The 144,179-nt window shown below is 37.3% G+C and overlaps 1 protein-coding gene across 1 annotated transcript; it reads right to left on the bottom strand.

Annotated features, from left to right (window-relative positions):
* Positions 1-39,381: 39,381 nt before the first annotated feature.
* On the bottom strand, positions 39,382-107,938 carry SDHAF3 (succinate dehydrogenase complex assembly factor 3). Its single transcript, XM_038556882.1, has 2 exons — positions 107,681-107,938; positions 39,382-40,643 (listed from the first exon to the last, which is right to left on the bottom strand). Exons 1-2 carry the CDS (start codon positions 107,852-107,854, stop codon positions 40,440-40,442), a joined length of 378 nt encoding a protein of 125 aa, XP_038412810.1. The 5' UTR covers positions 107,855-107,938; the 3' UTR covers positions 39,382-40,439.
* Positions 107,939-144,179: the final 36,241 nt, after the last annotated feature.

Here is a 144,179-nt window from a genome sequence, read left to right as displayed (position 1 = left end):
TGTAACAAAAATTGCAGAGATATGGGATGCCTGAGTGGCTCAGCGGTTGAGCATCTGCCTTTGGCTCTGGGTGTGATCCCGGGATCCGCGATCGAGTCCAGCATCAGGCTCTCTGCATGGAGCCTACTTCTCCCTCTGCCTATGTCTCTGCTTCCCTCTCTCTGTGTCTCTCATGAATAAATAAATAAAATCTTTTTTAAAAATTGCAGATATAGGAACTTTGCAATATATTCATGCTATTTGTTTTAACATGTCAATTAATATTCACTTTTTTTTAATGCTATATGCATGTGAGTAATGCAAACATAAAGACTGATCCAAAAAATGTGCATGTCTAATCAGAGTTCATTGAAGTGGGCAATAGTCCATCAGTCTTGTCTGTACTTGGCAGAGCCCAGGACAAATGTTTCCATCACATGGTAAAACCAGCACCTTGTGGGAGCCCATGTAACATTGGTGTCAGGGCTGGTCCTGAAATATGACGCTATGACATATGATCTTGGTGACTATAAGCATATTTACACTTCTTCTCTATAATATATCCCCAGTAACTTCATATGTAAAATATCCTAATGCCTATAAAAATAGTGCAATGATTAGAAATAATGCTTGTAAATGTCCTAGAATATGTATGATACTTAAATGGTAGCTACTACAATCAGAGTAGCTTCATGTCAATACTGATGTGAAGTATATTTATGTTTTTATTTAGATTGATGTGTTGTAAAGAATTTAACCGGGATCCCTGGGTGGCGCAGCAGTTTGGTGCCTGCCTTTGGCCCAGGGCACGATCCTGGAGACCCGGGATCGAATCCCACGTCGGGGTCCCGGTGCATGGAGCCTGCTTCTCCCTCTGCCTGTGTCTCTGCCTCTCTCTCTCTCTCTCTCTCTCTGTGACTATCATAAATAAATAAAAATAAAAAAAAATAAAAAAAGAATTTAACCTAGACCAAAGAGGCCTGGAAAATGTCCTATTGAATAAAAGTGTCTTTATTTGCCTGGGGGCTTTGGTGCACAAAGGTAGACTAACAATGTGATTTAGAGTAGGGACTTTTGGTCACACAGTATTAGTTCAGCCCTCCAATGAGTCAGATTAGCCATGTGGACAGCCAGCCAGGTCTATGTGTTCAGTAAAACTTCTGGATTCACTGCTCAGGTGAGCTTCCTTGATTAGCAATTCATACATTGTTGCCAGGGAAGTTAATGCGATCCAAGAGTTCAGGAGAGGACAAATAGAAGCTCCGTATTTTGAAATTTCCTGGACTCTGCTCTATGTGTCTCTTCCCTTGGTTGACTTTAACCTGTTTCTTTTTGCTATAATAAACTATAGCTGAGAGTATAACAGACTTCAGTGAGTTTTATGAGTCCTTCTAGTGAATCATCAAAATTCAGAGTGGTCTTGGGGACCCCCGAACATGCAACTGGTATAAGAAATGAGGGTGATTTGTATAATGTTTCCTAACCTTGCAGCTTGCTTTGCAAATTCTCTATAAATCTAAAATTACTCCAAATAAAAAGTTTATTTGAAAACAAAACAAATAAAAACCCCCAAACAAATAAACAACAAAAAAACAATCCTAGAACCTGCTCTGGCTAGATAAAGCAGAAAGGATAATGTCCTATATCACTTTAATATAGGGAGTCAGGTGAAGGATTCCTAAGACTAAGGAACAAAGCCTCAAATCACCCTATGATATTTTACTAACTTGATTTTATGGCAGCCAGTGGTAGCTCATCACCAGGCCTGTTTCTGCCTCAGAAACTCAACTTTGCAAACACTAGAAAACCACCACTCTATTCCTGTAGCCTATACCAACAAAATAATAAATAAATAAAATCATTCATTCAAAATTCAAAAATTTAAAAAATGGAAGCCCCATTTACAGCCTCCCAATCAGATATGTTAGCTGCAAAGGAAGCTTGGAAATTAAGTTCTGACATCGCACTTGGGGAGGGATGACTTCTTTTGTGAGAAAAGAGAAGATGTATAACCAAGTAAATGACACAACAAAAATGCCAAAGAGAAAAAAAGAGACTGCAACTCTAACTTATTCCTTCATAGTTAGAAAGGTACTAAAAAAAAAAAAATAGTTATTAATCCCATGGAGAGGTAGCATCAGCAAATGTAAAAGTAATAAACACTATTATTAGTTTAGCATCTATTATGTGCCAGGCTCTGTATACACACCAATTCTAAACTTTCTAAGAGCCCTGTATGGCAAGTATTATTACCCTCATGTTATAAATGACATAACTGGAGTCAGAGTAGTTAAACACGACCAAGGTTACACAGCAGCAGAGCTGACTGACTCCTTACCGTCCTCATGCAGTTGCTTCCAGAATGCCGCCAAAGCACCTAAAGCTGAGGAAACATTTCTACATGAATAATGTAGTAAAATATATTTAAAATTTAACTGCGTTCAGTTTTCCTTGAAGAATGGTTTTCATTCTGAAATCCTAGTCAATGCTAGGCTTCCAAGCATTGTAATAGAAATGTCTGAGCCCAGAGAAATGCTAGTGGACAGGAGGTCAAAAAAGGTGTCCACTCAGAGATGGTCACAGAGTGGGGAATATGACAGGTGACTTTGGATATGGAAGGTCCAAAGGTTCTGTCTGGCTTCAGAAACATTGTCAAGGTTCATCTTTCTGAAGATAGGATGACTGGATAAGGCAATGAGTCTACAGCTTCGCTTCTCATCTGGTGGAGCCTGCCAGAGAGCCTGATAATGATACACCATAAAAAGTACCGCACCTGTTTTTTAAACTTCCTACAAGTTTATCATTAGGATATTGCACCTTGGGAACTGCCACTGAGTTTTCTGCCAGAGACTTGAAGGATCTACTTCTATGTTCTAGATGAACTATTACTTGGGGGAGGTATGATTCCCAATAGAAAATTCATATATGGAAGAAAAGGAAGGTGGCAGGGAATTTTCTTTGTCTGACTTGCCACATTAAAATTTCTCTTTCTAATCATCCTTGAAGATTTCAATGATGTGGACTTGTTTTTGCATAATGTGTGAAGCTTAAATGGTTCAGTACCCATGAACAATGCTTTCTTTAGTATCCAAATGAAAGCATACCAGAGTGATATATTAACATGCAAATTGGACCATGTGACTCCTCTGTTTAAATCCCTTCAATGGCTTTCCTTTAAAATAAAATTCAAACTCTTTACCATAATGGAAAAGAAAAAATGTGCTTGCCTTTGTTACTTCTTTTGACCTTAGTCTTATAAGCCTGAATGAATTTATCTACCCAACTCTGCAGCCATGTAGCTCCTTGCAGGAGGTATAGTTCAATTTACTTAAATGATAATCATTAAGTATCTATCATGTGTTAAGTTTTTGGTAGATGATGGGGATTTAAATTTATATAAAACATGGACAGTCATGCAGTCTGGTGGAGGACGCCTATGTAAATTAATAGAGAACAATGAGATATATGCAAGAAATGCATGCATGGTGGAGTGGTAAGGCCAGGAGGAAAGGAGTGTTGGGAGGTAGACAGCCAGGGAGGACTGCACAGAAGATCAGATTAATCAGGCTCTGAAGAATGGAGTCAGGAAAGCAGAAAACAACAACAAACAACTACTACTACTACAACAAAAAAAAGTGTAGGGAGAGGAACAATATGTTAAAGGGCCCAGGAGCATGAAATAACACAGGATGTTGTCATGTTGGGCCATAATACATATGAGGCAGATTATTAGGGACTTGAATGTCATGCTAGCTGTTTGGTTGCCAGTCTTCAAGCCAATGATTTCCCATCATTTTTGAGTCTCCAGTAGAAATCTGAATAGAAAGTAACATGGTAACACACCAGGTCAGAATATACGAAAATGTTCAATGCTGTGTGTATGTGTGCATATATATATATGTGTGTGTGTATACCACTACTACTAAGTGTGGTACCATAACTATTCAAAACTATAATTGTAAATTAACTTACATTTTAAAATGATGAATCTTCAGCCTATTTGTAGCCAATTGGTTGGCCCTTGTCCCCTCAGGTGATTTGGGAAGTCACCATCAGACATTTCCTTCAAACCCCAACATCTTTTTGTTCTCTGAGGGATTTTTCTGGTGGGAAAAATATATTCTTCAGGTTGTATAAGGGGTAAACCAAAAGTTCCTAGGGGAGCCGGAATGCTTCTCAAACAATGAAAGAAGAGTATTAGAAAATATTCCTGCTTCTTCAGCCCCCAGAGAGACAATTCTCGGGGTTTGTTTGGGTTTTTTTATATCTTCTTTCAGAAGCCCCTGGCAGACAGAATCCAGGTGCCCACAGCAATAACACCACAGTACCACACCCATTCATGGCTCTTTCCTTCTGCATTTCACCTTACCCCTCACCATGCTTCCTCCAATCACCCCCCAAATAAACCTTGTCTTAAGGTCTAGGATATTAATTTATTCTGTATATTTCAGCAAAGTTAGGAGGAAAAAATTATAAGCCAGAAAACTAATTTTGAAAATTATGTTCTAGAAAACTATTTTTTCCCTTTTTCATGCATTGTAAAATTATGGACGACTGTAAGAGTAAAGAATCCTAATTTGTAGAGATTTGGACGGAAAACTATAGTAGAACAACCAGAGCATCACTCTGGTCATCCATCAGCCCCTGTGTGGTCTTTGGACAGAATTTTCTTCTGTTCTCATTCTGGAGATTTCTTCCACACTGCTGAGACAGGGGTACTGCAGCTCCAGGAAGCACAAGACTGTTCTTTTGTCCTGGTTTGTTGTTAGTGTCAGAGCAAACTCTACCCCAATCTATGTAAAATGATATGACCCTCTCAGCTCCCATTCTCTCTCATCATCACATCCTATCAATTGGAGGAAAAAGAGATTTTATACATTGATTGAAGCTTTGCACTATGATCTGTGAAGGATTAGTGGTTACAGGTGTCTGATCACATTCTAGCTATAAGCAATGGGGGTGTCTTTGAATGGTTTTAAGCAAGGGAATGGCACCTGAATGTTATTTTACAACGATCACTCTGGAAGCCAGAGTGGAACAAGGAAGGAAGGAGGGTAAGAATCAGGATAAAAAGCAAGGAGGCCACATGTAATAAACCAGGTTAGAAATTATTAAGGCCTGAATTCAGGAAATGAAGCTGGAGACCAGGAGATAGACTAAAGGAAAATCATAGTACAGGATTCTCAGAGCAGTGGCGGCAGATACAGAGGCCTCCAGGTACTGTAGACATTTGGTTACATCAAAGTTTTGTTTTGAATTTGACCGCTGAGTTCTACAAGAGAGAAAATAATGATTGTAATATACAATATACATGAGTCTACAACTCCTTCAAATGGTCTCTGGAGCTGGGCGATGAATGAGTTTTACAGAATCTGGGAACTGCTGAAAATACTGATGTAATTGTGTGCACTTTTATAGAGAGACAGTTCATAGTTTTACAAATATTTAATTGGCTTTGAGACCCAAAAGAGAAAGCTTCAGCCTAAGAAAGGCAAAGAGGAAGACTTCATGCCATCCCGTCTGAGAGAAGCTCAGGAGTGAACTAGGAGTAAATGTTAAAAAAGAGCTTGTTGAGAATAAAGACTGAGCCCTGAACAGGCAAATTACTGTGAGGATTCTGGTCAGGGCAGAAAACTAGGCCTGGATATGAAGGAGAGGAAAGTATTTAGTGGTAACCGATGGGGAGGGGTCAAATGGAGATGCAGCATAAAGATTCCTCAAGTCTGTGTTGATGACTTCTGTCAGAGCTGATGGGGAAAATCAGCACAGGCCCCAGACTTTACAGAATGACTAATTATTTCCAAATGGGGAAGTAAACAGAAGAAATGTGTCAGTGAGGTATCAAAAATGACCAAAGAATGTCCTTTTGTCAGGGCTACACCAGTCCACACGGTGCTTTATGAATTTTACAAAGCCTCCCTGTTTCATCCAAGGGGGTGCCATCTTGAGGTAGAGCCCACCGCTCAGTGGATTCTAAACTCCATGCATGTCCTCAGCCAGCTTCCCTTGTAAGGGCCCCACCTGAACCACTGCTCACAACAGCCCTGCCTCTGGTCTACACCGACATTCAGGACAGCATGTCAGCAGCCCTCCTGCCACATCCTTGCAAGCTTCCCCAGCCCTCCCATCACCACACACCAGCCCCCTCGGGGCCCCCGTCCCTCTCAAAGCCACCTAAATATCCCCCACTCCTTCCCATCTTCTGGGGAAAAAAGTTTATTCACTCATCTTCCCCTCTGTCTGCTGTGCTTCTTAGAAGGCCTTCAGACAGCTTCTGAGCCTTCCCCTTTCTTACGACCATCCCTGGTGCTCTATACCCCTGATGAATCTTTAGGACTTTCGGACCACTTTGGGGGCTTTGCTTCCCATTTCTCAGTCTACCATCACCTCTCTCTCTTGCCCTCACTAGGTTCACTTTCTTGCTCCCTCGGGCCTTCTGGTGGATCTTTGTTACTTTCTTTGTAGAATCAGAGGCTTAAACTCAGACAAGTCTGAGGTAAAGTAATGTCGCCACTCCACAGTTGTCTGACTCTGCCTCACAGCATTTGGCTGGAAATACAGAATGGCTGCTTTGTTTAATTCCTCCCAAATGATTCTGGGACCTGGAGAGAGCAGTTGATGTGTGTCATGTCAAGGTCTCTTTGCGATCTATGGGAACCCACCATCTTCTTCCTCAACTGTCCCCACTTAGCATGGTGTTGTTTGCCACCATTACCGGGAACCCCATGGCAGGGTCTGCACGGTTTCCTACCTTTGTTCCTACCCAGGCCAAGGCTGCCAATGACAAAACATCAAAGGTACTGATGATCACGTAGGGGATGCCATCTGCCATCAGTGCCAACTCCCATGCTGCTAACATCTTGGGCTTTCAATATCTCACCATCCTTTTCATTGTATTCACAAGCTGTCCTCAAGAATTAATTTAGCTGCTTTTCTCTTGTTATTTACTAAAGTTATTAGAATGCAAGCTGCCAACATTTTGGCAAATTGTCAAATTTTAGTTAATGGGAAATAACAGTGACTATTTATTATTCTAATGTCTGGGTCAGACCTGTGTAAAGAGTAAATGGTAGTTCATTCCACTGACAATTATAAAGATGTCAGTTAATTAATTTTCATTCATTTAATAAATGTTAGAGTTCTAGGTGAGAGGGACTTTGATATCACTTGAGAGAATAATGAATTTCCAGCCATAGGGTTTTTTTTTTTTTACTTTGTTTCTCTAATATTCAATTTCTAGCTGCTATTTATTCAAGTTATCCATGATTTTAATTCTAAATCAGAACTCACCTATAAAAAGATGGCATGGAAGGACAGACCACACCTTCCGTGGGATTTCCCATAAAATCCTTACTATTTGTTGGGATTGAGTTGTGTTACCCACAAAAGATATGTTGAAGTCCTAACCCCTGGTCCCTCAGAATGTGCCTAGGAATGGGATTGTTGCAGATGTAATTAGTTCAGATGAGATCATGGGATAGGTGGGTGCTTAATCCTGTTTGACCAGTGCCCTGATAACAAGAGAGAAGTGTGAACAGACACAGAAGATGGCCATGTGGACGCTAATGCAGATGTGGAATCTTACTGTCACAAAACAGGGAATGCTTGGGGCTACCAGAAGCTGAAAGAGGCAAGAATGGATTCTTCCTTAGAGGTTGTGGAACAACCATGGCCCTACTGACACCTTGATTTCAGACTTCTAGCCTCCAGACCTGAGAAAAAATAGATTTCTGTCATTTGAAGCCACTCAGTTTGGAGCACTTCATTACAGCAGCCCCAGCACCCTGATTCGCTCTCTGAGAAAGAGCTCTCCTGCTAACTCATGCAGTCAGCAGCCACTACTTAGGTGTTCCCTGGTATCTCTCTATGCTGAGGCCCAGGAATGTGGAGATAATGGCACGATCCCTACTTTCCAGGAACCCCTAATTCCAGGGGAGCAGGGTCAGGGGAGGCAGACCTACTAACCACCAGCACTAACCAAGGAGACAGATGGAATAAAAGAGAGATAAATACCAACCAGAAGAGCAAACACCACTGCCTTTTAAAGTAAAATTGTAGGGGCATCTGGGTGGATCAGTTGGTTACATGTCTGCCTTCAGCTCAGGTCACGATCCTGAGGTCCTGGGATGGAGCCCCGTACTGGGCTCCCTGCTCAGCGGGGAGTCTGCTTCTCCCTCTGCTCCTCTCCCCTGCTTATGCTCTCTCTCCTTCTCACTCTTGCTCACTCTCAAATAAATAAAAAATTTTTAAAAAATAAATGATTAATTAAATAAAATGTAGGTGCTATTGTGCAGGTACAGTGAAACCAATAGATCAGGAGGTGAGTGCCACTGAATACATAATTTCTTACATTTCTCAGGAAGAGGGGGCATACCATGCCATAGGGGCCATATGGAGAAGCAGGTGTGTTGGCCAAGAGGCTGAGGGAGCAGGAGAAAAACATGGGCAGAGATCTTTGTTGTGGTTTCTGTAGAAAGAAACAAGCAAGTCTGGGCAAGCAGGCTTAGGATTGGCTAGTCTGAATAATGTCAGTGGGATCTAGGGTGTGGGGGCTGCCCCTGGTCCTCTGGTGCCTGGTTCTGGGGTGATGAGGCCAGGTGGCTAAGGTCCAGAGAGGAACCAGTGTGGGGAGGCCCTGGATTGTTTCATTTGAATATGAAAGGCATGGTCCTGGGTGTACTCAGTTTACTGAGTGTAGGAACTGACTAGCCCTGAAAGGGACAGACTCTCCAGTCAATTAGGCCTCAAGATGTCAAAGAATCAGAAACACAGAAAAAAAGAAAAAAAAAGGCATGATTAATACAAAAACCTTTCTTATAACTGAGTCTAGTTTAATAAGATGCAATTCTTCCTAAACTTGTTCACCTTAAATTATTTTAGCCTTAAATATCTTCTAGAAATAATAGGATCCCAAAGGGATACCAGTGCCAGGTAACAGGTTCTGGTGCTGAGACACACTGGGACTTTGGCTGCTAATAGGACTAGAAGGGGACCCTTGTGTTTCCTTCTGTATAACAGGAAAGTCAGAATGAGTAGCTAGCGAGTCATTTGGACTAAATGAGAACTAAATGAGTTCATTTATGTCATGTCAGTCTAGCAGATTGATTCATTTGGTTTTCGTGCAGAGCTCCAAGAGAACAATGCCAATTATTTCCACAAATGGAAAGGAACAATCCAGCTATCTAAGAAGTGAGTTTAGCATGCTTATTCCTTTAAGAGATAAGACATTTATTCTTTCTTTATTCCTCTCCCTTCTTCCTTCCTTCCTTAGGAAAGAAAAAAAAAACTATATTGGAAGTTAAGAAGACAAAACAGGAACATCCGAAGTTCACTTTCTTCCTAGGTGTTTGCTACCATTGACGTTGTCAGGGATAGCAGTCCTTAACTTTTACCAACGACTTTTTATTTGCCAAGCACCATGCTAAGAGCTTTGTAAGCAGGACCTCATTTCTTCCTCTTCCTAATTCTTTGAGATAGGTATTCTCACTCTCCTCTGTTGGAATTTTTTTTTAAGTGAGATTTGAAGATATTAGGTGACTTACCCACAGGGGCCCATTAGAAGAAAAGATATGACAGCTGAAAACCAAGTCTCAGACATGATAACCCAAGTTTCCGAGGCTGTGTTGGTGCTTCTTAAACTTACCATGCTTGGAAACCACTCAAAGATCTTCTTGAAATGCAGGTTCTGATTCAGCAGGCTTCCGCAGGGACCTGCAATTCTGATTTTCCAAGAAGCTCCAGGTGATTTCCAGCAGAAAACTCTTTTTTTTTTAAATTAATATATTCCACATTCTAGAAGTTTTTCAGTTAACAGAATAATTTCGCAAAAAGGTAGAGTCCAAATACGCCCTCTCCTCACACACATAGTTTTCTCCCCTATTATTAATATTTTGTATTAGTGCAATATGTTTGTTACAACTGAGGAGCCAATATTGATTATTGTTAAGTAAAAATCGATAGTCTTCATTAATTAGGGTTACTCTATGGATTTTGATACCACAGCCTTCAGGTCCCCATAGTCTTCACTAGATCCTTCTGTCTCTCCAGTATCTGCCATTTATGATCATGTGAGTTCTGTTGTTTTTCGTATTTAAAAACAACAACAACATTTTTGGCACTCCCGTCTCTATCAAAAGTGAGAAAATGAGGGGCACTTGGGTGGTTCAGTGGGTTAAGCATCTGCCTTCAGTTCAAGTCATGATCCTGGGGCCCTGGGATTGAGCCTTGCATTGGGCTCGCCACTCAGTGGGAAATCTGCTTCTCCCTCTCCTCCCAGCTCATGCTCTTTCTCACTATCTCTGTCACTATCTCTGTCTCTCTCTCAAATAAATAAATAAAATCTTAAAAAAAAGGGGGGGGGAGTGAGAAAATGAAACACCAGCAAAAGCTTCATGTTTCCAGAAAAGTGGATGAGAACTATCACTTAATTTGATGCATATATGACTGCCCAGTCCCAGGTATTGTTTTAATTTGAGATGCTTCATATAGAACTCCTTTCTCCTGAAGCTTTGTCCTTTATGCCTCCAGCCAGGTAGGACAGCTACCATAATGGAGGACAGGACATTTCTGGATCACAGGAAACCTAATGTTTTCTAAAAGCCCCCGATTCTGGCTCCTCCTCCGACCCCCTATTAGCGCTGCTCCCTCCCTTGCCAAAAATAGTACCATAGTTGTCTGGTTCTTCTTGCGAAGTCCCATTCTGCTTCCACACTCTCCTGGGGGCTGTCTTGACTTTCTCTAGCATAAAATACAACATATCTGATAAAATCTAAATTGTAGGTATTTATTGGATTCACTTAGTATTTCCTTTGGGGCTAACTAAAAATACTATACACGAATTGTTTTTTAAAGATTTTTTTTCATTCATTTATTTGAGAGAGAGAAAGAGAGAGGGAGAGAGTGAGCATGAGTGGGGTGAGGGGCATCAGAGAAGCAGGCTCCCCGCTGAGCAGGGAGCCAGATGTGGGGCTCCATCCTGGGGCACTTCAGGATCATGACCTGAGCCAAAGGCAGATGCTTAATCGACTGAGCCACCCAGGCACCCCAAAATTAATTTTTATTTAAAAACTGAAATCTAAGTGTCCTGTGTTTGTGTGTTGCTGTGTTATTTTTCTGTTGCCTTTTTTTTTTTTTTTTACTAAATCTTGCAACCCTACCTCAAAGATATCTTTCCACCTGCTCAAATATCACCCCACAGACCAAGTGTTTCATCTTTTGCTAGGACCTGCCCAGTGTTCCTTCCCAAATGGATCCACTTTCTTGAAGTTACTGTCCCTATTTTCCCTGTAATTCCATAGTGGACAAATAAAATGTTCTGTCCATTTTTTCCTGATAGAATAGTAATAATAGACCTCTCTACTAATTTTTACTCCATCTTTCTCCTGTCACCAAGATAAACATCAGGACAATCCTTAAATAGGAATAACTTGGTGAAGGAATGTTATTCCTGTGAATCCTTCCTCAGCACCATCATCTTCCAGGGCACAACGTCATCTTTTTAGTTCTGTGGTTAGAAGTCTTTCCCCAGCTTTATTTCTCTTGCTACTTTTATTTGCTGCACCTTGCCCCACTCTTTTTATTTGATTCGATCCTAAGCATCCTTTTTCAGTCCCTTCTTTAATTCATTAGAAACAAGACACTATGTGATGACAAACTTGCCATCTTTTCTGTCACATTTTTTAAAGCCCAAATCATAAAACATGAGATATTTGCTCAGCCCCAGGCTTGATGAAGCCATCATATCCCACCTCTGGGCACCTTCTGAGTGTAACAGGAACAGACCTGTGGACCTCTGGAAGGTTTGTTTTTTTTGTTTTTATGTCATGGAGGTTGACATGTGAACGGACTATTTTTGTAATTGTTTTCCTCAGAGGTTGCTAAGATTTCACATGGCTCTTCTGGCTTCCCACCCACCCCTCCATCCCCTGCCAATAATGGCTCTCAGACCTCTTCAGATAAAAGCATGTGCTGGTCTCTTCTATCATCACATTATAAAACCAAGAAGAAAAAGCCAAAAGAGCTGGCAGTCATATTGAGAAGTAAATAATTCAAGACCAATAACCTGTATTGGTTTCAAAACCGAGAGGGTTGAGAATTAGGGTGGCACGTGAAAAACTGTGAAAGCAAGAATTGGAACAGAAATTCTCCAAATACAAGTTTTATCAATTGTGTGTCTGACTCCTCAATAGAACGGTCTCAGCGGGGCACCTGGGTGGCTCAGTGGTTGAGCATCTGCCTTTGGCTCAAGTCAGGATCCTGGGGTCCTGGGGTTGAGTCCCTCAATGGGCTCCCTGTGGGGAGCCTGCTTCTCCCTCTGCCTATGTCTCTGCCTCTCTCTTTGTGTCTCTCATGAATAAATAAATAACCTTTAAAAACAAAAAAAGAATTGGGTCTCAGCTGCACCAGAAATCCATCTCTTTACCATTACCATTTTGTACAGTCAATGTGTACTCTCAGTCTAACTATCAACAGTATTTGCTACACCTGACTATTTTCTGGAATCAATCCCACCCTCAAAGACAGGGTATAAACTGCCCCTGAGAAATATTCTAAAGAACTTGCCAAAGTGTGTTGATGTTTTTAAACTCTTCTTAGTTATCCCTGTAATCTGAACTAAATGACTCAACACAATAAGACCTCTATTCATTAAGGTTGTAAAAATAAGCTTAACCAACTCGGGGGTTTTTTGGTATAACCACTGCAGTGAAGTATCACTTGTCAGAGGATTTTTCCTTTCTAAATTAATTTAATCATATAACCTCTCTCAACTCTGTTTCTGTAATCATTATGCCCTTTCAATGTCTTTCTGAAGTTTGTGTCATTCTAAAGAGGTAATGAAATGGATAGAGCTTTACCGTTCCTCTGGCAAGGATTTAAACAAATCTGTGAGGAAAGCCAAGCCAGGTAGAAAGATCCCCAGGTAGTAGTTCCTTTAGGGATTTTGACTTAGCAGATAATAAACTGGCACCTCTCTTTGCTAGGACTTTAGGTCCCATTAAGGTGGTTTCATTTTCACCTTGGTTTCATTTGTAAGTTGATGAATGCCACCTGACACTATACTCTATGTGTGTTAAATACGTACACAACAGCATGTAGTGCTATTTTCTTTATAAAAACTATTCTTTTTCCAGAAATCAAATTCGTCCAAAATAATTAAAAACAAAGATTTTAATCTTATAAAATTGAGTATTATGAATGTGGATTAAAGCCACCTGACTTTTATATGAGTCCCATTTGCATAAGAGCAGGAAAAATACTTTAAAAATCTGAAAATAGCATGATGATGCATAAGAGGTAAGGTTCTGACGTGGGATGGATTTATATTTAAAGGCATTAACGCACAGCCTATTTATGTGTCCTCCGTGGTGCTAAAGCTCAATGACTTTGGAATAGATTTGCCTCAAATTATGGAATTGTGTGATGTTACAGCAAGACTAATTACTAAAGCAATACATTCCAAAAGTCTCTTGTGGGCAGATAAGGAAGATGAAAATCCAAGTGAGTATGTGATTTTTTTAAAAGATTTATTTGTCCATTCGAGAGAGAGAGCAAGCAGGGGGAGGGACAGGGGGAGAGGAAAACCTGCAGACTCCCTGCTCAGTAGGGAACCCAACACGGGGCTCATTCCAGAACCCTGAGATAGTGACCTGAGCCAAAAGCCAGTCAGATGCTTACCCAGCTGAGCCACCCAGACACCGCCTTCAGTATGTGATTTGTCCAAAGTCACAACTTAGGGCAGATGGCTTAGAGGCCCATCATCAGACCCCCAGGCCTTTAGCCAATTAGTCAGTAGGGCACTATTGTGCTCTGGTCCACACATCTGTCCCAACTTTCTTCTTGTTCAGCTCCCTGGGCCACAGATGATAGGAAAGCTATTTTGCCACAATCCCTTTCAGCCAGGATTCTACATGTGACCTGGTGAAAGGAAAGAATTAATACCTGGACTACAAATCTTTCTCCAGCCTCAGAGATACTTAAGCACATTTAGATCTGTAGCCAAATTCTTGAAATGTCCATTGTGGTCAGTCAGGAGCACCAAAAAATAGTCCTAACTATGTTGTACTTAATAGTCCAAGATTATTTGCTATGTAACTTGTAATTTATCAATGGACAGTAGCTGCAAGAAAGATTGAGAACCCAGCACATGCTATTTGTGTGCTAGATGATTAGCAAAGCATCTAAGTTCAGGAATTCTGAACTCTGTGGCTTCCCTATATAGATGTGATCCATATTCACTTCAGCATCTTTTAATTTCCTTTGGTCAGAACATAAGCAATGCATGTGACTGGGGACATTGGGAGCTGCATCCAAGGTCTTTGTGATACTCTTGTCCTGGATCCCCTCTCTTCTGGATCCTTCCTTAAAGATAAGTCAACATTGCACCAGGTAAGCCTGTTGTTGTACATTACAAGTCTGAATGAAAATCCAGAGTAGAAACCCACCCTGGTCATCTTGCTCTGAGATTTTACCAAGCAGATCTACCTACGTGCTTGCTAGAGGCAGACATGAACGCCAGGTGATGTGGACACATGCAAAGCCTTCAAAGCTTCCAGGAGGCACGACGGCAAAAGTATCGGACTTTTCTGGGGCAATGTCAGTGTCTTTCTACTGTCCAGACTTTAGCATCAGAGGGTGCAAGGAGCAAGCTATGGCGGGAGGGATTTTTCCAAAATAATTAATGTATGGTGGGATGCATTTTCAAACCCTGCTCCTAAATGTGTAAGTTTTCTGGGCCAACCAAACCTTCAAATATGCATCTTTTCACCATGTAGAATAGATTGTTTTTCTGCTGTCAAGAATCCTGATCAATAGTTAGTAGTTTCTTTTCTTTTGCACTGAAGGAATTGTTCTGAGCATTTTTCTTTAGTTTGGCTTCTGTGTAAAATCCTGATCTGAGTTAAACTCATCCCGTCTAGGGACTCTCAAGGGGAAGATTTGTTTCTGTAGGCTTTTGCCTAAAATTCAGAAGCTGCCTATGATGTGTTTAGAATACCTGACCACCTACCCAAGTCCTTCAGTCAGTTAGATACCATCACTCAGAGAGGAAGGGAAACTGGACCTGTGGTTAACTCTACTTGGGTCCCTATTCCCATGAAAGTTGGGAATAATTTGGCCTGTCTGGCCTTATGAATATTAAATAGCCAAGGGAAAGGAAGCTTTAGAATAAGAAACTTCACCAAGCGCTTGCTTTGCTCACACAACAGGGGAGGCAGGAGAGCCAGTGCGATAGGATGGTTCTCATCCACCTTGCCAAGATGAAGATATCTCCCTCTGACCCTCATCAACCACCATCCATCACAGCAGCAATGCCTGGGCTTCACAATACTCAATGGAGCAACTGACCAAAATATGTTTATTTTTAATACCCACCTAATGGGTATTGGGGCATCGTAAAAGCTACAAAGAGAGAAAGAATGAGAAAGACAATTCTTGCTCACAGGAAGCTATCATACAAGAAGAGAAATCAAGCTTGTTATGATGCATTTCAGCAGTATTAGAAAAATCCAGGGAGGAAGTTAGAGATCAGAGTAGGAGATGGACAGAGCCAGAGAGGGAGAAATAGTTGGTTCAGGAAGATAGGGGAGATCTCTCCCCTTCCTGAAGCTGGAAGTCTCTACAAGTGAAGAGGCTTCATTTGAGAGGACGGAGGAAGGGAGATAACTTTCTAAGCGGGTAGGCAATAGGGCAAATCAAGGACAGAGGAAATAGGAATGGAGAGTGAACTGCCAGTGGGTGGACTTACATGCTTAACGAGAGATGGCTACATGAACGAAGCAAAAAGATGTTCCTTGAGAACACAAAGGAAAGGGGTTTGACCAGCATCCTAAATCTTTAGTTCCACTGTCACCTTGGTGTCCTCAAATGGAGAAAGACAATAAAAGCAGCAAGTTCAAGGCTGCTTTTCACTATGCAGTGGCCTCCTGTAGGTCTCAGAACTTAGGTCTCTCCGTGTGTGGCTATGGATATACAAGCAAAAGCTATAAGCTGTGAAATGAGCATAAATATTGGTTATATCTAATTCTACCTCCTGTGGCTATGAGAATGTCTCCATCCGTATGTTCATTCAATAAGCACTAAGTACCCAATAATAATTAATTCCTAATTACAACTAAGTACTTACACGTATCTGACTGAATTCATTCACGGATGCAGTGGAGACAGATAATTGCCTCCTTTTTTTTCCCTCACTACTAGAACCCCTCTGGTACTGGGGGTGACAGTGGACCCAGCCACAGGGCTGCATTTTCCTGCCTCCTTCACAGATGTGGATGTGGACACAGTTATGGCCAGGAGTGACTGGGAAAACTGTGAGTGAGTGGACCTGCTTACTTAAAGGGAGAGGACTAACATGGAAGAAGGAGGAAAAAGTCTGAATATAAGGAAAAAGGCTGGAGCAGAATCCTGAGATGCTGAAAGTATAAGGATCAGCCTAAAGGAAAAAAAAATCAATCCTATGAGTCAATGAGAAGATAATATCATTCAAGATAAACTTCTTGAATTCTAAGAATGACTCACTTTTAATATAATCTATTGCATTATTTGGCTAACAGAATAGTTGTCCTTCTCTGTGGTATGGGTCAGAGACAGAGGGGCTGAGAGTGTACATTCCCCCTTAGGAAGGAAATGTGCACTCCTTTGAGATAGTTAATGTTATGACTCTCAGTTATCATATGATAAAATAGAGACCTAGGTATTTAAATAATTAGCCAAAGAGGAACAAAGCAGGTCAGAGGCGAAGGGAGAACTCACACATGGATATGCTTCTCTGCTTCCTTAAATGTCTGATAACATGTGAGGGACAGGCAACACAAGATGGAGCAAAGAACAGTCCTTGCCTGAGGGGAATTCCTAGTCTATCTGAGAGCCTGATATATAAAAAACACAGATAAGTAATGCTAAGGGAGCAGAGAGGAAGAAGAAATCAAATAGGGAGAAGTTTGTGGCAAAGTCTCTCATGGTCCTGGAGTCTGTTTCAGGGAAATCACCCCCCACCTTCTTTCTTTTTTTTTTTTTTTTTTTTGAGTTTTTTTTTTTTTAATTTTTATTTATTTATGATAGTCACACACACACACACACACACAGAGAGAGAGAGAGAGAGGCAGAGACATAGGCAGAGGAAGAAGCAGTCTCCATGGACCGGGAGCCCGACGTGGGATTCGATCCCCGGTCTCCAGGATCGCGCCCTGGGCCAAAGGCAGGCGCTAAACCACTGCGCCACCCAGGGATCCCTTGACCCATTCCTTAAGGCTTAGCTGGCAACTGTTGCTTTCCAACAAGACTTAAGTTTCTTAGCTTATTTTCAACACTTTAATAACTATTCATTGACTATCTCCTATGTGCAAAACACTGTGCTCCATCATTCTCAAAAGAGTCAACAAATGGATGAGGAATGGTCCTTGCCTTCAAGAAAATTACAATCTGGAAAGAAAAAAATACTAAAACTTATAATAAAGAAGTGAAAATAATATCCTAGCAAATTCTGTAAGAGTGAATCAAAGGTAAAAGACACTAGGAATACCAATCTGCTTTGATCTATGATTTTTGATGTCCTCTGAAGGTTGTATCGGTCATACTTACTACAAAATATTGAGTCTTTATTATATACCTAGCCCCATGCTAGGCTCTAGTAATTCAACAAAGAACAAGACTCAGCTTTTGCCTTAGTGGGGGTTGGTGCCCATAGACCGGGCATTCTCAGGAAGGAGGATCTGTTCTTAAATGCATAAGGCACAGATATATATGCAGTGCATAAATAGATATGCACTATGTATGTGGTGTTAAAATCTTATGAGGGAAGGTGGTATAATGATTAGACTAATGCCTAGAAAGCTTCTTTGGGGGAGTTATATTAAAAATGGGCTGGGAAACACTGTTATAGACAATTTAACAAGGAATTACAACACAATGTGATAAAGGCTGTGATAAGCCAAATAGACACAAAATAGAGACACATAACCTGGGCTTGAGAAGATAGGAAGACCACCCTACAGTCCTCAGTTTTGGTCTCTCAGCTAAGGCCAAAATGGCAAGTAAGGGCCAGAAAAAGTGTAGGAAAGCATTTCAGATACAGAGCATTACATGTAAAGTCATAGGGTTGAGGAAAAAACCATGCCACACTAATAAAACTGCATGATGTTCACAAACTTCACCAGAAAGTTCAAGTTGGAAAGGGGAAAAGCTAAGATGAGGTTTCTACTCTTACCCATACCAAGTAACCCATAAGATCTCCACTTTTGAATGAGATCCAAAGCAATAGAAAGCTCTGTAGCAAGTCAACACTACAATGCAAGCTGCTCCACAGCTTAAGTCTGTGGACTTATGACTTATGACTTATGACTCCACAGATCCAATGAGATACAAAATGTCTGTGACAAATAGGAATGAGGTATGAGCCTCTGGGAAGCAACAGCAGGAGAATTACAGCAGAGAACTAGGGAGTTGTGAAGCAAACTCATACCCTCTTCTGCAAAAAGCTATCCTTTTGAGATGCAGTTTTTGGCTTGCTATGATAAAGATTAAATGCCTAACCATGAGATATCAAGTGGCCAATGTGATCTGAGCTGCCAATGAAAGCTGGGTGCTGAGTGTATGCAACAGCAATCAGCAAGTCCCAGGAGTAGATGGTTCAGACCTCTTTAACACCTACATTGGTTGCATTACCTCTTTTCCCCAGTCCATATTTATGGCCCCACGGGAATTCCTATGACAGTTGATGGAGGAGAGAAAAACTCAGTCCTGGTTTACAGGCGTTTCTGCACAATATTCTAGTGTCAACCAGAGGTAAATGGTGGCAGCATCACAATCCTTCTCAGGGCTGGCAATGAAGGATAACAGCAAAGGAATTTTTCCCAGTGGGTAGTTTGATTGTTCACTTCGCACCAAAAGACATATGTCTTTATGGGCAGTTGTTAACAGTTGATCTGGATGATCAAGGACTTGGAAAGAACAATATTGGAAGACACATCCTAGTAAGGCCTGGGGAAGAAGTATGAGGATGAACCTTTCAGAATGGGCAGATTGTGAAAATATTTTTATGCCATGTTATTGGTTATCAAAAAGCATCTATCGCAGAGGATATTCTCAGTAATCAGGTGAGCAAAATGACATGTAGATGTCAACCTCTCCCCAGTTATCCTGGTGCTTACTCAGTGGCCCATGGACAAAGTAGCCATGGTGGCAGTAATGGAGGCTATAAATGGGCTCAGGACACACTGATTTCCCCTCCCCCAGGCTGGCCTAGCTACCACTATTGTTGAGTGCCTAATCTGCCCACATCAGGAATTGAGCCCTCTGGTGTGCTAGTATTCCACAGGGAGGACCAGAGAGATACCTAGTGACAGATGAATTACATTAGTTATATGGAGGAGGCAGGAATTTATCCTCATTCAAATAGAAATGATTCTGGATATGAATTGACCATCTCTATTTATAATGCCCTGCCAGCACCATAGTTTGTCAACCTCTGAAATGTTTCATTTATCATCATCATATTATGCAAATATCACTTCTAATCAGGGAACTCATTCCAGAGCAAAAGAGCTATATAATGAGCTCATGCCAATGGAGTTGACTAGTCTTCCAATACCTATCACTTAGAAGCAGTTAACCCCAGTAGAATGGGGAAACAACCTATTGAAGACAGTTATGGTGCCAATCGGGAAATAATATCTTGAAAGGACAGGATTCTATTTTATAGGATCCAGTTCATATTTTGAATCAGTGACCAATAAGTAAAACAATGTCTCCCACAGTTAGAATACATGGATCCAGGAATCAACATATAGAATTGCATGTACTTCACCTCATTATTAATAATCCACATGGAGAATTTCTGCTTTCTGTCCCTACAACTTTGAGGTTTGCCAGTTTAGAAGGGGGAAATATTGCCATCAAGAGTCTCAATGACAGTTTTATTGAATTAGAAATGGTGACTACCACCTGACCATTTAGAGTTCCTCAAGCTTCTGATTCATTTGATAGATGAAGGTGGACTTAATCTACTGGTTGAAATGATTATCCCTGATTACTAGAAGGAAATTCATTTGAAACAGGGAAGACTACATGTGGAATTCAGGGATTTCTCTGCCCAAAAAAGGTCAGACCCATCAGGAATGAAGATTTAGAACACCTCACCAATGAATTAAAATACCTTGACCTGGTGAAGTTATGGCTGTCAGCAAAGGAAACATGGGATGGGTAGAGGAAGAATGAAGTTATAAGCAGTGGTCCTGTGACTAGTTATAGAAACAATGACTAATGACTATGTATTTTTATTTCTTTACTGATTATATGAATGTATATATGTTTTTGTATTTATAAATTCAAATTTATCTTTCTCTTACAAACTATCCTTTATTATTTTATACAAGTTTTGTTGGCAGTTAAGTTTACGATTTAGTCTTTAGCCAATTAAATATTCAAATGGAACTGTGATTGAATTTAAGGAATAAGTGTTATAGCCCAGAGATAAATAGTATGATTACTAATGAAGGTGGATGCATTTATTGTTGAGACTTTGGGTTCCTCATTTGAAGAAAAGGATGAGAATGTCTTCATTTGTACAAAGAATCGTTACCTTGCTAGAGGAAAACACAGTTGTTTTTGTTGTTTGTTTGGAAGACAAACAGGCACAGAAGGGATGTGTATGTGTGCTGACTAGCCAAAGGGACAGATTTTGCCAGTTATTATTCTCCCTTAGCTTCAACCTCTATACTCTGTTTGTGATGTTGGGGCTGGGACTGTACAAATTACATTTCTGCTTTGCCAAAAGGCTTTGTTAGGCTCTACTAGTAGGGGATGCCCAGAAAAGTAGACCGGAGGGAGAAGAGGCTCTTCCTTCCTGTTACTTATGTTTACTTCTTCCTTGCTCTCTGTTATGTCAGTGTCATCCTGGACTCACCTTTTCCCTCAAAAGTAGCAGCCCATTCTCCAACAGTTGCAAACTAGCCCCCTCAAACTCCATGTCAGAGACACCAGCACCAGCTCTGCAGAGCTGGGAGCCTGAGCTACTCAGGGCAAACCTCTCAGCTTCTAAAGCTGAATTCCTTCCACTTTTTCCCTTATTCCTCCAGCCCTCGAGCAGATTGTAGCCATTTCATGCAGTCTCTGCTTCTGCACTATCTTAGTGTTCTCTTTCTGCTTTGCCAGTTCCTCAATCACTAGTTAATAATTCTTTATATTCAGGGATCCCTGGGTGGTGCAGTGGTTTGGCGCCTGCCTTTGGCCCAGGGCGCAATCCTGGAGACCCGGGATCGAATCCCACGTCGGGCTCCCAGTGCATGGAGCCTGCTTCTCCCTCTGCCTTGTGTCTCTGCCTCTCTCTCTCTCTCTCTCTGTATGACTATCATAAATAAATTTTAAAAATAATAATTCTTTATATTCAGTTCTCTCAATGACAATGACCAGCATGATTTCTGTGCCCTGACTAGTCCCCAACTAATACAAAGAAATCAACACAGGCTGGATCATAAAGCATCTTACAATAACCGCTAAGAAGTTTGGATTTATTCTCAATAAAATGGCACTGAAGGGCTTTTCTTTTCTTTTTTTTTTTCCTTTTTTTTTTTTTTGCTGTTTTCTTTCCTTTTTTTTCTTTTCTTTTCTTTCTTTTTTTTTTTTTTTTTGCAAGTCAATTGCAGTTTATTTTTTTTTTTATTGGAGTTCAATTTGCCAACATATAGCATAACACCCAGTGCTCATCCCATTAAGTGCCCCCCTCAGTGCTCATCACCCCCACCCCCCGCCCACCTCCCTTTCTACCACCCCTTGTTCCTTTCCCAGAGTTAGGAGTCTCTCATGTTCTGTCTCCCTTTTCTTTCTTTTTTTTTTTTTTTTATTTGCTTTTTTCAATGAAGGAGCCCATCTCTTTCTCCATGGGGGAATATCAACATCTGTAGTGCAATACAGTTCAGTTTGAAGAGTATGTGTTTCCTGCAGGAGTCAAATTGCAAAAGGATCCTCAAATCACATTTAATTGATATTATTATTAATTATTATCCTGATTATAATGATTCCTAAAACAACTACCCTGAGTTGTTTCCTTGTAATGGCCTCCTAGACAAGCCAAGAATCCGATTCGTTCCGTAGGTTTTCCAGGGATGTGAACGGCTATCCTGCCATCATGTACTGATGTCTCTGGGCCTTGCAACATACTGCCTTCCATCTGTCCTCCAAGGCGGGGACCCAACTGTCTACCCTGAAACTCAGACCATGGATAAGACCTTGTGCTTCTCTTCATCTGACAGAGTGTTTCTTGTCCCATCACCAAGAAACCACGACTGACTTGGTGATGACAGGCAGTTTTTCCACAAGGAAAGCCATTTCTGACGTTTGGCATCATTTTCTGAAGCAAAATATTAGTCCGTAGTGGATGAAATGTGGACGGAAATTGCACCAACTCTGTCTGAATAGCCTTCCTTTTCTTTGGATCACTCCAGAGGTAGCCATGGTATGTAGCTGCACCTGGGCTGCACCTGCCACAGCCCTCTGACTAAGGGATATGGTTCTTTCTCAAGATCTTTTAATCAAAAGGTTTTGGGAACAAGAAGAGGGGCAGGAGGGAAGTATCAGTGGGGAAATATCCCTTTCATCCTGAAAGAACTGATGAAGCAAGGATTTTGGGATCAGTGTAGTCTCAACTGAAGGGTTTTTCAATCAGGAAAGTAGCAATGAGATTTGGACTTGAGAAAAATTACCCCAACTGCATTTGGAGATACATTGGAGGGGTGAGTACTAGAGGCAGTTAGGAAGGGATTGCAAAAATCCAGGTGAGATGATACCTTGAACTGAAGAAGGGAAAGTGTTGATTGAAAAAAAAAAATGAGGTAAGGACTATTGAATAGTTAAGACCAACAGGACTTTTTGCTGGTTTGGCTAAAGGTAGGGAAGGAGGGAAAGATATTTATTTCAGTTGGAAGTGACAAAGAGGAAGCCATCAAGGTTGACAATCTCTGGAAATGGAGCTGGATGAGTAATTCAGTTCATAGAAAAGAAGCCCAAACATTGAGGGGTAATCAGGTTTAAGGCAATCAAATGAATCTGGTGGTCTTTAGGACATCAAGGACATCGAGGAGTGGTTACATTCAGAGATCTAGAGATCAAGAGAAGGCGATTTGATCTGGAGTCAGAGATCTGGGGATTATCAAAATACATGGTACAGAGAGCCAAAGGGATTGATGGAGTACCCATGGAGAGAATAGAGTGAAAAGAGACCTAAGGCTAAAATCCTAAGAACAAAATGTGAGGATGTTTCAAGTGGTTCTCAGTCAACAGGTATATCTCTCCATTCCTGAATTTGAAAGATACTAACAGCTCTGTTGAGATTTAGGACCCATTCGTGTAACTTCAGGACCTTGGAAAATTTGCCACACAATCTCCTCTTTTTGAGAGAGCTGTTATATAGTGTTTACTGCCACGCCATCAGTATCTACCTACATAGGGACTCTAGTGAGGGCTGCCCTATTTATTGGCATGGCTACTAGGTAGCCAGCATGGGGCACTCATCTTTGAGGAATTGATGCAGAGGTGCCTGAAAGCATGCTGAGAAACTGGTGAGCAAAATAAGACTCTGAGAGGATAAGACCCCTGAAAAAGCAAGTGTCTAACATGTCACATGATGAGGACATAACCAAGAAGTGCTGACCCAACAGGGGACCCATCTATCACTTTTACCAATTCAGTTACATTTTCCTTTGAGAGAAAATACAATATAGCAGTCAAAGGCACAGGTGCTAGCAAACTAAAACAGTTGATCTCAGCTCTTGCACTTACCAGCTATCTCACGTCTAGCTGGTTATTTCATTCCTTTAAATTTTGGATGATTTACTAAAAAATAGAGAAAATAAGAGCAACTCAAATCATAAGAGAATTGATGTTTAAATGAGGGAATCCATATAAAGCATTTTGTGTTAGCTGTATGTGCTAGATACCAGTCTATTGCTTCTTCTTTCTAAAATCACCCTGCATTACCAGCTCTGTGCTAATGGAGATTTAAATACTACTACTTTGCAATATTAAGCTTTATTGATGGAGGGTCATCGCAGGAAGATGGATTTTTTTCCCCTGATTCTAGTGTGCTGCCATTTTTGCTTCTGGAACCTGCTGCATAGACCTTAGCAGCACAGGTCTTGGTCTGCCCCAGCTGCACACTCAGGATCTATAGTGTCTTGTCAAGCTTGTAGCCTGGCCTAGACTAGCGAACACTTCACATGGCCCTCCTGATGTAGACCCTGGGCAACCCAGGCCTCCTGGCACCTGACTCACTCTGTGCCTGCTGCCAGCCTCAGCCAGCCGGCACTGCCTAAGTTGTTGTGCCAGGTCTTCCCGATATGTATGCTGCACATGCCAGGCTACACACTGCCCTGCAGAGGGACAGGATCCAGCTACCCCAACTTTCTCTGCAAGAGCACCTGCCAGCCTCACCACACTTGCCAGAGGGTAGCTTCCTGCTTGCCCAGCAAACATAGACTACCTTTAGCCTTGGAAAAACAACAACCATATCTACTGTCCCATGGGCTGCAACCACACCTTTTCCAGTGAGCTCTGAATCCCAGCGTTGGATTTATTCTAACTTGACCCTTCCTTGAAATTCTCTATCAGCCCTAGTGTGTCCTGTAGAGTTCTCCCTAGATCTTTTCAGTTACTTCTCTATTATATTTAGTACTTTTATATATTAAACCTTCTGTATTCAAATTAATGGTGATTTCTGTTTCCAGAACAGATCTTGACTGATGCACTATTCTTGATATCATTACTTTATTCAACAAATATTTATTGAGTTCTTGCAGTAAGGTTGGCATTGGCACTGTTCTACATACTGATGAAACAGCAATAAACAAGACAAAATTCCCGCACTTACAGAAATTGCATTCTCGGAGGACAGATTGGGGCACCAGTTAAATAATGTGAGATGTCTCTTTGTTTCTACAAGGCATGTACCTCTTACACGTTTCATAAAGCTTTGAAATCAAATTCACATTTCCTTAACATTAGAAAAGTTGGTGTAAAATATCAACTAATTCAAATCTAGTTCATTCAAATTTTTTATCATAATATTTTCTTTTAGTTATTTTAAAATCACATTGCTTTCGGCCGAACTTGTCTTACAAGTTCACTCTGATATACATTTTAAATTTACCATTTAACTCTTCTTATGTCCTGGTGCTTGGTTCTCTTTTGAGTCATCTAATGTGAGTGGCGGCATTAACTAGGTATGCTGTTACTCTGCAGATGGTTATTATTTTAAAGTTGCTTAGCAACAATTGTTTAACATTCAGCTCCTATCAGCTTTTGCACTGAGATGTTTTGAAACCCTGAAAAGAGTGTACTATTTCAGGTATTTAGCATTGAACTCCATTATTTCTCTGCTAAAATAGCACACTCTTACAGTTTGTATAGAAATTACACATTTATTAAAGTCCATAATGATTGCTGATTGAGCCCAGCATTTCTACATATTTCTATCAGACTTAGAAATATGCAGAGCACAAAACTAATTGGAATATATAAATTCGTGTTTCAAATTCACTAATCTTCAGAGTAAAGATGCATTTCTTGATCAAGTAATTCTAAAAATGAAAAGGTGAAAAATGTGGTTAGACTAGATACACTTATTAGCCTCTTCAAATTCAATAGCTTTATATGAATCTAATTGACATTACAAAGGTCCTATAGTCTTTTCTCTATCAGTTCTCTTACTAAAGAATAAATTAGAGACAGAAGAAAAAACGCAAACAACCCTGAAGTGCTGTTCACTGCAAAACCAAGTTTACTTGAAACACATCAACATAAAATCGTGCCAAGGGCTAGAAAGTAGAGCTTTATTAAAAAAACAAAAACAAAAACAAAAAACAAAACAAAAAGAAAAACAAGAGCACCAAGTGCAAACACAAAACTAACCCTTATCTTTATTTTCCTTTTCAAGCCAGTGAGTTCCTATAGTACATATTGAACACATTCATAAAATGCTATGAATAAATCAAAACGGTAGAGTTGGATTATGCTAAAAGAAAGAGGGGAGCTAATTATATTAAAAGAAAGAAACCCCATGGTTGATCCTTAATAAAATAAAATTATTATTCTCCTACTTTACTGAATATTCAGGGTAAGCACGTGTTGTATTTTTTTTAAAATCCAACAACATACTCAATAGCGAAATACTCTATTTTTAAACAATATGCCATATGTTAGGAGTGGAGAGGTTAAGAATAATGGTAAACATTCAAACAGTCAAAATATGAAACACTGCCACCCGGAGTCCCTAAAGAGCCCCATGTATCATTCCCAGTCCTAACTTTGTTCATTCCCCTAGAGGTAAACATCCTCCTAATTTTTATGACTCTTATTTTCTTGTTTTTCTTTATACTTTAACCATTAATATCTACATCCCTTACACTATTGTTTCACTTTGCCTGGTTTTAAATTTTTTACCAGTGGATTCATACTATATGTTTAGATTTTCCTTATTTCTTTCCATCAGTATTATAGTTATAAGAAGCTGTAGTTCATTCAGCCTCATTGCTCTCTGACTATATCATAACTTTTAATCTATTCTGTTTGAAGGACATTAGGATTGTTTCTGGTTTGGGGCTGCTAAAATCATTATATGAGCATTCTCGTATAGTATCCCAATCTTCTACAAATGCACAATATAACCTAGTGTACTTATGTTGGAGTGACTTCGTAGGTTGTAAAGTAATATTAATAATAGCAATGATAGCAATAACAATGATAGAAAACACTTTATAGGATTTATTATGTTCTGGATACTGTTCTGAGCATTTCACATAGATTAACTTCTTTAATCTTCACAAAAAAAAAAAAAAAAAATCCCACGAGAGCAAAACTTAGTTCCTGGAGCAGGAGTTGGGAGTAAGAGAAAAAAAAATCTTACTCTTTTTATGTATGAAGTCACATACTCAAGGTTATAGAAGTAAAAAGATGGGATTCAAATCCATGTAGTTGGCAACACAGTCTGTACTCAACCACTACATCATAATGCAATAGTATTTATACAGTATAACATCTTCAAATTTGTTAGAGAATGTCAAACTGTTTTCCAAAGAAATTATGCTAATTAACACTCTCATTAGCAGGATAAGAGTTTCCATTACTTCCTATCTTTCTCAACACCTGTTATTGTCAGCTTCCTTATTTTAGTCTATTTGAAAGTTGTATAATGCCATCTCATTGTGATTTATACTTGAATTTCTCTATTACAAATGCAACAAGGATATTGTTTTGTTTACCCACCATCTGAATTTATTTATTTGTGAATTTCTTGTTCAAGATTTTCCTCTATTTTCTGTTGGGTTTTACATCTTTCTTATTTATATATAGGAGTTCTTTAGATGTTCTGTATATTATTTGAGCATTATATGTGATGCAATGATCTCTTCATACTCTGAGGCATGTATTTTTACTGTTTACTGCTTTTGATGGAAAAATTAACTTGTTAATGTATTTAGATATATTCACTTTTTTCCTTTACAGGTAAAGGAAAAGGTAAAAATGGTAAAAAAGGTAAAAATGTGTAAAATGTGTAAAATTCTTTCCTTTAATATAATTAGCTCCCCTCTTTCTTTTAGCATAATCCAACTCTACCGTTTTGATTTATTCATAGCATTTTATGAATGTGTTCAATATGTACTATAGGAACTCACCGGCTTGAAAAGGAAAATAAAGATAAGGGTTAGTTTTGTGTTTGCACTTGGTGCTCTTGTTTTTCTTTTTTACCTCTTACAGGTAAAGAGCTGGATGTGTCTTTTAAAAAGATCCTCTCCCAGGGCACCTGCGTGGCTCAGTCAATTAGGTACCCGACTCCTGATTTCAACCCAAGTCATGATCTTGGCTTAGGTCATCTTGGCTTAGGGGGTCGTGGGATTGAGTCTGCTTAAGATTCTCTATCTCCCTCTCCCTGTGCCACTCACTTACACCCTTGCTTGTTTGCATGTGCTCTCTCTCACTACAAAAAAATTTAAAATCCTCTCCTGGGGCATCTGGATGGCTCAGTGAGTTAAGCATCTGACTTTTGACCTCAGCTCAGGTCTTTAGCTCAGAGTTGAGTTCAGTCCTGTACTGGGCTCCACACCCAGTGGAAAAAAAATCCACTCCTATCCCAATATTTTGAAGATATTCTTCACATTGTGTTCTTCGTGTTGTAATTTTGCCTGCTACCTTTTATCTTTAGGAAACCTACAACCAGGCAGCCCCCGTGGTGCAGGGTTTAGCGCCACCTACAGCCTGGGGTGTGATCCTAGAGACCCAGGATTGAGTCCCACGTCTGGCTCCCTGCATGGAGCCTGCTTCTCCCTCTGCCTTTGTCTCTGCCTCTCTCTCTCTGTGTGTCTCTATGAATGAATAAATAAAATCTTAAAAAAAAAAAAAAAAAAGAAACCTGCAACCAATTCTAGGTACCCAAGATTTTTTTCCCACAAAAATATTTAAATGTCCCAGAATCATTTGTTGAAAAGCAGTCCTTTCTGTCCTATAGGATGGTACCACCACTGCCACAAGCTAAGCCTCCATATAATAAAATGCTGCACTATCTTCATAACTATAGCTATAATGTATTTTAATATCTGGCAGGGTAAATTCTATTACATTCTTCTTCTGAGTACATTGGCTATTCTTGGTCCTTTCTGCTCCACATAAATCTTAAAGTGTGCTTTTCAATTAAAAAACCATTTGGGATTTTGATGAAGAGGACATTGAAACTGTAAACATTTGGGAATAATTATATTTACAATTCTAAATCTTCCAATCTTTGAGTATGGAGTACCACTTTTTGTAAATGGTTCTTTACTTCATAAACTTGATGCAAGTTTACAAAATTTCTTGTACATTGACAAAGAAATCTACAATGAGAAATTAAATCCAAAAAAAAGAAGCAGCATGCCAAATGTGCAGACGTTGATCTGCTAGCCATCAGGATATGATTGAATTCAATGATGTATTCAAGATTGAGCCTTAGGTACAAGGAACTTTAATGCTTTCAAGAATTCTGCTTTTCACTTGTTATCTGAACACCTGGCAATCAGAACTGTATAAAATGTAACCAAGTGAGCAAAAGAACACCAAATTTTCAGTCTTCTTTAGTGTCTTTAAGATTTCAAAATTTTCTCCAGAGTTTTGAAGATCTTTTATGAAATTGCTTTGTGTTTAATATTTGTTATTATTTTCATAATATTTTTATGAATTTTCACATTGTCGCATATAGAAATGCAATTGATTTTCGTATCGCAATTTTTGCATCTAACAAAGTTATTAAATTCCCTTATCCTAATAATGTGTAGATTCTTTTGGATGTTCAACATATATATAATATTGTCTCAGACTAACAGTTTTGATTTGAAAAGCAGTGATGAGACATTCTTGTCTTTTTCCCAATCTCAAAGAGAAAGCTTTCAAGGGTTCATCATTACGTTTGCTGCAGATGTTTGATAGAAACCCCTTAATTAGATTGATGAAGTGCCCTTTATATCTAGTTTGTTAAGAGCATTTTTATCATGAATAGATGTCGAATGCTTAGCAATTGCTTTTAATACATCTAATGAGATGATCACAATTAAATCTCCTTTAATTTGATTATGTGGTGGATCACAGTAATTGATTTTCTATTTTAAAAATAACTTTGGATTTCTAATATGAACCTAACCAAGTCATGATGAGTTATCCTTTGCTGTATTTGTTTTACTAACAGTTTAGAATTATGCTCTATATCATGAGTGAAATTGGCCTGTAATTTTCCTTTCTCATACCATCATTTGGTATCAGATATTTGCTGGTCTCATAAAACAAGTTAGAAAGTTTCCCTTTCTTTTTATATTCTGGAAAAGCTTGTTTAAGTTCTTGCATATTTGTTTGTACTCCCCAAAGAAGTTGTTTAGGCTTTGAATTTTCTTTCTATGAATACAATTAATTTAAAAGCTATAGAACCAATTTTTTGTCTATTTTGCTAAGCTGTATATTTCTAAAAATTAGCCCATTTCTTCTATGTTACAAATTTATTGGCTTTGAGTTTTTCATAATATCTATTAATGTCACAAAAGAAATGGGTATGTCCTCTTTTTCACTCCAGATATCACTCTTCAAAGTTAACTTTGCCAGAGATTTGTCACTGAAAAAAAGTCTTTTTTCAAAAAATAAACTTTTAATTTTTTTATTACTTTCTGCTCTAATCTTTATTTCCTTTGAGGTTATTTTGTGCTGTTTTTCTAATTTGTTAAAATAAATGCTTCTCATTAATATTCAGTCTTTCGTTCTGCTAGACACATTCAAAGCTATCAATTCCCTCCAGCTATTGTTTTAGCTATAGCCCATAAATTTTATCAAGTGAAATAAACTATTTTCAGTTCCACTCATATTTTAGGATACATTAGAATTTCTTGGTTCATTCATTGGTTTTTTAGAATTGTGCTAACCCCCTAAAATATGGGGCTGCTTAATCACCTACTTCGAGGTAAATATCAATTTAGATATTGCCTTCTTGGGCAGCCCAGGTGGCTTAGCGCCGCCTTCAGCCCATGGTGTGATCCTGGAGACCCAGGATCGAGTCCCGCATCAGGTTTTCTGCATGGAGCCTGCTTCTCCCTCTGCCTGTGTCTCTGCCTCTCTTTCTCTGTGTCTCTCATGAATAAATAAATAAAATCTTTTAAAAAAAATTATCTTCTCAGTGAATTGAACCTTTCATCATACGAAGTTAACGGTGCTTCTGGCTTTACAATTGTTTCCAGATATTAATATATCTATATCAGATTACTTTGGGTTGGTATAGATTTTACCAAAATTTTCCTCTCAAAATTTCTATATTTTATCCTTTAGGTGTGATCTCTTACAACAGAATATAAGTGGTTTTATTTGTCAATTAGTTTATTCTGCCTCCAACTGGATAGCTTAGTCCACATACATGTGATGTGTTACTGACATATTTTGGTTATTTTACTATCTCAATTTTTTTCTACTTATCCTTCTTCTATGTTTCTTTTCATTTTTATTTTCTATACTTTAAAAAAATTTTTTTCTATCTGTTTTCCTCGATTACTAGCTTGGAAGTTACATACTCATTTCTATTAAACAATCATTTATAGTAGTTGGTTTTACATTAGAAAATCAATTCTATACAACATGTAACCATTAAAATGGCCATTATATAGAAATAAGTTATATATTAGATATCACATTTATACATTACAATACCTTTATTCTCTTCTCATAAAATCCACACTTTTTTTAATTGTAATATAGTTAATGTATACTATTACATTAGTTTCAGGTGAACAACATAGTGATTCAACAATTATAAACATTACATAGTGCTCACAAGCAGTAAGTGCAAATTACCCTCTGTCATCATACAAAATTATTACAATATTATTGACAATATTCTCTATGGTGTATTTTTCATCACTATGACTTACTTATTTTATAATCAAAGTTTATAGCTCTTAATCCTCTTCACTTATTTTGCAATCCCCTATCTCCCACCCCTTTGGTAACCACCAGTTCTCAGTGTTTATGAGACTATTTCTACTTTTGCTTGTTTGTTTTAGATTCCACATATAAATGGAATCATATGGTATTTGTCTTCCTCTTATTTCACTTAGAATAATGTTGCAAATGACATCATTCTTTTCTATGGCTGAGTAATATTTCATTTTATATACACACACACAGTGTCTTCTTTATTCATTCACCTATCAATGGACTCTTAGGGCCCATATCTTGGCTATTGTAAATAATGCTGCAGTAAACATAGGGGTGCATATATCTTTTCAAATTAGTGCTTCTGTTTCCTTTATGTAAATATTTGGTAGTGGAATTACTAGATCATATGGTATTTCTATTTTTAATTTTTGGAGGAACCTCCATACTCACATCCACAGTTACATCAATTTACATCGAGGGTTGTAGAAAACAGGGTTCTCTTTTCTCCATATCTCTACCAACACTTGTCTCCATTTAGCCATTCTGACTGGTATGAGTGATACCTCATTGTGGTTTTTTTTTGTTTTGTTTTGTTTTTTAAATTTATTTATTCATGAAAGACAGAGAGAGAGAGAGAGAGAGAGGCAGAGACACAGGCAGAGGGAGAAGCAGGCTCCATGCAGGGAGCCCGACGTAGGACTCGATCCCGGGTCTCCGGGGTCACACCCTGGACTGAAGGCGGCGCTAAACCGCTGAGCCACCCGGGCTGCCCCTCATTGTGGTTTTATTTGCACTTCCCTGATGATGAGTGATGCTGAGCATCTTTTCATGTGCCTGTTGGCCATTTCTAGGTCTTCTTTGGAAAAATGTCTCTGCAGGTCCATTTTTTAATAAAATTAGTTTTTTAGTGTTGAATTGTCTAAGTTCTTTATAAATTTTGGATATTGACCCCTTATTGGATATGTCATTTGCAAATATCTTCTTCCATCCACTGAGTTGTCTTTTTGTTTTGTTAATGGTTTCTTCCACTACGCAAAAGCATTTTATTTTGGTGTAGTCCTTTATTAGCTGACTTTTGCTTTTGTTTCCCTTGCCTAGGGATACTTATCCATAAAAACATTGCCAAGGGCAATGTCCATTTTACTATCTAAGGTTTCTTTTAGGAGTTTTGATTTCAAGTAATACATGGAGATCTTTAATCCATTTTGAGTTTAATTTTGTGTGTGGTGTAAGAAAGTGGTTCAGTTTCATTCTTCTGCATGTAACTGTCCAATTTTTTTCAACACCATTTATTGAAGAGACGGTCTTTTTCCATTGTGTATTCTTGCCTCTTTTGTTATAGATTAATTGACCCGTAGGTATGGGTTTATTTCTGAGCTATTTTGTTGTCTGTTTTGTTTTGTTTTGTTTTGTTTTCCAGTACTATACTGTTTTGATTAACATAGTTTGAGATTTGGGATTGTGATGACTCCAGCTTTGTTCTTCTTTCTCATAGAGTTGCTTTGGCTATTCAGAATCTTTTGTGGTTCCATGAAAATCTTAGGATTATTTTTTCTAGTTCTGTGAAAAATTCTATTGATATTTTGATAGAGATTATATTGAATTGGTAGATTACTTTGGGTAGTATGTATCTTTCCATTTAATTGTTTCATTTATTTGTCTTGTTTACAATCTCATTCATCAATGTCTTAGTTTTCAGAGCACAGGGCTTTCACTTGTGTGGTTAAATTTATCTCTTAGTATTTTTCCTTTTCTTTTTTTTTTTTTAAAGATTTTATTTATTCATGAGAGACACATAGAGAGAGAGAGGCAGAGACACAGGCAGAGGGAGAAGCAGGCTTCATGCAGGGAGCCCGACGTGGGACTCGATCCCGGATCTCCAGGATCACATCCCAGGCTGCAGGCAGCACTAAACCACTGCACCACCAGGGCTGCCCAGTATTTTATTTTCCTGATGTGATTGTAAATGGGATTTTTTTTAATTTCTTAATTTCTCTTTCTGCTAGCTCATTTTTATTGTACACAAATGCAATAGATTTCTATTAATTTTGTATCCTGCAATGTCACTGAATACATTTATTAGTTCTAATAGTTTTTTGATGGCATCTTTACGGTTTTCTGTACAGAAAACCCTAGGTCATCTGCAAATAGAGATGGTTTTGCTTCTTTCTTACCAATTTGGGTGACTTTTCTTTTTCTTATCTGATTGTTTTAGGTAGGATGTCCAGTACTATGTCAGATAAAAGTGGTGAGAATGGATGTCCTTCTCTTAATCCTGTTCTTAGAAGAAAAAAACTTAAAGCTTTTTACCAATGAGTATGGAAGATCTTTTTCCATCCTTTCACTTTCAAACTGTATGTGTCTCAGTTTTGAAGTGAGTCTCTTGTAGGCAGCATATAGATAGGTTGTATATTTTAACCATTCAATCATCTTATGTCATTTGGTGAATTTAGACCATTTACATTTGAATTATTGACAGGTATTTACTTACCACTATTTTGTTAACCGTTGTCTGGTTGTTTTGTAGATTTTCTCTCTTCCTTTCTTCTTTTGCTCTCTTCTTTTGTGGTTTGATTACTTTATTTAGTGTTATGCTTGGCTTCATTTTTCTTTATTTTTGGTGTATCTATTACAGCAAGTGGATACCAAGAAGATCTTGTATATAATAGTTTATATTCAGTTGATGGTTGCAATCAAACATATTCTGAAAGCATTACATTTTACATTACTACATTACTACCCCCCTCTATTTTTTATGCATGTCCTATATTATATATTAAAACTTATTTTGTGTATTTGACTAATTTTTATAGATAAAATTGATTTTCTACTTTTGTCTTTTAACTTTATTAGCATTATGAATGATTGATCTAACTTTACTGTATGTTTACTTATATCAGTAAAATGTTTTCCTTTCTTAATTTTCTTGCCTGTAGTTATAGCCTTTTATTTTCCACTTAAAAAGTCTCTTTAACATTTCTTATAAGGCTTGTTTAGTGGTGATGAACTTCTTAAACTTTTGCTTGTCTGGGAAACTCTCTCCCCTTCAATTCTGAAGAACAATCTTGTTGGGTAGAGTATTCTTGGTTACAGGTGTTTTTTTTTTTTTTTTTTTCCTTCAGCACTTTGAATATATAAGCCACTTTCATCTGGTCTACAAAGTTTCTGCTGAAAAAGAGGCTGATAGCCTTATGGAGTTGCCCTGATATTTAACTGTTTGCTTTGTTGTTGTTGTTGTTTTTTAATTTATTCATGAGAGACAGAAAGGGAGAGGCAGAGACATAGGCAGAGGGAGAAGCAGGCCTCCTGTAGGGAGCCTGATGTGGAACTCAATCCCCGGACCCCAGGATCACGACCTGAGACAAAGGCAAATGCTCAACCACTGAGCCACCCAGGGATCCCAATAGATTTGTTTTTAAATATGAGTTAGATATGCCAAATAGAATTTCAAACACAGATCTGAAGTTGAGAAATGAGATTTAGGTTGGTGTTATAGATTTGAGAATACAGTTAATATCAAGAGAAAAGCAAAAATGAATTATTGTGACCTCATCAAGATAAAAAGCTTTTGCACAGCAAAGGAAACAGTTAACAAAACTAAAAGGCAACCTACAGAATGGAAGAAGATACTTACAAATGTCTTATCAGATAAAGGGTTAGTATCCAGACTTTATAAAGAACTTATCAAACTCAACACCTCAAAAACAAAAAAATCCAGTCAAGAAATGGACAGAAAACACAAACAGATATGTCTCCAAAGAAGACATACAAATGCCCAACACACATATGAGAAGATGCTCAACATCACTATCAGGGAAATACAAATCAAAACCACAAGGAGATACCAACTCACCTGTCAGAATGGCTAAAATTTAACAACTCAAGGAACCACAGATGTTGGCAAAGATGCTGAGAAAGGGGAACCCTCTTATACTGTTGGTGGGAATACAAACTGGTGCAACCACTCTGGAAAACAGTATGGAGGTTCCTCAAAAAGTTAAAAATAGAGCTACCCTATGACCCAGCAATTGCACTAGTAGGTGTTTATCCAAAGGATACAAACATAGTGATTCAAAGGGGCACATGTACCCTAAGGTTAATAGCAGCAAAGCCCACAACGGCCAAAATGAATGACAGATGAATGGATAAAGAAGATGTGGCACACACACACACACACACACACACCCACCCCAGAATATTAGTCACCATGAAGAATGAAACCTTGCCATTTATAACAACATGGATGGAACTAGAGAATATTATGCTAAGCAAAATAAGTCACTCAGAGAAAGACAAGTATCTTATGATTTTACGCTTATGTAGAATAAGAAACAAAACAGGAACATAGGGGAAGGGAAAGAAAAATAAAGATGATAATAGAGGAAGGCAAACTGTAAGAGATGCTGAACTCTAGGAAACAAACTGAGGGTTGCTGGAGGGAAAGAACAATTGGGTAATGAGCATAAAGGAGGGCACTCGATGTAATAAGCACTGGGTGCTATATGCAACTGATGAATCACTAAATTCTACTCCTGAAACTAAAATACAGTATATGGTAACTAAATTGAATTTAAATATATTTTTTTAAAAGAGTACAGCTAATTGTAGCAATGTATTTGTAAAGTAAGAGTCCTAAAGATGAGTATTACCAAAAAAAAAAAAAAAAAGAAAGAAAAATCAAAACCATAAAGGACAGTTAGGCAGTATACAAACCAAGAAAGAGTGGTTTATTTTTTTTTAAGTTTCTTAATTTCAATATAGTTAACATATATTATATTAGTTATTATATTAGTTTCAGGTGTAAAATATAGTAATATAGTAATTCTGTACACTACTCAGTGCTCATCAAAAGTGTACTCTTTATCCCCAGCATCTATTTTACCCATCCCCATCTCCTTTCTGGTAACCATCAGTTAGTTCTCTATAATGAAGTCTGTTTTTTGTTTTGTTTTACTCTTGTTTTCTTTCTTAAATTCCACATGAGTGAAATCATCTGGTATTTGTCTTTCTTTGACTAACATTTCACATAGCATTGCACTCTCTAGTTCCATCTATGTTATTGCAAGTAGCAAGATATCATTTTTTTGTGGCTGAATAGTTTTCCTGTGTGTGTGTGTGTGTGTGTGTGTGTGTGTGTAAACCAACCACATCTTCTTTTTCCATCCATAGATGGACACTTGGACTGCTTCCATAGTTTGTTGTAAACAGTGCTGCAATAAACATAGGAGTGCATGTAACCCGTTGACCTCGTATTTTTGGATTTTTTGGGTAAATACCCAGCAGTGGGGTAACTAGACCAGAGGGTCTATTTTGAACATTTTGAGGAAACTCCATACTGTTTTCCACAGTAGCTGCAACAGTTTGCATTCCCACCAACAGTACACAAGGGTTCCTTTCTCTTCACATTCTTGCTAACACTTGTTGGCTCTTATGCTTTTAATTTTAACCATTCTGACAGGTGTGGGGTAATACCTCATTTTGGTTTTGATTTAGATTTCCCTGATGATGAGTAATGTTGAACATCTTTTCCTGTGTCTGTTGGCTATCCGGATGCTCTCTTTGAAGGAATGTCTGTTCATGTCTTCTGCTCATTTTTAATTGGATTATTCATTTTATGTGTTTTTATCAGTTCTTTATATATTTTAGATACTAGCCCTTTGTCGGATATGTCATTTGCAACCATCTTGTCCCATTCAGTAGGTTGCTTTTTAGTTACTTCCTTCATTGTGCAGATTTTTATTTTGCTGTAGCCCCAATGTCCCATGGGACTACATGAGAGTCCCATGTAGTCCCATATGAGAGCATGTGAGTGAGTTGGAGACAGAGGGGCAGAGAGAGAGAAAAAGAGAATCTTAAGCAGGCTCCACACTCAGTGCAGAGCCAAATGCAGGACTCAATCTCACAACCCTGAGATCATGACCTGAGCCAAAATCAAGAGTCAGATGCTTAACTCAGCCACACATTTGCCCTGCCCCAAAGGTTTATTTTTGCTTTTGTTTCCCTTACCTCAGGAGACATATCTAGGAAAATGCTGCTATGGCCAATGTCAGAGAAATTATTGCCAGTGCTCTCTTCAAAGATTTTTATGGTTTCAGAGCTTACATTTAGGTCTTTCATCCATTTTGAGTTTATTTTTGTGTAAGAAAAAAAGCTGGTCCAAGTTTCATTCTTTGGCATATAGCTATCCAGTTTTCCTGACACCATTTGTTGAAGAGACAGTCTTTTCCCCACTGCATATTCTTTCCTCCTTTGTCATAAATTAATTGACCATGTAATCATGGGTTTATTTCTGAGTTTTCCATTCTATTCATCTGTGTCTTGTGCCAGTAACATACTGTTTTAATTACTATAGTTTTGTAATATAACTTGAAGTCCAGGATTGGTACCTCCAATTTTTTTCAAGATTGCTTAGGCTATTTGGGGTATTCTGTGGTATCACATCAATTTTAGGATTTTTTTTTTTCAATTTTAGGATTTTTTGTTCTAGTTCTATGAAAAATGCTGTTGGTATCTTGATGGAGATTGCATTAAATGTATAGGTTGCTTTGGGTAGTATGGACATTTTAACAATATTTGTTCTTACAATCCATGAGCATGGAATGTCTTTGTGTCATCTTCAATTTCCTTTCATCAGTGTTTTATAGTCTTCAGAGTACCAGTCTTTCATCTCTTTGGTTAGGTTTATTCCTATGTATTTTACTATTTTTAGTGCAATTTTAAGTGGGATTGTTTTCTTTCTCTTTCTGCTGCTTTGTGTATAGAATGAAATGGATTTCTGTACAGTGATTTTATATCCTGCAACTTTACAAAATTCACTTAATCAGTTCTCTAGCAGTTTTTTGGTGGAATCTTAAGGGTTTTCTATATACAGTAAACAGGAGTGGTTTAAAAACAGTAAGGAATAGTTAATACCATCAAGCCTCACAGGATAACATATCAGTTTTGCAGTGCATAATATCCTATTGGTTTTGACAAGTGAGTTACATTAGTGAGAGCAGTGGATGAGGTTAAAAGAAAGGGAGACAGTGACATTGAGGGTATTGCTAAATGGATGGAGGAAGTGAAAGATCAGAGAAACTAGGACAGACTAAGGTAGAAGTGAAGGCAGTACAAGAATAACATTGAAAAAATTGAGTGGCCAAAATCCTAGAGTTCATAGTTAAAGACCATTCCCTAACACTGCCAAGTGCAGCAGTTCCCAAACTTTCTCAGTTTACATACTCTTAGTGTCTCAGTATTTACAAAGCATACCTACAGCAAAAACTAACAACAACAAAAACCCCAAAAATTCAAGTTTCATTTACTACATAGTTCTAATAACTCAGTTTTTATGCCCTAACAACTTAGTATTTGTTTGGACACAACACAGCTTTTCAAACTTTGTAATCATATTGAACATTTTTGTGTGATACTTTTATCACAGCAATTGCTAAAAGCACAGTTTCTCAAAGAAATGTCATCCAAAAGGATGCTGCAATGTAACAGTAAAACTTTGAAAAACCTCAAGCTAGTAATTTGTTTGGTGTCCAATAAGTATGGCTGTGATTTCCGGAAAATTTTTTATGAGTGGTTTAAGTGAATTTTGAACCATTAGAAAACCATCAGGTACTACATATGTCAACCATATGGATGTATTAAGGTCGCCAAAGTGATGGCAAGACTTGAGATGGAGAAGTATGAGCCAGTTGCCAAAGAAAAAGAATAGGGAAGTATAACCAGAAAGAAAATAGTACAAATGAAAGAATTAAGTAAAGGTGGCATGGTGATGGGTTGAAAGGGACAACAGGAGGAGATTCTGTGTTACAGTAAAAAGGATCCACAACTCCCACTTCACAAAACACAAAGAAGTATTGTCCTTTTGGGTGTTAGATGTCTATAAGCCAGGAAAGATGAAAAAGACTGTATTGTGCAGAGTTTAAGGATGTGATATATTTGTTCATGATGAAATGGTTCCTAGATACAAGCTAGATTTTAAACTCCTAGAGGGCAAAAGCTTTATTTTATTCATTTCTTATATTCCTGGGGCCTACAATGTAGACCCTAGATTATCACGGATTTACTGACTCCCTTTCAATGAGAAAAGACAAACATCAACCTCCAAACTGACTCAATGAGGGATACTAAAAAGGACTGAGGAGTCTGGCAGCCATACACAAAGAAAAAGCCCAATATGGCAAAAGAGAGTAAATATAAATCAATTATTAATCTGAAAAATGATCACTTCAGAATCTCAAAATAGACATACATAACTATTTTTTTTTGATTAAACATTTTAGGATATGCATGGGATTACCACTTGACTATTTCAGTGCATAATGAATTAAAAAAATTTATGAGTATTTTTATCTCCCCAATTATGAGGCAATACATGAGATTCTCAAGGTAACTACAAATTGTATAATTTAAGGGTTCATCTGTTATTAATAAACACTGTAGAAACATTACACTAAAAAAAAAAAAATTACACTACCATTTGTACGATAGATTATACCATGTGTGGTACTGAATCTTAAAGCTTCTTTTTAATCTTCCATTATATCTAAACAATGAGGGAGAAAGGATATTTACAAGAATAATCATACATGCATTATTAAAGTAGAAATGATGAAAATTTCAGGGTGACAATACATAAATAATAACTCTGTTGGAATTCCACATCTGTTATTATTACAATATACTCATCTACTGATGCTAAAACCATGAGGCTAATGCTTGAACAAAAATAGCATTAAATTTATACATAAACTTCTGGCAAAATTCTACAATTTTGTCCATTTTACAGTCATTCTTTCTTGTTTAGTCCAAAAATCAAATCCTATCTAGCAAATACTGTTACTTCAATAATCCAAAGTTTTGTCTACTAGTCATATATTGATCTATACATTGTCGATAACATCCCCAAGTAAAAGAATATTTCATTAATACAGGCATTCTCAAAGCCTAAAATCTTAAGAAATAAATTAAAAAAAAAAAAAACATGAGAGTTAAAATAAGGAGTTCTGAACTTAAAATGCTTTGCTAAGTTTTACTTGTATAGATTAAAATTCTGGTTTCCTAGATTCAGTAATACTAAATTGTCTGTTGGGTTTAGTAGCTTCTTGCATCAGCTCCTGCAACTGTCCAATTTGTTCATCACGAAAGTCATTAAGTTTTTCTTCCGGTAGGGCAGCTCCAAAACATACTTTTTCTGTTGAATTTTGTCTGTTTTCATTAGTTTGTTGCCATAGCACTGAGGCATACACCTAATAAAAAGACCAAAAAAAAAAAAAAAAAGTTATATATATAAAAGTAAGATATATATTTACTCATTTAATGTTAGAGAACTTAAAAAAAGTCTAATTCCAAGTCACTATTTTTCTCCCATCACTGAAGATACAAACAAAATGGCTGCTGATTTACTATTGGTGAAAATTTCAAATATATGTTATTTTTAGCACTGTTAAGAGTTTCAATAGATTTTAGCAAAGTTTTTAACCTGGAGATCTGGGGGGTTGGGAATGGCCCATGGATAGACTTGAAGAACATGCATAAACCACCCAAAAGTGATATGCTAAATTGTACGCACAGAACTACTGCAAATAGTTCTGGGGCTCTAGCTTTCCTCGGGTTTTCTTTTTTTTCTTTCTTTTTCTTTTTAAAAAATTTTTATCTATTTATTCATGAGAGATACAGAGAGAGAGAAAGGCAGAGACACAGGCAGAGGGAGAAGCAGGCTCCATGCAGGGAGCCAAGCCAGGACTCGATCCTGGGTCCTCAAGATCATGCCCTGGGCTGAAGGCAGTGCTAAACCACTGAGCCACCTGGGCTGCCCTTTCCTCAGGTTTTCAAAAGAGAGTGGTGGTTCTTATAGACTTAACAGTAGGTTTCAAAATGTATTGTTAATTCTCTTACTTTCAATTAAAACACTAATTCTCTCACACTAGAGAGAAAGTTATCAAATCCTTAACCTTTTAATATTTAATAATAATCTTTGTCAGGAAAAAATTCTCTATTTTTCATGCTGTAGTTTTTCTCTCATTCAATCAGCATCTTTAGTCTAATACTCCAACTACTGTTGTCTGGCACAAGTGATACATTTTTGAAGCAGACTTTCACTCTACAATCAATCCTTTAATCAGACAGTAAGTAACAATATATTTTAGTTCATGAAGTTAAAAGAATGTATGCACCCTCTAGGTAAGTAAATATTTAACTCTATATAATGCCACTAACTCTATCTAGTTTAATTAAATTGTTTATAACTGGACTGCCATTATTACCAAAGAAACTTTAATTCAAGACATTCCAAATCTTTACCTGTATTGAAAATATTTTATGTTTTACAGAAGTCAGTTTCATATAATAACTGAAAAAGAGTTGCACAAATGCAAGCTTTATCAATCCCACCTCTAAGTATATGCCCCAGAACAGGGTTTCTCAACCTTCACACTATTAACAAATTGGATAATACTTTTGTAGTGGGGTGGATGGGAATCTGTTCTTGCACCATAGGATGTTTTAGCAGTATATCTAGTCTCTACCCAGGAGATGCCAGTAGCACACCCTCCTCGGTCTTGATAATCAAAAATGCCTCCAACCTTGCTAACTGTTCCCTGGCTGACCCAGGTTGAGAACTATCATTCTAAAGAAACTTTCAAACATGTGACTGAGTAGCATAAGAAGTGTGGTACTACTTGTTAAAGCAAAAATTGGAAACAAGGGCAGACCCGGTGGCTTAGTAGTTTAGTGCTGCCTTCAGCGCAGGGTGTGATCCTGGAGACCCGGGATCGAATCCCACATCAGGCTCCCTGCATGGAGTCAGCTTCTCCTTCTGCCTCTCTCTAATAAAAAATCTTAAAAAAAAAAAATTGGAAACAATCTCACTGTACTTCTCAGTAGAAGAAAGAACAAATACACTAAGGTTTATTCAGATACTGCATCTTTTCAAAGAGCCAGGTCTTGGTTTCATTGATCTTTTCCATTGTTTTGTTTTGTTTTTTAGTCTCCATTTCATTTATTTCTGCTCTGATCTTTATTATTTCCTTCCTTCTACTAGATTCAGGCTTTGTTTATTCTTTAGCTCGTTTAGTTCTTTTAGCTAGCTAGCTCTTATAGGTGTAAGGTTAGGTTGTTTGAGATTCTTGTTTCTTGAGGTAGGCCTGTATCACTATAAAATTGTTTTCACTGCATTCCAAAGATTTTACTGTTGTGTTTTCATTAATCTCCATGTATTTTTTAAATTTCCTCTTGATTTCTTTATTAACTCACTGGTTGTTTGGCAGCATGTTGTTTAGCCTACTACATGTGTTTGTTTTTTCCATTTTTTTTCTTGTGACTGATTTCTAGTTTCATACCCTTGTGGTCAGAAAACATGCATGATACGATTTCAATCTTCTTAAATTTTTTGAGACTTAATTTGTGGCCTAACGTGACCTATCCTGGAGAATGTTCCATGTGCACTTGAAAAGAATGTATATTGTTGTTTTGTATGGAATGTTGTATATGTAAGTCCATCTGGTCTTGAATACAAAGCCACTGCTTATTAATCTTCTGCCTTAACGACTACCCAGTGATATAAGTGGGATATTAAAGTCCCCTACTATTATTATATTACCCTAAATTTCTCTTAGTATCTGTTTATATTTGCTTTCTGTATTTTGGTCTCCAATGTTGGGTATTAGATATTTACAATTCTTATGTCCTCCTGTTGAATGATCCTTCTATTATTATGTAGTGCCCTTCTTTGTCTCATTACCATCTTTGTTTTATTTTTTTAAGATTTTATTTATCTGAAAGAGAGCACAAGCAGGGGGAGTGGCAGAGGGAGAGGGAGAAGCAGGCTCCCCACTGAGCAGGGAGCCTGACATGGAGTTCCATCCCAGGACCTTGGTATCATAGGCTACCCGAAGGCAGATGCTTAACCAACTGAGCCACCCAGGTGCCCCACAGTCTTTGCTTTAAAGTCTATTTTGTCTGATTTGAGTATTGCTACCCAGTTTTTCCTCCCTCCCTTTTACATGGAATATCTTTTTCCATTCTTTCACAGTCTACATGTTTGAGCTCTGATGTGAATCTCTTGTAGACAGTATACAGATGGGTCTTGTTTTTTTTAATCCATTCAGTCATCTAATGTCTTCTGATGGGAGCATTTAGACCATTTACATTTGAAGTAATGGTTGATAGGTATGTAACTGTCATTTTGTTAAACTGTTTTCCAGTTGCTTTAGTTGTTCTCTGTCCATTTCTTCTTCTCTCTTTTCCCTTGTGATTGGTGAATTCCTGTGGTGTTATGCTTGGCTTCCTTCCTCTTTATTTTTTTGTGTATCTATTATAAGTTTTTAGTTTGTGGTTACCATGAGGTACATATATAACATTATATATAACAAGGATAAAGCAACTATATTAAAATGGCAGCCACTTAGGTTTGAACATTCTAAAAGAACTTTTTAACTCCTACTTTCACAGTTCATGTAAATGTTGTCATATATTACTTTTTATTCATATTTTCCCTACTTTCAATTAGGGCCTCCCCCTCCCACCTTAAGTCCCTTTAACATTTCTTATAAGGTTGGTTTAACTTTTCTTTGTCTGGGAAACTCTTTCTCTCTCCTTGCCAGGTAGGAAACAAAACAAAACAAAATCATAAAACCAAAAATATTCTTTCAGCTCTTTACAGGCCAGAAGAGAGGGGCATGATACATTCAAAGTTTCTGCCGAAAAATCAGCAGAGGCTTTATGGAGTTTCCCTCTGTTACTGCTTTAAAATTTTCTCCTTATCTTTAACTATTGATATTTCAATTATCATGTGTCAAGTGATGTGGACTTCCTTGAGTTCATCTTGTTTGGAATGTTCTGTAGTTCCTCAACAAAGATGCCTATTTTCTTCCCCTCTCTTCTCCTTCTGGGACTTCTATAATATAAATGGGTACTTGAGAGTCTAAAAGATATTTTGAATCATTTAAAAAGCTTTCTCGCTGTTCAGCTTGGGTGCTTTCCATTACCTTGTCTTCTAGATCACTGATCAGTTCCTCTGCATCCACTAACCTGTTGATTCCCTCTGATGTATTTTTCAATTCAGTTACTGTATCCTTCAACTCTGATTGGTTCTTTTTTTGTATTTTCAGTCTCTTTGTTGAAGTTCTTACTGAGTTCTCTTCAGTGAGCATCTTTATGATTATTACTTTAAATTATATCAGACATATTACTTATCTCCATTTCATTTGGAGTATATTCCTCTGTCTCATTTTGCTTGACATTTGGTGTTTGTTTCTATGAATCAGAACTTTCCTAAACTTGAAGGAATAGCTTTGTGTATGGTCATCCCTGGTGGAAGCTTTGGCTTCTTGGTGGTGACTTTGGCTGGCTGGAACAAGGTGGGGGTGGGAGGGTCTCAAAGCTCTCTGTTCAGAGGATATCCTGGCAAGATAGCTAAAATGAGAGAAAAGTGGGGTGCTCTAATGGGGCAGGGGCCCTGGAGTCCCAGGGACTTCCACGTAGGGGGTGTCCTGGTGGGGTGGTTGGAGCCAAGGTGAGTCCCAGGATGCTTAGTACAGTAGATGTGAGCTAGGAGGTCCCCAGAGCATACTGAGTAAGCCATCTGGAGCCAAAGCAGTGTGGCCTAGACTGTTCCAGGATGCTTAGCACTGGTATACCTTTGTACCTTGGCATGATGGCTGGAACAGCAGTAAGTGCTGACCATGGGTATTCTGATTTATGTTTCTCTGAGGCTGCCTTGGTGGGATGGCTGAGGCTGGTGTGGACTCGGGTCCTGGGGCTCACTGGGGTGATAGGTTAGCTAGGGCACCCAAACCATTCTCCTGTCCATGCTACCTAGGAGGAGGGGGAAACATAAACCAAGGCTCTTGCTAGCCCCTCCTACCCAGAGAGAATTTCAGCAGCTCCCTTCTTGTTTGGTCAAGTTTCTCTTCTTGTTCAGATCCTTTATATTGTAATAATAGTTGTTGTTTTTTTTTTTTTTTTTTTACCCCTTACTTAGCTTTTCTTTTCTTTTTTTTTTTTTAAATTATGATAGGTGACAAGGATTGAGGAGTGTACTATTTCACCCATTCCCCCACCTACCACCCCTCTGGTAACCATCAGTTAATTCTCCATAATTACTTGTTTGGTCTTAAATTCCACATGACTAAAATCATACAGTATTTGCCTTCCTCTGGCTTATTTTGCAGAGCATTATTTTCTCTAGCTCTATCCATATTGTTGCAAATGGCAAGATTTTTATTTTATGGCTGGGCAATAGTCCATTGTATATCCATACCACACTTTCTTTATCCATTCATCTATTGAGGACACTTGGGCTGCTTCCATAGTTTGGCTACTGTAAATAATGCTGCAATAAACATGGGGGTGCATGTATCCCTTTGAATTAGTGTTTTATATTTTGGAGGTAAATACCTAGTAGTAGGGTAACTGGATTACAGGATCTATTTTTAACTTTTTTTAAGGAAACTCTATACTATTTTCCACAGTAGCTGCAACAGTTTGCGTTCCCACCAAGAGCGCACAAGGGTATCTTTTTCTCCACATCCTTGCCAACACTTGTTTCTTGTGGTTTTGATTTTAGCCATTCTCATAGTGTGAGATGATACCTCATTTTAGTTTTGGTTTGCATTTCCCTGATGATGAATGACGTTGAGCATCTTTTCATGTGTCTATTGGCCATCTGGAAGCCCTCTTTGTAAGGATATCTATTCATGTCTTCTGCCCATTTTTTAATTGTAGTATTCATTTTGGGATATTGAGTTTTATCAGTTCTTTATATATTTTGGATACTAGCCTTTTATCATATGTCATTTGCAAGTATCTTCTTTCATTCAGTAGGTTATCTTTTCATTTTGTTGGTTCTATCCTTCACTGTACAGAAGTTTTTTATTTTGCTGTAGTCCCAATACTTTATTTTTGCTTCTATTTTCTCAGGAGACCCATCTAGAAAAATGTTGCTATGGCCAATGTTAGAGAAATTACTGTCTGTGTTCTCTTCAAGGAGTTTTATGGTTTCAGGTCTTACATTTACATCTTTAATCCATTTGGAGTTTATTTTTGTGTATGGCAAAAAAAAAAAAAAAAAAGGTGGTCCAAGTTTCAGCCTTCTGCATGTAGCTGTCTGGTTTTCCCACCACCATTTGTTGAAGAGACAGTCTCTTCCCCACTACATATTCTTTCCTCCTTTGTTACAGAATAATTGACCATATAATCATGCATTTATTTCTGGGTTTTCTGTTCTGTTCCATTGATCTATATGCCTATTTTTTAAATTTTATGTATTTGTTTGAGAGAGAGAAAGCACAAGCAGGGAGAGGGACAGAGGGAGAAGCAAACTCCCTGCTGAGCAGGGAGCTCCAAAGTGGGGCTCAATCCCAGGACCCAGGGATCATGACCTGAACCAGAGGCAGATGCCCAATGACTGAGCCACTCAGGTACCCTATATGTCTATTTTTATGCCAATATCATACTGTTTTAATTACTCCATTTTGTAATATAACTTGAAGTCCGGAATTGTGATAACCTCCAGTTCTGTTTTCCTTGTAGTTGCTCTTCTTTGTTCTGTGCCCCAGGGCATCTGGCGCTGGTGTGTGCTAGATGGTCTGAGCTCACTGAGGCACCAGGCCTGTGAAGATGCTCAGCCCCTGTTCCCATCTGTACTTTCAAAATGGAGGGGAAGCATAGGCCTGGTGCTCACCAACAGTTCTCTTGCCATTTGGCAGGATTCTAGGACTGGTTCCTTTACATTCTAGTTGCCCTTTTCAGCCATGGCTTTTTTTCTATAGTCTAGAGCAAACATATCTGCTTATCATCCCTCAGTACTATCCCTCCCCACCATAGTTTGCAGTGCTTGGGGTGGAGGTTCTCTTTGTTACCATGTAAAGAATAGTAAGAGAGATGGAAACATGGTATATCTATCCTTTGTTGTACAGAAGCTGTTCAGTCACCCCTCAGGTTTTTGTTTTTGTTTTTCAGGAGGAATTGCTCTATTAATAGTTAAATCAATAGGTATACCAATGAATAAATAGGTATACCTATTTATCGATATAAATAGGTATATCAATGTTGGAGGTAAGGTCTACTCATAGTAAACCATCTTGGACTAGAATTTCAGACACTACTTTATAACCCATTAACAGGTAAATAAACTGTCTATTTATCAGCATGGATGAATGTCTAAAACAGAATCCAAAAATTGTATTTTAAAAAGTTCTGAAAAGAAGAACAAATTTGGAGCATTCACAGCATCTGACTGCAGAACCGACAAAGCTACATTAAATAATTAAAACAATGTGATACAGGCTTTAAGATAAACATATAGACCAACAGAATAAAATTTAGAGTCCAGAAATAAACCCTACATATATGGCCAATTGATTTTCAACAAGAGTATCAAGTCCACTCAATGGGGTAAAGAATAGTCTCTTCAAGAGACACTCCTGAGAAAACTGGATCCCTCCCTCCCAGTATATACAAAACTTAATACAAAATCCATGAAACTTCAGATCTAAATATAGGAGATAAAACCATAAAACTCCTAAAAGAAAATAAGTCTTCATGACCTTGAATTTGGCAATGAATTCTGAAAAATGACCCCAAAACACAAACAATAAAAGAAATAAGGAGATCCCTGGGTGGCTCAGTGATTTAGCACCACCTTTAGCCTGGGGCATGATCCTAGGGACCCGGGATCGAGTCCCATGTCAGGCTCCCTGCATGGAGCCTGCATCTCCCTCTGCCTGTGTCTCTGCCTGTCGTTCTCTGTGTCTCTCATGAATAAATAAAGTCTTAAAAGAAAAACAAAACTGTGCCTTTAACAGAATCAAAAGCTTCTTTGCACATTATTAAAGTGAAAAAACAAACTACGGAATGGGAAAAAATAATCACAATCAATGTATTGGATGAAAACACCCAGCCTATAAAAAAACAAAACACAAAACTCCTATAACTCAACCACAAAAAGACAACAGCCCAATTTTAAAAGTAGACATTTCTTCAATGATGATATAGAAATGGTCAACGAGCATATTATTTTTTAAAATATTTTATTTATTTATTCATGAGAGATACAGAGAGGCAGAGACATAGGCAGAGGGAGAAGCAGGCTCCATGCAGGAAGCCTGATGTAGGACTCGATCCAGGGACTGACTCCAGGATCAGACCCTGGGCTGAATGAAGGCAGCCTGCTTAACCGCTGAGCTACCCTGGGGTCCCAGGTCAATGAGCATATTAAAAGACACTTAACATCATTAGGGAAATGCAAATCAAAGCCCTATTGTGTTGGCAAGAATCTGAGGAAAATAGCATTGCTGATGGGATATGAAATGGTACAGCCACTATGGAAAACAATTTGGCAATTCCTCACAAGGCTAAAGAATTATTGTATGACCCAGCAATTCCACTCATTGGTATATAACCAAAATAAATAAAAGCAGGAACTCAGAGACTTGTACTCCTCTGTTCATAACGGCCTTACTCACAAAGGCTAGTATGTGGAAACAACCCATGTGTCCATTAGATGAATGGATAAACAAAATGTGGTATAGATACAAGGAAATAATATTTATCCTTAAAAAGGAATGAAGTTCTGGTATATTCTACAACATGGATGAACTTTGAAAACATTATGCTAAGTGAAATAAGCCAATATTCTTCACAAAGAATATTGTAGGATTCCAGTTACATGAAACATGTAGAATAAACAAATTTAGAGGGACAGAAAATAGAACAGAGGTTACCACGGGCTGGGAAAATGGGATTTATTTCATAGCAGGCACAGGGTGTCTGTTTGGGTAAAAAAAAAGGGTTTGGGAATAGAAAGTGGTAACTGATGCACATTGTAAATGCAATTAATGCTCATGAATTATATGCTTTAAAATGGTTGAAATGGAAAATTTTATGTTATATACTTTTTTTAAATCACATTAAGAAAAAGGTTATGCAAGAAATTTTATATCAATTAATGGTGGAGTAGCTTTTATCAGACCAACTTTCCTGCAGATAATCTTGTAACTCCAGAGAACTATAATCAAACAACAACCCCAAGGCACTTGAGAACAACCAGAGTTACACAGAAAACAGAAAGGAGTTGACTCTTCAGAAATTGACAGAGAATACTGGGTTAGATTCCCATATTTATGGCTTTTAATCTAAGATTCCTGTTGGTGCTGAGAGGTAAGGGAAGAAGCTGTGGACACTGTGGGCTAACTACAGCAATTGGAAAGTGACAAGGGGATATCACAGGAAAAAAAAAAAGAACTATAGAAAGGGAACTCTGAATTCTGTAAATAAACTCTGCCAAAATATCTGGCTAACCCCATAACTATGAATGCTTCAGAACAGACTCAAAACAGCCCCCCAAAAAGGGTAAAAAAAAAAAAAAAAGATATTTCAGTAGCTTCTCATCAAAGAAGACAGAATTTGGAATCAGAGTTCTGCCAAATTAACTGCTTGATAAAATCAAGACACTTTGGAAGAAAATAGTGGAATAATGTCTCTACAATGTATCATTCAGTGTCCAGGAAAAAAAAAAAACCCAAGATTACTAGAAGCTTGGAAATTCAAAAGAAAAGATAATGTATGAATGGAAAAGTTAATGTCTGAAAAGATTCTATTTTTAAGTAATCGCTATACCCAATAAGAGGCTCTAACTCACAACACTGACATCAAGAGTTGCATGCTCTACTGACTAAGCTAGCCAGGTGTCCCTGGTGGAAAGGGATTTTAAAGCAGCTATTATAAATATGTGTAAGTATATAAAAGAAAATTTGACCATAATGAATGCATACATGAGAAATTTCAGAACAGAATAAATTGTTAGAACCAAATGAAAATTCTAGAACTTCATGATGCATTATCTGAACTGTAAAAAAAAAAAAAAAAAAAAACCCACTGGGCTTAAAAGCATACTAGAGTTGAAAGAAGAAAGATCCAGTGACCTTGAAATATATCAGAAGTCATTCAATCTATAAGAAAAAAACTATTAAACTTAAGATCAATGTTATATGAGACAAGGTCAAAACATTTATTTAGATGGAACTGGAGAAAAAGAATGAGGCAGGAAATATATTTGAAAAGTAAATATCTGAAAAACATACAGATTCAAATTGCTTAGCAAGTTCCCAGCAAAAACTTACAAAATGAAGCCACTCTTGGCCACATTAGAGTTTTAAAAAGGACCAATAAAGCAAAAATCTTACATTTATAAACAGTATACCCATTTTTTATAGATTTCAAAAATATATTATTCATAAACATATATAAATGCAAAATATATTAAAACAAATATGGAAACAATAGCCATCAATGTCAAGATACTGATTATCTCTGAGGACGAGGAAAGGGGAAAAGATTGGGATAAAGTTTTATCTTCACTCTTAATATCTTTTTTAAAGAACTAAATCAGTAAATTCCAGGAGTAAATGGCCTCACTGGTAAATTCAAACTCTTGCAAAAAAATTTAGAGTATATTTCCTATTTTACTCATTTTACAAAGCCAGCATTACCCTGATACCAAAACCAGACACAGCCACTGCACACAAAGAAAATTAGAGGTCAATATCCCTGATGAACATAGCTGTAAAAATTCTCAACAACACATTACCGAGCCCAATTCAACAATACATTAAAATGATCATACACCATCAAGAAGTGTGATTTATCCCTGGGATATAGGATGATTCAGTGTCCATAAATCAGTGTGATACACCACATTAACAAAACGAAGGATAAAAATCATATCTCAGTAGATACAGAAAAAGCATTTGACAAAATTCAATATCCATTCGTGATGATGGTAAGAGCAGATGTAGTGGGCTTGATGGTGCCATATATATATATATATATATATATATATTATATCAAGTCCTAACTCCTAGAACCTGTGTTATCCTATATGGTGAAGGATTTACAAATGTATTTAAAAGCTAAATACTTGGGCAGCCCTGATGGCCCAGCAGTTTGGTGCCGCCTTCGGCCCAGGGTGTGATCCTGGAGACCCAGGATCGAGTCCCACATTGGGCTCCCTGCATGGAGCTTGCTTCTCCTTCTGCCTGTGTCTCTGCCTCTCTCTCTCTCTCTCTCTCTCTCTCTCTCTGTCTGTCTTGAATAAATAAATAAAATCTTTAAATAAATAAATAAATAAATACAAGCTAAATACTTGAGATGAGGAAATTATCCTGTTGGACTCTAATACCATCAGAAATGTTCATCTAGGAGAGAAGTAAGAGAGAAATTAAACACACTAGAAAAATGATGATGTGAAAATAATGATGTGAAAACAGAGTTTGGAGTGATGTGGCCACAAGTCAAGGAATCCTTACATCTACCAGAAACTGGAAGAAACAAGGCTCAGGTTCTCCCCTAGAGCCTCCAATGCCTTAATTAGGACATCTGGCATCTAGAACTTTGAGAGACGAAACTTCTGTTGTGTTAAGCCTTCATGTTGTGCTAATTTATTACAGCAACCCCAGAAAACTAATATAGCAGTAAACTACTGAAAATTTTAGAAAAGTCTAGTAGAAAAAAACCACCCTTCATGTTATAACAAAAGATGTTACCTGTTAGCAAAAGATGAATTCACTGTGGCTGCTAATTCCATTTCTCACTAGGGCTTTTTAAAAGGCAGAGGACCTACAGTACCAGTTAATCAGGGATTAAAAGACTAAAATACCTTGAGACTAGTTCTGCTTTCACTGCACTTTCTATATATTCAACTTGAATCCAGTTGATACCACTAAAATACTGGTAAGAAAGTAGATAGAATCTATTAGAATATGACTTTAATGTATATAAAAAATAAAAATAAACTTAGTTTAATAAAATTATCTCTGAAGTATTAGAAGACCAACTTCTATTGCACAGGGTTTTTTTTGTTTTTTTTTTTTTTTTTTAAGAATAAAAGTGAACTGTATGAGATTTTTTTTTTACCAGCTTTGGAAATTAATAAACATTACAGGGATATCCTAACAAGAGAACAACCAGATATGATGCACCCCCTGATACTTATCACCTATACCAAAAACCAACCTACACCTAACAAGCCCATACATCTAACCCAATTTACAGAATAATGTGTTAAACCTCACTATGGGAATGCAATCAGCAAAACCCAGACTATAGGAATGCAATTGGCAGAAATCCAAACAATCCCAATCTAAGCTAATAAAGGAAAAATCACAGTAAGAAATCAGTAAGACACCACCTTAACCAAATGATTGAGGTTAACACAGTAATAAGTGATATTGATAGCATTGTACCTCCTGCTAACACTGCACTGAAAAGGGTACGTCAGCTCTGTAGTATTTCTCCCAGTAATGTACAACCTCAATGTAATCCTAAGAAAACATCGAATTGCAATTCAGGGACTCTTCATCAAATAACTACCAGGAATTTTCAAACGTTTTAATGATGAAAGGAAAGACTAAAGAACTGTCACAGATCAGAGGAAACAGTGGCAACGTGACATCCAAATGCAGTGTGATATACTGAATTAGACTCTGGAGCAGAAAAAGAATATTAGTATAAAAACTGGTGAGACTGACTATACTAAGTAGTTAATAATATTGTACTGATGTTAATTTCTTAGTTCTGATCATTGTACTGTAATTATGCCAAATATTAACATGTAGGGGAGCTATACTATTTTTGCCACTCTAAGTTTAAAGTTAAAGTAAAAAGCTAAGAAAGGGCAGCCTGGGTGGCTCAGCGGTTTAGTGCCGCCTTCAGCCCAGGGCATGATCCTGGAGACCCGGGATCGAGTGCCATGTCAGGCTCCCTGCATGGAGCCTGCTTCTCCCTCTGCCTGTGTCTCTGCCTCTCCCTTTCTCTCTCTCTCTGTGTCTCTCATGAATAAATAAATATCTTTTTAAAAAAATCTAAAAAAATGTTTAATTTCATAAAAAGGGAGATTTAACAGACATACCAATTATGATGTACTAATTTATCTAGATTCTTTATTTTTTTTAAAAGAAGAAGAAGTTTTAATGCCAAACTTAATTTTTGTAAATCGAAGAAAAAAGCAAGCGTTTTCAGGTTCAATATTATCTGTTCTTTGCCATGTCAAATTCTAAAATAACTTTAGTTTTCTTCTTTGAATTCTGATGACTTTACAAGAAAAAAGTTTGCTTTGAAGCTATCCTTTCTCATCCTGAGATATTTTTTTCTTAAAGATTTTATTTTTCTAGGTTGAAGCACTTATGTGTTGGTGAAAGGCTGTAGTGCTTTCCTGGCCTGTCATGGAAGCCCATGCAGAAAAAGGAACCAGAAGCTCAAAGTAGTTTGGAGTGCTGAGCCCCCTACATGGAGAGCAGCTGGAGAGAGTCCCACAGTCCTTTGATGAATTTGATGGGAATGAGAAATAAACTTTTGTTAAACTATGAAAAATATTTTCTTTTGAGAAGTCTGTATACCCAACATTGGGTTCGAAGCCACAACCCTGAAATCAAGAGTTGCATGCTCCACCCACTTAGAAACCAGGCACACACACATGCCCCCGCTCCCCCAGATCTTTATTTCTAATGAGGTCAAAATTATTTCCTGGCTACAAAGTTCTATCCCTTTTAGTTACTGTTGTTAATTAATTTTGTTTGATCCTCACTCTTTCCTGCTGCCAATTAACCATTTCTTTCAGTTTCTCCTTCCTCTCTAGTAAGTATTCATTAGAGAACACACTAAGGTTCTTTTTCTTTAAGACTTTATTTATTAGAGAAAGAGAGAGAGAGAGAGAGCGCACATGTACAAGCGGGGGTGGGGTGGGGGGAGAGAAGAGAGAAAGAAGACTCCCTGCTGAGCAGAGAGCCTGACTTGGGGCTTAATCTCAGGACACACACACACACACACACACACACACACACACACGGAGATAGTGACCTGAGCCCAAGGCAGAGACTTAACTGACTGAGCCATTCAGGCACCCCCACAGGTTCTTTAATGAAAAAACAAACAACAACAACAACCACCTACATTTACCAGCAGTTTTTCTTCTTTCTGTTTCTGGAACTATTTATTGAATACCTTACCATTACCATAATTCTTAAGCCGTAAGTAAAATATATCAAAATAATTTTTATTTATTTATACATGAGAGACAGAGAGAAAGAGAGAGAGAGAGAAAGAGGCAGAGACACAGGCAGAGGGAGAAGCAGGCTCCATACAGGGAGCCTGACGTGGGACTCCATCCCTGGTCTTCAGGATCAAGCCCTGGCCTGAAGGCGGCGCTAAACCGCTGAGCCACCGGGCTGCCCACAAAACAATTTTTAAATAGGTTTCACAACAATTTCCTTACCAAAAGAATAGGACCTCACTTGATACTTTTTTTAAAAAAAGATTTTATTGATTTATTTATGAGAGAGAGAGAGAGAGAGAGAGGCAGAGACACAGGCAGAGGGAGAAGCAGGCTCCATGCAGGAAGCCTGACGTGGGACTCAATCCTGGATCTCCTAGGCCCTGGGCAGAAGGCCGTGCTAAACCACTGAGCCACCTAGGCTGCCCCTGCTTGATACTTTAGCATATGCTGTGAATCCTGATTAAATTCACTTAGTGTACCATTAAATTCACATTATAAATACAAGTGGTAATCACTGAGTTTGCACCATCTGCCCCACAGGCTAGCATCAAAGGTAATAAGACTCCTCATACACCTGGCATACAAAAATTGAGACTGATTGGTTCTTATGAACAAATCTGGGCCACAATTCTTTTAAATGCAAATATCGAACACTGTTGGTAAGAGAATAAGATTTGAATATGGGACAATGATAGAGTTACAAAAAGCCAGGAATCAAGTCAATAAATCTATGGACTTCATACAGTTCAGACTATAATTGTGAGTGATAGGATTTTCAGGGCAGAAAAGATACTAGACCCATTCATATCTTTAAAAAGTCTCATGTATATACAAATAGATATAAGGATTGGTCAAATTTGGGGCACCTGGGTGGCTCAGCGGTTGAGCATCTGCCTTTGGCTCAGGTCATGATCCTGGAGTCCTGGGACTGAGTCCCGCATCAGGCTCCCTGCAGAGAGTCAGCTTCTCCCTTTGCGTATGTCTCTGCCTCTGTGTGTGTGTGCGTGTGTGTCTCTTTTATTTATTTATGAATAAATATGTGCTCGCTTCAGCAACACATATACTATTTATGAATAAATAAATAAAATCTTTAAAAAAAAGGATTGATCAAATTTAAATAGGTACACCTATACTATGCAACAGCTAAAATGAGCTCCCCAAGACAAGTGAAAAAAGCAATTTGCAGAATATTATGTTAAAAAAGTCATTGGCATATGTTTTTAGATTATGTACACATTTATATAGACAATAGAATACTTATATATTTATACATGCAAATGAAGACACTGAAAGGATGCCTACAAAAGTTTAGGGGGTGGTCTTTCATATTCTGTTCCAAACATTTCACTTCTGTAATATTTTGATCTTTTATAATAAATATTAAATAATGTTTAAGTAATTAAATGAAAGGAAAACAAAGCAAAGAGAACCTTTACTGGACAAATTCTGGAATGAAAGAACTTAGGGCTCTGATTTTCATGATTTGTCCTAACAGCAGAGGCCAAGTCAATTTGCCATAAAGATTAAAAGAAAACTCAAATTCTCATTTTGTTTAATCACATATCTACTATTTGCCCTTTGTTCTTTAAAACAAAATTACAACTGAATAGCCCAAAATACAGAAACATTTTTAATTCTAGAAGAAATCATGATACAATAATAAAAATTACCAAATTCTAAATTAAAAAATTGTTTCACAAAAGGATATTCATATATAGAAAAACTTTGTCATAGGCCCCTTTTAAAAGTGAAAACAAATGAAGATCTTTTTTTTTTTTTTTTTTTTATGACAACAAGTCTATTTTCATACAAGGTGACCCGGCAGGTGACCATCAGAGAACACACTGCTGTTTACAGATACAGAGAACCGAACAAGAGCGTGTTAGCACGCGGCCTTACTGTACACATGGGACACTGGTGAACACTGGTTTCAGACACTGCAATTAGGAAACAGAATGGGCCAACGCCACCTGTCGAGAGGTTCACGGATCACTCAGCAGTGCCGTGGGCGGTCTTTACCTGAAAGCAGAATCACGATCACTCTGGCAGTCTCTGAGCAACTCTAAAACGCAAGTCTAGTGAGAGGTACGACAAGCAAGCAAGCGAGAGATACCCTGTCCCATCAGAGGGAGGCTGATTCAGGGCCTACATTGGCACGTTTCTCAGCGGCAATGTAGCCGTTTTAATAGCCTGGGTTTCCCTTACCACATTTGTTGGCCATCAGCAAAAGTAAGAATTTCCGACACATGAGCTGAATAAGCCTAGGATTAAAAAGCAGAACACTGTCCACGTTAACAGAGCTGCTGCTACTTTGTGACTTCTGCCCAGTTCTCACCTGTTGTCCTGCAAAATCCCCTCATCTGATGAATTTTAGCAAAGCTTCTAGCAACTGTTAACAGACCTTTCCTAACCCAGCTCTAGATGCTAAGTATCAGAAACAAGTGCCCGTGAAGTGGATGTGTCCATGGGAAAATGGCATTAGGAAAGCCTAATCTTTCTAACTACATATCATTTCACGTATTATTAGTCCTATTATTAATTCCCCTTAGAAGATAGGCATATATAGTGCTGCCATGCCCAAAACTTCCTGGAAAGCTAAAATAAGAGTAATTTTTCAGGGTTTTGCTAAATTCAATTGTTTGTACTCCTTCAATGTAAACTCCCAAAGAGAAAGACAACTACTAGATCCAGAGGGAAAAAGTTACCTTTCTCCCAAAAATTACTTAATTACTATAAGATTTTATTCAGTAACATTGAACCAACAAAGTTTGGAACATTTAGTCAAGCTTTCTCTGGAGAACTGATTAAAAATGCCATGTCTCCTGGAGGAGCAAAAACAACAAAAACACCCCCCTCCACAATAAACCTGAAAGTTACCTGAATTTTAATAATTAAATTCAAAGACACCTTAGGGATTTCAATCACAGCTTCCTAAGTCATTAACACAATATTTTATATTAAAGAAAAAAATGAATCTATTTTGTCAATAATAAATTTGATTTTTTGGCTGACAGATTTTATGGTTTTCATGTCAGCAATGACATCCATTTTTATGGCACAAAAACATCAAATACCACCTACGCTATTTCTTAGCACCCAAATAGCAAATATAATACATCACACTGATTCACAGAATACAAACAATAAGAATAGAAAGTAGCACTAGAACCACCTATTGATGTATTTCTCAGGTGGCCATGAACCTGGGCCTCTCTGGAATCAAGTTCCCCAGGTTCCTCTGCCCAGTGAAAGCAAGCAGACTCTGGACTCATCTGTGACTCCAGGGATTAACAAAAAAAAAAAGTGTTAGTTGCTACTCATGGGAGAACAAAAAAAGAGACTAACCACATGGAACATAGAAGATTCCTGGTTAGGGATATAGTATGGAAATGTAGAGAAGATCTGGTTCACAAATGCTCTTTACAGTTGTTTATGATGAATTCTGTATGTCCTTGATATTAGACCCATACAAATCAAGTATTTCATAATGGCAGAAATGAAAAGTCAATACGAATAACTATATTTCTGTTTAGGAAATTCATCCAAAAGTTTCTAGAAGCTTAATACTAGCATTGTATTTAAAGTAAATATTATTACATAAGATATCTTACTTAAAGGCAACTATCACAAAAAACATATTCATAAATTTTTTTTATTTAACTGGTCAATTTTTTAAAACTATGAAGATAAATGCATTATATGTACATTTATTCTTTATAATATAATTTGTTTCAGTAAGTTTTAGAATACATTATGTTCTGCATAAAGAATTAAATGTATAATACTATGATCCATTAACAGAATATTTTAAAAACTATTAATCAAGCTCTCAAACTAGATACCTTTATTAATCAGAACTAACAAATATGTATAGTGTAGGATTGTTGTGAGAATTAAATGAAAAACTGTTAATATTTCTATAAGATCTTTGCATTCAGTCTGTAAAATACTATAGAATTCTCTTCATGGTTGTCTTTATGAATACTCTTGCCTGGAATGCTCTTCTCATGGCTGGCCTCTTACCTCATGTCACAACTTAAATGTCTCTTACTTAGAAAAGCCTTCCTGATCATATAACTTTGTTACTCTTTTTCTCAGTACCCTAAATATTCTGCTCAGTACTTATCCTTATCTGGTATTTTTACTTGCCCCACTAGAATAAAAAGTCTGTGGACATAGGGACACATCTGTCTTTTTCACTACTGAATTCCCTTCATCTAACATGGTGCCTAGGTCAAAGAAAGTGCTCAATAATTACCATCTTAATGATGACTAAATAAATGTCCAAACAACTACCAGAAACCACTCTTTCGAGGTATTACAGGCACAAGGTTAATGCATCATCTTCAAATATGCCTAATTTATCTAGTTTTTTTTTAAAGATTTATAATTTAAGATATTGAGAGGAATACAGATATTTCCATAAAGTGAAAATATCAGACCTTATTTCTTACTTATGATTTTTCCAAAGGTTATCTTTGCTCAAAGGTTGTCAAACATTTTGGTCTCAGAACTTTATATTCTTAAATACAAAGAAAGAGGTTTTCATGTGGATTATATCTACCAATGTTCACATTAAAAATTAAAAATTTTTAAATTCATTAAAATCTATGTATTACCAATAAACTCAAAGTAACAACACATTTTTATGGAAAATAACTTTTCAAAAACAAAAACATCCTAGAAGAATGGTACTGGTTTACTAATCTAATAATTGGTTTACTACAAAGACAGCTGGATTCCTTTTCTATTGTGATATGTAAATTTGGTTGAAGTAGATAAAGAAAATCTAACCTCACACTGATTAATAAGTGTAAAAGGGAAGCATTTTTAGTACTTTTTCTGATAACTGTGGATATCTGATAACTGTGGATATTATTCTTTGATACTGCACCAAAACTAAGTAAGTGGTAGTTTCTGGAAAGTTGCCATGTACCGTATCAATGAGCTTTTCCTACTCTACTACATTAACCCTTTGAATGAAATGTTTATCCCTCCATGGTTCTGTAATATCATGCATTGGTCATGTTTAAAATAGTGGTTCACTAAGTTATGCTCATCTCCTAAATGCTGATGTTTCACTACACAGTATTTTAAAATTACATTTATTAATATCATTACTGATAAAATGAGAAAAGACTTTTTCTTGGGAACTGTCAAGCTTACATTGATACAAGTTTTCCAAAATCCTAATTTTTGCTCAAAAGCTCAAATTTTATCTTTGGCAATCAATATCAGTAATTTTCCATGACCTGATGAGCTCACTTCACTCATTTTTGAGAAGATGTCTGCAAATATCACATCTGAGCAATGATTTATCTGTCAGTTGCTCTTTTCAGCAAAAACTGTACACAACTTAAAAAGTATTAACTAAAATACCTTTATAAGTGCTTTTACTCAAGACAATCATCATACTTTGGTATGTTATGAAGCCAAAGTGTTTCATGAGTACTTCCTATTTCTTCACACCAAATATTAAAAAGATGCACTCAAAGGTAAATATTTAATAAAATTAGTAACATTTACTATTTCATTACGGACATTCTTATATAAAATTGGCTCAAAAAAAAAAAAAAAAAAACCTCAGGGAGTTGAGGACAGATCTAGAAGAGGATCCTGAGTTCCCTTCACCCCACAGACACAACTACGTATATACAACTAGCTCTGTAAATGACTTGAAGATTAGCAGAAAAGATCTTCCACAGTTACAGAGAGGAGGCCACATTGAAAAGACAGGAGGGGTGGAGACTCCAGCAAGACCAAACACAATTGGGAGGGACAACCCAAGCACAAAGAAGCCAGAAGATCAGACATCACATGAGGCAATGGACACTTACATTGGAAAATGAGTCCCCATAACAAACATCTGGCTTTGAAAACAAATGGGGCTTACCTTTGGGAGCTTTTCAAATAAGCAGGACTCAAACTCCAGGTACTTTAGAACTCACTGGGCTTAACACCAGGGAGAGCCAAGGTTGACAGGAAACTGAGTCCCTGCCTTTAAAGAGCCAGCATAATAAATTGGGCCAGAGACACCACACAGAGTGTGGAAAAGTTTGAAAAGTGCCTGGGATATACATGAAGGAGATTTATTTACTATCTCAGAACATGTGCTGCTAGGGAAGGATCTTCAAATTTCTCCAGGAACAAAATGCTGGCAGATGCCATTTCTCTTTCCTTTCCTCAACCAAGATAGTCAGATATTCTTGGAAGCCACCACTAATGTATCTATCGTGCTAGTACCACATGCTCGGCCACTGCATTCCCCTGAGGACCCACCCATCTAAACCTGCCTGCTTTGGCTGACTTCCCTCCAAAGCAGCTCCAGCTCCACCACACCCTGCAAGCAGCCTCAACAGAGACCACCACTCCAAAGTGACTACTATCCTGAGGAGAGGGGAAAATAAACCCACACATCAGCACACTTGTAGTTCTTGTATTGCTGAGCCTCTTAGCTGGTTGCACAGAGAGCAAGCCCTGCCATTCAATGCATCTGCAACTGTGGCAGGGAGGTTAACTGCAGACACCTACTCTGGCTGCTAGCCCCACCACCTAAAGCTTGTGGTGGCCTCAGAGGAGCCTCTTAATACTGCGGGGATCAAACCCTGCAAGGTGCACCCACAGCAGACAAATCAGGACATTGCAGCTAGCTAGGCTGAAAGCAAACACAGCTTAGCCACAACACTAGGGTGCATGCAGTCCATAGAGAAGACACCCTTGGAGCACTTGGTGACCCAACAAGATTGAGCACAGGGCACCACAGTGACCTGTTGTACACAAGGCCACTACTTTCAAGACCAGGAGATGGAACCAACTTCTCTAATACATAGAAAACAAGAGTTAGGCAAAATGAAGAGATAGAGGAATATGTCCTAAATGAAGGAACAGGACAAAATGACAAAATGAACCAAATGAAATGGAAATAAGCAAAATACCTGACTGATAATTCAAAATAATGATCATAGATACCCACTGGACTTGAAAAAAGAGAAGAACTCAGTGAAATCTTAAAGAGACAGATAACATTTAAAAAAAAAATCCAGAGAGCTGAAGAATTCAAGAGTGACATTAAATAGTAAAAAAAAAAAAAAAAAAAAAAAAAACTGCTTCACATTACATAGTGAAAAAAAAAATCAAGAGTAGAAAAAAATACACTAGAGGGAGTCCATAAATTAGAAGATACAAAAGAATGGATTAGCAATCTGGAAGATATGATAATGGAAAGCAACTCCATAAATTAGAAGATGCAAAAGAATGGATTAGCAATCTGGAAGATATGATAATGGAAAGCAACTAAGTTGAAGAGCAAAGAGGAAAAAATAGTAATGAAAAATGAGAATAGGTTAAGAGAACTCAATGACACTAACAAATGTAATAGCATTTGTATTACAGGGATCCCTAAAAAGAAAAGTGAAAGAGAAGGGAACAGAAAACATGTTTGAAGAAATAGCTAAAAACTTCCTAATCTGGGAAAGGAATGGACATCCAGATCCAGGAAGTACAGAAAGTCCCTAAAACAAGATTAACCCCAAGAGCTCCACACCAAAACACATTAATAATTACAATGGCAAAAAGTAAAGGTAAAGAGAGAATTCTAAAAGCAGGAAAAAAAAAAAAAAAAAAAGAAGCAGCAGCAGCTACATACAAGATATAAGAGAAACTCCTTACAACTACCAGTTGATTTTTCAGCAGAAACTTTGCATACCAGAAGAGAGTGGCATGATATATTCAAAATCCTGAGAGGAAAAACCCTGCAACAAAGAATAATCTACCTAGCAAGATTATCATTAAAAATAGAATGAGAGTTTCCCAGACAGACAAAAGTTAAAGGAGTTCATCGCCACTAAACCAGCTTTATAAGAAATGTTAAAGGTGCTTAAAGTGTAAAATCCATTAAAAAAAGAAAATTATAAAAGCAAATATATAGTAAAAGTAGTAGACTAATCACTTATAAAGCCAGTATGGAGGTTAAAAATCCAAAAATAGGGGATCCCTGGGTGGCTCACTGTGTTAGCACCTGCCTTTGGCCCAGGGCGTGATCCTGGAGTCCCAGGATCGAGTCCCACATCAGGCTCCCTGCATGAAGCCTGCTTCTCCCTCTGCCTGTGTCTTTGCCTCTCTCTCTCTCTCTGTGTCTCTCATGAATAAATAAAATCTTTTTAAAAAAATCCAAAAATAGTAAAGTGAATTACTTCTATAAAATAAGATATCCTAAATAAAAAGATGTAAAATATGCAATTATATACATAAAATATGGAAGTAAAAATGTAGCACTTTTAGAATGTGTTCCAACTTAAGTGACAATCAACTTAATATAGACAAATGCACACATGTATATGACTCTAATGTAACCATGAATAAAAAACCTGTAATAGATACACACAAAGCCAAACACAAGATAGCAAAAGAGAATGAACTATAAAAACAACCAGAAAATAATTAACAAAATGGTAATAAATACATACCTATCAAAAATTAAATGTAAATGGACTAAATGCTCCAACCATAAAATATATGTAACTGAATAAATTAAAAAAAAAAAAAAAACACAAGAACCATCTATATGCTGCCTACAAGAAACTTGCTTCAGACCTAACAACACATACAGGCTAAAAGTGAAAGAAAAAAAAAGGAAAAACATATACTATGCAAATGGAAATGAAAGAAAAAAAAAAGCTGGGGTAACAAAAATTATATCAAACAAAATAGAACTTAAAACAAAGACTGGGCAGCCCGAGTGACTCAGCTTTAGTACCACCTTAAGTCCAGGGCCTGATCCTGGAGACCTGGGATCGAATCCCATGTCAGGCTCCCTGCATAGAGCCTGCTTCTCCCTCTCTCCCTCTCCCTCTCTCTCTCTCTGTGTGTGTGTGTGTATGTGTCTCTCATGAATAAATAAATAAAATCTTAAAAAAAATAAAAATAAAACAAAGACTATAGCAAGACAAAAAAGTACACCACATAATAGAGGGATCTATCCAACAAAAGGATTAACAAATATAAATATTTAAGCACCCAACATTAGAGCATTTAGATAGATACAGCAAACATTAATAGACATAAAGGGACAAATTTGACAGCAATGTAGTAATAGTATGGAATTTTAACATCCACTTACATCAATGGATAGATCATCCAGACAGAAAAATCAACAAGGAAACAGTGGCTTTGAACAACACAATAAACCAGATAAATACAGAATATTCTATCCAAAAACAGCAGAATACACATTATTTTCAAGCGCACATGGACCATTCTTCAGAACAGATCACATGTTAGGCCACAAAATAAGTCTCAATAAATTACTCAAGAGACACAAAAGGATGTAAAATATGAGGTAATATAAATAAACCATGGAGGAGACAGTGGCGTTAAGAAGACTGAAATGTCACACATCTTTTCCAACCACAATGATACGAAACTAGAAATTTAAAAAATCTGGAAAGAACACAAATGCATGGAGACTAAAGAACATGCTACTAACAATGAATGGGTTAACCAAGAAATCAGAGGACATAAAAAACATATGGAGATGAAAATGAAAACACGTGACCCAAAATCTTTGGGACACAGCAAAAGTAATTCTAAGAAAGAAGTTTATAGCAATACCAAAACTACCTTAACAAAATGAAAAATCTCAAATGAACTAACTCTATAGAAAAAGAAAAAACAAAGTCCAAATTAGAAGAAAGGAAATTATAATTATAGTTACTTACTATATTATTTATAAATATATTCCTATATTTAAAATATATGGAATATATAAAATAGTTTATTATAATACATATAATTTTATATATGTAATTTTTAAAAGATTAATGAAACCAAGAGCTGGTTCTTTGAAAAGATAAAACTCATAAACTGTTAGCCAGACTCATCAAGAAAAAGAGGACTCAAAATCAGAAATGAAGGAAGAGAAATAATAATTGGCATCATAGAAATACAAATTACAAGAGAATACTATGAAAGAGTATATGTCAACAAATTTGGACCATCTAGAAGACATGGATAAATTCCTAGAAATATATAATCTTCAAACTGAATAAGGAAAAAAAAAAAAAAAAACGAGAAAATTTGAACAAACCAACTACTAACAACAAAATTAAATAGGCAATCAACAAACTGAACAAAAGTCTAGGACCAGATGGCTTCACTGATGAATTCTACCAAACAATTAAAGAAGAGTTAATATCTATTCTTCTCAAATTCTTCTAAAAAAAGAAAAAGGATAACTTCCACAAGACCAGCATTACCCTAATACTAAATCCAGACAAAAACACTACGAAAATAAAAACTTCAGGTCAGTATCCCTGGTGTGCGTAGATGCAAAAATTCTCAAGTAATTATTAGCAAACCAAATTCAAAGATACATTTAAAAAATCATTCACACATGATCAAGCGGGGATAGCAAGAGTGACTCAATATTCACAATCAATGTGATATACCGAATTCAAAGAGAAAGAATAAAAATCATATTATCATCTCAATAGATGCAGAAAAAGCATCTGATAAACAACAATACCCACCCATTCATGAAAAAAAAACTCTCTACAAACTGGATTTAAAGGGAACATACCTCAACATAATAAAGATCATATATGAGAAACCCACAGTTAACATGTACTCAAAAAACAGAAAGCTTTTCCTCTAAGATTAGAAATAAGACAAGGTTGTGTACTTTCACCACTTTTATTCAACATAGTATTGGATGTCCTGGCTATAGCAATTGGACAAGAAAAAGAAATAAGTCATCCAAATTGGTTGGGAAGAAGCAAAACTGTCACTATTTGCAAATGACATGATACTATATATAGAAAACCTTAACTAGTTCACCAAAAATGTTATTAGAATAAATGAATTCAGTAAAGTTGCAAGATACAAAATTAACATACAGAAATTGGTTGCATTTGTCTACAGGAATAATGAAGCAGCAGAAAGAGAAATTAAGAAAACAACTACATTTACAATTGCACTAAAAAGAATAAAATAACTAGAAATAAATTTAACTGAGGAGTTGAAAGACCTATATTCTGAAAACTGCAAAACATTGATAAAAGAAACTGAAATGACAGAAACAAATGGAAAGGTATACCATGTTCATAGATTGGAAGACTACTGTTAAAATGCCCAAACTACCCAATCTATAGATTCAATGTAATCTGTATCAAAATACCAATATTTCCGAAATGCCAATGTTCTTCACAGAACTAGAACAAATAATACTGATTCTAATTGTATGGAAACACTGATGACCCTAAATAGCCACAACAACCTTGAAAAAGAAAAACAAAAGTGGAAGTAACACAATGCAAGACTTCATGATACACTACAAACTACAGTCATCAAAACAGTATGGTACTGATACAAAAACAGACACATAGATCAACAAAACAGGATAAAGAGTCCAGAAATACGGGGCAGCCCAGTTGGCTCAGTGGTTTAGCGCCGCCTTCGGCCCAGGGCATGATCCTGGGGATCTGGGATCAAGTCCTGCGTCGGGCTCCCTGCATGAAGCCTGCTTCTCCCTCTCTGTGTCTCTGCCTCTGTGTGTGTGTGTGTGTGTGTGTGTGTGTGTGTGTGTCTCATGAATAAATAAATAAAAATCTTTAAAAAAAAAAAAAGAGTTCAGAAATAAACCCAAAGCTATATGGTCAATTAGTCGATGACAAAAGAGGTAAGAATATACAATGGAAAAAAGACAATCTTTTCAATAAATGGCGCTAGGCAAATCTGACAGCTTTATGAAAAAGAATGGAAAAAAAAAAAAGAAAAAGAATGAAACTAAACCACTTTCTTACACCATTCACAACTCAAAATGAATCGAAGACCTAATGTGACACCTGAAACCACAAAACTCCTAAAAGAAAATATAGGCAGTAATCTAAATACCTACAGAAAGCCAACAGGCAAAAGACAAAATGCTCAAAATCACTAATCATAAGAGAAATGCAAATCAAAACCACAGTGAAATATCACCTCACATCAGTCAGAATGGATAGTATTAAAAAAAAAAAAGGAAGTGTTAGTGAAGATGTAGAGAAAAAGAAATCTTTGTGCACTGTTGGTGGGAATGTAAATTGGTGCAGCCACTGTGGAACACAGCATGGAGGTTCCTCAAAAAATTAAAAATAGAAATACCACATGATCCAGTAACTCTACTACTGGATATTTAGCCAAAGAAAATAAAAACACTAATTGAAAAACATATGCACCTCTTTGCTTACTGCAGCATTACAATAGTCACGATATGGAAGCAACCTAAGTGCTCACTGGTAAATGAAAAGATAACGATTTGGTGTGTGCATATATATACACACACACACAAACATATATATGGACGTATGTGTGTATATGTGTATGTATACACACAAGTATATATATGCATATACACATATGCACATGCACACATATGTATACAATGGAATATTACTGGGCTACAAAAAAGAATGACATCTTGCCATCTGCAACAACATGGATGGGCAGAGGGGATATTAAATAAGTCCAAGAAAGATAAATATTGTATGTTTTAACTTATATTTGGAACTAAAAAACAAAATGAACAAGAAAAGAAAACAGACTCTTACATACAAAGAACAAACCTGTGATTGCCAGAGGGGAGATGGGTGGGGGATGGGTGAAAATGATAAAGAAGATTAAGAGGTACAAACTTCCAATTATAAAATAAGTCATGGAAAAATATATATTTGTAAAATAAGTCATGGAGATCAAAAGTATAACATAGGAAATATAGTCAATAGCACTGTAATAATGCTGCATGGTAACTATACTTATTGTGGTAAGCACTAAGTAATATACAGAACTGTCAAATCTGCTGTTGCATATTAGAAACCAATATGACACTGTATATTAATTATACTTCAATAAAAGAGAAAACTGCAAGTGCAAAGCAGTGATGAATACAATTCTACCTGTGCCGTGGCCTCAATTTGTGCTCAAGTGCCAGCAGTTTTACCCATCATTGTTCTGAACCATCAGTTCCACTTTTAAAGCACAGCCTTTCACAAAGTTACCTTTCATTGACTTTTTATCTCACTATAAGTCTTCCTTAGAAAAGAGAATTTTCTACTTACATATATTTGGAAAATGCTGCATGCTATATTCCATCTTAGAAATTAACTTTATTTGTTAGTATATTAAGGGTTTGAAACATACCAAAAAAAAAAGGAAGACCATAAAACTATTCAACAATGTTCCAAAAACGTATCTACATGACCTCTTTAATGAGATCAAACAGATCTCAAAGCACATACCTGAGAAAATGTTGGTGTAACTATAAAACCTCATCTTTAATATGAAGATTCCAAATTGCCTCACAGAAGAGCCACTCTTTTTTCTGACTTTGCATTTTTCTTTCATTAAATCTTTACTTTAGTTGTCAAATATCTGACTGCTATTAGGATTTAACAAAAATCTATAAAAACAAGACTAAGTCTTTATAATTTCTCTTTGGGACAATACACGTAAAAATGTGAAGAAACATTGTCAACTCATAAGACATGAAACAAATAAGGCAAAACTATAGTCAAGAAGGCAAAATGATTTGCATATAATATAGTTAACAATCAAGAAAACTTCAAAAGATTGACTAAAAACATTAATCAATAAGGATGCTCAATAAAATGAGTTAGTACCTAAATTAACAGCGTCACACAATATGTAAATATCAAAGATAATTTAGAGAAATAAACCCATGTCAATTCTCCCCAAATTTACTTATAGACTCAATGCAATCCCAAATCAAAATTCCAGCAAAGTTTTTGTAGAAATCAACATGCTGATTCTAAAACATATATGGAAAGTCAAAAGAAATAAAATAGTCAAAACAGCTTTGAGAAACAAAAACAAAGTTGGAAGACTCATACTACCTGATTTCAAGACTTGCTATAAAGCTAAAAACTCCAGATAAATATGGCATTAGCAAAAAAGACACAGAACAGAATAGAAAATTCAGAAATAGCCCCCATGGCCAAATGATTATTTATAATGATGCAAAGGCAACTAAGTGGAAAAGCGATCATCTATTCAATAAAATGTGGACAATGTCTAATTATAAAATCAACTTAACATTTAAATGCAAAAAAGTGAAAATCCATACTTCATACCATGTACCAAAATCCATACCTCATACCATATACCAAACTTCTAGAAAAAAATCATAGGGAAATACTTTTTGACCCTAGAGAAAGCAAAACTTTATTATACACAAACCCAAAAACAATCCATATAAGAAAAAATTATTAATTGGATTTAATCAAAATTTTTAAGTGTTTGCTTCCCTAAAGACATTGTTAGAAAAATAAAAAGGTAAGCCACAAACTGGAAAAATATATTTGCAAAGCATGTACCTGACAAACAACTTGAATAGGATAAAGAATTCTGGTAACTCAATAATAAAGAAACCAACAATAAAAGGAAGGGCAAAAGATTTGAATATAGAATAGGGATTGCAATAAAAACACAGAAAAATGCTCAATGCATTAATTACTAAGGAAATCCAAGTTAACAGTGAGGTATACTACACATCCTAGAAAGGCTAACCATACATACTAGGACTAACCATATAAAGTGTTGACAAAGGGATCCCCAGGTGGCTCAACGGTTTAGTGCCTGCCTTCCGCCGAGGGCGTGATCCTGGAGACCCGGGACAGAGTCCCATGTCAGGCTCCCTGCATGAAGCCTGCTTCTCCCTCTGCCTGTGTCTCTGCTTCTCTCTGTGTGTGTGTGTGTGTGTGTGTCTCTCATGAATAAATAAATAAAATCTTAAAAATAAATAATAAAATAAAATAAAATAAATAAAATAAAAGTGTTGACAAGGATACAGAACAACCAGAACTCTCAAACACCATTGGCGGAAATGAAAAATGGTACAACCACATTGGAAAACAGCTGGGTGGCGCAGCGGTTTGGCGCCTGCCTTTGGCCCAGGGCGCGATCCTGGAGACCCGGGATCGAATCCCACATCAGGCTCCCGGTGCATGGAGCCTGCTTCTCCCTCTGCCTGTGTCTCTGCCTCTCTCTCTCTCTGTGACTATCATAAATAAATAAATAAAAAAAACTTAAAAAAAAAAAAAAAGAAAACAGCTGGGTAGTTTCTTAAAACGTTTAAGAAATGACCCTCCTATTTTAATCGTAGATATTTACCCAAGAGTAATAAAAGTATATGTCCACACAAAGACTTGTACCCATTATGTTCATAAAAGCTTCCAATAACCAAAATTGGAAGCTCAAATTGCTCAACAAGAGATAGACAAATTATGGTAGAGCCATACAACATAATACTACTCAGCTATTACTCAACTACATTGATGGATCTCAAAAATAATTATGCTGAGTGAAAGATGCCAGGCAAAAACAAGTACTTACTGTATAACCTCATTTATATAAAATTCTAGAAAATATAAACTGATTTATGTGACAAACACAATCCATGTTGATCTGGGCCTGCGGAGGAAAGAGAAAAGCAATAAAGAGAATAGAACAGAAGGCACAAGGAAACTTTTCAGAGTGATGGATAATTTGTCACATTGATAGTAGTGATGGAATCATAGGTCAAAATTCATCCACTTTAATATGTGCAATTCACTTTACATCAATATCACCACAGTAAAGCTGGGGGAGGGGGAAAGGAGGGAAGAGGGGAAGAGGAAGGAAGAACACAGGAGGAAGAAGGAGAACAAAACTAGCCAAGTCCCTCTGTACTTATTCTCTCCTCACAACCCAGTGCCACTGGAGGAGGGAAAGTCCCAAGAAATCAGCAAGGAGATAAAATTAACTATATCTAAAGATGGTAAGGATACAGTGAGATATGAATGCATATACATAACTGATTAATAATTCACATGGAACAGAAACAGCTTATGTGGATGATACATAATGATATTATGACAAGACTCGAAAAACATCTTAAAAATCCTCTTTTATTTACCCAATAGTTTATCATTAAAATGTTTAAGCATCAAAAACTACTTTCAGTTTAAGAATTAACAAGAAAATAGAAAAAAAGTAGACATATAGAGATTAACTTCATACTTTATTTTTACAAAAAAAACCTGATATATTTATTTTTTTAAAGATTTTATTTATTTTTTCACGAGAGACACAGAGAGAGAGGCAGAGACACAGGTAGAGGGAGAAGCAAGCTCCATGCAGGAAGCCTGATGTGGGACTTGATCCCAGGACTCTGGGATCATGCCCTGAGCCAAATGCCGATGCTCAAACACTGAGCCACCGAGGTGTCCCTAAACTGATATATTTTAATAATTACTTTTCTTTTTCATTCTACAGACTTATATTTGGTAAATAAAAGGTTGTATAAATTCTATACTTTTTCTAAAAGTCTTTTACTGTTTTTACTACTTTTCATATATAGTGCAGGGTAATCCTGCATTTTGAAAAAAGGAAAGATGAAATAAATGATTATATAAATTAACTTTAGAACATGATGCATTCAAATTATATTTTAATATAATCTTTTTAGAAAGTGACTGCTTTCTAATTACTAACATATTCTGGCTTGCATCCAAAAAATCCAAAAACAACTTACATTAATTCTCAATTATTTTCCAAAACAATCTACCAAAAGATCAAGTGAGTTACTCTTGATCAAGCTAAATAAGGTATTTTTTAAATCACATATGAAATTGACAGTAATTTTACATTTCAATTTAGGGTCATGTGCCATGATCTAAAGCCGATTATTATTACCTTAAATATTACTTTATTTCTGAAAGACAAACTTAACAGGAAATAAAAATATGCTAGGTCTTAAAAAGTTATTTTCTGCATTTAAACATTATTGTAATGAATCAAATAAGAGAGTGTAGCATTATCACTGTTACAATATTACATGAGTTACCCAGAAACCACTTATTTATAACAAATGGAAAAAAAACAAAAAAACACAACTCAATCACTAAAAGAGACAATATGATTAATCATATAAAAATGAACTTATAGGATATTTACTAATAGGTTCAAAAACAGAGATAACAGGAAGAGAGAACAAAAATTACTTTATAACACAACACAATAATAAAAGTAAAAGGTGGGATGAAAACACAAGCCAAAGTGTAAATCCATCCTCAACACCCCTCATTAACTGCATTGGCATGAAAAAGGGCATTAAATTTTTTAAAATGTTATCAAGCATTTTCAAGCGAAAGAGAGCCTGGATCAGTCACAGGAGTATTTTGATTCCCTAAGCATAACCTTATAGTGGAGAAAGTTATACCACTATAAAAGCCCATAGTCATAAAAGCCCTTATACGTCACATGCAATTTTGACACATGCAATTTTTTCAAACTGCAAGGATGGTGACCATTATTTCTACTATTCTACAAGATCCTTCATCATCTGGTATCTTATGTCAGCCTCATTACAAACTACCTATAGTTCCCAAATATACCCCATTCTAGTTCATGCATCAACAACAGGCATATATTCCCTCTATTTGGAATGTCCTTACCTGTTTCATGGCATAAGACTTCAAGACTCAGCTTGTGTGTCATTTTCTTCTCCATTACATCTATAGCCCTACCCCATCTGCCTGTGGTGCTCCCCTGGCACTTTGTATACATTTCTTAAAGCATACATCTTACAGCAGGTTATTTATGTTATTATGTTCTTTATGTTAGATTTTGAAGCCAAAACCTTCAGGCAAAGGAGCATGCCTAGGCACTCATGCCTTCAGAGTCCAGCATTACCAAGCTTCAATATATATTTATTAAAGAAAACAGGGAGAGAAAAGTTATAAAATGTGCTGGCCTACTAAGACCCCTGTTCTCAATTCACCTGACAAATTTTGTCTCACAAAGGAAAGAGCCAAGTTAGCAGTATGTATATTACTCCCAGCATTTCACAAAACAAACAAAAGTCAACAAATTTGAAAGGATGAGCCTGCAAACCTAAGTGTCAGAATTCAGACCCTAATTTAAGGTCCGAATTAATAAATTTAAGGTCCTTCATTAATAAAATGAAGATATTCAGTGAGGATTAATAAAAATGTGATTATCTGGGGGTGGTTTTCATGTCTCCTTTATACTGTTTCATAGAACCTCCCCTAAGATCTTATTTTTTTAATCAAAAAATATTTTAAAAGCAGCAGTCTCTTTAATACTACATTCACAAGTCAAATGTTAATCTTTAAATAAATAAAATACTTAAAAACCAACTAAAGAAATACTAAACAGGAAGCAAAATGAAGAAAAACAAGCAACAAAACAAAAACAGGAAAATTTCTTTCAGATATCCTAATTTGAAGTAAAGAAATTTATTTTACCAGTATATAAATATAAGTATAACCTGGTCTCTTAAAACTAAACTTAAAAGCAGTTCTAAGGATAACCATGCCTTCCACTTTTTCTCTTTTTATATAAAACCTGCATCACTCAAAAGAATAGTCTCAGTGGTAAATAATCAATCACAACAAATTCCTTTAGTTTTTCATTTTTATTTAAAGGATAAAATGTAGCTATTTTATATATGTGTTTAAACTTTCTCAAATGATGAATAAAATTTAAAGATTGCAGGATCCCTGGGTGGCACAGCAGTTTGGCGCCTGCCTTTGGCCCAGGGCGCGATCCTGGAGACCTGGGATCGAATCCCACATCGGGCTGCCGGTGCATGGTTCTCCCTCTGCCTGTGTCTCTGCCTCTCTCTCTCTCTCTCTCTGTGACTATCATAAATAAATATTAAAAAAAAATTTAAAGACTGCTTAACAAAAAGCATTGTTTTGAGAGGATGATTCCCTTTAAGACCCATCTCTTTTCTTTTTCACAGCCAGCTAGTTTAATCTGTTTAAGAGTTACTCCATCATTTGATCAAAGATGTTTGATCAAGCTACTGTTTTCCATTAAAGTTCCTCATAACTATAATAACATTTTAACTATGTTCCCTAATATATTTATTTTGCCATCTTTCTTATAGTTTAAGTTCACTATTCAATTGTTTATATGATAATAGTATGTGGCTTCAAAGTTCAGCAAATTATGAGAAATTACGTTAGTATGTCTTAACCTCCCTCAACCCCCAAATTGGTAGACTGGCTTTACTCCAAAACTTCACTCCTAGTTATTCCAACAATTTATCAAGTGGATTAGCAGCATAACTGTCATAGCTATATAAAAGAATCATGAATCAGTACACCTTAAGTTTAGTTTGGGGATAATGATTACCTTGCCACTACACATTCAGAAACAATGACATTAAATACAGTCATTCTGCTATGAGAGAAACCACAATGGTGTCCTATTTCTCACTGGATCAAATTTAAATTCTATCAACCAACCCCAGAATTATTTTCCTATTTAAACAGGTATTCCCTACTCCCACAGTAGGAATACGTGTGTGTGTGTGTGTGTGTGTGTGTCCAACTCTACATTGGCATGGCCCATAATTTTATTACTTATATAGCTATCACAGTCACTGGAAGCTACTATCTAGCAGGCAAGACATTTTATTCAGACAATGAAAGATCAATGAATTAAGTAAGAAAATAAATACCAAATCACTTTCTCATTGGACCCATCTCCAGGTCTGCTTTTCCCTTCTTCTAAACTCCTACTCCAGCTATTCCTTCCATCTGAAATGCCCTCCTTTTTCTCATTTGTCAATCTAAAACCTTGCAGGGAAGACAGGTAGACCAACATTGAAACTATAGCTATAAAAGCTCTTTGTATTTTAAGATTCACTTTAAAAAAAAATAGATAACAAATTGAGTAAGGTCAATATCAGTGATATTTTACAGAATATAATTTGTTCAATTCTACTTATTTGCACATTAGAAATGTTTATGCTTTCCTTTTTCTGTACTTCAACTAGATGCCTACAAATTTATTTTGCTTTGTATATGTGATATGCATACACTAAAAAGGCATTTTGTGCACGTGTGTGTGTGTGTGTGTGTGTGTGTAAGAGAGTAGGTGAACATCAGATCACTGGACTTAATTAAGATGATTGCCTTTAGGAAGCAAAAAAGAAATGCAAGAATGGGGAGGGATGGGATAGAACAGTAATGTTTATTATAAATGTTTTGGTGCTACTTGATGTTTGAAGATATGTAAACTTACAGCTTTAAAAAAATAATGTTCAGGGCTAGACCGGGTGGCTCAGAGGTTTAGCGCCACCTTCAGCCCAGGGTGTGATCCTGGAGACCCAGGATTGAGTCCCATGTCAGGCTCCCTGCATGGAGCCTGCTCCTCCCTCTGCCTGTGTCTGTGTCTCTGCCTCTCTCTCTCTCTGTGTGTGTGTGTGTGTGTGTGTGTGTGTGTCTCATGAATAAATAAAATCTTTAAAATAATAATAAAAAAATAAAAAAATAATGTTCAATGATTATGACTTTCTGACAGTTGACTGTATACCCTAACTGCTTCTCAGATTTCTAATCTGCATTCATTTCCTAAAGTGAAGTCTTTCTTCTGTTTTTCTGTCAGTTTATCAGTCTTAAATCTCTAAAACAAAGAGTCATCATTAGCATCACCTGGGAGCTTGTTGAATATGCAAATTTCTGACCTCATCTCAGACCTACAGAATCAGAAACTTCAGGTGGGATCCAATAATCTTTAAGAAGCCCTCCAGGTATTATGCTGAGTGAAATAAGTCAATCGGAAGAAGGGCGAACATTATATGGTCTCTTTCATTTGGGGAATATAAAAAATAGTGAAAGGGAATAAAAGGGAAAGGAGAAAAAAATGAGTGAGAAATATCACAAAGGGAGACAATATGAGAGATTCCTAACTCTGGGAAACATAAACTAGGGGTGGTGGAAGGGGAGTTGGGCAGGGGATGGGGGTGACTGGGTGATGGGCACTGAGGGGGGCACTTGATGGGATGAGCACTGAGTGTTATTCTATATGTTGGCAAATTGAACACCAATAAAAAATAAATTTATAAAAAAAAAAAGAAGCCCTCCAGACGATTCTTATGTACCCCGAAGTTTGAGAACCATTACTATAATGGTTTAACATTCTCTTTTCCTGACTCCTTCCTTCACAAAGGCTGCAGCCTAACAATTTCCGTACATAGATATAAGTGCACAGCCCATGTAAAAGATTGGTTCTATTTAACATATGTACCTGGGGGAAGGGGTGAATTACCACAAACACTGCTCTTTATTCTGCCCTCTAATATCCAGGAACTAATAGTTGTTAAATAATAAAGTTGAGAGGTGCCTGGTCAGTCGGTTAAGCATCTGCCTTCAGCTCAGGTTATGATCCTTGGGGTCCTGGGATTGAGCCCCGTGTTGGGGCTCTCTGCTCAGAGGGGAGCCTGCTCCCCCTGCCACTCCGTCTGCTTGTGCTGTCAAATAAGTAAATAAAATCTTTAAAAATAATAAATTTGAAATGTTTTAAGGGTTGCACAAAAAGAAATAGTATGAAGACCTTTTCACGAAATAAGTTATCTTTCTTAACAATAAATTAAAATAAAAACTACTATAACATTTAAAAAAGAAGTACTTAAAGATATCACACTTTTTACCACTCTGACTAGTCCTCTCTTGATTCTTAATAAAACCATAGAATGTGTTCTATAGGGGCAGCCCTGGTGGTGCAGCAGTTTAGCGCCGCCTGCAGCCCAGGGTGTGATCCTGGAGACCGGGGATCGAGTCCCACATCGGGCTCCCTGCATGGAGCCTGCTTCTCCCTCTGCCTGTGTCTCTGCCTCTCTCTCTGTGTGTGTCTCTCATGAATAAATAAATAAAATCTTTAAAAAAAAGAATGTGTTCTATAGCACATATCCATAAATGCTAATAAAGCAAAACAAAGCTTCTAAGGATTATTAATTCTTCACAGCAATAAACATTTGGAAAAATCAATTGTTACTGTCATTCTAATGATGAAAAGCTAATATGGACCCTGGAGCAAAATGGAAATCAACTGAATGTTTGTTGGGGAAGAAGAAAATAATAGAGTTAAACGGAGCTTAGTTTAATACCAAAGTAAATTTCAATAGCAGCAACTATAATGTGTTGCTAGTTTTAGTTTCTAAAAATTAATCAGCAATAAAATTAAAGTGACTATGTAGGTCAGAGTCTTAGTAAGATTTTTTTTGTAATTTTGTTCTACTTTGATATATCTTAAATTGCAAACACTTCTAAACAAACATTAATATATTAATATTTCAAGTGGTATGGGCTTGGAAGAGGGTTATTTTCTCAATAAAACCTTTATTCATTATATTAAAATGTAAAAATTTTTTAAAGATTTCTTTTAAAAGAGAGAAATGCGCAAGCAGGAGGAGGAGCAGAGTGAGAGAGACTACTCAAGCTGACTTCCCACTGAGCACAGAGACTGACACAGGCCCCAATCCCAAGACTGAAATCATGATCTGAGCTGAAATCAAGAGTCAGAGGGTTAGCCCAGTGAGCCACTCCCACACCCCAAAATGGAAACTTAATGTATTCAGTATGATCTCAGGGTGAAAATAACAGACGTATAAATGATTAACTTAAGAAAAATATTATGCAAAAAAATTATATATATATAAATATATATATATATATATATATATATATTATATCTGTCAAAGTACTGTTTCTGGGAAATTTTATCGACCCAAACATGTTATCTTAGATCTACTAGAAACAGGTTCATATTATGTTACATCTAGCAAATAATTTCACTTTAAAAATTCTAGACATTAATCAAAATAAAGAAAAATTGAACAAATTTCTATCATGGCCAATCCCTAAAATGACTCAAGGTGAAAACTGAAGACATAATTTCTGATAACTTAGGCACCTGGCTATATTAGTATATCCAACTCTAAGCTCTGGCTTGTCATAAATATCGTACCACACTGTAGAAAGCCCTACTGCAAACTGTGGATTATATCTCAATGTTATACCATACTGTAGCAGAATCAGCTTAAGAAAAATAATTCTCTTTTACAAAACAAATTTACCATTTCATATGCAGTCTTACCCATTCTTTTTAAATAAAATACCTTCTCAAACAGAAATAGGACTATTTTTAAAAGGCTCTTAAATACAACTTAACCACAAAATCTCAATAAAATGTAAAAATTATTAACTTCCATAACAAATAGTTCTGAACTACCGTAATAATGGGGAGATACAATAATGAAGATAATACAAATAACATATGGTTAAATTTTATGTATACGCCACTCAGCTGAACTGGGCCTTAGGCTATTTTTCTAAAAACAGTCTGACCTGCTAGTCTGTGTTTCAAACAAGCTGAGACCAGAACCACTGCAGCTACTAAGAATCTTAATCACTGAAGGTTCCAAGAAGAATGAGACAGTGACTGAGTATGTTGGACCTGTCTCGCATGCCTCCTACAGTGTCCAGAGGAAATGAGCCAGCATTCTCTACTTCTCACCTTTCTCATTTCCCATTTTGGGAAGGTCATATTCAAACAGTAAGAAAATGCAAAGAAGTAGAGATGCTGCACTCCACAAGATTTATGCTCCTTAACAAGTTAACAAGTTTCCCATTTCACTGAGTTATTAGGCCCTGGCCTTATAATGAGACCAACTTCCAAAGGATGTACATAATCTCCAGTGCATAGAGATCATGTAAGTTTTTATACTAATCTTCATACACTGTAGAACAAGAATATTTTAAAGAATACATTTTCACAAAATTGAATATTCAACCCTAAACAGAATTTCCTTAAAATCTCTACACTTCATTAGTATATATAAAAATTGTTATCATCTAAACCAATATATTAGGGAAAATGCTTTTTTGGTGTTTCCAATTTCAATAACAGAGTCTATAGTATACTGTCCTCCTTTTACAATTTAAAAAAATGTATATTATTACTTTGGTAAAATACACTTGGGGAGCAATTAAAACTTTCATTTCATGATAGATCTTCCCTTTCCAGTCTAATTATGGATTGATTTTCAAAAGACAACTTACAAGTCACTAGAGAGAAATTATTTTGAAATTCCCAAAGGGCTATGATTCAATCTGTATTATATTTATGAACTACACTTTTGAAATTTAATGGCATTTTTTTTTCATTTCTAAATAATTAAAGCCTCTGGTATTTTACCTTAGAAATTGGCAAAGTATACTGGAATTTTTGATAAATTTCATCTCATTGACTTTTCTTAAATGCCTGTAGGCTTGTAACAAACCGGTAAATCTGACAGAAATAAAGACTAGAAGGAGAAGAAATGAAGAACAGTTCAGTTTGATTACTTGGACAGGATAATAGAAAGTATTTGTTAAATTGGTTGTTGAAGTTGATTCAGCAGAGATTAAAAAGCTCTAGTATTAATGGTAAGTAGAAATGAGCTACCTGAGTATTGGGAGGAAGAAGGAATTGGTAAAGTGAAAAAAAGGTAACAAAAATAAAGATGATACGGGGTATTTCAATCTTTCTTATTTAGTACAAATCAGTGATTCTGATTAAAAACTAATCAAAGAAACACTGTTATTATAATCATTCCTTCTTCTATCCCAACCAATAGCAGCTAATTTATAGAGTCCCACAAACTACATGCTATTTTTTTTTAAGAAATGACAAAGACCCTACATTCACTAATTACAGTAGCCAAGATATGGAATCAACTTAAGTATCCAATGATAGATACATGGGTTAAGATGGGGGTGGATGTGTGTAATGAGATATTACTCAGCCATTAAGAAAGAATGAAATTCTGCCATTTGTGACAACATGGATGGATCTAGAGGGTACTGTAGTAGGTAAAGTAAGTCAGAGAAAGATGGGCCATATGATTTCACTTATATGTGGAAACCTAAAAAAACAAAACAAGAGAAACAGATTCACAAATACAGAAAACAAACTCTTGGTTACCAGAGGTGGGAGGGGTTGGTGAGAACTAAATTGGTGAAGAGGATTAAAAGGTACAAACTACTAGTCATAAAATAAATAAGTCATGGGGATATAATGTAAAGTGTAGGAAATACAGTCAATAATATTGCAATAACTTTGTATGGTAACAGATAGTGACGACTTATTGTAAGGACCATTTCATAAAGTATAAAAATATCAAATATCAAATATCAAAAATATCAAAAATATCAAAAATATCAAATCACTATGAGGCACAACTGAAACTAACAGGATAATGCATTCAATCACATTTCAATAAATACATAAATTTCAAAAATAAATTTAAAAAGAGATGACAAAGAAACTGGCACAATGTATAATTTTATACCAAATTCTAAAAATAATGTTTTCATTCCAACAAAAAGTTCTACTACCAGTTTCACAGGTTTTCTTTTACACAATGACTGTATACTGTTCTCCAAACCGAAATCCTCAGGAGCCCTTTGCTATTCTTTTTACAAACTTACTTCTAAATTCCAGAGTCTCAACATTACCAAGTCCAAAGCTAATCTCAAACTTTAACGCCTCTCCCTTTCACTACAATCCTGTATTGACAGCTGCCTACAGTTTTTCTCCATTTGGATACTTTCACTGTGGGTATCATGTCCTTGTCTTTCCCAATGTGCTCAGAACAGAAATATTCTCAAACTTTAAAAAAAAACATAAAAACAGATGTCACCAAAAATGGCAGTGTAGGAAATTCCAATAGTTCAATAGCTCTCTCCACAAAAGCAACAAATATACTGGCAAAAATGTCAAAACCAACTTTTTCAGAACTCTGGAAACTAATGGAAAACTTGCAGTAACCGAGTAAACATTTAGCTAAGAAAAAAAGGTCAAATCTTGGTTAGAGAGCTCTGTGATATTTTAACTCCCTCTAGTCCTGTCCCACCCCCTCCAGCTGGACAGCGGTTGAGGACAACCGGTAACTTTCCCAGTATAGGTATTCAGTATCAGAGAGAACAGAACAGACCTTATTCTCAAACGATTGGGATTTTTTTGTTGGTGACTCCTTAGAGGAGCAGCTAGCTCAAAGGGCTCGCTTTTACCTGTCCTCTCAGAACTCTCCCAGTGCTGAGGGACCACCAGGGATATCTGTCAAAAACAGGTAAGGCAAATGTACTAGTTACTGATGCTTGGGGTAAGAGGTAACATTTGAGGCAAACAACAGATTAACCAAAAAATTTGGAATAAAAGTCTAATGAATAAGACTTCTCTGCTAAGTAAAGGTTTTGAAAAGCACCCACATATTTCTGGGAATTTAAAAGGTCACATACAATGGCCACATGTCTAAAATACTTGAGAGTTTAGATTTTGTGTCAATGTTTAGAGGAAAGCCCTCCAAGAGGGATGCCTGAACAGGAACATCCATACACACTTTTCAAGAGCAAGACATAAATTTTTTTTTTCAAGACATAAATTTTTATCATAAACCACTGAGACCCTGGGATTGTTGCAGAAGTTGGCATTAATTATATGAATAATACAGACCTAGAATCTAAGGAACCTAGAAGATATACATGCTATTTTGCTCTAAAATGAACAATTTGTTTAAAGAAAAACGAGTGACTTTTTTATACTATGTTCTGTTCACTTAGGCTCTCAGCAAATATATTTTCTTTATAGCTTTAAATCACTAACAAGTATTAAAAAGAAAAATATAAATACAGACTGTTTTCATATGCACATACAGGTATATTTTTCTGTAAGTTATTTAGGGCAGTGTGTTAGCCCCCACACCATATCTTAAATTTCATAATACATATTGTTAGGTAAATAGAAGTATATATACTCAAATTTAACTTTGCTGCACTACATCTTTTTTATGAGTTTCACCGGAGTCAGAGAGTTTTAGCATTAACATCTGGGAGCAATAACTGAAAATAACAACTATGAACTAGTTTCAAGCTAAAAACAAAAAGCAACACAGTCCATACAAATCTATTCATATGTATTCAAGTCCATGCAATTACTCTTCTTAATAATAATGCTTCAGAAGAGAAATATATGACAAAAATAGCTGTGAATAATAAAAAGAGAATCACCTGAAACAATGGGAACGCAAATTAAATTAAAAACATGCAATTGTTAACAGTTCATCTGGAATGACCAAATCCCTAAACCTGCATTCATCTTGAATTCATATTTTTAAACAAAAAAATTAACAATACTTTTAAAAAATGCTCTAAAAAGTATATAGCAAAAAAAAAATTTTGGAAGTGATATTTCAAAAAATGTCAAAAATGTTAAAATATTAACTTCCTTGTGCATGTTGCCATATTCCTTACTTAAAAGTAACATTATTTTTTTTTCCTTATAGTAGCATCAAAATGCCAGTTACAGGATGCCTGGGTAGCTCACTGGTTGAGTGGCTGCGTTTGGCTCCTTATGATCCTGGGGTCCTAGGACTGAGTCCCACATCAATCCCCAAAGGAGGATGCTTCTCCCTCTACCTGTGTCGTCTCTGCCTCTCTCTCTCCATGTCTCTCATGAATAAATAAATAAAATCTTAAAAAAAAAAAAAAAAAAAAAAAAGCCAGTACAGAGTTTTCTAATTTATGAGTCCTGTTTGAAGATTTAGTATTTGGTAATTTTCTGATTATAATGTAGCCCATAAATGCTAAAATCAGAGTACCAAAAATGTCATATTAATAAGTATAGAATATATAATATTGTATGCAGTAAAACAGATTACAAACTAAATGCATGAGGTAAATGTTTTGCTTAAAAATTAGATTACAGATGCCCACCCAAATCGCCCCCACCAAAAATACGCATCATTAACTTTACATTTGTAATAGTTAGGCAGCATAGATTGTCCAAATATTACTTTATACAAAATCTATTAACTGGAATCTCGTAATAATAAGAATCTGTCAAAAATGCCTAAAGATACATACCTTACTTGGTAATGGACAATTCTGAAAAAGCTGCATGCACCTTATTTTATAAGTTGAATTATTAAATGAATTACAGAATGAAAGGGTTTATTCCTAAAATCTCTGTTAATGTTTAAAAAAAAAAGCCTTTGGAAATAAAATCATCAGTCCTAATTAATCACATCTTGGGTTCATATTCCATAAAGGTTTCCATTAAATGATTCTGGTCTATATTATTTTCTAGTTACTTTTTCCAGCATTATAGCACATGAATCTTCCCATTTTAAATAAATATTTATAAATATAGAAACTAGGAAAGTGGTTATAAGATTAAAAGAAACGTAGATTTAAAAAAAGGAAAAAGAATGACAGCATTCAAATTCTATATTCCTAGAGAAAATAAATGTCAGCCTCCTAGAAATAATCTCCTCATTAACCCACCCTGAAAAGGAAACCAAGGAATCTAGTAATGGCTGTGATTTCTATAACAGTTCCCCAGCTCTAACTGACTGGAATATAGAAACCAAAACATTCGGTCTTGTTATCAGGAAATAGAAGAAAACTGTCATAACATGGATATCATGCACAAAGTAATACTGACTTGAAGAAGTCTGGAGAACATAGAAAAGAATCAATTTAGGGAGAAAGTAAAATGATCTTTGAAATTCTTTTAATTCACTAGCCCATTAGTCTCCAGAGTGAGATGTGAGCACCTGAGGGATACAGGGATTACAGCAAAGCAATCTACCAGAGTAAAGGAAGAAAACAACCAGAATTTCTATGTAAGTTTCTTATTTAGGAAATAAGGGGAATTTTGTTTTACTGGTATTTCGGTTATAGGTTATCACTGACACCCTCCTATGTAACAAAATCATGTAGCATTCAGATAATAAATGAGGTTAGTTCTCCAGTTCCTCCATGCCACCAAAGCAGACAGAGACCTCTCCCTCTAACCTCTACATCTGCTTCTGGTCTATGGCGTTTGGATGTACTAGTTTGATAAGCCAGTTAAATAGATTTTCAATTTATATTATCTAGTTTAACTAAACTAATTCATAAAATGGACATGTGGCTTTAAAAGATGCCCATGAAGAACCCTCTGGTTGAACACAATATTAATAACACAGTGCCAGCAAAGAAGATAACAGAACACTTTTCCAACTACTATTAAATCATCCTAATAGTACATGTACTACTAGTACATCGACCAGATTAATGAAGTAAAAACAATGGCAAAAATGTACCCTTGATATGTGATGAGAATAGAATTTACTTTTGTGGTTTTCCTCCCCAAAACTCATAACCCCAGTTTATTCATGAGGAAAATATCAGCCAAGTTGCAGTTGGAGGACATTCTACAAAATACCCAACTTGCACTACTCAAAATTGTTAAGGTCATCAAAAACTGGGAAAGTCTGAGAAACTCCCAGTCCAGAAAAGGCTAAGGAAACATGAGAACTAAATGTAATGTGGTCTCCTAAATGGGATCCTGGAACAGAAGAAGGTCATTAGGTAAAAACTAAACAAATACAAATAAAGAATGAATTTCATTGGTTGTGACAAATATGCCCTAACTTTTTGAAAAATGGTAACATAATTAGGTCTAAAAAACTCAGCCTAAAATTTTCAAAAGCATTAATACTATCTGAAATACAAATTTACATCCACTATTGATAATGATGAACATTTTGCCTTAAGTGCATATTGTGCTTCAGAGATTAGCTAATTAATGATAAGATATACTCAGAATTTATAAAATAGTAAGTATATATAAATTTATGCCCCAAAAGGATGGAGACCACAATTCTAGAAAATGAGTAGATTAATTAGATTTGATACTACTGTTAATGTATCACCAATTATTTATTGAGTACACATTAAATGTCAGGTGCTAGAGATACAAGGATAATCATACAATTTCTGATTCAAAGCAGCTTATAATTTGGTAATCAAACAGAAAGTAAAAAAGTAATTAGTACACAATGTAATCATAAAAAGCAGTAAGAGAATAACTGCCATAAATAGAAATGAATATAGTTCAATGAGAGTGCTTGGACTGAGAAATGAGACATGAGGCACAGAAGATGCCTGGAACTAGGTGCCATATAGACTGACTCTCAAAGGACAAGAAGTTGGTCAAGCTAAATAGGAGGAAGATGTTCTAGAAAAAGGGACCAGCATGTACAGGAGTCTAGAGCTATGCTATCCAAGAGCACAGCCACTAGCAACGTGTCTACTGAACACGTGAAATACAATTACTGAGAACCTGAATCAATCTAGGGAAAAAGTAAAATGAATAGAATAATTTTATTTCATTTAAAGACTGAAGCAGAGGATCCCTGGGTGGCTCAGTGGTTTAGCGCCTGCCTTTGGCCCAGGGCACAGTCCTGGAGTCCCAGGATCGAGTCCCGTGTCGGGCTCCTGGCATGGAGCCTGCTTCTCCCTCCTCCTGCGTCTCTGCCTCTCTCTCTCTCTATGTCTATCATAAATAAATAAATAAATATTTAAAAAATAAAGACTGAAGCAGCTCAGCATAGTCAAGATATCAATTCTCTCCCAAGTTTAACACAATTCCTACCCAAATCCCAGAAATGATTTCGTAGACACAGACAACCTTATCCTCAAATGTATATGGAAAAAAAAAAAGGTCTTAAAACAATTTTGGAAAAGAAGAATAAAGTGTGAAGAATCACTCTACTTGATGTTAGGACTTACTGTATAGTTACAGCAAACAAGACAGTTTGGTGGAGGGACCAGCCACACAGATCGATGGAACAAATTGAAGAACTGAGAAACACATTCACATGCCTAATTGATTATTCTCAACAAGGTGCAAAAGCAATTCAATGGGAGAGAAATAGTCTTTTTAACAAATGGTGCTGAAGCAATTAGACATCCATAGGCTAAAAAAAATGAACCTTGAGCTAAACCTTATGCTGTATGCATACGTTAAATCAAAGTGGAACACTGATTTAAATGTTAAAAATATAAAACTTCCAGGAAAGAAGAAAAAAAACATAAGAGCAAATCTTTATGGGAGTTCTTTGACTTGACACCAAAAATATGATCCATAAAAGGAAAAAATGATAAATTGGACTTCAAAATTTAAAACCTTTGTTCTGAAAAAAAACTGTGAAGAGAATGAATACCAAATTACAGTCGAGAAGAAATTTGTGTAAGCCACATATCTGACAAAAGCCTAAAATCTAGAATACCTATTAAAGAATTCTCAAAACTCAATAGAAAAAAATCTAATTAGAAAATGGGCAAAAGGCATGAACAGACGTTTCAAAGACAACATACAGATGGCAAATAAGCATATGCAAAGATGTTCACCATCATCAGTCATTAAGAAAATGCAAATTAAAACACAATGAGATATCAATACAGAGCTATCAAAATGACTAGATAAAAAAAGTAGTGACAGTAAGTGCTGGCAAGGATGTAGAGAAACTGGTCAATTATATATTACAGGTAGGTGCGTAAAATGATATAGTTGGTCACTCTGGAATATAGTTTGGCAGTTCCTCTGAAATAGACTTGCACATTGGGACACCTGGGTGGCTCAGCAGTTGAGCATCTGCCTTTGGCCCAGGGAGTGATCGTGGAGTCCTAGGATCAAGTCCCATGTCGGGCTCCTTGCATGGAGTCTGCTTCTCTCTCTACCTATGTCTCTGCCTCTCTGTCTGTGACTCTCATAAATAAATAAAATCTTCAAATAGACTTGCACTGCATAAAATATTTTCATAGGAAACACAACTTTCTTGTTTTAACAACTGCATTGTGTATGATACTGCTGTCATGCTGTACTAAGGGAGGCAAGTGCAAGCGTTACTTAGAGCACTACACACAGCACACAATCAATCTAGTTAGTCTCCACAGACTGACACAGCTCAAGTGAGGTTCTTCTAGGCATCAGTGTCGGCATATTAGAATACGCAAGACAGCATGACCTACAGTGATACCTATTAATTGGTAATTAAGTCAAAATACCTGTTTTTAAAATTATACATAATTAAATTTGTTGCAGCTTAAAAATACAATATGGACAACTTTAAATTTAAAGGAAAGATATATTGATGCAAAACTGAGTAGATTCAAAAGCTAGAACTAGGACCAAAACATAAAAAAATAAAAAATAAAAAAAAATAAAAAAACCTGGAAGAAGCTATTACAAACTTCATGATGAATGGCAACTGTAATTTACCAGAGCAGAGTAAAATGAGGAAGCTGTTAGGTTTTGTGTCGATCATTAAATTTATAGATCCAAATTCACCCAAAGACTGCTCTGTGAAATGGGCCTAAGCCCTTTAAATATTTTTCTTTTGCCAGCTGGCACAGTGTTCAGCTTTGTCAGTAGAGAGCACAGGAAAGACACCGTAGGACTAAAGGGCTTTGCCTCCTCAGGCTTCCTCCAGGAGCGTTCCTCCAGAACACTTAGCTCATGTAATACCCAGTGGCCAAACAATCAGTAGCCAACAGCTCCCCTGTGTAGTGAGACATCTCTGTGTACACAGCTTGGGTGCTCATTTCTGGCAAGATCGAAATGGCAGATGGCTAGCAGGTGCCAGCAAAGCACCACAGCAACTTCTCTGTCATCCAATGAGTTATAGCTATGCCCCCAGCAGCAAGGTCTGGATTTAAGACCTTAAGGTTAGTGGAACACTTTCAATTGCTATTTCTTAGGAGTGCTATTGTTGGCAGCCCTAAAATTTCACCTTATGTGGCCATTAATTCTTTTAGGTTTAGATTTCTTAAGATCCAAATGTCTTGCCAGGTCTTATCTGTTCACATAATACTTTCTAGCAAAACAGATCTAAAGCAAATATTCTTTTTATTTGGAAGATGGAGAAATCAAAGAACTAAACTATGAAACATGACAAAGGTGATAGGGCAAATCAGTGGCCAGGGTCAAAAACTAAAAAATCTTGACTAAATTCAATATTTTATTCCTAAAACTATAGTATACCATTTGTCTACCAAATAAACATTAAAGGGATAAAAATATAACCACCACACATTCTGACTGATAGAGGATCATCCTGGTTTATTACCAGTTTTCACATTTCATCCAGTTTAAAATTGGTAAAAAGTGAAAAAATCCAGGACCAAATTATTAACAATTGCATTAAGATAGCTGGACTGGTACTGGCATACCTTCATTTTGTACTTCCAACTTTGGCCAGTCTAGTCTAGTAGAGTAAAAGATGAAAAAAAGACAAGCTCTCAAATTAATAAGTGGTCATCCTAGAGGATGACTATAAATAACCCATGTGTCTTACGTAACCCTTTCCTGATTGGCGTAACCAATATGTTCTTCTTGAAGACAGCATGCAAGGCCTGAGTGATAAGCAAGTGCACTCAGACACAGAGCTTCTAAACTTGTAACTTTCTAGTCTAGAGTAGAACACAATTAACTCTCTTAAAGATGAAATATGTGACATTATTGTCAGCGCTACTGTAAATTCTGCAAAAAAAGAAAAGTTCAACATTATTTTTACATTATTTAAGTGATAATATGAATATATATTTTGGTGGAGTGCCAAAGAAACAGTTTTATTAAATTTAGAGACCCTCCTTAGAGAAGCAATGTACTTGGCATTAATTGTAGTGCATATACAATTTATAAGTATGCCCAAACTGTGATATTCTAATCAAAATAGAATCTGTTGTCAAAATTGACATTTTTAAAAATCCGTAGTTTACACAGTAAGACTAATCCAAAAATTTTGTGACAAGGCTAACATTAAATCAAACACTTCAGCATGGTTCTATGAACTTCCTCTCTGCGCTGCCTATCTATAGATTTAAAAACTACTGGAGCTTTAAAAAAAACTAATTTGTAAATCAACCCAAGTGTTCTATAACAATACTGAACTTCTTTTGCAAACGAGTCTTTAAATTTTGGTTGCATTTTTTTTTTCAAATCCGTTGGAATTCTTAACATAGGAGACAAGCAAAAAGCTTATGCTTTTAAAACTTTCAACAAATGGCTTTTTAAAAAAACAAAACTTGTAAGCAGGAAGACTGAAATTTACTGTTACTAAAATGAGAAACAAATTAAATGTTAAGAGCACAAAACGTATACAAGATTTAATTCTGAAATTCTATCGTTACATATCTATCTCAATTTCTAGCAGCAATCTTTTAAAGGAGCTATTTACAATTGGATGTATTTATATTCATACTAAAATGGATAAAAATTGAAAAGTCCTAGGATTTTAGAGCATCTCAATTTGGTAAAACATTCAAATTATCATAAAGACAACTTATCTGAGAAGTTCTGTCTCATGTATTTGTCAAAGAAAACTACCCTAAATGGAAACTAAAAACTAGGGATTCCTGGGTGGTGCAGCGGTTTAGCGCCTGCCTTTGGGCCAGGGTGCGATCCTGGAGACCCGGATCGAATCCCACGTCGGGCTCCCGGTGCACGGAGCCTGCTTCTCCCTCTGCCTGTGTCTCTGCCTCTCTCTCTCTCTCTCTCTGTGACTATCATAAATAAATAAAAATTAAAAAAAAAAAAAAGGAAACTAAAAACTAGTACCTGTTAAAATATTTGGGCTTAAATACTGATACATTTAAAAGCCAAGGGATCCCTGGGTGGCGCAGCGGTTTGGCGCCTGCCTTTGGCCCAGGGCGCGATCCTGGAGACCCGGGATCGAATCCCACGTCAGGCTCCAGGTGCATGGAGCTTGCTTCTCCCTCTGCCTGTGTCTCTGCCTCTCTCTCTCTCTCTCTCTCACTATCATAAATAAATAAAAATTAAAAAAAAATAAAAATAAAATAAAAGCTAAAAGATGTTGATTTGAAAATATCCTCCATTGAGCAGAATTTACCTTCAGTTCCTTTGATATCTCATCACCCACAGAAAGGTGGTTTTCTCAATTAAGTCAACAAGTGAAATATGTTAACGTTATCATAAAATATAACTCTAAAAGGCTTGAAGCAAGCAATTTTAAGGGAAAACTTTAAATAAAACCATATTGCTAAAACTATATTCTTCAGGAAAAAAGTGATACAGTATCACAGATACAGCTATAAAGAAAGGACTAATATTAATATGTCCTGACATAAACATCCTATTTATGTTCTTTCTGTATTGTTCATATAATCACTGTGGAGGGGGTTTGTGCTAAAGTAAACAGACTTATGTAATTTTTATATTCTGAAAACTTATTTTTGGAAAGTTTTCAATAAGAGCTATTTTATAGGTCTATCAATATAAGCCAAATTTTTAAGTCAATAAATATACATTTTACGTATGTTGTTAATTTTTAGTGCTTTATTCCCAAGTGTCCCAGTTTTGACAAATTATACAGATAATATATAAGATAAAACACTTGCAACTTGAAAAAGGCCAGAATGTTACTAGCTACAGGTAAAAAAAAAAAAAATGTCATGTTATTCCCCTTTTTTTAAACTAGATAATCTAGTGTTCAAAACAAAGAAAATAATTGGCCTATTTAAGTCTCCACAAAATTTCCACACCTTATTTTGATCTTTCTCAGGCCATCATTTGAATAACTCATAATTTTACAGTTAACCTGCTGTACTTACACAAAACATGGTATTTAAAATTTTATTAAAAGTATACTGCTTTAGTAAGAATCACAAACATTAACTCAAACACAACAATGTATCTGGGTAGCTATCTACCTTGCAAGATAGTGAACTCCGGAAAACAAGAGTATATCTGGTGAAATTTTTTTACCACTATGAATTATCATCTGTCTACAGTGGTATATGAAATGTAGTAAACAATTAATATATATTTACAGAATGAATGAATTCCTTAAATTAAGACAAGGGTGATTTCAGAGAAGATATGACAATGACAGAGAAAACAGTAAAGAGCAGGAAGCATGAAACAGCCATTCAAAACTCTAAGCAAATTAACATAAAAGAATGTATATTGCATCAACTCCTTAATTTCTAAAATAAAGTCAAATACAAGTCCACATATCAGGTTTCATACATTTATAAACAGTAAACAACCATACTAAATTTCCCCTAAGCTAATAATAAAAAAAAAGACATTTACCAAAACAATTATTTTAAACATTATTCAAGGGAAACCCATGAAACCTTCAAAAATAGATTAAAACTGTATACAATAGAAAAAAATGCCACTTTAAAATTAGTGAAAACACTTAAAATGGCAACAAATCTGTAGCCGACATACAAACATGAAAGTTACTAGCTGTAATATGAATAGATAAATACTATTTCAGATAAAATTGAAACCAACTTTTCTGAATTTTTCAGTCAATAATCTTTCCAGCTATAAGGATCTTCTGCCATCATGTGGAAATTTTTGAAATTACACTTATACAAAAAAATGGCAGTACCTTGAGAAACCTCTTATATTGTTTCCCAATATTAGAATCCAGTTATAAGCTAGATATATATTCTTAGAAGAATTTGATGACAATAATTGTGCACAGGAACGCTTAGCTCCTCTCTTCTGAAAGAAGATGGTGTTTGTTCATTGCAGCTTAAGGAAACTGCATGACTTTCAACTTCTCAGTTTCCAAGACTCAGCAGTTATGGCTTTCCTAGGTCTCTCCCAGTTTATGATCTTAAATTCCTTAAATATGCATTCCTTATCTCTTCTCCATTTAGGCACTTAAAAGAGTATCTTCAATGGAAAAGGAAACAGAAATATAAAGTTATTTTAACTTATCCTAATTAGGAACCACAGATGTCAAATATAAATTTTATAAAGACCAAAAGTTTATCAACAGCTATAGAAAAAAAAAAAAAAACAGCTATAGCAAAAAATAAAAATAAAAAACTGAACCAGCTATTCATACATTCATATGCCTAATGACTTATGAATATATCTAGATAAAAACATAGAGTACTTGGAATAAGCCTAGTACCTTATGAAATATAACACTGAATTCTGGGCAGCCCTGGTGGTGCAGCGGTTTAGCGCCGCCTGCAGCCCAGGGCGTGATCCTGGAAACCGGGGATAGAGTCCCACGTCGGGCTCCCTGCATGGAGCCTGCTTCTCCCTCTGCCTGTGTCTCTGCCTCTGTGTGTGTGTGTGTGTGTGTGTGTGTGTGTGTCTGTGTGTGTCTCATGAATAAATTAATAAAATTAAAAAAAAACCCACTGAATTCTTATATACTTATGAAATAAATTTAAAACTTCTCATATCACAGTAAAAGCCTTTGTTTAAACTATTAATCTTTATAAAGACTACAGTTCACACATTCAAATGATTGTTAACTTTTTTTCTTTTAAAGATTTTATTTATTTATTCATGAGAGATACAGAGAGAGAGAGAGAGAAGCAGAGATACAGCCAGAGGGAGAAGCAGGCTCCATGCAGGGAGCCTGATGTGAGACTCGATCCCGGGACTCCAGGATCACACCCTGGGCCTAAGGCAGGCGCTAAACCTCTGAGCCACCCAGGGATCCCTTGGTTAACTTTTTAAACTAACCATGGGCATTAACATGTTTGGTCTTCATCTGAAATATAATCACACGTTTTTTTTTTTTCTTTCTTTGGGGGGAAAATAAGATTTACCAAGCATTTATTATAAGCAAAATACTGTCCAGGAGCTTTAAAGTACACAAAGATAGGTAAAACATAATTTTCGTCCTCAAGGAACATACCATCTACTAGTGCCAAAATGATGTACACAAATAACTATATAATGCTGAAAGCATGAAGTACCAAAAAAAAAAAAAAAAAAGACCCAAAAAATACTGTTTTAGGAAATTAGAAGATAGACGTTGGCTTTTTATTAGAAGAATTAATTAAGAAAGAGTTGATAGGCAAGTACTGGAGCTGCTATGAATGAAAATTTAGGCTTTGGCCATACAGAAAAAGGAAACTAGTTAGGCCACATGAATAGTAAAAGCCAAAACAACTTATGGCCACATTCAGAGAACACCACTCAGTCAAACAGAACCAGAACATAGGATACATGGCAGAGAATATTGAGATAGAAAGTAGGAAAAATATATTCGAGTCAGATTTTGTATGGTTTTAAGCTGTAGGTTAAAGAGTGGTCAGTGGGAAAATAGTGATGATTTTCGATAGAGGCAATAATGTCAAAGTTTTTTTTTTATAAACTGGCAATTAAAAGAGAATAAAGGCAAGATTATTTATGAAATTACTACAAACACCTAGCGATAATGAGAATGGGGACAGTAAGTCAGGGCTCTGATATGGTAAAAGGATACAGAAGATAAGAGAAAAGGAAGAGGGGAATCCCTGGGTGGCTCAGTGGTTTAGTCGGCCTAGGGCATGATCCTAGGGTCCCGGGATCAGCTCCCACATCAGGCTCCCTGCATGGAGCCTGCTTTTCTCTCTGCCTCTCTCTCTCTCTCAATCTCTGTCTTTTATGAATAAATAAATAAAATCTTTAAAAAAGAGAGAGAGAGAGAGAGAAGAATTAGAAATAATGAAATCACAAAATTTGTTTTCAGCACCCGCAAAACTCTTCCCTGGAAATCTTGCCTCCTTCTTTTTTTTTCTTTTTTGAAGATTTTATTTATTTATTCATGAGAGACATAGAGAGAGAGAGAGAGAGAGAGGCAGAGACACAGGCAGAGGGAGAAGCAGGCTCCATGCAGGAAGTCCAACATGGGACTCAATCCCAGGTATCCAGGATCAGGCCCTGGGCCAAAGGCGGTGCTAAACCGCTGAACCACCCGGGCTGCCCGCCTCCTTCCTTTAATCTCCTTCTTACTCTTCACTAGAGGTAAAATAGCTAGCATTTATTGAGTAATATGGTACCAAGCAACTGTTATGAATATATTACCTTATGGCCTCCTTAACCTTAGAGGTAACTACTGCAGGTATTCCCATTTTACTGATGAAGAAACAGGCTTGGCATGGTTAATCAAATTATCCAAGGTCACAGGGTAAGGGACTGGATGTTAGCCAATGTCAATAATCATTAAAGTGTTACTAATGGAATCTCTCATAGAGATAACTATATTTTTGAAAGAATCTCAAAGATAAAAAGATCTTCAAAACCTGGCAGAATGGATCAATATGAAGGAAGTCAAGTGACAAGGCAGATACACGAGTAGAAAACTGCCTAATCATAAATTCAATTGGTTAAAGAGAAGTTTTCCTCCCACTGGACTCCTACTACCCATTGTTTACTGCCAAAAGACCAACATTCTCAACCACTATTCTTTAAGGTACACCGAGTCTCATATTATCTTATACAGACTTGTAGTGGACTTAATAAACTTAAGGATACTGACCATGTATTAGCCTCTGAATTGACTGAAAAATAACAGGCACTGAATGAATGAATGAACACTGAATGAAATCAACTTAGGTGGTGGGCTGCTTCTGTCTCTCCTCCCTGGCATAATGTGACCAACATCATCACAAAATTCATCCCACATTTGGAACAATTTCTCCATGTCCCACCTTGAATATGATGAAACCTCTCTTCTGATTCTTTGCTTTCTTTCCAGTTTCTGACCTTAATAATGTCCTCTAGATTATCCGTCAACACTCTCAATTTGTAAAGACCAAGGAAAAACAAATGGCTAGCCCCATTTACATTAGAAGAGGTGTTTCTGGGATCCCTGGGTGGCTCAGCGGTTTAGTGCCTGCCTTTGGCCCAGGGTGTGATCCTGGAGTCCCGGGTCCCGCATGGGCTCCCTGCACGGAGCCTCCTTCTCCCTCTGCCTGTGTCTCTGCCTCTCTCTGTCTCTCATGAGTAAATAAATAAAATCTTTAAAAAAAAAAAAAAGAAGAAGGAGGAGGAGGAGGAGGAGGAGGAGAAGGAGGAGGAGGGGGAGGAGGAGGAAGAAGGGGGAGGAGGAGGAGGGGGAGGAAGAAGAAGAAGAAGGGGTTTCTCCTAAATCCTATGACCTTTCCAAAGGTTCCCTAACCCACTGACTCCCTCTCCTCATTTATCAAGGAAAGGCTTTACTTTCCAAGGGATCCAACAGTACCCATGTGCAATCATGACAGGATTCTCCTTTGCTGGACTATCCAGTAGGCAGTGAAGAGGATTTGAAAGACGGGGCCAAGTCTCCAATGCTCTCAGCTTTGATTTGTATATACTTTCCCAGAGAAACAATATACTAGTAGTTAGGCTCCTAGGTAGCTCTGCAGAAAAGTCTATTCAACCTCAGTGCAGTTCTAACTGTAATAGCACAACAGCAATTACATTTTATGTTTTCATTTTAAATATACCATATTTATGCCATATTACAGGCTAAATAGTTGTTTATGGTTAATTCCGGTTAAAAGCATCTCAGTATCCATAAAAGGAGGATGAATTATCATTAGTCTTCCAAGTATTGAGTAGAGCAATAAACTGCTGGGAATCAAACTACACTAAGTAGAAAGTTAATAAACATATTATAATTAAAAGCAACATACACTTCTATAATTACAAAGATAAAACAAAAAGAAAAACAAATCATTAGGATTTGGGATCCAGTTTGCTTTTAGGGAAGAAAAAAAACTACTAAATAACTTTTCAAACTTCGGATAACTTCAAACTAACCCTGCTACTATTTAAGAAAATATAGCTTAAAATTATACTATAGTTCAATCTTAATATATGAACACTTGCTACCTCCTTAATTTAGGGTGTGGAGCACATTTTGATAGCATTCAGTTGAAAAGAATAGAACTAAAATGATCTGGTATGTCTCTCTCATCAAAAGTGCCAAATCTAAATTTGTTCTTCACATCAAACAGAAATTAAATTTTATTCTTTTTAGACACACGACATCGACATTTGTAGACATACCCTATTTAAAACAAATCTGATGTATGCAAATGCAGGTTTACACAAAGAAACAAATTACGGGCTGATTATTCACTTCACAAAGGATTCACAAAAGAAATCCCTTTAATAGTAAGTTTGCCAGTATACTTAAAATATAGTTAAATTTCAAAAGAAATCAATTTATAAACAACTTTTCAAAAATATAGTACAAAATACAAAAGTAGTTATAAAGTATCAAGCTTCAGAAACTTCTATTATTACAATGTTTTTCCCAAAAGCTTGACAAATCTAGAAGGTGAAACTAACAGATTAAATACAATAGCTGAAAATGGCATAGAAATGTATTTTTTAAAAAAAAAAAGAAATGTATATTTTAAATAGTTCTTAAATATATACTTTTCTAACTATCCTAGTAATAAACTACCAAATTCTTCTTTAAAATTACATGCAGAGACTAGCAAACCATAGTCAATATGGCTAAAGGTGACCCAAGAAACCAAAGAGCAAAGAGTCTGTTTTGCCTTCTTTATATAAGCCAGAAGTACAGAAGAAGAAAAGATCAGATATCCCAATCGGCATTGCAGTTTTTATTTTGTTTCTCCTTTGCAGTGTTCCAAGTGCTCTGAGATGTAGAAGATAATCTCTGGGAAAAGGAAATCCAAATTTAATGATTCAAGTATAGAGATTTTTTGGACCAACTAAGGGAAGAGGGAAAGATCCTAATGCCCCCAAATGGTCATCACTGGCTAAATTCTTCCTGTTCTACTCAGAGTTCCACCCTAATATCAAATCCAAAAACCCCAGCATGTCCACTGAAGACCAAACAGATGTGGAGTAATCTGATAGCCAAAAAAGCAGCTTCACAATAAGACAGTGAAGCTAAAAAATAAATAGAAAAAGAATTTAGCTAGTGTGGGAAAATTTGATGGTACAAAGGAGATAGCTTGTTGTCTAAAAAAAGAAAAAAAAAGGACGAGGAAGAAGGTGAAGAAGGTGAGAGGAGGAGAGGAAAGTGTTTGGGGAAGAGAGGAGGATAGCAAAAACTGAATATCTATCTCCACATGAATTTCAGAGTACAGAAAACATGGTTATAAACGTCTTTGAGGTGTCTCTGCCCTCATTAGATTTAATCACAAAACTAGAATATAATCATACTGCAGTTTCTAAAAACATCCTAGAAATATTAAGTGATTTACCATGAATGAAGTAGTGAAGGGTTTCAGAGCACTCAGACACTATAAGAAAGTTATACATATTTCCAAGTATTTTTAAATTAGTTTTCTCACTCTGTGCACCTTGCTCTTGGTCTTGGAAAGGCATCTAAAGATGCTCATGACATTTTTTATAAGTGGTGCTAACTAGGGTTATAGGGTTATTGGCTAGAAATCCCAAGTTATTAATTGTATATATCCATTGCTTATAAAATGAATAAGTAACACACAAACTATCGAGGCCCATGCTGGGAAGTGTGAGGCAGTGAACAAGATGCCTTTTGGAAGAGTCATGGTTTAGAATGTGTGCCGTGAAGCTAGACCCCTTAACGCTACATGCTGATGCTGTTATACGTACATGTGCATTTGCCATGCCATCTACTGACACTTTAGTTTGGAAGGGGGAAAGTTTTTTTTATAAGAAATGTATGTATTCTTTTATTCAATGGAATAGTTTTTAAACAAACTGTAGACCTCTTCACCTTAAACAAAGAGTCACTGCACCAAAGTCCAGAAACCTTTGCTACTTACATAAAATTAGCAACATTCTGCAATTTTTCATTTGTTTATAATGATGGTATTTTTTTTTAAAGAAAAATACACCATGTGGGTATAGGCATTTAAAATCTATTCATAGGGGATCCCTGGGTGGCTCAGTGGTTTAGCGCCTGCCTTTGGCCCAGAGCACGATCCTGGGTCCCACATCAGGCTCCCAGCATGAAGCCTGCTTCTTCCTCCTCCTGTGTCTCTGCTCTGCCTCTCTCTCCCTCTCTCTATCATGAATAAATAAATAAAATCTTAAAAAAAAAAAAGAAGAAGAAGAAGAAGAAGAAGAAGAAAGAAAGAAAGAAAGAAAAAGAGATGCCTAGTGGCTCAGCGGTTGAGTGCCTGCCTTTAGCCCAGGGCGTGATCCTAAAGTCCGGCATCCCTGCATGAAGCCTGCTTCTCTCTCTGCCTATGTCTCTGCCTCTCTCTGTGTCTCTCATAAAGAAATAAAATCTTCAAAAAATAAAATAAAAAATAAAATCTATTCAAATAAAACATAAATATTTGAGTGAGAGCATAGAAGTCAAAATGCAGTTTATTTTGGAAATGCTTCCAAGTTCTAGTGACTTAGGAGAAGAGCAAAAACTTGTAAATAAGAGAAATATGATCCTCCCTTAGGAATCAAGCTAATTAAATCAACACACCATGGGAAGTATCTGAATTCTCTCAGGCCCAGATGATAATTTGGTAGCTTAATCTATTAACATGTTAATAGCAATAATGGTTTAACAGAAAATGTTTACAATGAAAGTAATAAACTGTTAAGAGTCGGCAAACTTACTAATACGTGTTCAGCACTGCCCAGGAGAAAAAGGGCAGTGAAACAGTAGAACCCATGATGTTTTCTACTGTAGATACAGTGAGGCCTGATGAAAAATCTCTCACTTTCCATTATTATTTAAGATTTTATTTATTTATTCATGAGAGACACAGAGAGAGAAGCAGAGACATAGGTAGAGGGAGAAGCAGCCTCCCTGTGGGGAGTCTGATGCCTGACTCAATCCCAGAACCCTGGAATCACAACCTAAGCCAACGGCAGATGTTCAACCACTGAGCCACCCAGGTGCCCCCCACTTCCCATTATTTTAATTCCATGTTTACTAAGCAACCTTCTAAACACTAATTCCATTTCCGAGAAAGCTTAACAGAGGTCCACAATCCCTTACCTACAGTTCTGAAGTCAAGAAAGTTTCAACAAACAAAAGCTTTTTCAGAACTTATTTGGCAAGAAATTCTGATCTAAATGGATATGAATCGTTTATTTACTCCACTTAATATTAAAAGTCAAATTTACTATGGAAATATTAATGTTATTTGATTACAGGGTACCACCCCAGATTCCACTGGGGTGTTTCTTAAAATTCAGTCATACTCCTTATTACCTTTCTAAAAATTTAAAAAAAAAAAAATTCTGAATTGAGACACATCTGAAAAAGAGTTCCCAGGATCTAGATATAAATATTCTGACTCCTGGAAGAGAAGAGCCCCCTTCACCAGTTCCCACTCTCCTCCTCATAGAAATGAATATTCTGGCCTATACTTCATTATTTATAAATTTAGTTAGTGTAGTCTGATGCCAACATCTGATCATCTCTGGGTATATCGGTATAGTGGTATATAAAGTTAAATTCCAGACCTACAAGATCAATTACTAGGAATTATAATCACAATGTTGGGTGGCACATACCTATCAGGAATCTTTTTCCTAAACCTACTGGCTTCCAAGCCACCAAGTCAACCTGTTTACCTGTCTTCCATTTTCTCTGACCTACCAGAAGACAAACCAATAGTTAACCAATCTCCCTCCCAGTCCCATCTGTCAGGCTGATACAACTCCTACAATACCTAAAAAATGCGAAAAATACTATAGATTTTTAAGTTATTAAGTAGCAATTTAATTTTGATCAAATTAACTTAGTGGAGAATCGATGAATATTTAAGTACATCTCTAGGAAATTAAGCAAGAGAAGATTCTTCATGTTGTTTAAAACAACTTATACAAATGGCCCTGATGATTCTTTTCTGATCTTGGATTATAGCACCAAAAATTCTAAAATAGGTCTTCTAGTGGTTAGGTAAAAGAATAACTAGATAAAGTTTAATTTTGAGTATACATATATCTTTTTTTCAGCAATGCTTCATAGTTTTCAGTTTATAGGTTTGTACATCCTTTGCATCATCCCTGAGTATTTAATATTTTTGATGGTAAGCAATATTTTTAAATTTTAATTTCCAAATTTGCATTGCTAGTATATAAAAATAGTTAATTTTTGTATGCTGATCATGTATCATGCAACTTTGATAAACTAATTCCAAATTTTTTTTGGATTCCATCAGATTTTCTGCATAGATAATCATATTGTCTGTGAATAAAGACAGTTTGATTTCTTTCTTTCCAATCTGGATATCTTCTATTTCTTACTTCAGTGGCCATTTACAATGCTGAATACTTGTTTAGATTTTCATTTCATTTACAGAACTTAGAAATAAATCATAAAATATATAGCTGACATTATTCATTAAATATGAAGAAGTTTAAGTTTAACCTACAAAATTTTAGAGGCCAAAATTAGGAAATATATTTATAAGGTGCTGGTATTTGACTCTTTTAATGTGTTCACCTCAGTGCTTTATAACATGAGACTGGTAACAAAAATAATTGAGTATATCCAACTGCATTTTTTTAAATAACATTTATTGGCTTTTCTTATAATTACTAAGGTAGCCCTGATCTTTGCAGAGAATCTGGAAAATAGGTGATTCAAGGAAGAAAATTACAATCACGCTTTATCATATCTAACCCAAAGATAAACACTATTTACATTTAATTATAACATGAACAGTTTTCCCAGTCATTAATTCTTCTGAAACACTATTTCTAGCTTCATACTAACACACTCATCATATGGCTATCTATCATTTCATTCTTGATTCCTGATTATTTCATTCTTGCCATCACTGGATATCTACACTGTTAGATTTGTCATTATTACCATATACATGCAGTACAATTAACATCCTTGTAAATAAATCGTAGAATGGTCTCTTACTAGATAGAGTCCCTTTTGCCCATTCTTTTATTAAAGCTGTGTTTTCCCTATCCAAGCTAATAAGCTTTTTATATTCATTCTATTAATTATATATCACATTAATTCAAAATATATTCCATTTGCCTTTTTAACTTTTTAAAAAATCAGGAGTTATTAATTTTATGTTAATTGTAACTGTATTACAGAAACAAATAAAATGTATTTTTTTTACCCATTCTATTACTATTAAAACATATTACCCTAAAACTAACAGAAAAGATTAAAGAGAAAAATCAGGATTAGCAACGGAAAGTTTAAAATAAGTTAAGCCATTTGATATAGTTTTAACTCATCTAATATAACCGTATCTTAGAAGTAAAAGAGAACTTATCGGTTCATCCCTATATTCAAGGATAAAACATTACTTTTTCTACTGAGACCACTGAGGCCTAAATAAATCTTTCAAAAATTACCCAGAAAACTTATGTGCCAGACTATAACAAAAGTTTAACAGTTACGTAACATCAACTTCCATTCTCATTTTATTGCTGATGAAAATTCTTGAGAAAAAAATGTCTGGCAATAGCATCTTGGGCTAATAAACTTAAAAAAAGGTCATTATTTAAATAATAACTAAACATTGGTTTATTATGCTAGAGGTACAGAGAATAAAAACATGAGTAAGAAGCTTCTCTTTCCCTTAGGAAAAATACAAAAAATGGAGAAGCAAATATACAAATAAATTGTAGCAAGCAAACAAGCAAAATTCAAAAGAAAAATATTGATAACCATTTTATACTGCAAAATTTTAATATGTTTTTGAAACAATTAATTTCATGAGGTAAGAACACAAGATTTTTGTCCTATGTAGCTAGCTGTGTGATACTAAACAAATCATTTTACTGCTATAAATCTGTTACTTTCTCTTTAACATGACAGAACTGGGGTTCCAGCTTAAGACGACAGGCTGGTAAAATCATAGGAGCATATTTTTTATATCCTCCGCTCTCAAAATGCCTTTAAACTGATAGTAAAGAATTTTTAAAAGGAGTAATCTATAATGATTAAAAGAACAAGGATGGAGCCATTGGCAGTCAAGAGATTTCAGTGAATTTCTCAAGACAGAAAGCAGGTAGAAGAGTGAACTCATAGAAAGTGCACATACAGGGAGCGACAGCTTAGAACAAAAAAAGAGAGAATATAGCTGAAGATAAAGCCCAAGTGCCAGAACCAACTGAACACAAACACCAGATAGATAAGGAAATCAGGAATGAGAAGCAAATCTAAGGGCGATAATGGAAACTCTATGCCTAAGAGTAATTTTCCAATCAACAAGCCTATCTTAGGCAAAGTTCTGTTTCTTACTGCTTTACTTATAAATAGGGACAGATAACCAAAATTCACAAGATATTTGAAACATAGAATATGGAACAGAAATATTACTCTTTACTATAAGCCCTCCCACACTAATTTTTTAAGCAGATATTGATTTTTTAAGTACATTAACTGAAAAAAGCATTTACTATAGCAATTTGAAGCTGCCTTTCAATTCTAATACTCTATGTAATATTTCAGACATTTGTTTTTATTAAGCAACTGTAAAATATATTTCAAAAAATAGTAAAACTATGCATATACAATCCTTTATCTTCTTAAATTCTTTTTTTATCTTCTTAAATTCTATGCAAAAACGTATTTCAAATTTTTAAGACTGTGTTATGTATAAATATACATGTGCAGAACTGGTTTTTATTTATTTATTTATTTATTTATTTTTTAGGGGGCACCTGGTTGGCTCAGTCAGTAGAACACATGACTCTCGATCCTAGGGTTGTGAGTTCAAGCCCCGCACTGAGTGTAGAGATCTATTTTAAAACTATAATCATTAGCATATTATTATACTATCACCATTATTTAAAGTCTGTAAGTTTAAATAAATTTTAAATAATTTAAATAAAAGAAATAGATCTCTATGTTTCAGTAACAACATCAATATACACAATATTGATCAAATTAGTATTTTAAAAATACCTTTTGTTATTTATAACACAAGCATTGTTATAACACATCTCATGATATCAAAAGTTAAATATTCCTAAATAAAAATACCTTAAAAGCATCACTAAAAAGCCAAATGCTTCAGAAATAGAAAAAAAAAAATGTTTTATGTTCCAATGATAGTTTCATCTCCTCTCCTTTATCCTTTTTTCAACCATTAGATAAGGACCACAATATTGCTAAAAAAATTTTAAAAGGTAAAGCTTAATGTAGAAAACATACACACCATCCAATAAACCATCACAAAAACACTACATTGAGTAACCTTTCTGCATAAACAGTACAAATGAGAGGTTAACAAATTACTCCCTCATACTTGGTGGATACATTGCTCAACATATCCGATCCATCTACTAAACAGAGAGGTAATTCATTCCTTTTCTAATGCAAGCTAAAATACAAACTACAAATCAGAATGTTCAAAAGCAACAAAATGAGGCCCCCAAATTAGGTAAGAAAGGCATACAATTATAAAAACTGCAAAATACCCATCCAAGCCTAATTATCCTAAGTTAAGGAAACTTTAAATATAGGTGACAGGCAAGTTAATCATACATTTTTTATCTGATGATCTACTTCAAAGTCGTAAATAAGACAAAGATATCCCATGTGAGTTATAAATGGATGGTTACATGAAATGTGAAGCACTTCCTCTTCTCAAATACAGCAAAACAAAATAAATCAAATGTTACATATTATGTCTAGACCATCATACAAAGAATTAAACACAAGAAGGACAAAAGAATGTTCCTTTTCAGAAGTAGCTAGAAACAACCAAATACAAAAAAAAAAAAAAAGAAAAAAAGAAAAGAAAGAAAGAAAGAACCAACCAAATACAGAAGAAAAGAACAGTTCCAGCATTGTACTTCTACCTTCACTCTCTTAATTCCTAAATGTTAGTGATCTATCTTCCTTCCCCCACATTTTACCCAACCTGGGCACTTTCAGCCACACCTTTGAACCAACTATAGTTAAGGAATTCCAATTCTTTATTTCCAGCCACAATCTCTCTTCTGACTATGAGACTATGGTTTCTACATTAAGCCTTACCTTTTATCTCCACTTGACTGTCCCACCAGAATGTACCATACTGCACTCATTCTCCACCTGCTCCTTCTATATACCTAGTCTGGTTACTGGTATGATGTTCTTAAACCTGAGAGTTATCCATTCTATTTCCTCCCCTTTTATCAATCCTCTATGGGTCCCCAAGTCAAGTCTCAGTCTACCTTATAAAGGATAACACATACATCCATACTTTGCATTCTCAACACCTGTCTTGGTTCAGGCACATATATATTAGGGATTCCTACATCCCTCCTAGGAGTTCTCCCTACCTTCAATCTGAAGCATTCTTCAATCATTCCTTTGTATTGCTGCTAAAGTGACCTTCCTAGAATATAACTCGAATCATTTCACCACTGCTTAAAATCTTCCAGTAATTCCAAATAAAAACCTAAAATCCTTAGCAGAATACCTCTGTAACTTTCTCTTCTTAATCTCTCATTTAAGATATTAAATTTTAAACACATCATTGCAGATCCTGGAAAAAAGTCATACTGTTTCTTAATTCAATTCCTCTGCATAGGTTAGTCCCTCTTTCTACAAAGTCTTGTTCTTAACATGGTAATTTTGACTTGCTCAAGGCCCAACTCAGACATTGTATGTGGCCCTCAATTTCTCCATTCCCTATCTGCTCCCATCACATTTAACAGACACACTTTCATACTGTATTATAATTATCTAACATATGCTACTAAATTTCGGACACCATGAAAGTAAAATACAATTATCATTCTTTTTTGTATCTCACAATGCCTAGCACTTCGCTGGCAACAATAGGTGATCAATAACTATTTACAGAATTTGTAAGCCGTTTCACTTTTTCCAGAAACAAGTTCTACTATAAACATCACCCAACAGAGAGAAACAGCTCCTTAAGAAAAAACAAAAGAAACCAGGAAAGCAGTAGACATAAACAAATGGGGCAGAAAAGGAAAAACTAAACACAAAGAGTCTCTTCAGAGTGGCTCTTGAGAACTGTTTTTTACCCTTCATCTCACATTCTATCACAAATGTCTTACTTGCTATTTAATCTTCAACACATTCTAATTTTCCAGAAAATAAGTGATAAGAAGTTCTCTCCACAATTGGGCAGGCAGAGAAAAAAAATGGAAAGTACTACCTAAATCAGCTATTCTTCAAAACTGAGCAGTTAGGACTTTAAAAACATCATAAGACCATTGATATATCCAGCCCCAATTCCACTTCTAACAGTTGCCTCCTAAAAGACTTAAGACTACAATATTTTACCAATGAGATATCAAACATTCTCCCTAACATACTGCCAACATCTCTTTCTGAACCTACGTTTTTTTTCTCTTCCGTAAGATATTATATAAATTCAGTATTTACTCTGTAAACAAGCATATGCATTTTTATCCCTAAAATGAAATACTTTCTTCTGACTTTCCCCTAAGTGGTCCTTGAACAGAAACTTCCCCAGCTGAATTCCCTTTATCATTTGCAACAGTTTTCCATGATTACAAATGAAAGGAACAGAGACCTTTCCTCCTAATGCTGGGGCCTCTATGATGTTTGATCTCTCCCTTCTCTTTTCCCCAGTGGTTCCCATACCTAAGTTTGCCCCTTAAAGTAAAACAAATTCAGAATCTATTCAAGTTCATACGTAATTTTAGAAGTGTGTGAGAATATCAAAACCCAAAGTCCACAAAGCACAGGAAGTCCACAAGTGTGTTACTCTCAATTAGCTTGACAAAAACATAAGCATCAAGCTAGTAATATTCATGTGTGCCAAGTATGTAATCATCATTAACCAAAACAACAGAAATCCATGCCATAACTAGTAGAAACAGGTATAACATAATCATTAATTAGATGTTTTGAAGAATACGTGGGGTAGGGGAGGCCCAGAGGACCGAAGGATATCACTTTCCAGTATCACCGCCCTAACCAAGTTGTTCTCCCCCTCCAAGTTATTAAAATCTTCTCTACCCTTCATCTTTGGAAAAGAGCAACTAGCTCTCTTGGCAGAACCCAACCCACACCTTGCAACTCCAAGGCTTAGACTGAGCTGCCTTGCAACTGTGAGAATTATGATTTTATCCAAATAGTTAGATTACTAGGTTTAAACTAAATTTTACCCAGCTGCTAACTCATTAATTACCAGGGCTCTAGCCCCATGGAATACACTTTTCTCCATTCTAAAAAATAAGTAGAAATGTTAGATCGATAATAGGGAAGAAGGGAAAAGGCTTACCTACAGAAACATTCCAATAAATAAATTCAAAAGTAATGAAGGAAATAGGAAATCACCATGAAAACACAATGAATAAGAGCAAAATCAATGATGTTCCAAAATAGTTGGCAAAATTTAAGGAGAAACAGAGTATCTGTATAGCTTCAGAATATCTCCCCAAAATATACACTAATTTCACAATGGCAAACAGTAACTTTACAGTGGAGAAACTTGGCAGACATCACCTTAACTAAGTGATCACAATTAACATCACCATCAGTAAGTCATGTTGACATCATGTGCCTTCTTATAGGACAGGTTTAGAAAAACTCACCACCTTTGTTGGTATCCCTCTCACTAATGCACATCAGTCTAATCAGGAGGAAAAAAAAATCAGATAAACTCAAACTGACAGACAATCTACAAAGTAATTTACCAATACTTTTCAAAAAAAAGTGTCAAACACATGAAAGATAAGAAAAGATTGAGAACTATCATAGACTAGAGAAAATTAGGAGACAGGATGACTAAATAAATGCAATATGAGATCCTGGATTGGATCCTGCAGCTGAGTAAGAACATTAGCAGATACACTGACAAAATGTCAATAAAGCCTCGGTTAACATCACTGTAGCAACGTTAATTTCTTTTTATGTCAATTTCTTATTTTTGATAACTGCACCATGGTTATGTACAATGTTATTAACATATGCAGAACTGCATGTAGGATGTATGGGAGGAGGGACTCAGTTCCTGTCTGAGTAACTCTTCTGTAAGTTTTAAATTAATTTAAAAAAAGAAAAAAAAAGCTGAATTCCAGATACCAAGCTGTGTAGGTCAATCAACAACCCGGTTGTTTGTTTTTTTTCGTTGCATCTCTCTCTCCAATTGATTCTGTTTCTACTCTTGTGCTAAAAAGCTTCCAAGTTCTTAGACTTTAGGAACTCTCAAAGTGCCCTATTTCTTCTCAAACAGAGCTAGACTTCCTTCCTGTCCTGCCACAAACCGACCTGGCTTAAAAGATGTCACTTAAATGCCCTAACTTCTTACAGATTCACTGCTATTAGCTATTCACAAAGTGCTATTAAATGGCAGCTAACTAATATTATTATTTCACAGATAAAACTAAGATAAATTAAGTGATGTGACATTTAATAAATTCCAGACTCTGAATATGAACCCAATTCTTTCAGCTCTAAGACCAAGTTACCATATTAAAAGAAAGCAATTTGCATGTAAAATTCAACTTCCCTAGCTCCATGCAAGCTGATTACCGCTAAGTCATGGTTTTAAAGTTCTAAATTGGGATCCCTGGGTGGCGCAGCGGTTTGGCGCCTGCCTTTGGCCCAGGGCGCGATCCTGGAGACCCGGGATCGAATCCCACGTTGGGCTCCCGGTGCATGGAGCCTGCTTCTCCCTCCTCCTGTGTCTCTGCCTCTCTCTCTCTCTCTCTCTCTCTCTCTGTGACTATCATAAATAAATAAAATTTAAAAAATAAAATAAAGTTCTAAATTTCACGATTGTCCTAAACAACACTCTTGCAAGCTACAATCAAGAATTCTGAGATTCAGTGAAAAAGGCCTGTGTTCACCCTAACCATAACCTATATAATTAAAAAGAAAAAAAGACATTGGTCTAAACCAACTTTTTAGGCTTTCCAAGCATCGCTTACCTCTGTTCTTTTACCGACACTGCTTCATGCTTTCAAACACCTGAGATGTCCCTCTAATTTCCAATTCCATTAATTTCTTGATATTTGCAAATCATAGCGAAGAGCAATTCTGCTAGGCCTCCAATCCCACGAAATACTCTAAATACCTTTTCCCCACCGTCACTCAAAAAAAAAAAAAAAAAAAAAAAGGGAGAGGGGGTCGTCAAAGGGCTAAAATCTAATGCCTGTGTCTGAGATTTAAATGTGCAAGGAGACAGGGCAATGTAACCGAGTACCGGAACTTGAGACCCGGGAAAAATCAACTTTCATCTGACTTAAGTCTGAGCATTTTTCCCTTCCACCGCTTGCCGTTGTATCTGATATCTCAGTCAACTGAGAACATTATTAAGACCAAGAAAGAGGGCAGCCCGGGGGGCTCAGCGGTTTAGCGCCGCCTTCCAACCAGAACCCTGGAGACTCGGGATCGAGTCCCACGTCGGGCTCCCTGCATGGAGCCTGCTTCTCCCTCTGCCCCCCTCTCTCTCAATCAATCAATCAATCAATAAAATGTTAAAAAAAAAAAAAAAGAGCACGGAAATGTAAAAAAGCGGCAGTTATGGAAACAACCCTCAAGTCTGAAAACTGGGTAATGAGAAAACCAGTAATTCGTGAATGAGCGTTCGCTACGAGGGGGCAAAAAGCTGGTGGACGGGACTTCCTCAACTTTGTGACCTCCCATCCCCATCCCCATCCCCATCCCCATCCCTCCCCTCCCGCCTCGCACGCGCAGGAGCTCCAGAGGATGGACCGTCCCGGAGCCGCCGAGGTCACCCCGATGTCACCAGCTGCAGCCCGGAACCGGCGGGGCAACACGCAGGCACGGGTCGTAACTCTGGGAAGGGCTCCCAGGTTCACACCAACAGGCTGCGGCTGTGCGATGCTGCGGGGCGCCCGGGGCAACCAGCGGGCACAGGGGTCTCCCACAGGGACACCGCGGGACACCTCTGAGGGTCTGGGGCATTCACTTGCCTCCCATTCCCGCAGGAAACGCTGGGCCTCGTCAGAACCCACGGTCTTATGTCTCCTAAATTCGTCCTTCACGTACAGGTCGCCAAGGGTTTTGAGGTCTGGGGGCAGAGCCCGGTGCAGCAGCAAGATGCGCCGATACAGGGCCCGGACCCGCGAGACGTGCCCGGCCGGCATAGCGGCGCGCGCGGACGGCCCAGCACCACGCAGGCGCACAGACGCGGGGCGCGCCCCCTGCCGCCCTCCGAAGCCGGGGGTCGGCCCACCGGAAGCCGGGCGGAGGAGGGCGCGCGACCTTCATCCGGTTTGGTCCGCTCTCAAATCAGGACCTTCCGGAAACCCCGCTGCTGTGACTGACGGGGAAATGGGCGGGTTCTGGTCCGGAGGGGGCGTGGCCCTGGCGGAGAGGCGCGCGCGGCCGCACCGTTAAGGCCCGCCTTGGCCCCGGCAGCGGCAAGCCCAGCTCGTGTCGCGCCTCAGCCACACCGCGTGGCCTCTCCCGTTCCTCCTACCCTTCTTTCCTGATGAAGGCTGCGAAAGCTTTCATCAAAATCGGGCTCCTCCAGGAAGCCTGCCGTGGTTGGCTCCACCCACTCCGAGCGTTTTTCAGCGTTGCTGTGTTCTCCGAGTGGGACTAGGGTCAATCCCTGCCTTCAGCAGCCTGCTACCCGCTACATACTTTGCGTCGTGCTGTGTCCCTAATTTGTACCCTGAAGGTGCAGCCTCTTTCACTTAACTCAGCCCTGAGCCAGCCAGCAGGTGTCATTAGCTCAAGTCAAGTTGGCTGCAGAAGAATCCTAGAGCAACATTTATTTTTTAAGATTTTATTTATTCATGAGAGACACAGAGAGAAAGAGAGGAGCAGAGACACAGGCAGAGCGAGAAGCAGGCTCCGTGCAGGGAGCCCGATGTGGGACTCGATCCCGGGTCTCCAGGATCACACCCTGGGCTGAAGGCAGGCGCTAAACCGCTGGGCCACCCGGGGATCCCACATTTATTTATTTTTTTAAGATTTATTTGAGAGAGAGAGGAGGGCAGGGGGAGGGGCAGAGGGAGAGGGAGAGGGATAAAGAATCTCAAGCAGACTCCCCTTGAGCACAGAGCACACCCCGGAGCTTGATTTCACGACCCTGAGGTCACGACGTAAGCTGAAATCCAGAGCCGGAGGCCTAGCCCACTGAGCCACCCAGCCTCCTCTAGAAACATCTTAAACGTGTCGTTTCCAGGGCCATGATTCTGGAGATACTGATTAAATAGTCTGAGCTGAAAACATAAAATCGGGACATTTAAAAAAAAAAATCTCCACCTTTTGCAAAGGTGAGAGCGAGAGTGTGACTGCTTTCTAAAGCTGGCAGCCACTTGGCCTCTGCTTTCCCACCACACCTTTGGTCCTTCAGCAAATGCTGATGGCTCCACCAGCAAAATGTATGCAGAACTGGACCATTTCTTACCGTGCCCTCAAACGCAACCATCCCTCTCTCTCCAGGCAACGCCTCCTAACATTACTGTAGCTTCTTGTGTCTCTGCCTCGGGCCGTGATGAACGTAGGTCATGATCCACCTAAACTGTAAGTTAGATCATGTTGCTCCTCTGCTCAACAAAATCCTTCAGGAAAACCAGAAGTCTCTCCACTTCTTAGCTCTCTAAATTTTCTCCTACTGCCCTCTCCCTAGTTGGCCACACTGGTCATCTTTGGATGATACTGGCATTCTCCCAGGGGCCAGATACCGGGCATACTCCCAACTGAAGGCCCGTGTGCTGGCTGTTCCCTGTAACTGGAATGCTCTGCCTCATATATATCTTCTTGTCCTAACACCTTCCTTTCACCCAGCTCACTGCTTCAGATCCCCCCTAAGACGCTCCCTGGAGACCATATTTGAAATTACATCACCGTGCCAAGAACTCCCTAAAGCCCCCTCTAAGCTACATTTTCCTATAAAACACAAATTTTGTCTTCTTGCTTATTGTCTGCCCCCCCCACACACACACACCCTAGAATATAAATTCCATGAGGCATTTTGTGATTTTGAGGGTGTCAAATGACTCCTATGGCCTGCTGGTGAGGAAGGGGCAAGAGTATAGGAATTTACGTGATTCCCTCACAGATTTTTTTCTGTGTCAAGACTTTTTCAAGGTGAAAGAAAACACATACCCTGCTAGCAAGGGCAGGGACTTCCTTATTTTAGTGCCCTTTCCAGGGACCACCACAGTCCCTAACAAATAGTAAGTACTCTAATATGGATTACCTTGAGTGGACTTTTTCCTTCTGCTTAAAATTTAGAAGAAAAAAATATTTGTTTAAAAGAACACAGAAAAATTTTTAAATGGATTTAATTTGGTATTATGACAAACCACATTAATGGCAAAAATTGAATGGCAGTGTAGTTATTTTACTTCAGGAAATTTTTTTAAACCATATTTCATCTGTTAATATCCCTATAAATTGAAAATTAATTTCTTGTTCCAGTTTACTTTTTTTCTGGTTTCCTTTGGGGCTAAATTACGTGTATAATAAATATTTCTTTCAGAGTCAAAACTCTTGTAAAAATGTGGAAAAAGCATTCTGCCAATGAATTAATAAAAAATAACAATAAAAGACTTAATTCAGCCTAAAGGGAGCAGAAAAGGTCCACAGAACATTGGGCAATCAATACTCAGAAATGGCAAATGATGGGTGAGAGAGAAGCCAAGACATAGCGGTTAGGCCTTGGGAAGAGGAATCAAGTAATAACATATATAATGATAGATGACCTTTATTTTTTTACAAAGAGCTGGACAGTGAGGTATGTTTTGAGGACAAAACTTCTCTGATTCCTTGACCTTCCAATTTAGGCTGGCAAGTTTTCCTCTTGTGGTCAAAACAGCCATTAATTGAAAATAAGATCAGAGTTATATTCTTGGCCACTAATCCAGATCAGTTCACTTCAAGTAGGCCTTTCCTTTATCCTTCCTCCATATGTTTCTTTTTCCTGTGTGTTATTAAGCAAGACACTCAACCACTCTGTGCTTGGATTGTCTTACATGCCAAATGCTGGCTTAGGTCATTTCATACCTTCCAACTCTGGTAATCTAATCCTGATTTGTCCCAGATTCCTTCTAGAATATTTTGTAAAAGTAGAAGCAGACACATATCTACTCTGAAATAATTACTTTGAAAAGACTTTTTTGTTTTAAAGTAGGCTCCATGCCAGACTGGAGTCCAAAGCAGGGCATGAAGCCCATACAAGGCTTGAGCTGAGATCAAGAGTCAGTTGCAGGGTGCCTGGGTGGCTCAGTTAACTAAGCATCTGCCTTCTGTTCAGGTCATCATCCCTGGGTCCTGGGATCGAGCCCTGCAATAGGTCTTCCCTCCTATGGAGCCTGCTTCTCCCTCTCTCTCTGCCCCTTCCCCCTGCTGTGCTCTCTCTAGGTATCTCTCTCACAAATAAATAATATATTAAAAAAAAAAAAAGAAAGAAAGAAAGAAAAGCCAGTTGCTTAACTGACTGCACCACCCAAGCACCCCTGCTCCGAAAGGACTTTTAAAAGAAGGGAAAACTCCTCAAAACTTTGTGTGGAATACATCACCTAAGCCTTTCAGGGCACACAAAATATAACAACCATAATACACCCATACCCATAAAGAAGATCAATGCAGCAATTTCACTATGCAGTATGGTACCTGTGCAGACCAACTCCTGCACAAATAGACATAGAAGAGGCTGCTAGAGAAGTTTTTTGCCAAACAGAGAACTTTGAGGTCAAAGGAGATCGAGAAAAATTGATGAATAAGAAAAAATAAACTGAAAAAAAGAATTCCATTTTTAAGTAATCTCTACACCCAATGTGGGGCTTGAACCCACAACCTGAAGATCAAGAGTCACATGCTGTATGGACTGAGCCAGCCAGGCCCCACACACATTTACATTTCCTATTTCTATATAGACATGCATCAGAAAAAGCTATTCATTTTTTTCTGGTGATCAATTAAAATGTATACTAATTTTTTTTTATTTTTAATTGTTTTAATTTAGAAAAAGTAAAACTAAACTGAAAGGAGACAGGAAACACCTGTGTGAGGCATACTGCCTTGTTACTTTGTATTACGCTCTAGTGTTTACATGAACATGTTGAGGGACGCCTGGGTGGCTCAGCAGTGGAGCACCTGCCTTCAGCTCAGGGCATGATCCTGGAGTCCCAGCATCAAGTCCCGCATCAGGCTCCCTGCATGGAGCCTGCTTCTCCCTCTGCCTCCCTCTCTCTGTGTCTCTCATGAATAAATAAATAGAATCTTTTTAAAAATGTTGAAAATAATCTTACTTGCTAATAAAGTTGAAACCTTTCCCCTACAGCAGAATGAGAAAGGGTTGGTGAATGTGAGAGGCTGGTGGTGAAAGCTCTGAACACTCACTGCTTTATGTCCTTAGGAATGGAAACACATGCTTAGGCTTGAATTTGGTTTCATAAGTGGCTCATTTTTTTTAATTTATGGCTACTAAATTCCAAATTTCCAATCTTTGAGAACAAAAAGCTAAATGCCTAGAACAAGATACAACTTTGACTCAAACAACCTTCACATGCTTAGGGGTCAGGAGAGATGAATAAGCTGGATTTAACCACAATAACTACTTATAGTCCCCCAAACAACACCACAAATGGTCTTTTATTTTCCATTTTACCTCAGAGTCCTAAATAGGAACATCACTATGTGGAGGTGAAAATGTAAGAGGAAGGACTTCTTTAAACATTTTTACTTGGTTTCTGAGTATCTCTAAGTATTGAGATGCAATGGTAAGGAAGCAGATCATCTTGAAATCCAAAATTTCAAGTTTAAATGTAATGGTTCAAAGAATGCAAGAAGCAAATAAATTCATAGAGAGTCTGTTCTTTGAAAGTCAGTTTGGAAAACATATTAGTCTTCATTTAGTATATTCCTAAGTTTCTGAAACATGTTACACAAGAAATATCAAAGAGGAACTAAATGTAGAGAAAGATCTAACTAAAAGGAATATTTTAAATATTTATAATTGTTGATAAATGGGGATGGAAAATCAACCAAAGTTGAGATACATTGTCATGTATAATAATTTAAAATACTAAATATAGAGATCCCTGGGTGGCTCAGCGGTTTAGCACCTGCCTTTGGCCCAGGGTGTGATCCTGGAGACCCGGGGTCGAGTCCCGCATCGGGTTCCCTGCGTGGAGCCTGCTTCTGCCTCTGCCTGTGTCTCTGCTTCTCTCTGTCTCTCTCATGAATAAATAAATAAAATCTTTTAAAAAATACTAAATATACTAATGTTTTTCTAAGGGGAAGAAAACTGACCATTGCCATGAAGCTGAAAACAAATTCAACACCCATTTCTGATTTTTAAAATAATAATAAAATAGAAATCAATGGATTTCTTTTTTTTTTTTTTTTCTCTCTCTTGAGAGAGAGCAGGATTAGGAAGGGCAGAGAGAGAGGGAGAGAAAGAATCCTAACCAGGCTCCTTCCACTGGGAGTAGAGCCTGATGTGGGGCTCGATCTCACAACCCTGAGTTGCAATCAAGAGTCAGACACATAACTGACTGGGCCACCCAGGCACCCCAGAAATCAATGGATTTCTCAACACAAAATCCAACATCTTATTTAATGGAAAACATCTAAAATAATAGGTAAGTTTTGCATAAAAGGAAATGGAAAAAGAACATATATTCTCCTCACAAAAGATAAACCAAAAACTGATTTTTTTTTAAGTTACCTATGAGGATGAGTTTGGGTGAGGGGCAAGGCAGAGAGGATACAGATGGAAGGGAGATGTTTCTAAGTTTATATAGTTTCAACTTTAGAGCAGTGAAAATCCATAGAAAAAATCACATTAAATTTTTTTAAAAGCTAACATCAGTATAGAAAGCAAATCTTAAAAATGATTGCTAAACATTGTTTTGCCCATACACTGTCAGTTTTGTTCAAAATAGTTCATCACTGGGGTGCATGGGTGGCACCATCGGGTAAGCATTCCACTCTTGATTGCAGCTCAGGTCATGATCTCTGGGTCCTGGAATTGAGGCCTGAGATGGTCTCCACAAGCAGTGTGGAGTCTGCTTGAGATTCTCTCTCCCCCTCCTCCTTTACCTCTCCCACTGGTGCTGCCTCTCCCTCTCTCTCTCTCTCTCCCTCTCAAATAAAAAAATAAAACCTTTAAAAAAAACAAAAAATATAGTCTATCACCTACATTTATATCCTCCTTTCCCAAAAGTTACTTAGTTGATGTAAAAATTGATGTTTACCCCTCTTTCATAAATGTTCTCTAATTTTGCTACATTGTAATCAATGAATAAGTTGTAATTTATCAAATCATCAGGAAAAGGAATTTCTTCAAATTTCCTTTGAGCTCTTTTTTTTTTTTGAGTTTCCAAGTATGCTTAAAAGAATATGTTGTTTCGTAAGAAACAATAAGTGTTGGCAAGAATGTGAAGAAGGGGGAGGAGCAAGACGGCGGAAGAGTAGGGTCCCCAAATCACCTGTCTCCACCAAATTACCTAGAAAACCTTCCAATCATCCTGAAAATCTATGAATTCGGCCTGAGAATTAAAGAGAGACCAGCTGGAATGCAACAGTGAGAAGAGTTCGCGCTTCTATCAAGGTAGGAAGACGGGGAAAAAGAAGTAAAGGAACAAAGGCCTCCAAGGGGGAGGGGCCCGCGAGGAGCCGGGCTGAGGCCGGGGCGAGTGTCCCCAGGACAGGAGAGCCCCGCCCCGGAGGAGCAGGAGCTGCACCGACCTTCCCGGGCGGAAAGGGGCTCGTGGGGAGTGGGAGCAGGAACCAGGAGGGCGAGGATGCCCTCGGGCTCCCGGGGACACTAACAGGCACCTGCGCCCCGGGAGAGTGCGCCGAGCTCCCTAAGGGCTGCAGCGGGCACGGCGGGACCCGGAGCAGCTCGGGGGGGGGGGGGGGGGGGGGGGGGGGGGCGGCTCCGCGGAGGGGGCTGCGGGGCGGGAGCAGCTCGGAGGGGCTCGGGGGCGGCTCCGCGGAGGGGGCTGTACGGCCCCGGGAGCAGCTCGGAGGGGCTCGGGCAGAGGAAGAGGCTCCGTGCGGAGGGGGCTGCGCGGTTCCAGGAGCAGCTCGGGGTGCTCGGGCGGCAGCTCCGCGGAGGGGGTTGCGCGGCCCGGGAGCGCGAATCCAACAGCGCAGGCTCCGGAGCACAGGGCGCCGGGACACAGCCCAGGATCCCGCCTCCCCCGGGACAGGCAGAGGCCGGGAGGGCCCAGGACAGCAAGGAAGCGCCTGCCCCGAGCTGAGCAGATCAGCGGCCCCGCCCCGGAGCCTCCAAGCCCTGCAGACGGAGTTCCTGCCGGAGCTGAATCCAGGTTTCCAGAGCTGCCCCGCCACTGGGGCTGTTCCTCCTGCGGCCTCACGGGGTAAACAACCCCCACTGAGCCCTGCACCAGGCAGGGGCACAGCAGCTCCCCCAACTGCTAACACCTGAAAATCAGCACAACAGGCCCCTCCCCCAGAAGATCAGCTAGACGGACAACTTCCAGGAGAAGCCAAGGGACTTAAAGTACACAGAATCAGAAGATACTCCCCGGTGGTTCTTCTTCTTTTTTTTTTTTTTTGTTGTTGTTGTTGTTTGGTTTTGTTTTGTTTTGTTTTGCTTTTTGATTTGTTTCCTTCCCCCACCCCCTTTTTTTTCTCCTTTCTTTTTCTTTCTCTTTTTCTTCTCTTTTTTTTCTTTTCGTTTTTTTTTCTTCCCTTTTTTTTCCTCTTTCTCTTTTCTTTCCTTCTCTCTCTCTCTTTTTCTCCTTTTCCCAATACAACTTGCTTTTGGCCACTCTGCACTGAGCAAAATGACTAGAAGGAAAACCTCACCTCAAAAGAAAGAATCAGAAACAGTCCTCTCTCCCACAGAGTTACAAAATCTGGATTACAATTCAATGTCAGAAAGCCAATTCAGAAGCACTATTATACAGCTACTGGTGGCTCTAGAAAAAAGTATAAAGGACTCAAGAGACTTCATGACTGCAGAATTTAGAGCTAATCAGGCAGAAATTAAAAATCAATTGAATGAGATGCAATCCAAACTAGAAGTCCTAACGACGAGGGTTAACGAGGTGGAAGAACGAGTGAGTGACCTAGAAGACAAGTTGATAGCAAAGAGGGAAACTGAGGAAAAAAGAGACAAACAATTAAAAGACCATGAGGATAGATTAAGGGAAATAAACGACAGCCTGAGAAAGAAAAACCTACGTTTAATTGGGGTTCCTGAGGGCGCCGAAAGGGACAGAGGGCCAGAATATGCATTTGAACAAATTCTAGCTGAAAACTTTCCTAATCTGGGAAGGGAAACAGGCATTCAGATCCAGGAAATAGAGAGATCCCCCCCTAAAATCAATAAAAACCGTTCAACACCTCGACATTTAATAGTGAAGCTTGCAAATTCCAAAGATAAGGAGAATGATCCTTAAAGCAGCAAGAGACAAGAAATCCCTGACTTTTATGGGGAGGAGTATTAGGGTAAGAGCAGACCTCTCCACAGAGACCTGGCAGGCCAGAAAGGGCTGGCAGGATATATTCAGGGTCCTAAATGAAAAGAACATGCAACCAAGAATACTTTATCCAGCAAGGCTCTCATTCAAAATGGAAGGAGAGATAAAGAGCTTCCAAGACAGGCAGCAACTAAAAGAATATGTGACCTCCAAACCAGCTCTGCAAGAAATTTTAAGGGGGACTCTTAAAATTCCCCTTTAAGAAGAAGTTCAGTGGAACAGTCCACAAAAACAAGGACTGAATAGATAACATGATGACACTAAACTCATATCTCTCAATAGTAACTCTGAATGTGAACGGGCTTAATGACCCCATCAAAAGGCGCAGGGTTTCAGACTGGATAAAAAAGCAGGACCCATCTATTTGCTGTCTACAAGAGACTCATTTTAGACAGAAGGACACCTACAGCCTGAAAATAAAAGGTTGGAGAACCATTTACCATTCGAATGGTCCTCAAAAGAAAGCAGGGGTAGCCATCCTTATATCAGATAAACTAAAATTTACCCCGAAGACTGTAGTGAGAGATGAAGAGGGACACTATATCATACTTAAAGGATCTATTCAACAAGAGGACTTAACAATCCTCAATATATATGCCCCGAATGTGGGAGCTGCCAAATATATAAATCAATTATTAACCAAAGTGAAGAAATACTTAGATAATAATACACTTATACTTGGTGACTTCAATCTAGCTCTTTCTATACTCGATAGGTCTTCTAAGCACAACATCTCCAAAGAAACGAGAGCTTTAAATGATACACTGGACCAGATGGATTTCACAGATATCTACAGAACTTTACATCCAAAGTCAACTGAATACACATTCTTCTCAAGCGCACATGGAACTTTCTCCAGAATAGACCACATATTGGGTCACAAATCGGGTCTGAACCGATACCAAAAGATTGGGATTGTCCCCTGCATATTCTCAGACCATAATGCCTTGAAATTAGAACTAAATCACAACAAGAAGTTTGGAAGGACCTCAAACACGTGGAGGTTAAGGACCATCCTGCTAAAAGATAAAAGGGTCAACCAGGAAATTAAGGAAGAATTAAAAAGATTCATGGAAACTAATGAGAATGAAGATACAACCGTTCAAAATCTTTGGGATGCAGCAAAAGCAGTCCTAAGGGGGAAATACATCACAATACAAGCATCCATTCAAAAACTGGAAAGAACTCAAATACAAAAGCTAACCTTACACATAAAGGAGCTAGAGAAAAAACAGCAAATAGATCCTACACCCAAGAGAAGAAGGGAGTTAATAAAGATTCGAGCAGAACTCAACGAAATCGAGACCAGAAGAACTGTGGAACAGATCAACAAAACCAGGAGTTGGTTCTTTGAAAGAATTAACAAGATAGATAAACCATTAGCCAGCCTTATTAAAAAGAAGAGAGAGAAGACTCAAATTAATAAAATCATGAATGAGAAAGGAGAGATCACTACCAACACCAAGGAAATACAAACGATTTTAAAAACATATAATGAACAGCTATACGCCAATAAATTAGGCAATCTAGAAGAAATGGACGCATTCATGGAAAGCCACAAACTACCAAAACTGGAACAGGAAGAAATAGAAAACCTGAACAGGCCAATAACCAGGGAGGAAATTGAAGCAGTCATCAAAAACCTCCCAAGACACAAGAGTCCAGGGCCAGATGGCTTCCCTGGGGAATTCTATCAAACGTTTAAAGAAGAAATCATACCTATTCTCCTAAAGCTGTTTGGAAAGATAGAAAGAGATGGAGTACTTCCAAATTCGTTCTATGAGGCCAGCATCACCTTAATTCCAAAACCAGACAAAGACCCCACCAAAAAGGAGAATTACAGACCAATATCCCTGATGAACATGGATGCAAAAATTCTCAACAAGATACTGGCCAATAGGATCCAACAGTACATTAAAAAAATTATTCACCATGACCAAATAGGATTTATCCCTGGGACACAAGGCTGGTTCAACACCCGTAAAACAATCAATGTGATTCATCATATCAGCAAGAGAAAAACCAAGAACCATATGATCCTCTCATTAGATGCAGAGAAAGCATTTGACAAAATACAGCATCCATTCCTGATCAAAACTCTTCAGAGTGTAGGGATAGAGGGAACATTCCTCGACATCTTAAAAGCCATCTATGAAAAGCCCACAGCAAATATCATTCTCAATGGGGAAGCACTGGGAGCCTTTCCCCTAAGATCAGGAACAAGACAGGGATGTCCACTCTCACCACTGCAGTTCAACATAGTACTGGAAGTCCTAGCCTCAGCAATCAGACAACAAAAAGACATTAAAGGCATTCAAATTGGCAAAGAAGAAGTCAAACTCTCCCTCTTCGCCGATGACATGATACTCTACATAGAAAACCCAAAAGTCTCCACCCCAGGATTGCTAGAACTCATACAGCAATTCGGTAGCGTGGCAGGATACAAAATCAATGCCCAGAAGTCAGTGGCATTTCTATACACTAACAATGAGACTGAAGAAAGAGAAATTAAGGAGTCAATCCCATTTACAATTGCACCCAAAAGCATAAGATACCTAGGAATAAACCTAACCAAGGAGGTAAAGGATCTATACCCTCAAAACTATAGAACACTTCTGAAAGAAATTGAGGAAGACACAAAGAGATGGAAAAATATTCCATGCTCATGGATTGGCAGAATTAATATTGTGAAAATGTCAATGTTACCCAGGGCAATATACACGTTTAATGCAATCCCTATCAAAATACCATGGACTTTCTTCAGAGAGTTAGAACAAATTATTTTAAGATTTGTGTGGAATCAGAAAAGACCCCGAATAGCCAGGGGAATTTTAAAAAAGAAAACCATATCTGGGGGCATCACAATGCCAGATTTCAGGTTGTACTACAAAGCTGTGGTCATCAAGACAGTGTGGTACTGGCACAAAAACAGACACATAGATCAGTGGAACAGAATAGAGAATCCAGAAGTGGACCCTGAACTTTATGGGCAACTAATATTCGATAAAGGAGGAAAGACTATCCATTGGAAGAAAGACAGTCTCTTCAATAAATGGTGCTGGGAAAATTGGACATCCACATGCAGAAGAATGAAACTAGACCACTCTCTTTCACCATACACAAAGATAAACTCAAAATGGATGAAAGATCTAAATGTGAGACAAGGTTCCATCAAAATCCTAGAGAAGAACACAGGCAACACCCTTTTTGAACTCGGCCATAGTAACTTCTTGCAAGATACATCCACGAAGGCAAAAGAAACAAAAGCAAAAATGAACTATTGGGACTTCATCAAGATAAGAAGCTTTTGCACAGCAAAGGATACAGTCAACAAAACTCAAAGACAACCTACAGAATGGGAGAGGATATTGCAAATGACATATCAGATAAAGGGCTGTTTCCAAGATCTATAAAGAACTTCTTAAACTCAACACCAAAGAAACAAACAATCCAATCATGAAATGGGCAAAAGACATGAACAGAAATCTCACAGGGGAAGACATAGACATGGCCAACATGCACATGAGAAAATGCTCTGCATCACTTGCCATCAGGGAAATACAAATCAAAACCACAATGAGATACCACCTCACACCAGTGAGAATGGGGAAAATTAACAAGGCAGGAAACCACAAATGTTGGAGAGGATGTGGAGAAAAGGGAACCCTCATACACTGTTGGTGGGAATGTGAACTGGTGCAGCCACTCTGGAAAACTGTGTGGAGGTTCCTCAAAGAGTTAAAAATAGACCTGCCCTACGACCCAGCAATTGCACTGCTGGGGATTTACCCCAAAGATACAGATGCAGTGAAATGCCGGGACACCTGCACCCCGATGTTTATAGCAGCAATGGCCACGATAGCCAAACTGTGGAAGGAGCCTCGGTGTCCAACGAAAGATGAATGGATAAAGAAGATGTGGTTTATGTATACAATGGAATATTACTCAGCTATTAGAAATGACAAATACCCACCATTTGCTTCAACGTGGATGGAACTGGAGGGTATTATGCTGAGTGAAGTAAGCCAGTCGGAGAAGGACAAACATTATATGTTCTCATTCATTTGGGGAATATAAATAATAGTGAAAGGGAATATAAGGGAAGGGGGAAGAAATGTGTGGGAAATATCAGAAAGGGAGACAGAACGTAAAGACTGCTAACTCTGGGAAACGAACTAGGGGTGTTGGAAGGGGAGGAGGGCGGGGGGTGGGAGTGAATGGGTCACGGGCACTGGGGGTTATTCTGTATGTTAGTAAATTGAACACCAATAAAAAAAAAATAAGAAGGTTAAGAATCAAAAAAAAAAAAAGAATGTGAAGAAAAAGGAAACTTCTTGCATTATTGGTAGGAATGCAAACTGGTACAGTATGGAGTTTTCTCAAAAAGTTAAAAATAGATCTACCCTATGACTCAGTAGTTCCTCTAATGGGTATTTGTCCAAAGAATATAAAAACACTAATTCAAAGGAATATATGCACCCCAATGTTTATAGCAGCATTATCAACTATAGCCAAATTACAGAAGCAGCTCAAGTGTCCATCTGTAGATGAATGGATAAAGAGGATGTGGTATATATATATATATATATATATATATATATATATATATAATTTACTATACATATTTACATATATGTATCACATACCAATATGTATATTGGAATATTACTCAGCCATTAAAGAAGAAAGAAGTCTTATCATTTGCAACAACATAGATGGATCTAGACAGTACAGTGCTAAGCAAAATAAGCCAGTCAGAGAAACATAAATACCATATAATTTCACTCATATGTGGAATTTAAGAAAGAAAACAAGCAAAGGAGGAAAAAGAGAGAGACACAAACCAAGAAACAGACTCTTAACTATAGACAGCAAACTGATGTTTACCAAAGGAGGGGGAGAATGGGTGAAATAGGTGATGAGACTGGGTATTGTACACCTGAAACTAATATTACACTAATGTAAACTAATATTACACTGTATATAAACTATATTGGAATTAAAATTTAAAACTTAATGAAAAGATACTACATTAAAAAAGAGTATGTCATTTCTATTTTGTAGGTACAAAATATATATATGAAATATATTTTAGATTAAGCTCAATTATTCAAATTTTCTATTTTTTATTTTTATGTTTTTGCCCACTTGATCTTTCAGTTTCAGAAAATAGAGCATTGCAGTTGCCCAGTATGATTGTGGATTTGTCAGTTTTTCTATTTGGTTATACTTGTTTTTGCTTTCTATGTTTTGAAAGTTATGTTAGATATAAAAATTAGTTTGAAAGTCAGTGATGTTAGACATATTAAGATTTATAATTGTTATATCTTCTTGTGCATTTTAGCAATGAGTTATGGGCCTCTTAAGTATTTTATCTTAAATTCTATTTTGCCTGATATTTATATAGTTACAATTGCTTTTCTTTTGTTAGCATTTGCTTCAGGTACCTTTTTATTGTCAACCATGATCTGCCATTCTCTTTTGTCCCCTCTTCATTATTTATAGCTAGATTTAATTTTATTATCCACTCTCTCAGTAAGTGAGTTTAACCTGTTCATATTGATTGTGTTTAATGGCCTTTTTGAACTAGTCCCTGCTGTCATATTTTGTTTCCTGCTTACCACAATTTCCAGGTTATTTCTACTGTATTTCCTCTTACTGAACTATTGACTGGAAAGTTTTATATTCTATTTCTATATTTCTGGTTGTAACTCTTGCATTTTAAATGTGTGTCCATATTGTTACATTCTTCAAACAATATTTAATCAGTAGCTATATCCTTCTCTAAATAAGATAAGAACATTGGCATTCTGTTTCCCTGCCTCCTTACCTTCTGCAAAGTCCCCTGTGGTTATTGGTTGGAATTGTAAATCCCCAATCAGAATCATCCACATTTGAGGAGAACCAATATCAGGAAAGATAATGAACTTAAACCAAAGAACCTACACCCCAGAATTTACTTCTGTATTCAGATGCCCTATTAGTGCTTCTATTCTCTCCACTTTCTTTAAGGGAAAAGCAAGCTAAGCTACTAAGGATTCCATGCTCATCTATCTTCAGCAAGAGTAGGGGCACATAAGGGACATGCCCTAGGGTGTCATGCCAGTTTGGGTATCTCAGTGGTCAGTCTTCCACTTTAAGAATTCCTTTCCCCTTGTCAAGCCACCAAAGGGCACTCACTTCTTTCTCTGAACCAAGTTCCGGTACTCACTGCCCTCACCTGCAGACAGACACCTGGCTGCTCCTGCTGTAGCACCCTAACCAGTCACCTTCTTAGCTGCCAGGACCCTCCCTGCTCCTAGCTTTATCTCCCCCAAGTGTAGCCTATTCTTGGAATCACTCTCATCTGTTGCCACCACTACTCAACTCACCTCTTGAGCTGAAATTTTTTTTTTTTTTTTTTTTTTTTTATGATAGTTACAGAGAGAGAGAGAGGCAGAGACACAGGCAGAGGGAGAAGCAGGCTCCATGCACCGGGAGCCCGACGTGGGATTCGATTCCGGGTCTCCAGGATCGCGCCCTGGGCCAAAGGCAGGCGCCAAACTGCTGCGCCACCCAGGGATCCCCGAGCTGAACTTTTTAAAAGGATATTCCATCTACTCTCTTTTTCTCAGGGATTCTTCACACTTTCAAGAACATCATGAATTTCCTTTATTTTTCCAATCCAGTTGCAGCTTTTTAAAATATACCTTTATCACATTTCTAAGAATTAGCAGGAATGGATGATTATACTGTTTTTCCAGTCTTAACATTTGAAGTACAATGATAAATCATTGTGAAAAAAAAAATCAAATCTAAATGTCCAACATCAGGGAACTGATTAAGTAAATTATGATATATTTATGCAATGGAATATCTAATATGCTTTTAAAAACGATGCCCTAATGATATTTAGTGTGAGAAAGTCCATCTTAATTATTGTTAAGCACCAAAAGCAGGAGATAGAGAGATAGAGTTACTAATTTTTTAACGTAAAAGGAAACCCAGGAATAAATATTTAAAATATAAACAATGCTGTTGTTTCTGGTAGGATTGTTGATGTACTTTCCAATTTTGAGCAAGTTCTCTTTTATATATAAAATTTACTTTACAATACTATTTTAAAAGCTGGTGAAAAAAGAGTTTATATTATTTTCAAGCTTGCATTAAACCTTTACAAAAACTGATAAAAAAAAAACTAGATCATGGATGGGGCGCCTGGGTGGCTCAGTTGGTTAAGCATCTGCCTTCAGCTCAGGTCATGGTTCCAAGGTCCTGGGAAGGAGCCCCTACCTTAGATCAGGATCTCTGCTCAGTGGGGAGCCTGCATCTCTCACTCCATCCCCCTCCGATCCTTCCCCTGTTTGTGCTCTTTCTCTCTCTCTCAAATATATAAATAAAATCTTGGGCAGCCAAGATTGGGTGGCTCAGTGCTTTAGCGCCACCTTTAGCCCAGGGCCTGATCCTGGAGACCTGGGATTGTGTCCCACTTCGGGCTCCCAGCATGGAGCCTGCTTCTCCCTCTGCCTGTGTCTCTGCCTCTCTCTCTCTCTCTCTCTCTCTCTCTGTGTCTCTCATGAATAAATAAATAAAATCTTTTAAAAAAATAAATAAACTCTTTTAAAAACAAACTAGATCATAAAGAAAAACTTCAATGAATTTTTTTAAAAGCAAGAAATTCACAGACCTAGTGCTCTGACCACCACACGTGAAATCAGAAAATGATAACAAGAGTTTACATTAGAAGAGTACAACAGTTTGGAAGTTTTAAAATACTCTCTTATGTACATGTTACAGCAAAGGAAAAGAATATAACAGAGTATTTAGAAAATATGAAAAGGAGGCACTAAAAGACTGGGAACTACATGAAACAATGTGTATTTCATTTTAAGTTGTATGGCATACACTCAGTAACTCTTCTAAGAAGACATAGTGTATCTGAATGGTTCCATGGTTGAGCGTCTACCTTTGGCTCAGGTTATGATCCTGGGGTCCTGGGATGGAGTCCCTCATCAGGCTCCTTGGAAGGAACCTGCTTCTCCCTCTGTGTATGTCTCTGTCTGTGTGTGTGTGTTTCTCATGAATAAATAAAATCCTAAAAAAAAAAAAAGACAGATGAGTGGTACTTAGGCACAGCCTTGAATGGCAGAAACAGTATGGGCTGATGAAGGAAAGATGGAGGGCTCTTCAAAAGAGAAAAACAACATGAGAGGAAACCTTGAACTTGTGTCATTAAAACAATGAAGACACCAAGCTAATTAGAATTGAATAGTCTAGTTACCATGAATAGTCTAGACAGTAGTAAAAAATGTTTTGAAAAATAAAATATTTGGAGCTAAAAAGAATATACATATGTTTTGATATGTATATAATACATATTTTATACATATATACTTTTCTAACATCTGATTTTACAGTTGGTGAACAGGTACCAGAGAAGTGACTGCAATTTGAATGGGTTTAGAATATGGAGAGCCTTAAAAGACATTCAACACAGGTCACCATTTTTTTAAAGTAAGCTCTATGCCCAGCTTGGGGCTTGAACCCCATATCCAAGAAAAAAAGTCACATGCTGTACTGACTGAGCCAGCCAGATGTCCCACAATTCACTATTTAGAGGGTAAGAAATGAGTTACTAGAAACTTTGAGCCAGAAGGACATGGTGAGAGTACTCTGTAAAAAAAGAATTACTTGGCAGCCATGTGCAAAATAGGCTATTAATAGAATAAATTAATACCTACTTTCAAAAAAAATAATAATACCTAATTTCATTCAAATGAAAGAAGGGCCTTGTATTGAACCCATGACTACAACGTGCCACTCACAGGAGACTGATTAACTCCACCATCTGCACTTGAGTCAAAAAAGAGAGCAACAGATAGCCAGCAAGTGATGACTGGAGGTAGGCAGAGCTCTACATGGGACTTTGAAGGACACTGGATTTAGGACAAACCAGATGGGGGGAAATGGGAAAATTGGCTGAATGAAAGAGTATCCCTGGTCTCCCTTGGGTGGTACAACTGACAAAGACAGAAAAGTCGAGGAGGTGGGGAACTGCTCTTGGAAATGCATTGTACTTCAGTCACATAAGTTTGGAGGGAAAGCCCATAGTACATGATGCAGTGAAAAGTTTCTATTTGTACCAATGGAATTTCCTATTGGTCTGTGTCAGTGCTTCTCAACTTTGGCTGTATGCTAAAATCACCTGGAAAACTGGTTTAAAAAAATAATGATAATCAAGCCCCACTCCAAACCACTTGAATCAGAATCTCTGAGAGTGGGATGAGGCATCAATATTGCTTAGAAGCTCCTCCCAGGATTCTACTATGTAGGCAGGACTGAGAACCAACGGTCTAGAGTTACAACTTGGAGACACTTGGGTTCTGGGGAAAATATCCAAGATATTAAGACACTGTGTTAAAAACTGGTTACTAAATATCCAGTACTTCCATACCAGAGAGTAGCTATGATCATGGCAATAGAGATTTTTATATAGGTAACAATACTTTAAACCATAAAAGTAAAAATTGTCTCTGAGGAAGAAAATGTAAGAGTGAAAAGAGAGTGATATAAATCTGGGTTGTATCCACAATTATACAGCAAGAGGTAAAGAGCTCACTCCAGAACTGTCCCATTTCCCACATGCCCCATCCACAAAACCAGTGTTTCTCTTAGAACACAGTGTAAGCTTTCCAAATAACTAATGGACATTCATAACACAGCTTACCTATACAAAGTTGGCACTCTTAATAAAGATCCACAAAACCTCCATTTTCTGTATCTTCTTCCTTCCAACCCAAGACTTCCACCAGCATTCTTGATTATAGCCCAATCCTTCTGAGAGGTGGCTTCATAATTATCCACTCATTCTTTCTCTCATTGCCATCTTCAGTTATTCTCTTTATGAGATCATTCTATTCAACTTATAAACATTTATGAGAATACTTCACATAAAAAACCCCCCACAAACTTCCATCTATTCTGTCTCCCTCTCAAACTACCATCCTATCATTCTGCTTCCTTCATTGGCAAACTTGAAAAAAATCACATATTTCTCTATATCCATTTCTATTGCCATATCAATCCATTTTAATCTATTATTGGCCCCACTACTCTTCTAAAATCACTTCCCTCAAAGTCACTAGTCATTTGGTTTCAGTTTGTATACCTTACTCTCTCCTGACCTTTTAGATATCTTTCTAGAAATCGAATCTCTATGCTGTACATACACCTGTACTGTCCAGGTGACCCCACCTTTTGGGCCCTATTTCCTCTGTGTTCTTAGCTAGCTGCAATTCCCATCACTAAATGAAATACATCCAAAGGCTCAGTCCAAACATCTACTTTCTGTCAGTGCCCTTGTCCTGTCCAGCTGGTCCTAGCAATTGGTGATGCTCTGCTGCCCCCACCTGGCCAAGCCCATTCTAACCACTTTGGCGGCTTTCCCTGTACCCTTACCTGGAAAAGTGCCAGGACACCTTATCGAATCACACACACCACTGACCTCTCTACAATATTAGCCTTCCTCTATCTAACCATGGGATAAGTTCATATTGGATGGCCCATAACCCTTTTAGAGTCTATGTCCCATTTATCTCATCATTTTTCTCCAAAGACTTCTTTCTCTACCATTCTTCAGTTTACCTAGATTCAAGACTCAAGAGACATCTGTAATATCTTTCACTCTCTTCATCTATCTTGTTATGGAAGAATTCTTGTTACGATTTCTTTTGTAAATCAGTTACTTTATTCCCACATCATTGACCCACCTTCATAGATTCTTTCATTTATTTATTTATTTATTTATTTATTTATTTATTTATTTTTTAATGAAAGTCACAGAGAGAGAGGGGGGGGGGGGCAGAGACATAGGCAGAGGGAGAAGCAGGCTCCATACACCGGGAGCCCGACCTGGGATTCGATCCCGGGTCTCCAGGATCGCGCCCTGGGCCAAAGGCAGGCGCCAAACCGCTGCGCCACCCAGGGATCCCTCTTTCCCTCATTTAAATAATCACACAGTCATCTAATTTCTTCAAGGCCTCCAAAGTTTTCCCATTGTCTTCAGGGTAAAGTCTGTGCCCCCAGAATATAAAATTAGATTTAAAAATCCCACTGAAGCCAAAGGCAAGACTTGAAGCTGAGCTATTAGTCTACTTTCTCATTACATTATGTATGTATAAAAGTATTTTATTATAATATACAATTTTATTATAGTATACATTATAATGTACAATTGTATATTATACAATTTTCTTCAAACTGAAGGAGAAAATTCTAAGTGATAAATTCAGACAAAGATTTCAACTTCTTAAGGCCATTATGCTTTTAACATGCAGAAAGCATAAGTAAGTAAACATAATAAACAAATGCAAAAAATAATTGTCTGACAAGGGAAGTCATTCCTCTATCCCCAACCTCCAAATTAGAATAAGTTCATAATATGTGTTCTTCATACTCACAAATTTAATGTGACTAAATCATGTTTATCTTCAGCTAGATTCCAGCTCTGCCATTTTTTAATTTATGTGATCTTGGACTAACATTGAAGCTTTCTGGGTCTCAGCTTCCTCCTCTTAAAATGAGAATGATATTTTGTACATCAAAAGCCTCTTCTATATTTTAATGATCTAATATGCAAAAAGGATTTAGACTGCCTAGTCAACAGCACATAGAAAGTGCTGATTAGTGTTAGCAGTGATGATGGTGGTGTAAATTAATAGCCAGTAGAAACTGCACTTCTTATTTTAAGAAGTAGGTCTTTTTAAACATATCCCACCTTAAGCATAACATTAATCTTAGATGTGTGAAACTTAAATTAACTGAAATGATGTAATGCTATTTGGGTGACTACCTAAATTCTTAACCAGCATTTATTCCTGGGCCCCTATTATACACAGGCAATGATGACTTTCCTTTAAGCAAGAAGAACGGTTGTTCTTAAAGAGATAATCTCTTGTGGATCTGCACCAAGTTTACTGATTCTAGATAAATACTGCAATATCTGACAGACTCACAGCATTAATGATAGGAACAGGACATTTTAGTCTTGGACCTGTGTTGTGAAATCACTTGAATTGCTACTACTCATGTTGACTGAGAATGACAAATTAAGTGAAAATTAGTGGCTAGTCTCTGTCTGCCATTCTATAGTCATGATGATAAAAGAAGATCATTCATCTAGCTAATGAAGAGTGGGAGCTGGATAATTCTAGAGACTACATTATTCTGAACCAGTAACTTCTTGGAAATTGTTTTCAAGGTTGCATTAAGAGTGTTTAAGCAAAGTAACATTTGCTCCTCCTTCATAAAATAAGACTTTGGCAGTGAATGTTAACAAGATTTCTTTAAAAATGTAACAGCAAATATCACAGATGTCTTAGAATTAAGGCTCAATTTTAGAACAAATTGCAAATTTTCAAAATTACTTTAATTGGACCTCAAATGGCCTTGTGGATAGTCCAATAATGTTCTTAAACAGATGAGATTATTTTAAAATGGATATATGATACAATTATAGCTTCTCTCAAGTATGTCACAACATATGCAACCGGTAATGAAATACACATTTCAAAGTCACATCGAATGGGTTCATTATTAGCAAAAATTTTTAAAAGAATAACAGAAATCCAATCTTTCTTTATGGATATTTGTTAGAATTACAGCCTTTCTCAGGCACTGTGGCAGAATAAACATTTTATAGAGAGTCTACTTTGCCACGTGTAGGTGCATGATATTAAAGAAAAGTTCGGTGGGGCAGGCCAGCTGGCTGGCAAGGGTGGTAGAACATGAGACTCTTGATCTCAGGGTTGTAAGTTTGAACCCCACATGGGGTATAGAGATAACATAAAAATAAATCTTTTAGAAATAAATAATTAAAAAAATAAAGAATATGTTTTGTTCACAAGTACCTAATTTTTTTTTACAAGTACCTAATTTAAGTGTGTTCACAAATGTAAAATAAATCAGTTTTTAAGATACCTAATTATAGTCTGGCACCATTATAAATTAAATTCAGACATAATTAAAGGGAAGGTTTAAAAACTTATGCAGCAATTCTTCATTTTTATTTTATTTAACAGGCTCCTAACAGGAGCTAAAAGGGCACACAAGATATCTAAGGACGTCTCTAACCCGAGCACACACAGTGTTTTCCATAGTCCTCTTATCAAAAAACCTATATAATGTCCCAAGAAGATGAACCTGAAGGAAGAATGATTTGTCCAGAAAGAACATTTGCCCTACATCTGTGCTTCTCAAACTATAATGTGCTCACTATTCATCCGGGTATCTTACTAAGATGCAGATTCTGATCCAGTTGGTCTGGGGAGGGCCCTGAGATTCTGAATCTCTAACAAGCTCCCAGATGATGCTGATGTTGCTAGACCACGGACCACACTTGAAGAAGTGAGGTCCTAAAACATTATCTGTATCATCAGCTAATAGAGAATGACATTTTACTTTCCCAAACCGAGTTTTCTTATTCAGATATATATAACGTGGATAGTTTGGATAACTTGCAACAACCTAAAATCTTTCCAAATTGAAGTCCAATTTAAAATATTTTCATTGTTCTCAAAAAAAAAAAGTGGTATGAGAAGAAAAAGAAAAGAGAAATAATATTTTTTAATCAAAAGCATCATCTGAAAGGATAACATAAATAATCAAGAGCAAAAAAGGGCAAAAATAAGTCTCAAGTATAATCATCTTTGGGTTAATAAGGCCAAGGCAGACAGAAAGGATACTATGAAGGTAAAGGTGAATCAGTCCAAATGGGGAAGTATTATCTTCAGGTTTGGGGCTTGCCCAGCCTCAGTAGATAGCTTTTGTATGGGGTATGGGAGGGATTAAGTCTTAAGTACTTAAGGCTAAAAGTATTCATGAAGGCCTACAGTTGCCTAATCAAATTGCTTTTATGCCTTTGGATCAGCGTTACATTACCCCACAGGGAATTTAAACACAAACATAAACATGTATTTAAATGAACTTAGAAGAAAGCTTGTTGTCTCGTCTCCTGTTTTAATTAGATATGTCTTATATGAGAAACATATAAATGCAGGCTCTGCGGTTTCCCTGGCAAGGCTACAGTACTAAGTAAATCCACTATAGTATTATTTTGTTTGCTTTTTTCCCTTAATTAAGTTTTTAAAGTTTCCTTAACTCTCTGTGTGGCTGCTTCAGCTTAGGCAGCCGGGTTTGTGGTGAAGGTTTCTGAGAGCTCATACCAGTCTCCCCAACACCCCTCCCAGGCATCTAATCCTACCTCCTGTGCAGCTAGATAGGAAAGCAGAAGAAAAGGGAGGGGAAAACATCTCAACTGCACAATAAATGCCTTTCATAGAAGCCCCCTTATACTGGAAAAAAGCCCATTATTTTCCTGGCATTCTGATAGTAGAGGACCCTCAAAACATCGAACTTCAAGTATGTGGACAGCCTTCCAGGGCTTATGGAAAATAAGGATCACATCCAATTATATAATGCTGATGTATTAAGATATTTTGCTGGCCTAAGTGCTATCTTCACCATAGATCTCTGGACTGAAGGCTCCTCTAGAAGCTAATTTTAGAGGCTGCAATCATGTCCTAGTTAAATAACCGATATGGGGGCAATCAGTATACACACCTCTAACTTCTCTCTTTTTTTTGTTAAAGCCTCAGCAAAAAAGGTAAGTTATGAGTAATGGGACACATTACTGAGTGGCTTCAAACCTTTTTGAACTTTTCTGCATTTGGGGGAAGGAGATTTTGTTTTCTTTTAGTTTAATATTAATTAGACCTTAATTGAATGCTGCTAAAAATCTAGAGCAAAAAGGAGCATATGCACAATATGAAGCATATATTTTATTACAGTAGGCTCCAAACATGTGTGATTAAGCTAATGGTGACACACATGGCTTTGGAGCACTTGAAATGTGGCAGGTCTGAATTAAATGTAAAATACAGTTGACCCTTGAACAACACATGTGTTGGGATCCCGAACCCCTGTGCAGTCAAAAATTCATGCATAACTTTTGACTTCCCTCAAAACTTAACTACTAATGGCTTACTGTTGACCATAAAAATAACATAAAGAGTTGATTAAGACATTTTATATATCATATATATCTGTATTTTTATAATAAAGTAAATCTACAGAAAAGATATTATGAAGAAAATTATAAGGAAGATCTTATACTGCATTTATTGAAAAGAATCTGCATGCCTATAAGTGGATCCATGCAATTCAAACCCATGTTGCTCAAGCGTCAACTGTACATATCAGAGATCTAAGACCTAACAAAATAAAATTGAAAAATGGTGTAAAAATCTCAATAATTGTTTTAATATTAATTGATGTTCATTTTTTTAAGATTTTATTTATTTATTCATGAGAGACAGAGAGAGAGGGGCAGAGACTTAAGGCAGAGAGAGAAGCAGGCTCCATGCAGGGAGCCAGATGCGGGACTCGATCCCAGGACTCCAGGATCACACCCCGGGCCGGAGGCAGTTGCTCAACTGCTGAACCACCCAGGAGTCCCTTAATTGATGTCTAAATGATTTTTTCATAAATTAAATTTGCTGCACAAAAAAAGCTAATGATGACTCATATAAGATATAGATATATATTTGCATATCTTTTTATGTCTTACGACAGCAGAGAAAATAACATTAAGTCAGTTTCAGTTAAGCAGTATTCTCTAATCTATGCTTCTGTTTTCCAGGTTATGCACTTGGTTTAAATTAGTTAAAATTTATATATGAACCAAGACGTACAAAGAAAGAAGAATAGAAGAAATATACCTAATGTTAAAAGTGATTATCTTGGAAAGATGAAATTAAAAGCGATTTCTCAAAAACAAAAACAAAGTGATTTCTCATTTTTTTCTTTCTGCTTTACTTCTACCTCCCCGCCAAAATTTCTGAGCCTTTTAAAACAAAATAAACAAGCTATTCCACAAGCAGGCATGTAATTAATGATTTTGCCTGTTGCTATTTGTTCCACAGCTATTTTACATGATTACTAATTCAATCATCCAACACAATTTATTAAAAATCTCCTATGTACCAGGCAGTCTGCTTGGCACTGGGAATGTGCTAATATACATACATTACCTGTTTTTATTTTTTATTTTATTTTATTTTTTTACCAGTACCACATTACCTGTTTTTATTAAATATCTAGCTAAATGCTATTCCTTGATCTATGGAAAGGTGTTAGAAATGTAGGCACCAGGTTACACCTGCTCCTCTACTAAGTTTCTCCTTATTTTCCACCTTTCTGTAATGTCAGTAAGAGTAGAATTACTCCAAGCAAGAGTTTTTAGGACTTTTTTTTATCTTAAAGATGATGTCACCTGATGTTACAGGAGTACCTGACTTCAACCATGAAAGCCTAATGTGTAGGCCCCGTGTTCATCTTTTCATGACTCCATGCCAAGAATCAGTGATGATACTGCAACCTCCACACTCGTCTGATGCAGGGACAGGCCTGAGGAGGCCTCAGTGAACCCCTAATCCCCTCCCTGCTGAAGACACTCATATTTAGGAAGCCCCAAAGGAGGCTGTGTGAGACCAGGCTCATTAAACACAATAAACAAAAACTGATCAAACACTCAAAGACCAAAGTCTGTAAAAGATGCTTAGCTAGTTAAATATATATCTCCAAAATGGAACTTTTGTGTATGCCCCCAGGTTCCAGAAGAAACCACTGTGATTAGCAACTTCCAGCTAACATTTAAATTCTAATGTAGCTAAGTCATGTTCCTTCACTGTCTAGGTGTAGCGTGTTATTTAAAAACATCTGCTGCCAAGCCCACCCTGTTGCTTTCCACAATAGACAGCACATTAAAAAGATTTCTTGACTAGGCATTTAAAGCCCTTCATAAACTGATCCCGCCTTTGTTCCTCCCAATCTGTTTCTGTGTAATCTTCCACTCCAAGCAACTGGCATAACTGGCTAGTTCTAGAACATGCCTCTCCCTTTCCCATTTTTTGTCTCTTTATCCTTAAAGATCCCCCTTTTTTTTCTCCATTCTATCCATTCTCCAATGATAGATGACATTTACTTCTTCATAAAATTCCCTAAAAGAACTTCAGCCCCCAGAATGCCCTTCCTCCTTGGACCCCATTGTGCTACTCTCTATAGAACTTACTAGGCCTTGAGTCAGTATAAGGGGGCATATGGTTTGGAATGGATGGAACTATCAATCCCCAGTCCACACACTCTTAGCGTACCTTCTCTCACTATCTCCTTACCATTCAGGACTGTTGTTGTTTGGTCTTTGCTTGTCTTTTGCCTTAAGGCAGCCCACCTAGCAGAGAGCTTAGATGGATCTTTAACGGCCATAGTGTCCTTTTGGGTTATAGAGAGCAAAATGGGTAATCAAAGAAATGTTAAATCATTATTTTATGATCTCACTTCTCTTCAGCTTTTCAAGATTGAGTCTACGCAAGTAGATGCTGTACTCTGTGGAGGCAAGGATCATCTCATACTTTCATCTAACAGAGTTCCCAAAACAATACTTTGCATAGGTTAGGTACTCAACAGAGATGTGTTTCTTGATTTCTTATTCAAAACTATCAATACCACAAGTAAAAAACTTGCCTTGTAATCTGGAGCTGATGAGCTATCTGGCTCTATTCCTTTTGGACCCTCAGCCAGACCCCTTTTATCTAATTTTTTTTAAATTTTTATTTATTTATGATAGTCACAGAGAGAGAGAGAGAAAGAGGCAGAGACACAGGCAGAGGGAGAAGCAGGCTTCATGCACCGGGACCCCGACGTGGGACTTGATCCCGGGTCTCCAGGATCGCGCCCTGGGCCAAAGGCAGGCGCCAAACCGCTGTGCCACCCAGGGATCCCCCAGACCCCTTTTATAGACTGAGTAATCTTCAGTCATCTCAGACTAGGTATGATTGCAGTGGTTCAGATAAGAAAAGTGTGAATGAAAAGAGCATAATGTCTTCAGCATAGTTATCTCTCCTACTAGCACTTCCATGTAGGCTTGTAACTCCATGTTAATTTTGTGGCAGAGATTGTTCATGGTCCCCTAATACTATTATGATTTCTCCCTTTTAGAGACAGAAATCTCACATTTTAACTGAACACATGGCTGCCAAGCTAACATCATATCGTCCAGTCTTCCTTGTATCTAGGCAGAGGCATACAACTAAATCCTAACCGGTAGGGTATGAACAAAAGTAATGTGTGCACATTCTGAGTTAAATCCTTTTTAAAAGAATTGAATTATTTTCTATCTAATTCATTTTCCCTACCCTTTCCCAGGCTTGAATGCAGAGCATAAAGCTAATAAACCAGTTTTGAAGATGGCAACACACTAAAGGATGGCCTAACAACACAATAGAAGGAACCCTGAGTCCCTAAGTTACTTCATGAAGCTAAACAAACCACATACCCTAAAGTGCCAATTAATTCTGGACTTATATAAAAGGAAATATAGCTTTCTATCTCATTTGAAATCCATGGTACTTTCAAATCTCTTTATGAGAGTCACTTAGCCTTTGCCCTAATTTTCCAGGTAAATAAGACTTGATAAGATCAACCTCTGTCCCCTGACGATACCACATACTTTACTTTCCAGAAGCTTATGCACAGGATTTGGCTTCTGATTGGATTTATTTCAATATACAAACCTATTTAAGAATCTAATAACAGGGCAGCCCTGGTGGCTCAGTGGTTTGGTGCCACCTTCGGCCCAGGGCCTGATCCTGGAGACCTGGGATCGAGCCCCACGTCAGGCTTCCTGCATGGAGCCTGCTTCTCCCTCTGCCTGTGTCTCTGCCCCACCACCACCCCTCTCTCTCTGTGTCTCTCATGAATAAGTAAATAAAATATTTTTAAAAAAAAGAATCTAATCACAATATAGACATGGCACATCATCTTCACCAACTATTGCTTCATTTGAGTTACAGACTGTGGTTTCTCTAGAATGAGTCCATCAAATTTTGGCCTTTTCTCATTTTGTCTTTCTTTTTTTTAAGATTTTATTTATTCATGAGACACACACAGAGAGAGGCAGAGACATATGTAGGACTTGATCTCAGGACCCCGGGATCACTGCTTGAACCAAAGGTAGACACTCAACCACTGAGCTACCGAGGTATCCCACATTTTGTCTTTCTTTTGCCAAACACAGATGTGTCACTTTTTGTTACTTGAATGCATGCATTTGAGGTTTTTCAACAATGCCCTAGTAGTCCAAGGAAAAGCTCTACCATATGGCACATTCTCCAGGAACATATTGTATCTAAAACCTGGGGTCCTAGAAGGAGGGTTCCAATCAGAGAAGCCAGAAGGTGCATATCTCTTAACTCCCAATCTCAAATACAACTTCCACCTAATTTGCTGAAACACTTGTGCTGGAGCCCTAAGATACCACATTAAGTAGTCCTACCTGAGGCTACCATGCTGTGAGGAAGCCCAAACTAAACCTATAGAAAGAATCCACAGGGAGAGGCCTGGGGTACTATATAAAGAGAAAGATGACTGGCCAGCTCTCAGATGTTCTATTCTTCTACTATTCCAGCTCCAACCACTGTCTGACTACAACCAGATAGGAAATTCTGAGCCAGAACTACCCAGCCTTTCTTAAATTGCTATGCCTTTAAAAAAACATGAAATACTATAGCCACTAAGGTTGGGGGTAATTTGTTACACAGCAAAATAACTACAATAGTCACCAAAAGTATAGAATCCATGTTGTTGGGACCAGGAGGGAAAAGGGGGTATTTCTGACCACAGCCCATGCAACCTAAGAATTTTAGCATAGACGCCACAGAGTTTGGATTCAAGAGTCTCAGTCTTTACCTTTTGTTCCAATTTGCTTACAAAGGATAACTTTGAGTATTTAAGTTTTTCAGATTCTTCATCTACTAAGAGCCTATGTGGCTGTAAAGATCAACAGGACACTGCAGGAATATCCTCCCAGAGAAAGTGTTCAGGAAATGTTACCTGGCCCTTGATTGCCACATGTTCATTCAACTTCATGTGGGTCTTGTAAGAAGCCAAAGCTGCCTAAAATGGGTAACAATTTGATGGGTAGATTTCCCTCTACCACAACTCCAAAAGACTCAGTAGAGTGGACTGATTCTAATTAAATGTCATTTACCTTCTGACTTGTTACATTGCAGATGAAAGGCGCTAGCCCTTCCATGATTGTAGAGGGGAATGCTGCTTCCCATCCTAAATTTCTATGTTGTAACTCCACAGGGGCAGGACCCCTTGCTTTTCAGGAAGGAGAAGCAGTACAAATCTTCACTTTTTATGAGCTTTGCTCTCTGTGAGATCCCAGGGAACATATGTGGTCAGAATCATTTCTTCTAGCACCACAGCTCTTTTCAAAATTCTTCCCCTTGGCAGCCAGCAAGTCTCTTATAATCTTTCTGGAAATAGCTTTTCCCTGAGAATAATTGCCCTGGCAAGGAGGCGGGGAAGAACACATAACTCTGTCCCAGGAAAGTCTTGTCTGAAGTCATCAATAATGCCAATCCTAGCACAGTATGGCGACTACTGGAGGAAAGATTGCTCTGGTATAGAAATCAGGCTCTGTGGCTTCCTCAGACTGCTCAGGCTCTGGTATAGGGATCAGGCTCTGTGGCTGCTGAGCGTGGGGATGCCTAACAACTGCAGGGGCAGTTCTTACCCATGTGACTTCTAATGTTCAGTAGTTAAAGGAAAATCATGAAAATTCATTATTTCACTATATATTCAGATATGTATCCTGCCTCTAACCAGACAAAAACAGAACTTGAAAGAGCTACTCCCCTAAAAGCTAAAATTGAGACTATTTTCTGAAAAAAAAATATGCCTATACTTTTACATCTATGCAATATTAACTGTTCAATCATTGTAATTTTTGAATGGAAATCTTGAGCAGGCTATTCATTAGTACTATGATCATTAATCGTAAGAAAGATGAGCACAGATCATTGATATTGCAGTTATTAGAATGTTGGAAATTAATAGCTATATTGAATTCCGTGAAATTGATTCTGATTGCATCACTATAATGGATAGCATCCCCTAGAAGATATAAATGTAGAACAGGCTATGTTTTAGGTGATATTTTGCTGATATTTTCCTCATCTTCCAACCTATTTCCACAGCCCTATTTTGCCACAGTAGAAACACAAAGAGATTAAAAAAAAAAAAAAAAGAAAGAGAGAAACACAAAGAGATTTTGTTGCTGACTTCAATTTTTAAAAATCTAATGCAAAGTTAAACTCAATTCTCAAGGCTACCTTGTCTCTTAATTTTCAAAGTATTGAAAATACTAGTTAGTAGACATATGAACAGTTATATTTTTAAAAGGCCAATAAATTCAAACTATTAACAATTTTTAAATTGATTTTTTTCTACTATTATAATTTTTAAGTGTTGCAGGCCTTTTAATGGAAGCTTTCAGAGCTGTATCCTGAGTCATTTCATTTCTGTTAACAGATCTGTCCTGGCTTCTTATTGGCATTTATTCCTCTGCCACCCACGTAGAGCTCCAAATGTGGATCCAAGGACTGCTGAGCTGTGAACACTCTATTTGTGTAATTCTGCCAGTGACCACCCTAAAACCTCAGAAGAATCAAAGGAAAGCAAAGATATGCTGAAATGTTCAGAAAAAAAGCCAACCTTGAGGACACTTACAAGAATGTGAGTTCTATATTGCACCCTGTCAAATTGGGGTCCTAAGGGTCAGGACCACCAATGTACAGTTTGTAACTGTTAGGGCTTCTGGGCACGATCTGTGGCAAAGGTGTATGTGCATATGTACCAGCCTGCCCAACGCTTCACACAGAAGTCAAGACTAACCACAGCTGAAAGAGGAAACCCTCACTTGGTGCAAAGAATAGGCGAATTGTAAAGCCCTGGGCCAAAATACCTTCTTTTACCTTCCTTTGCCCTTAAGGACGATGTGTGTGTGTGCACGCACACACATGTGCACTTTGTACCTTAAAATAAAAAGACATGACACAGTAGGGGTTTCCCACTCAGCAACTATGGATTAGGCAAAAGCTAAACAAAAAGAATACAATAGAATAGTCATTTAAACCTCCACTACTGACTTTCTTGCCAACACCACCAACACTAAAAGGCTTTGTTTCATTTTGACTTCAATTTGTGACTTCAATTTTATTCAGTATTCTGAATTAAAGTGAGGGTAACATCAGTTAATTATAAGTTAATTTTGGCATAATCTGGAATAAATTAGGCGATTGCTTAGTTCACATAAATATATTGTAATCATAAATTGGGATTTTAGACTTCGAAGGGTGCTTTGAAATTATTTCCCATCTAAACCTCTCATTTTAGAAATGAAAAAACAGAAACTGGGGATCCAGTGTGATTAAGTGACCTGCCCAAAGTCATGCAGCTAATTAAAAGCTGAGTAAGAACTAGATTCAGTGTCTCCAGCTTCCCCATCTGCTGTTTGTTTTTTTCTATTACACTCAACTTTTGATTAGTCATAATAACAGGTAGCAGTGACTTGGATTAAACAAAACAGCAAAGAAACCTGGTGGCTCCTGTCCTTGTTTCTGAGCTCCTTGAAAATAGGATGGTTTTGTTGCTTGATTACCTTTACAACCTCCGCAGTATCCAACACCTTAGATTTGCAGCAGAAATGAGTTAAATGCACAGAGTAACTGCAGGAAATGGACGGATGTGTCTTTAGAGGAACAGCAGATTGTTAATATTAGCACTGTGGACGGTGAAGGAAGACTCCGAGCCAAGTGGAGAATGATGCGGGAGCTGGTCTGGAGTTTACATTTTCCATTTCTATACCACAAAGAATAAACTACATGGAGGCAATAGAGACTTAGCAGGAAAACACAAATAGCACTATTTTTTTTAAGATCATGTGAATAAGCCATTCCTTTTTTCTCATTATCCTTCTCAAGTTGCTAATGAATCATTCTAACATATATAACTCAACCAGTTCTCATTCATTCTTATTGTTCTAATTCTCAGACATAAACCATCTCCCCATTGAGTGTCATACAACTAGCTTTGAAGATTCAAATTAGGTTGCTAATTACAATTTTTAGCAGGAGTTTCATGTATTTAAAGAGCATTTGACCTGAGAAGTTGGAGACTTGGTTTCTAGTCCTGGATTTGTCACTAATGAGCTGTGTGACTTGAGACCAGGAGTGCAAACCTGGCAGGTGAACCCCCTCCCCTCTTCCCTCCAGCTTTAAAATCACAGGATTCAATATGCTTTCTTAAGGAATTTGCAAATACTTATAGAACAGTACCTAGATCCAGGCACATGTTTATTGTTCTAAAGAAGGTAATTACCTCATTTGGAGAGAGCAAACTTAACACACCAAGTTATCACCATTATAAATAGAAGACTCAAGTCACATGATAGGCAATGAGGAGGTGATGATGAGGGGCAAAGGGATTCAAAAAGTATAAAACAGGGTCTCTGCCCTCAAAGGCTTTCGTAAATCAGGCAAGGAGACAGAACCCTCATGTAGGAAAATAAGTAAGGTTCACATTGGTCTCATCACACTAAGTGTCTAGTTAGTGTCCAGTGGTTTTATTTAGGTATTTTTTTAAAGATTTATTTATTTATTTATTTATTTATTTATTTATTTATTGTAGGAGAGGAATAGAGGGAGAGAGAGGGAATCTCCAGCTGAAAGCAGAGCCTGACTCGAGGCATGATCCCATGACCCTGAGATCCTGACCTGAGCCAAAATCAAGAGTCTGACACTTAGCCAACTTGAGCCATCAGGCACCCGTGGGTAATGTTTTTTAATAAGCACTGAATTCTGTTATATAATCTTAAGTCCCATATGCACACAGAGAGGAGAAATGTGACCTAGACTGGAACAACATATCCTGAAACAACCAACAACAGCAAGTTGAACAACCCTACGTGTGTCCTTCCTATGAGTGGTGAGACCAGGGCAGTCACGTGGGGCCAAATGCTCAGAAGGGCCCCCAAACTGGGGTTAAACACTCTGTGGTCATCATCTTGAAATTCTTAATAATGTTATCTTTGGATTTGGATTTTGTGAGTGAACTCCAATGGGACAATGGAGCATGCATCAGGATCTTGGAACCTCAGCTCTAGTGTGATCCCGCCTCCTTCTATCTCCCCAGGAAGAATGGGCTTTTAGTGGCCTGTTTCTACATTCCCAGACACCCCACACTAGCCAGTCTCTCTCTCCCTCCCCTGCCCCACAACAACTGCCACCCTCCACTGCAGTTAGAAGTACAAGTGCAGTGCAGAGAGGGAAGAGGTGAGTGGTGGCCACCACCCAGTCCTGGGCTTACAGCACCACCACACATCTGTTGAGCAGCCAGCCAGAGGCAGCATCTGGGCAGGGGTGAGCCTCTTCCCTATTCCCATCCAAATTATGTGCACATTCCAGCCCTGAGGGTTAAAAAAACTTGGGGGTCACTCATCCACTGTGGATGGGGGCATCAGCCCCAACTTCCCTAGATCTCCTCCCACCAATGCTGAGGCACCTTGCTGGGTTCAGCGGCTGGCAGGAGCAGAAGCTGGTAGCCATCAGGCCCTTGCACACAAGCCACGCATGCCCTTGAATAGTGTGAGGGGCTGGACTCACCCCACAAATATGCTCTTCTCCTGCCCAAGTAGGGCTTGTATGTCTCTCTGAACCCCTGGAGGGAGAAATTCCCCCTTCATTTTTATATCGTGTTCTGATATTTGCATTTAAAATCAGCATTGCACAATATAAAAATAAATGGGAAATTTCATACATTTAATACCTAAATTTTTCTTTACTTAGAATGACATGAAATAGCAAATAAAATGTATTGACAAGGTTGAGAAAGAGACCACAGCAAAAAGGAAAAAGTTTTATGTGTACCTTTAACAGCACTTTTTCCTCTGCTTTTTAAACAAGGGCTACATATTTTTTTGCACTGAGACTACAAGTTATGTAATCAGAAAGAGTTTTTATTATGTAGAGTATTATGTATGTATTATATTGTGTCTTTATTATGTTTTTCTTATGTGTTATAAATTTTATACTCAGAGTTGTTTTCCCACAAACAAAAAGAGAAATTCTATCCTGAAAAAGTTTACTCATTTGCAGTGATGTTTATATGCTTTCAAAAGGTTGACGGATTTCCACAATCCCTAATCTCATGATCCTCTTTACTTATTTTATTTTATCTTATTTTACTTACTTTACTTTATGTTACTTTACTTTTTATTTCCTCTGCCATTTCCTTGAAGACTCCTCAAACTTCCAAAAAAGTTGAGTTTTAATATCTGGTGCTTGGAAACAGTTGTTCCCCTTGCATACATTATGTCAACCCTTTTGAGACAAAACTATTCACTAAGTACAAACTATATGAAGAAGGGCCCTAGAAGAACAAATAGCACCTGCTGCCTGATACACTAGAAGAGGCTAGTGACCTTTGGCCTAAAGGACTTCACCAGGTCTCACCAGCTGGGCGTACAATAGTACTTGCAGCAGGAAGAAACATTTTTAAAGTGTATGATGGTGATTGGTTAAATATATATATTAACCATAAAAGGAAAATATAAAGGAAAATATCATAGAGACAAATCATATTATATATGACAAATCAATTATATTAGAGATGGCATTAAGATACTATGAACCTACAATTTTGTATTCTGCTTGATTCACTTGACCTTAAGATATCCCAAATGCATCCACTATAATTTACTTAAGATTTGTGTACCTTTAGATATGAATTATTTCTTGTTTTGTGCTCCAAACTCTTCTGTATTTAGGGTTATTTCCTTAAGATAGATTCCCAATTATTGCTACAAAGAATATTATATTGATAAAGAATATTGATATACATTCAAATTGCCTTCAAAAACCATCATAGAAATTCCTACCTCTATAAACTTGAGCATTTACAGCATCTCGTCCAACACCTACCAACTAATTAATAAATTAAATAGTTGTCTTCCAGGGCTCTTGGGGGCTCAGTTGGTTAAGCATCTGCCTTTGGGTCAGGTCATGATACCAGGGTCCTGGGATCGAGCCCTGCATCAGGTTTCCTGCTCAGTAGGGGAGTCTGCTTTTCCCTTTCTCTCTACCTCTCCCCTCCACTCATGCATTCTCTCTCAAATAAATAAAATCTTTAAAAAATATTAATAATTAGTCAAATTCCAATTCAAAATGTAAATCATGTATTATTTAATTTGCATTGCTTTGACTACTACTACTGAATATTTACTACTCATTTTTACTACCTTTTTAGCAAATTATCTTTTTATGTCCTTTTATAAGAATGAATAGGCTATGATGGCAAAGATGGACAAGATAGCTCTGGGCTTACATCCTATCAGCATAGTAGTGCCAAAAGAACTTCTCTTTTCCAAACTATCACTGTCCTGGATAGGATAACACACACAGTCCTGAGCCAGCCACCATGGGCAAGGCATAGAGTATTGTTTCGTTTGTGAGGTCTAAATCATGTGCCAACTCTGATGCCGAGGGATGGAGTCAGCCCAGTTGAACTGAGAGCAACAAAGATTGCCTGGCACAAGGCTGTGAGCCAGGCCAAGGAAAACTACACAGTCCTTAACTTTAGATGCATCATGGTATATGGTATTAGTGTATTTCCATGCACAACTGGGTATAAATTCTCTTGGGCTAAAGGGAATTGAACAAATAATTACAAAATAATCATCTATAAAAGGTAGAATGTACTTGCAGGTGATCACTTATCGGTACTTAACTTCCCACAGACAAACCTAATGCTCTCTTTTAGAATTAGGCATCTGCTAAAAGCAAGAATTGGACTAGATCTACTGTACACAGTATATTATGACAACATCAAGTTGTATCCTTAATGCACGTCTAAACAAACCTTCCCTTGACACATCAGTCATTATTACCTTCTCCCTGAATGAAATTTCTCTGGAGTGAAATAGAACAATAAAAACCTTTGTAAAAAAATAATAATGGAAAAGTATATCTTTTTAGGGACACATTTTCAACTTGTAGGGTTCAGATAGCTATAAACTATTAGAAGCTGATTGAACTAAATTTCGAAATCTAGAAGTTCAACAATGCACAAAAGTATATAATAAAAGACTTCTGCGAATATGAAATACCTAGGAATAAATTTAACTAACCAAGAAGGTGAATGATCTGTACTCTGAAAACTATAAGACATTGATGAAGAAGTTGAAGAAGATGCAAATTAAAAAAAAGATATTCCATGCTCATGGTTTGGAAGAATTAATACTGTTAAAATATCCACACTACCCAAAGTAATACAGATTTAATACAATCCCTATCAAAATTCCTACAGTGTTTTTCACAGAACTAGGACAAATAATTCTAAAATAGGGGCACCTGGGTGGCTTAGTTGTTAAGCGTTAAGTGTTTGCCTTTGACTCAGGTCATGATCCCAGGACTCTGGGATCAAGCCCCATGTTGGGCTCCCTGCTCAGTAGGGAGGCTGCCTCTTTTCCCTCTCCCTCTGCCACTCCCCTTGTTTGTGTTTGCTCTTTCTCTCCATCAAATAAATAAATAAAATCTTTTTTAAAAACGTTTAAAATGTATATGGAACCACAAAAGATTCCAAATAGCTAAAACAATTCTGGGTGCCTGCGTGGCTCAGTGGCTGAGCATCTACCTTTTGCTCAGGTTATGATCCCAGGGTCCTGGGATCAAGTCTCATATCAGGCTCCCCACAAGGAGCCTGTTTCTCCCTCTGCCTGTTTCTGTGTCTCTCATGAATAAATAAATAAAATCTTTTTAAAAATAAAAATAAATTAAAAATTCTGAGAAAGAACATAGCTGAAAGTATCATACTCCTTTGTTTTATACTATTTACAAAGCTATAGTACTCAAAACAATTTGGTATTGCCATAAAAAGAGACACACAGACCAATAGAACAGAATAGGGAGCCCAAAAATAAACCCAAGTATATATGGTCAATTAATTTACAACAAAGAAGACAAGGATAGGGCAGCCCTGGTGGCACAGCAGTTTAGCGCCGCCTACAGCCCAGGGTGTGATCCTGGAGACCTGGGGTGGAGTCCCCCATCGGGCT

The sequence above is a fragment of the Canis lupus genome, chromosome 14, assembly GCF_011100685.1.
Source record: "Canis lupus familiaris isolate Mischka breed German Shepherd chromosome 14, alternate assembly UU_Cfam_GSD_1.0, whole genome shotgun sequence".
In the NCBI taxonomy this organism is placed as follows: domain Eukaryota; kingdom Metazoa; phylum Chordata; class Mammalia; order Carnivora; family Canidae; genus Canis; species Canis lupus.
Note: the sequence above shows the minus strand (reverse complement) of the source record. Positions and strands in the feature narration are given on the sequence as shown.

What these genes read in the sequence shown, in the direction of transcription:
- SDHAF3 (XM_038556882.1), bottom strand. Translation starts at nt 107,854, where the DNA reads ATGCCGGCCGGGCACGTCTCGCGGGTCCGGGCCCTGTATCGGCGCATC. An exon ending in GTTTCCTGCGGGAATGGGAG is followed by an intron (nt 40,644 to 107,680) that starts GCAAGTGAATGC and finishes TCTTTTTATTAG; the next exon opens with GTGTATGCCTCAGTGCTATG.